This window comes from Megascapheus bottae, chromosome 6 (assembly GCF_031878675.1).
Source record: "Megascapheus bottae isolate mThoBot1 chromosome 6, mThoBot2.hap1, whole genome shotgun sequence".
In the NCBI taxonomy this organism is placed as follows: Eukaryota; Metazoa; Chordata; class Mammalia; order Rodentia; family Geomyidae; genus Megascapheus; species Megascapheus bottae.
In genome coordinates, this window is record NC_143514.1 from 81,058,780 (window position 1) to 81,190,814 (window position 132,035).

The window sequence follows — 132,035 nt, forward strand, 5'->3', positions numbered from 1 at the left end:
GATCCCCTCCGGGGGGCCTGGGCTGCACTCCGGGGCGGCGCAGCGCCCCGCGCGGCCTTGAGGGGACGGCGCGGGGCCGCGAAGGCCGCCCTCGCGGGGGGCCGGCCCGGGCCCCGGCTCCGCGGTGACCTCATCCGGCCCAGGCCCGGGCGGGCAGCGAATCGCAGCGCGGACGCCGGGAACGCCCCACACGAGCTCGGCCGCGGCGGAGGCCACGCACGCGCGCCGGGGGCTCCGCGGCTCGGCCGGCGCGCCAGCCCTGAGAGGAATCGGGCCGCGGCCACGCGCCGGCCGCCTACCGCCGCCCGCGCCGCGCAACCGCCACCGAATCTTCTAGAAGCGGCGCTCCCGCGGCCGACCCGGAATCGGCCGACCGCGCCGGCGCCAGCGGCCTTGGCGGCGCGCGGCGAGGAAGGCGGGGCGGGGCGAGCGCGGGGGCGGGGCGAGCGCGGGGAGGCCGCGTGCGATTCGCCCCCGGCGCGCAGGCCCCGCCTCTCCGGCTCCATGGCCCCGCCCCCGCCCTCCCCCTCCATGGCGCCGCCCGGGCTCATTCATTCCGCGCCGGGCCTGACCGACACCTGCGTTCGGCTCCCGCCGCCTCCGGCCGCCGCCGCCACCGCCACTGCCGCCGCCACCGCCAGCATGTCCGGCCCCGACGCCGAGACGCCATCCGCCATTCAGATCTGCCGGTAAGACAACGGCCCGCCGGGCCATGCGGCCCCCGCCCCGCCAGCCCCGACCTCTGCGGGTCTGCGGCCCCCGCCCGCCGGTGCCACCCCGGACCCTGCCCTTCCGCTCTCCGGGCCGCGCCGGTCGGGGCGCCGGCCACCCGCCCGCCGCAGCCGGGATGCGCCTGGTGATGCTGCGGCCCCGGCGGCGCCGCCCCTCAGCTTCCTGGCCGCATCCCAAGGGCGGCGGCCGCGGTGACCGCCGCCCGGTCCTGGAAAGCCGGGCTGTGCCAGTGACCCGCGACGGGGGGTGGTGATGGTGGCGGGTCGTCCGCCGTCCCGCGCGGGGGCTTCCCCGCCCCGGGCCTCGGCCTCCTCCGGTGGAGGTGCGGGCAGGTGCCCGGGGCCGGGCGCGCAGTCGCGGCGGCGCGTCCCCGTGGAAGGGCCGCAGCCCCTCGCGGTCCCGCCCGGGTGGTGGGGACAGCAAGGCCTGGTAACACAGCTTCTCCCTTGGGAAGGAAAGGAGTGGGGCCTGGAGGCACTTCACACAATAGGGGAGAGGGATGCCCTCCTCTGCCCCCCTGCCCGGCCTTCTCCCACCGGTGTGCTCGGGCTCGGGGCCCCCCGAGGGAGCTGCAGGGAGAAGGCCAGCAGGCTTTCCAGAGGCGGTGGGGAGGGCAGCCTCAAGGTTACCCCGCGGCTCCTCCGGCGGGAGCAGAAACAGAGACAAGCTGCTGTTTGTGCACACAACTAAGAAAGAACAGCGAGTGTGGGCACAGTGGCATGCGAGGGGGCCCTCTTGCCTGGTGAACAACAGCCAGGGTCACTTTGGAGCCTGGGCATTACACTGCTTTTGCATCCACGACGTCACGGTGCTGTGGCTGCTGTGCTCTCTCTGGAAGGCCAGGCGCACAAATGTGCACAGGTGTACATACAGCATATATATGCCTGTGTATACATAAATAGGGTTTCTTGCTCCTAAGCCCATATTTTGGCCTGGCAGAGGTCATTTCCTGACCTCAAGGTCAGTTTCCAGAGAGAGGAAATCATCTTCGTGGGAATTCTTGCTCAGTTTGCTTCCTTTTTGCCTCTTCGTGGCTATTCTTACCTTTGTAAGGCTCCTTTGTGGTCCCCAAGAGTAAGGCACATTGGTGATGTTTGGACATAGTTGGTTTCTGGGGTGGGGACCTTGAAGAGTTTGTCCATATGCATCTTACCCTATTTGGTTTATCCAGCTTCCCTGGGAGGCTGGATGGGAGGGTCCTCCACCTTCTTGCTGTGTAGAGGCGGAAATGAAGGCTCCTGGAAAATTGAGTAATTCAATAAGGCCATCCAGCACTGGAGAGCTGTGGAGGCAGCTTGTGTCCAAGGTCTCTGTTTCCATATACAGTGTTCTTTCTTCTATGCTCTCAAATGAAGAAAATAAAATACTGATAAAATCTGCAGCATGGTGGATTTCTGTCCATTTTCAGCTGGCATCTAGTACTAAAAAATGTTGTGTAGCTTTAGACACATCCATCCATAAGTATTTCTGTGCCTTTATTTATTTATTTTTGGTGCTAGGACTTGGGCTAGTACTCAAGGCTTAGGCACTGTCCTTTAGCTTTATTCATTCAAGGCTCATGCTCTACCACTTGAGCCACAGCTCCACTCTGGCTTTTGGGTGGTAAATTGGAGATGAGTCTCATGGATTGGGTGCTGGTGTCTAACATCTATAATCCTAGCTGCTCAAGAGGCTGAGATCTAAGGATCGTGGTTCAAAACCAGCCCATGCAGAAAAGACCCCATGCAACTCATTTCTCCAGTTAACTACCAGAAAACTAGAAGTGGTGCTGTGGCTCAATGTAGTAGAGTGCTAGCCTTGAGTGGAAAAGCTCAGGGACAGTGCCCATGCTCTGGAGTTGACAAAAAAGAGTTCCACAGACTTTCCACTGGTGTAGCTTCAAACCATGATAATCAGATCTCAGCTAAAATTACAGGTATGAACCACTGGTACCTAGCTATTCTGGCTTTTTTTTTTTTTTTTGCCAGTCCTGGGCTTGAGCTCAGGGCCTGAGCACTGTCCTTGGACTTTCTCAAGGCTAGAGCTCTACCACTTGAGCCTCAGCACCACTTCTGGCTTTTTCTATATATGTGGTACCAAGGAATCGAACCTGGGTCTTCATGCACGCTAGGCAAGCACTTTAACCACTAGGCCAAATTCCTGGCCCCTCTGGCTTATTTTTTAGTGGTTACTTGGAGATAAGGGTTTCATGGACTTTCTGCTCAGGCTGGCTTTGAACTATGATCCTCAAATCTCCGCTTTTTAAATAACTAGGATTACATGGGTAAGCCACTAGTGCTTGGCTCTGTGTCTTTTTTTTTTTTTTTTGGAGTGCCTCTCTCATTCTTTTCCTCCTTCCTTCATTCTTCCCTCCCTCCCTTCTTCCTCTCTCTCTCTCTCTCTCTCTCTCTCTCTCTCTCTCTCTCTCTCTCTCTCTCTCTCTCTCTTTCTTTCGCTGGACCTGAGCTTAGGCACTGGTCCTGAGCCACAGGGCCACTTCAGGCTTTCTCTTTGACTGATGGGAATCTCATGGAATTTCCTGCTTGGGCTGACTTAGAACTTCAGTCCTCAGTTCTCAGCCTCCTGAGTAGTCAGGATTATAGGTCTTACTGACTCTTACTGTTACTCATGACCAGGATTCCTGGCTGAGGTGAGCCCCTGGGGCAGAGCATGGCTGCCAGCTGTAGACTCCAGTGCTTGACCCAGAGAAACTCCAGAACACTGGGGAATGGACCTTGCAAGGTGGGGAGCCCTTTAAGGACATCTGAGCCATTGAAAAAAGAGCCTCCTGGCCTGGCACATCCAAGCCATGAATTTAACAAGACTTTACCCGACACCTCTAAGGAGCAAAGCCCTGGGACAAGTGGAAAGTTTAGTCTGTGAAGAGGGCACAGTTTTACAGAGGAGGACACAGCATTCCTTCCACCCTAGACAACCAGGTGATCTGGAGCTGTCCTAGGGGCAGCTGCTGAAGAACTGTGGCTTTAGAGACAGGTATGGGTTGTGGTAAGAGGTGGCTCTGCAGTTCTAGGCTTGGGGTAAATTTGTCCTCTGCTCCTTGGTGGCTAAATGACCTGCAGCCTGCTGCTTAACCTTCCTGTGTCCCCATTCTGTTGGGGGCTGTCCCAAGTGTGAAATACATAAAAGACTCGGCTAGCGTCTTTGGAGGTGCTCTGTGAGAGATGCTCTGCAGATTCCTGTCCTAGCTCTCTCTCACACAGGTTGCCAGTGGTCTAGGCCACTCCTTAACCTGATCCCTTCACCTCACTCCACCGTGGCTTTCTTGTGGAGTAGAGATGGTTTAGTAACTTTTCAGGTTACTGTGAAGACTGATAACTAATAACCTTTGTTATCTCATTTCTAGTACAGATAAACACAGAAGGAAAGTTGAGAACCAGAACTTTGGGTCATCGGGCCAGTGTGGGTCATTGTCTCTTCCTCCTCCTGATCCATCCGAAAGAGACACGTCCACTTCTCAAACAGCTGTGCCCATGGAGTGTCTTAGTGTGAGACTGCCCAGCAGACGCAAGCCTTGGAACCTCCAAGACTAGGGCTCAAACTTGGTGTTTGGATGTCGGGGGTTTTTAGTCCTTGGTCCCTCCCGACCTGCAGGAGGGATAGGGAGAACACGCCCCGACCAGGATGAGCCGAGAAAGGAGAGGGCTGAGTGACCGCCTGCACCCAGCCCTCCCTCGCCGGAGGACAGTCAGACCGTCAGGGAGACCCATCAAGGCAAGAACTCATTTATTGAGAAAGTCCATTCAGCTAATATAGGGTGCAGGAGCCTATCAGCACAACGGTGGACAGGGCAGGGGAGGTCCACGTGTTTACTCTCACTCTAGGTCTCAGCAGAGAAGGATAAAGCAATAACACATGCGTACCCAATGGTAATCAAGTCTCAGCAGAAAGTGATTCACAATACCGACGATACAGCTCAAAGTTCATAGACATGGTGTCATACAACAGCTCATTTCTTTGTGTGGTTACCTTACTCAGTGATGCAGATTCATGGGCCAGCCTCACCCTGCACTCGGCTCCCAACATTTGATGCTTTTGCTCATTGGCCAGTGCTTTACCACCTGAGCTATACCTCCAACCCTTAGAACTTTATTTGTGTGTGTTTGCACACCAGTCCTGGTTCTTGAACTCAGGGCCTGGGTGCTCACTGTCCCTGAATTTTTGTGCTCAAGGCTAGTGCTCTACCACTTGAGCTACAGTTTCACAACCAGGCTTTTTTTTTTTTTTTTGGTGGCAAATTGGAGATAAGAGTCTCATGGACTTCCCTGCCTGGGACCAGTTTTGAACCTTGATTCTTGTATCTTAAGTCTTCTGAGTAGCTAAGATTGTAGGCTTGATCCTCCAGCATCCAGCAGCTTTGACTTTACAATGGAATCGATAAAAACATTGGATCTCATTTTGAGAAACAAACCTAGGTAGGATTTTAAAGGCATGAAAGCATGCATGGTACAGGATGTGAGTTCCTGGTGAAAATAGAGTCGTTACAGCTTGGAGTACCTGTGGTGGAAGAGGGCTGTGTCTAGCCACTGTGAAGTCCCACCCAATTAAATCGCCCTGGCCCAGCACCTGCTCCCGGGACCCACCAGTCTGCAGTGGGGCTGGTCTTGGCGGTCCCAGCACCAGGGTGCCCCTGCAGTGTTGAGGCTCCCATCTCTCAGAGGTGTCCTGGGAGGGGCTGATGATGGGGCCTCCAGTTCTTGGGCTACTTAACACCTAAACAATTGGGAAAGCTGCTGATCATTATAGAAGTTCTGCATGTAAATCACATTTTAGGAATGGGCCAAGAAATTACAAATTTTTACACCACTTAGGAGGAGTCTCTGGAAAGCAGGGCAAGATGGACCTTCAGCCTGTAGTACCAGCTGCTCCAGAGCCAGAGGTTGAGGTGGGTGGATCACTTGAGCTCAAGTGCCAGGCTAGCCTGGTGTATCTAAAACACACACACACACACACACACACACACACACACCAAACCAAACAAAACAAAACCATGGTAATAGTAATATTTGTTAAGAATTGCTTGTCTCCCTTCACCACTCTTCTGGTACTGGGTATTGAACCCAGACTCTCACATGTACTAGACAAGCAGTAAGCCACAACTCCAGTCTACTACTTTTTTTGTGTATATGCCAGCCCTGGGGCTTGAACTCAGGGTATGGGTGCTGACCTTGTTTTAGGCCTCTGCCACTTGAGCCATGGCCCTACTTTCAGCTTTTTCTAGTTAATTGGGGATAAGTCTCACAGGCTTTCTTGCCCAGGCTTGTTTGGCCTGTCATTCTCAGATCTCAGCCTCCTGAACAGCTAGGCTTACTAGTGTGAACCACCAGCTTCTGGCATTATTTTCTAAGTTGGGATAATTGTTGTTTCTATGTGGATGTGTACGTGTTGGGACGTGTTGGGCTTGAACTCTGTGCATTGGACTATTGACTGGTTCCCCCCACCCCCCTCTGCTCCTGGCGCTTTAACTCTGGGCTCTGTCCCTGAGCTTTTTGTGCTCAAGGCCAGCACTGTACCACTTGAGCTACAGGGCCACTACCAGCTTTTCCTGAGTAGATTATTGGAGATTAGAGTTTTATGGACTTCCTTGCCCAGGCTGGCTTGAACCACAATCCTTAGATTTCAGCCCCCTAAGTGGGGATTACAGGTGTGAACCATCCTGCCTTGCTTATTGGCTTTTTCGTTCAAGACTGGGTCTACCACTTCAGTCAACCCTCTAGTACCAGATTTTTGCTGGTTAATTGGAAATAAGAACTTTGCAGGTTTGTCTGTCTAGATTGGCTTTGAACTGCCATCCCTAGATTTTGACCTTCTGAGTAGCTAGGATTATAGATGTGACCTATCAGTATCCAGTTGATATGTGTGTGTGTGTGTGTGTGTGTGTGTGTGTGTGTGTGTGTGTGTGTGTGCTTATGTTTATGTTTGTATTTATTTACCACAGTGCAGGGGCTTAAAAGCAGGGCCTTGTACTTGCCTTATAGGCAAGTACTCTATCACTGATCTGCATGCTCAGCCCTAAGTTTGCTTTCAAAATTAAAAAAAAATAAAAATAATAATTGGGGTATTTACAATAAACTATTTTTTAATAAACTATTTTTTTCCAGTTCTGGGGCTTAAACTTAGGGCCTGGGCACTGTCCTTGAGCTTTCTCAAGGCTAGAGCTCTACCACTTGAGCCACAGTACCACCTCCTGATTTTTCTGCGAATGTGGTACTGAGGAATCAAACCCAGGGCTTTGTGCAGCCACATTCCTGGCCCAAAGTGTACTTATTTAAGCGTCTGTGCAGGTCACTGAATTTGGAGAAATGGCCATTTGATTGTGGCAGTCTAGGCCCCTCACCCAAGTCCCCCTTACCCCCATAGCCATCCTTCTCAGCTCCGGCCTGCAGCTTCCTCTACCATCTGGTATTGGTGGTGTCATGTTGAATGGTCGCAGTGCCTCTGAGCCTCACTGTGTGCACGTCACCCCTCCTTCCTCTCTAGCCAGTGATCTTTCAGCTTCTGGACATCCAGCTGGTTTATCTCCTTACTGGTGCTTGAAGATTGAAGCTATTCTCAGCCTCTTATCTGAACAAGGTTTTGCAAGTGCAGATTTCAAAATGCGTAAGACATAGTCAAGGAAATGCCAACAGTCACTTCATATATGTTTTAGATGGGATTTATTTTTCTCCAGTACTGGGGTTTAAATTTAAGGCTTTGTATTTTGGTTGGCTTTTTGTTGTTGTTTGTTTTGTTTTGTTTGCCAGTCCTGGGGTTTGAGCTCAGGGCCTGATCTCTGTCCTTGGGCTTTTCTCAAGGCTAGAGCACCACCACTTGAGCCACAGCACCATTTCCAGCTTTTTTTTTTTTTTTTTTTTTTTTTTTGGGTCATGGGCACTGTCCCTGAGCTCTTCAGCTCAAGGCTACCACCCTACCCCTGGTCCTAGGCACTGTCCCGGATCTCTTCAAAGGCTACTGCCCTACCCTTTAGCCAAGCCCCATTTCCCGTTTTCTAGAGGTTAATTGGAGATAAGAGTCTATGGTCCTTTTGTGCCCCAGCTGGCTTTGAACCTTGATCCTCAGATCTCGATCTCCTGAATAGCTAGGATTACAGGCGTGAGCCACCATGCCCTGCTAGGCAAGCACTCTACCACCAGGTCAAACTCCTGGCCCTGCCTTTGATCTTTGATCCTCCAGTGTCTAGCCAGCACAAAGTCTCCCTATACTGCCTTGGCTAGTTGTGAACTCCTTTGCTCCATGATCTGTCTGCTTCAGCTCCTGAGTAGCTAGACCTACAGGTGGGCACCATTGTACTGTTAAAAAATTATATATATATATGTATATGTATGTATGTATAATATTTGCCGGTCCTGACACTTGAACTTAGGGTCTGGGTGCTGTCCCTGGGTACTCCTTTTTGCTCAAGGCTGGCACTCTACCACTTGAGCCACAGAACCACTTTTTTTTGGGGGGGGTGATTAATTGGAGATAAGAGTTTAGGACTTACATGCGTGGACTTCTGTCCTTGGGTATCAGCCTCTTTATAGGCATGAGCCACCCATGTGAATGCATTTTTTTTTGGACAGTGTCTTTTCTTCCTTCATTCTCAGGTTTTCACTCTTGATTCTGCCCCGAAGTTGTAGTTCATTTTCAGTGTACCGAGTACCACTGCTGTATTCCCTAGCACTTTCTTTGCTCAAGGTTAAGCACTCCACCACTTGAACCACAGTGCCACTTATAGCTTTCTGTGATTAACTAAAGATAAGAGTCTTATAGACTTTCTTACCCTGGTTGGCGTTGAATATTCTTAGCCTAGTTGGTTTGAATCTTGATCTTTCTAACTCAGTCTCCTGAGTAGGTAGGATTATTGGTGTGTGCCATCAGTGCCTGGCTCTGTCTTGTTTTTGAGACAGTCTTATTAACTTTTGCCTGGGCTGGTTTGGAACTTTGATCCTCTGCCTCCTCAGTAGCTGGAGTTGTTCTTAAAAGGAATATGTCATTTGTGCTGAGTTGTTGGATGCCTAGCTATAAAGTCTGGTATTTGCTGCAAAGCAGCTTGGCTTGTAGGAGCAACTAGAAGCAGAGGGAAACCAGGGGGCTGTAAGCTAATAGTTTTAGAAGCTACAGGGTAGAGACATGAGGACTTATCCCCTCCTTTTACTATTCCTCCTCCTGTAATCTGTAAGCCTGTAATGTGTGTGTGTGTGTGTGTGTGTGTGTGTGTGTGATTTGGGAATAAACCCAGGACCTAACTCATGTTAGGCAAGTGTGCCACTACTTGAGCCACATCCATAGCCCTGTATATTATTATTTTTATTACCCTGTATATTATTTTTGATATTGGGTCTCCCTAACTTTGCCTGGGTTAGCCTTGAACTCATGATGCTCCTGTTGCTGCCTCCCTAATAGGTATCACTTCTGGCTGCCTTGGATGTTTTCTAAAGAGTTAAAATCACAAGCTCCGCCTGCCTGCAGGATTCCCAGCAGGAAGGGGAGGACCACGATCTGCATTTCTTCTGTTATCTTAGCACCTGACACGTGGCTTCAGTCTTTCTGCCTTTGCTCGGCCTGCCTGCTGGACCAGGACCTCTGTGCCACTTGGCAGCCTCCATCCCTGCTGACAGCCACGTGCAGAAGAGTGTTGGGCCTAGGTAGAACCTGTGTTTCTGCATGGCAGAAGCCAGGCATAGGCAAGCTGTGTAAAGACTTGACATTCCTGGAGAAGGGGCTCTCAGATGGTACTCCTGTCCTGTAGAAGGTGTCCTGTTCCTACCTTCCTTCTCTCTGTCTACTGCAGAGAGGAGGGCTGGGTAATTTTTTTCCCAGGTTGTATGGCTTCGGGCTATGTGACTTCAGACCTAGTCACGAATTCCTCATAGCCTTTGTTTCCGGAAGCTGATCTACTCATTTACTCACCCAGGCTGAGGGAGAAGGAGTCCAATCAGATTTTCTTAGGGAGGCCAATGTAGAATCAGGGCATTTGTTAAGCTAGGGGAATACAGCAACTAAGCCTTGTGTCTAGGGAAAACTGTCCCACTTTATTATCGCAGGATGAAACTGTTTGCCAAGGCTCTGAGCTTCAGGGAGCTTGTGAGGCAGGCAGCTGCCCGGAGACTGGTGGCTGGCCAGAAACTCGTGGGGCCCAGGGAGAGATGCTGGGCTCCCATCCGCCGGGCTATTGGAACCAGGATGGATCTTCTACAGTCTCAACTGGGTGACACCACTGTGGTAACAGGAAGGTAGGGTGGCTGGGAGGCTTTCTTTCCCCCTGATGTGCTGCCCCAGGGCTCAGGGCATGGGTCTTGGAGGCCATTCAGAATCCTTGGGGATGAGCAGTGGGGGCTGGGCACTACAAGCCCTGTGCTTTGTCTTAGGTGGTGTCCTCAGAAACCTGCTGTGTTCCTTCAGTGGGCAACAGAGGATACTGGGTTCCACGCCTGGCAGCCAGGCCTCAGGGATCTGGGCCTGTGGGGGTTTGTGGAGAGTTTGATTGCAACATCCTGTGAGTCAGCAACTGTGCCACACTCTTCTAGGTTACTCTTCCAGGGTGGGCAGCAGACCTGGGCCCCTGGGCAGATATGTTTTGCTAAGTTTGAAGTGTGACTTAAGGCCTGAAGGTTGCTGTAGGGCAGAGGAAGGTGTTCTGGCTGGCTAATCTTTCTTGTTTTTGGTCAGTCCCAAGGGCTTGAACTCCTGGTCTGAGCACTGTCGTTGGGCTTTCACAAAGCTAGAGTTCTACCACTTGCATCACAGCACCACTTCTAACTCTTTCTATGTATGTGGTACCAAGGAACCTAACTCAGGTCTTTATGCATGCTAGGTAAGCACTCTACCATAAGGCCAAACTATTGGCCTAGCTGGCTAATCATTACCTGTGCCTTGTGCTGCTTGCAAATAATGGTTTGTGTGTTTTGTGTATTGAATTTCTCCTAAGCCTGGCAGAAACTTGTGGAGTGGTGCCCCCATTAATGCCAGTTTTATTGGAATGTCATTCATACATGATCTGTTTTACCCATTCCTCTATGTGTGTGTGTGCGTGTATGTGTGCGTGTGTGCATGTGCACAGGGCCAAGAGACTATAACTTCAGACAGTTTTTCCAGGGGAGTGGGGAGGGTTGTTTTCCTGGCAGTGGGTCCTAAGACCCCTGAATCCTTCAGTGACAAGAGTGTCTTTGGATATTAATGAGGTAGTTGGCAATGAGGGCCCCTAGATAGCTTCTAGATGGGACCAGTTTCCTGGGTAGGAGTTGTAGCCCACCTGTATACTCTACACATTCCCCTCTGTGAGGAGGGACAGGTCTTGAGGTTGTATTTATCACTAGAAGTTCAGTTTGTGAATTCTCTCCATAAAAACTTAAAAACTAAGAATTAGGACTTGGGGACTTCTCAGTTAACTGGCCATGTTGGGGTTTGGCCGAGGTGTCAGAAGGTGACAGGCTGGAGGTTACTGTGCCATGCCTTGCCCTTTTAGGCGCTTGCATTTAGCTATTCTTGGGGCCTGCCTTTAAAGAGGTTCTGTCTGCCCCCCACCTATGTACTCTCTCCTGGACTGCAGTTTGAATTTAGACACCGCTTGAGCCATGCCTCCGGCTTGGTTGTGAGCTATATAATGAACAAGTTAGAGTGAACGAAACGCTTAGCCCAGCTCTGTGATCCCAGCAGCTCTCTGATCTCAGGAGCTCAGATTTATGCCTGGTGGTGAAATTGTTGACTTCCGCCTGGCCTCTGACATGGAGTGCTCTTGGTGGGACTGGCTGAGCCCTCATCCTCTGTAGACTCAATGAAGGGGCTGGGAAAGGCATTTAGGGGCCGTGAGTGTGGCCTAGTGGTAGAGTGCCTGCCTAACATGCAGGAAGACCTGGGTTCGATTCCTCAGTATCACATAAACAGAAAAAGCTGGAAGTGGTGTTATGGCTCAAGTGGTAGAGGACTAGCCTTGAGAAAGCGCAAGGACAGTGCTCAGGTCCTGAGTTCAATTCAGGATTGACAAACAAACAAAAAGATAGTTGGGGTGGACAGGAAATGAGTACAAAAACTCACCCAGGACTAGAACAGGCAAGTACGAGATAAGCTATATTTATTATTATTTTCTTTTTAATTTTTTAAATTGTCGGGATAATGTATAGAGGGGTTACAGTTACATTCATCAGATAGTAGGTGTATTACTTCTCACACATTGATACCCCTTCTCATGTTTTTTTCCCCATTTTCCTACCCCCATCCTATTTATTTATTCATTTGAAGAAGTATAAAGAGGCTCCTGGGAATGTGGCTTAGTGGTAGAGGGCTTGCTTGCCTAGCATGCATGAATCCCTGGGTTGGATTCTGCAGTACCATATAAACAAGAAAAGCTGGAAGTGATGCTGTGGCTCAAGTGGTAGAGTGCTAACCTTGAGCAAAAAAGAAGATCAGGGACAGGGCCCAGTCCCTGAGTTCAAGCTCCAGGACTGGAAAAAAAAAAAAAAAAAGACAGAAAGGAGCTGGGAGTTTGGCTTGGCTCAAGTAGTACAGCTCCTGCTTAGCAAGCACAAGGACCTGAGTTCAATCCCCAGTCCCAGTGTCTTGCTATATAGCCCAGGCCTCTGCTTCCTGAGTGCTAAGATACACCCCTCATCCATTTTTACTAATTTGAGCTGTGGATTTGGCATAGTGATAGAGTGGTCACCTAACTTAACACAATGTCCTGGGGTTGATCTCTAGCACTATAAAAAGGAAACAAAGTCTAACTCATCAGTGCTTTTGTTATTGTGGATAATTCTTTTCTTATGACATCTAAAAATCATTGCCAAATCAGAGGTGACAGATCCGTACTTGTATGTTTCCACTTAAGAGGCTTGTTCGTTCACCTCTTATCTTTAGGTGTTTGATCTGAGTGAATTATTTAAGTTGTTATGGGATGAGGCCAGGGTTTTTTTGTTCTTTTTGTTGTTGTTGGTTGTGGCTGGGCCTGGGCACTGTCCTTGAGCTCTTTTTGCTCAAGATATTGTTCTACCACTTCAAGCCACAGTTCTACTTCCGGTTTTCTGGTGATTAATTGGAGATAGGAGTCTCTGGGGCTTTCCTGCCTGACTGGCTTTGAACTGTAATCCTTGGATTACAAGTGTGATCCTAGGATTACAAGTGTGAGCACTGTGCCCCACTCCACTTCATTCTTTATAGATGGCTACATCTCTTTTATAGACTGAGAAACTCTTTTTAAGAGTTGTTACTTGCTTGAAGTCATGGTCCTTCCTAGGTCTTACCCAAGGCTGCCTCTGGCTCAGGAGCTGCTGTTTTTGAATCCTCCTTTTCCTGGATCCCTTATCTTTGCCCTGAGGATAGCTAGGAAAATCCATGAGCAGCCACAAGTTCTCCCTGCCCATTCTAGAGCAGCCCAGGCTACACTTGATGCCTTGCTCTTCCTCTCTCTGTGCCTCAGTGCTGACCTCTTTCTTCCTCTCCTTCCCTGCCTGGTGTTCTTCCTTGTATTTAGCTTATTCTAGGGCTCCTGCTGTCCAGGCACCCACTGAGCAGGTGTCCATGGGAGGCCTTGTCAGCCCTGCCTCTTGTCATATCGTCCCTCAGACCTCAGGGTCAGAGGTACAGTCCCTCAGCTGCCCAGGGCTGGCAGATGTGACTGACTGCAACTGTTGAGCCTTCAGTGGGAAATTTGCATAGAGCAAGCATGTCCTTGCACTTACCTCATGATTAGGCATGAGAGTCTGTCGTGAGCAGGCGAAGCAATTCACCAATAGGCAGGTAATATGATGCAACATAGTTTATTGATTTCACATGGCTTAGCAGAGTCAACACTGTATTCTAGTTCCTATCTTCCAGTCCTAACTTGCCTAGTTGTATCCTGCCTATCCAGCCCACCCGATGGACTCACCTCTCCGACATCTCTTAGTCCCAAAGTCGAACAGGGCCTACCTGTCAGATGTTAGACACAGCTCCTAGTCCTGCTGCGGTGTGAGCTCTGGGGCGCGGTGTGAGCATGAGTCTCAGTTCTCGTCGGTCCTCTTGGGCAAGGAGCAGCTTCTGCATGGCCAAAGATCCTCGAACTGCAGTCTGGGTTAAGGCCAGCAGAAGTGCTATCCTTCATTCTAGGTCCTTGGTTTATGTTGGTCCTTGGCCTGCTCCTCTCTGACCCAAACTCTTTCTTGCTTGATTCGGATTGGTTATGCCTTGGTCCTTGTTTGATCTGGATTGGTTACCCGCTTGGTCAGTGGTACCCAGAGATGTGCTGGAACTTTAGCTACTGCTCTATCTCTTCTTTTTCTTCTTCTTCTTTTTAATTTAATGTATAGAGGGGTCACAGTTACATTCACCAGACACTTCTTACACATTGACACCCCCTCTCATGTTTCTGTCCTCATTTCCCTCCCCCTACCTCACTGCTCTATCTCTTCTACCCAGGTATCTGGGCTCTTATGTACTTTATGATTACTCTATCTTGTAAGCCATGCTCCTGACCATTCCTATGGCTACGGTCATATGTATCCTTGCATCACTTTTATCTCCCATGTCCACATGCCTTTAGATACAAGTTTGTATTGGCAATTTATTTATTTAAATATTTTAGCTGTATTTCATCCCATTGTTTTTAATTCTAATTATATTCATTATATTAGTATTTGCCAATCATATTCATTTAGTATTTTCACATCATATTCATTATGTTAGTATTTTCACATCATTACCTTCTGTTCTACCTTCACATCTTTATGCTCATAACAGAGTCTTAGGCAAATCCCAATTTAAAACTGGATTGGGAGCTAGTTTTGTGTTGAGACTTGAACTATTCAGAATTAATTTGACTAACAAATTTCCCACCCTCCACATGTGATCTTGTTAGGGGGGTGGGGCGCCTGCATCCTGGGTCCCAGGCAGGTTGGTCCTTCCATGCTCCTTGCCTTCTTACAGCTCTCAGGGACCATTGTCTCTATTGTCCAGACAGGGGACTGAGGGCAGATGTGATGAGCCCAAGGTCAGTGAAATGGACTAAGACCCAATCTTTGTGGGAGGGACTGAGTCCTCTGTACCTCTCCATCAGCCTTGACCTAGGGCAGATGCTTGGGAAGGGGGTACAGATGGTAGAAACTGCATGGACTCTCCAGCTGGACAGGGGAGGGTGACCTGGCTGCCCCCATCATGGTGCCTCCCTGCTCGGTTTCTGAATGGATGGAGTAAAGGTCTGGAGTAAGATCAGGCCACAGCTGGAGCTTCCTACAGCCTGATGCCAGGAGGGCTGGGTGGTGCTCTTGCTGTGGGTGTCCTAACCCACCCCCAGCCCGGGGAGGCCTGTTGTACCTGTCCTGCAGGTCCTGTGTGCACACCTGGAAAGGCACAGGTGTGTGGGTCCTGTCATCTAAGGAAAGGGGGTCTGAGACTCTCCATCCTGTCCCGTCACGTCCTGCTGCTCATCACCACCTTGGGGAAAGTTGGCCACTGAAGCCGTTACCTCTCTCCACGTTCCCCTTTTCTCGCCTTTCACCTCCCCCTCCCGGGAGTGAACTGAGGACCTTGTATGTTACTAGAAGCTGCTCTCCCACTTGAGCCATGTCCCCAGCCATTCTTTCATTTTTAGTATTGGCAGTACTATGATTAGTATTATTAACACTGAGTAGTGGTACAAAGAAGTTTCAGTTCCATAAGTTCTGGTTATGGGTAAAGTGCATCTTGATTCCTGATTCCCCCTTGCTTCCCAGGACTCCTGGCCTGGGTACGTCCTTGTGCTTTTCTCAAGGCTACTACTCTAATCCCTTGAGCCAAAGCACCACTGGTTTTCTGGTGGTTAATTGGACATAAGAGTCTCATGGACATTCCTGCCTGAGCTGGCTTTGAACTGTGGTCCTCAGATCTCAGTCTCCTGAAAGCTCTCTCTGTATCCTGACAGGTGTGAGCCTATACCAGTATCCAGCTGAGAACTGATTTTGGTTTCAGAAACCCGACCCTCAGCCATGTGGCTGATCAGGACGAGAGGAGATCGTCAGTCTTGTCTAAGGCCACCCTTGGTTTCTTCTCTGAACCTTGTCTCCTCAGGCTGAAACTCAGGTGCGCCCTTCTCAGAGTGGCTCCTTTGAATCAGTGTAGATATCCCAACCTTCAGGGACTGCTATCCCTGCCTTGTACTCTCCTCTGACAGGCAGACACTACAGCACGAGCGCCGGCCACGACTGTGAGCCCCTGCCTTGGTTTCTGGTCCATTTGTACTGAGTGTGTCCAGCCAGCCTGCTGTGAAGGCTTCTTCTGCCTGTGAGTCAGGTTCTTTCCAAGACCACTGCCCAGTGGCTCCAGTTTTCCTTACTTAGGGTGGCCCCACACTCTCAAATTACTCTGAGGAGTGCTCAGGATCTGTTGGTCTGTCCCCAGGGTGGCCCCGCCAGTTTAGTGGACGTCCAGGGCTTTGAGCAATGCCAGAAAGGTACAGGGCAGTCCTGGGTGGCTTAGCCTTTAGGATTCCCTACGGGACTGTGAGTTGCCTCCCTGCTACTCATCTCTGGATGTGGCTGGAGCACATGGAGCCCCAGGTGTCTTCAGTGCACTGGGGAAATAGCTGTATCTGGAAAGCCTTGGGTCAGTGCCTCAAGTAGAGACTCAGGGTATTCAAAACAAACTTGGTTTTTAAAGGTCAGTCAAGTGGGGTGGGAGGGATGTTTGTTTAAGCTGCTTTATTGGTTGTAATCATATGACTGAGCATACTTAATGTGTATAGTTTAATCAAGTTTACTCAGTATATATGTGTATGCCCGTGAGGTCATCACCACAGTCAAGATAATAAACTTGTTCTTTCCTCCCTCCCTTTCTCCCTCCCTCCCTCCCTCCCTCCTTCCCTCCTTCCCTTTCTTCCTTCCCTTTCTTCAGCTCCTTTCTCCCCTCCTTCCCTCTCCTTTTTTTTTTTTTTTTTTGCCAGTCCTGGGGCTTGAACTCAGGGCCTGAGCGCTGACCTTGGGCTTTCTCGAAGATAGGGCTCTACTACTTGAGCCACAGCACCACTTCTGGCTTTTTATGGTACGTAGGAATTGAATCCTGGTGTTTGTGCATGCTAGGCAAGCACTCTACCACTAGGCCAAATTCCTAGCCCCTTCCCTCCCTTCTTATCTTCTTCCTTTGAACAATTGCTCTTCTGCTTGCTGTCTGTTGTGATTGGCAGTTTCTAGAATTTTATGGAAATGGAGTCTAATTCTAAGCTCTGGTTCAAATGGTAGAATGCTAGCCTTGAACCAAAAAGCTCAGGGACAGCCCCAGATCCTCAGTTCAAGCTCCAGGACTGGCACAAACACACAGAAGATCAAGGACTGGGATATAGCTCAGTGGTAGAGCTCTTACTTAGCATGAGAAGGCCCTGAGTTTGATCTCCAATATCACCAAAAAAAACAAAAAACAAAAAAGATCTTGCTGGCCTTTTGGCTACTGCAGTTGGCAGTGTTTTTGTGCTTATCTCTCTCTCTGGCTGGGATGTAGTTTCTTACTCCATTGTGGTATATTATGTTCGTTCTCTGTGGCAAGGAACCTTTGGATTATTCCCAATTTGGGGCCTCTCTGGGCTTGTAGACAAAGCGGCTGACCTGTTTCTGAAGTTCCTATGCTGCTTGAATCTCCAGCTACTTAAGGGAGTGTTCCAGTTTCTCCACTTTTTTTTTCAGCAGTGAGCATAATTTCTGTATTTTTTTTGGTGCCAGTCCTCGTACTTGAACACAGGACCTGGGCTCTGTCTCTGAGCTTTTGTGCTTAAGGCTAGCACTCTACCATTTCTGGCTCTTTTTTTTTTTTTTGCGGGGGGGGGTAGTTTATTGGGGGTAAGAGCCTCATGGACCTTCCTGTCTGGGCTGGCTTTGTAGTTCTTGAATCTCAGCCTCCTGAGTAGCTAGGATTACAAGCATAAGCTACTGGCATCCAGCTAGGCATAATCTTAATTTTTTTTTTTTTTTTTTTTTTTTTTGCCAGTCCTGGGCTTGAGCTCAGGGCCTGAGCACTGTCCTTGGACTTTCTCAAGGCTAGAGCTCTACCACTTGAGCCTCAGCACCACTTCTGACTTTTTTCTATGTATGTGGTACCGAGGAATCGAACCCGGGTCTTCATGCATGCTAGGCAAGCACTTTAACCACTAGGCCAAACTCCCGGCCCAATCTTAATTTTTTTTGTGTGCCAGTACTGATACTTGAACTCAATGTTTCAAACTCTTGCTCAGCCTTTTGTGCTCATGGCTGGCATTCTACTACTTGAGCATCTCTTCCACTCACAACTTTTTGCTTGCTAGCTGGAGGTAAGGGTTTCATGTACCTGCCTACCCGGGCTGATCTCAAATGGTGATCCACAGATCTCAGCCTCCTGAGTAGGTAGGGTTATAGATGTGAGCTTACCTTTGCCCAGCTTTTCTTACTGTCCCCACTACCCCCCTGTCTCTGTTTGCTAGTCCTGGCTCTTGAACTCAGGGCCTGGGCATTGTCCTTGAGCACTTTTGCTCAAGGCTAGTGCTCTACCACTTGAGCCACAGTACCACTTCCATGTACTTTTTTTTTTTTTTTTGCCAGTCCTGGGCTTGAGCTCAGGGCCTGAGCAATGTCCTTGGACTTTCTCAAGGCTAGAGCTCTACCACTTGAGCCTCAGCATCATTTCTGGCTTTTTCTACGTATGTGGTACCAAGGAATCGAACCCGGGTCTTCATGAATGCTAGGCAAGCATTTTAACCACTAGACCAAGCTCCCAGCCCTTCCATGTACTTTTCTGTGCATGTAGTATTGAGGAATTGAACCCAGGGCTTCATGTATGCTAGGCAAGTATTCTACCATTAGGCTACACTTCTAGCCCCACTTCCAGCTTTTTTGGTGTTTAATTGGAGATAAGAGTCTCACAAACTTTCCTACGTGGGCTGGCTTTGAGCCTTGATCCTTAGATCTCAGCTTCCTGATTAGCTAGGGTTATAGGTGTGAACTACTGGTATAATTATTCTTGCTTGAATAATAATCTGTCTGTGGACACATTGTTTATTGCCTATCAGTGATGGACAGGTGGGTTGTGTCTGCCTCCGGATGACTGACTAGTGTAGTGCTGCTGGGAATGTCTTCAGGCATCTGACTTTACCATTTACAATGGTTTTGCTTAGTTTAGTGGATGGAGGACAGCATCTCACAGTTGTTTAATTTTGAGATTATTCACTCATAAAGCCAGATCCTTTGATAAGTCATTATCTGTTGTTGGTGTGGAAGCCTGGTAGGCTCCTTGCTCCTTTGGGGTGGGTGGTAGCCTGGCCCATCTCAGGCTGGGGCCAGGTGGAGGAGGAAGCCAGGGTTGCCTAGGGAGGTGGCAATGCCTGCCTGGAGGGATGGGGCCAAGTCCGAAGGGCACAGCATTGGGGACTGAGACTCAGTCCCTGAGGTATGTCTGGCTGCAGGTTTGGGAGTTAGCAGCCGAGCCCCGGAAGATCATGCTCATGCTACGACGAGCCTTGTCTCTCCAGGCCCTCAAGAAGGGGGTCTCTGATTCCTGTCTCGGGAAGAAGGCCAGACAGTGAGTTGGGGACTGAGAGGAACCATAAGACTGTGCGGTGGTAGAGGAGTGTTTGGAGACCTAGTCTGTGTGCGTAAGTGGGCAGAGCTATAGAGTCTGGACACTGGGTTCTGGGGTACTTGCTGGAATGGGTACCCCATAACCTTTTCAAGATGGACTTGACTGGACCTGTGGCCTGTGGCCCTGGGACTCTTGGGCTCCCCAGGCTTTGAGGGGGATCCTTGAATCTGTAGGGAACTTTAGTGCCTGACTTGTATGGAAGGTCCACTTTGGACCCTTGGGCCAGGATGGAGCAGGGGTAAGAAAGTGGGGATGCTCCAGCTTTCCCCTTGCTGATGAGGAATAGAAAGATCCTGGGCACTGACTGCCCAGAGGGTGGACTCCCTCTTCTGTCTGGAACACACAGCATGGGGGAGGTAGGGAAAGTGACAAGGCAGAGGGGTCTTCCCCTCCAGGCATTCACACACTTTCTGATTTGACAGGTATTCGAAGCACACACCCCTGGAGTCAACACTGTGGCCTGTCCACAGTGCTTTCAGTAAATGGAGGAATGAGATCTGTGAGCCTAGGGCTGAGGAGACTCACTAATGGCTGTGGGGATGGGAAGACCCTCTGGGCATTGCAGACTCAGATTCTGCTCTGCCCGCTAGAAAGATGCTGGGCTTGGGTTGGAGGAACATTTAGAGTCTCCTCTCTTGGCTTCCAGGCTCCATGTCCCTGTGTTGACAGAAGCTAGGTCAGCCTAATCCTTTCTCTTTCCACTCTGGCCAGGCAGGGCCATCAGGCCTGGGGCTGTATCCACATTCTACCTGTGTTTCTACAATTTCCTCCTTCCTCTTTAGGTGAGAGGATTTGTAGACACGGGCCACTTGTACTTTCAGTAATCATTAATGTAGACTGCTTTTACCACACCCAATTGGGAAGTGAGAAGAACGGTAGAGGCCCCTTGATAAGGGCTGTATTCTGGCAGGAGGGTCCACTGGCCTGAGCTCACCCGAACTCTTCAGCCTAATGTTCCCTTTTTTGGTATTTGTGTGTGCGTGCGCTGGTCTTGGGGTTTGAACTCAGGGCCTGGATGCTGTCCTTGATCTTTTGTACTTAAGGCTAGTCCTCTACCACTTGAGCCACAGCTCTGTTACTAGCCTTTTGCTAGTTAATTGGAGATAAAGTCTTACAGATTTTCCTGCCCAGACTGACTTTGAATTGAGATCTGAGGATTGCAATTCAAAGGCCACCTGGGCAGGAAACTGCAGTCTGATGAAGGTATGGAATTGTGGAGCCCAAAACAAGTATACCCTATCCTCAGAAACAGGCTGTGTGAGGGAAGATGGGAAACTGATGTTAGCTGACCCCAGGCCCTGTGTCCTTGGGACTGGTTTCAGGTTCCACAGGTTATTGGCATAGATTGTGAGGCCTCCTTTCAGTTCAGGTGGGTGAACTCTTTGGTCTGCAATTCAGGAGCTCTGGGGGAAAAATTGTAGGGTCTGGCTGGGGCCAGCCTTGGCTGAGAGGGCCCAAGTGCTGTGTTATGTCTCCAGATGTCATCCTGTAGGCTACTCAGTTCAGCAATACCTTCTACTTCCTGCCTTTCTGCTGTTGGAGGCCCAGTTGTAGTGGATATTAAACAAGGTTTCCTTGACGACAGCAAACTCTTCCTGTTTAGGTTGAGAAGCCCAGGATGTCAGTCTGGCTGCTTCCTCCCAAGCCCATTCTGGCCTGCAGGGAGCTGGGACTGTTCTGCATCAGGCAGGCCTGAGGTTGGTCCTGCAAAGTGCGGAAGGATGAGTGGCCAGCTGCCACTGCCCCCTTGTCTTACTCTGGACCTGATCTTGGGAGTCTCTGCTGCCAGGGGCTTGTCCACAGTGCCACTGGGGGCACATTGTGTGTCTGGAGGAGAGGGTTGGGCAGAGCAGTGTGCCTTGTATCTGACTGGCTGCATGTGCCCAGGAACACCAGTGGAAGTACCCACCCGGCCTTGTACTCACTGATCCTGAGCCAAAGCTGGGACCCGAAGTCTGGCCTTGGTGAACTAGTGAGGTGGGCGGGTCAGAGGAACCCCCAGCTTTAGCATTGTGAGGGTGTAGTAGGTCTCAGGGTTTGTTAGAGCTTTCTGGGAAGATGAGGTGCTCTCATGTGTCTGCCTCTGCCCCTCAGGGTCCTGCTTTGTCCCTTGAGGCAGCCTATCCCCCAGAAGCAGCATCCCTGTCCCTCATATTCATGACCATGTGGGGGCCTATGCTGCATGCACCCATTGCCACCTCTACCTCTTTTTTTTTTTTTTGCCAGTCCTGTGGTTGAACTTGGCTTGGGCACTGTCCTTGGACACTTTTTGCTCAAGGCTAGCACCCTGCCACTTGAGCCACAGCACCACTTCTGGCTTTTTCTGTGTACGTGGTACCGAGGAATCGAACCCAGGGCTTCATGCATGCTAGGCAAGCACTTTACCACTAGACTGCACCCCTGGCCTGGCCACCTCTACCTCTATGAGGGAAGAGTATCTGACCATCTCCTAGGCTGTAGAAGGGAGAGCTCCAATCCATGTACTTTCCTGAGCTACCGCCCACTCCTAGCCCAGGTGGCACAGAGTGTGCCCCACAGAGCTGGGCCAGGGGTCCTATCTGGCTCTGGCACCATGGGGACTTCAAGAGGATGGGGTCGACTGCATCAGCCTGACTGCTCTGTGTGGCCTCCTCCTGCTTCAGTTAGCTCACTGTGAGTAGAGGAAGCTGAGCACACCACACCCCTAGTTGCCATAGTTTTCATGCAGCAGTGTTTTAATTTTAGCACTGACATTTTCGAAGCAGAATCAGAGATACTGGCTACCCTCCCAGTGGGCTGTGGGAGGGCCAGGCAGGGGCCAGCCCCCTGGGCTGCTGCCAGGATGATAGTAGCAAGGACCAGGCCGGAGCTGTGGGAACTGAGCCAGGCATCCAGGCTGCAGCACCACAGCTCTTCTGGGCCACCTGTGCCAGTCATTGCTGCCTCTGAGGGTGGGGTGAGCACTGACAATAAACAATGAACGTACTTTTCATCTAGAGCAAAGGCTGAAATCAAAGTGTTGGCAGGGCTGTACTCTCTCAGAGGCTCTAGGAGGGCAGCCTTTCTTGCCAGCTTCTAAGGTTTCTGGCAAGCCCAGTGCCCCTTGGCTGTGGCTGCATCACTTCAGACTCTGTCATGTGTTCACATAGTTTTCATTCTACCTGTGTATAGGGTGTGAAGATGTCACTCATTGGATTAAGGCCTGCCCTGTAATGGTTTGGACCTGAAATGTCATCCCAAGAGCTCCTGTTTGTTTGTTTATTTGTTTGTTTTGGTGGGTCATGGGGCTTGAACTCAGCTTGGACGCTATCCCTGAGCTCTTCAGCTCAAGGCTAGTGCTTTACCAATTGAGCCATAGCACCACTTCCTGTTTTCTGGTAGTTTTAAAATGGTTTCTAGCCGGTATTTGTCCAAAAGACCACCCCCCCAAAAAAAAGTTTAACCAACATAAACCCTAATGCAGTACATTCTCCTCTGAGCTGATCTGAATTGCATTTATCTAGTTCCAGACAATCACATCCACAGACAGAATGCTGTGGAGAACTTTGGAGGGGTCCATTTCAGCCCAGGTTCTGTGCAGGGCTTAGGCTGGGTTCTGTCTTGAGAGGTCTCAAGAAACAGGGGGACAAGAATGGCTTAGCTTCCCAGGCCCTCATTGTCTGTTTGGCACCTGTCCTTTCTGCTCCAGAATGGCAGCTCCTCCCTCACCTGTCCTCTAGATGGGCCATCTGAAGGGAAAGTGGCCTCACCCTGAGAGCATGGCTGCAGGGTAATCCTGGGACAGACCAGAGGGAGCCTGAGGAGATGGCTGGAGGTCTCTCAGGGGACTTTAAAGACTTAAAATTTAAACTCGAACTGAGCCTGTGCTCAGAAGTTTCCAGACTCTCAGATCACCTAATAATTATTATCCTGTGTACTTCATTTCCCCAAACTTTGTATCAGAGTGTTCCTACTCTTCTGTCATATGAGTATAATGTCTCCATCTTTAGTGGGGGACACAAAGGAGCTGGACAGCCTTCTGCACAGGCAGCTTCACATAAAAGACTGGTCTTGCTGCTTTCCTGTCTGTGTGGAGTCCCATGCTAGGGGAGTGCCCTGGGCCTGGAGACAAGTGTGGAGTTTGGTAGGATGCTGATCATTCTCCATGGCATTTCCCCCTTTGTAGACATACTCTTTCTCTCTAATATTGCTGGGTGGATGGGCTGGACACAGGCAGGGCAGTGGGGATGGCTAGGTATGTTTGGTTAACAGCAGTGACGAGGCAGGTGCAGCTGGACTCCCCACAGGGCAGTGGAGAGGAGGCAAAGAAAGTTCAAATACCTTACAAGGGAGCTGAGTCCTTATTCCACAGCAGGGATGGCTGGCACAGTTATCACTAGATTTCTGCTTATGATGGTTTCCCTTGGGGCACTGAGTCAGAACTTGGGGCTAGTGCAGAAGCCAGGGTTCCTTCAAACACCCATCTGAGTGTGTGATCCTTCCAAGAGCCTCTCCTCCTAGAGCAGAATCCAGACTTTGCCTAGTCCCAAGGCCTCTGTGACAAGCTTGGGCTTCTGTCCTGGCTACTTTCATTCTTAGCCCCTGTACGGGCCACAGACGAGCTCTGGGGGTTTGGTTCATGGAACTCCTGTTTTTAAGGTGGGGCCCTCTTGAAGTGCTCTTTCTCATTGAGACATTTCCTTGGTCTCTGGCCTCTGCTCCTCCACAGGATGTGACCAAACTTCCTCTAGGAAGTTTGCCCAGAATCCTGGAGGTGGCTCCTAGCTGCATGTTTCCTCAGTCTCCCAAGTGCCCTTGTCGTCAGTCTGCTGCCCATGCCAGAGGATGCAGCAGAGGGCAGTGGTGTCCATTTTGCTTAGCCTGGAACCCCACCCAGCCTGGCTTGTTTATTTATTCCATTATGACTAGACCAGTGTGGTTCTCATGTGGGCCAGGAGTAGCTGGCATGGGAAAGGGAAGGGCTGTGGGTGAGTCAGCAGCCTCAGCCACTGCAGCTGGTAAGGGATGGTGAGGTCTAGCCAAAGGAGAGGAGGTGGCTGTGCAGGGAGCGACATCCCTGGCTGACAGCCTGCCTTTCCTGGAGTCTCTGGGCTCCCTGGAGGGTGGGTGCAGAATGGCCATGAGTTCCTGGGAGGATATCACAGGTCAGACTTCAACCAAAGCCTGACTCCATAGTCAGACCTGAGTCTAGCCAAGCTGGTTCCTGGCTGGACCATGGCATTATCTCCATGGGAGTAAGCACCCAAAGCTCTGGACCCCATGCCTTCCCCTCCCCAACCTGGCCACCACCTGCTATCCCTGAGATCCTACACCAGGGACCGTCCCTATTCTGAAGGCCACTGGCCAGTAGGAAACCTGGCACCTATTATGTGAATCCAGACATAAACCTCTCCCCAAAGGTCCTTGCTCCTAACAGAACTCTGCTGTCACTTCTACCATGAGGCCAAAGCCCATCACACTCAGTCCTGCCCTCCAGCCCCAATCAGACACCTTCTCTCAGGCAGTAGCAGTCAGCAAGCTCCCCCAGTGGCTTCCCAGCCTGCCCTTACCCCCCTCCCCCGCCAGGCCCTACTCCCTGCCTCCCAGGCACACTCAACTGCCAGGCACCTGGCCAGACATGCCTCATCTCCAAGAAACAGGGCAGCCAGGGGAACTTGTGGTCCCTAGTTCAAGTTTTCATTTCCTTGGTTTTGGTAAAAACAAGGGTAACAAGAAGTGTTCCGCATTACTCTTTATTATCAGCAAAGGAAAACAAGAAGCAGACCCAGCAGGGAAGGCAGAAAACTAAGAGGTGGCAGGACACTGGACCACTAGACTTGAAATGGGCAGAAATGTGTTTAGCATCCAATTCCTGGATGTTCAAAGAGAACCTGGAGGCCCCAAGTTCAATGCCCACTTGCCTAATATCTGAGGGCTGGGCCCCTGAAGTAGGCAACAGGGTGTTGGTGGCATGGGTGTGCTGGATCCCTAAAGTAGGTAACCTGCCCCTCACCTTAATCCCTGGTTCTTGGGGTGGCTCCATACTCTGTCTCAACTTCAGGAGCTACTCCTAGCCTTTGATCTCAACGGCTACCCTGATGGTTCCCTTCCTCAGTGCCCATAGGCCCTTTCCTTTTTTCTTCCTGGCAGTCTGGCCTAGTATCGGTGGCAAAGGAGGCTCCCAGAGCTGCTCCTGACACAGGCTGTGCTGTGTCCTCACCACTTGAGCAGTGGTCTAGGCAGGTCTGTTCTCCCGCCTTCTACCAGCCTTGCCCTGTGGGAAGGGACCACTGTCTATCCACTGTAGCTGGGCACATAGTGAGTTGGAAATATGCATCAAGGAGACACACGGATAAAACTGTTTTGTGGGGTCAGGAGTGTGGCCTAGTAGTAGAGTGCTTGCCTAGCATGCATGAAGCCCTGGATTTGATTTCTTGGTACCACATATACTGAAAAAGCCAAAGTGGTACTGTGGCTCAAGTAGTGGAGAGCTAGCCTTGAGAAAGCTCGAGGACATTGCTTAAGCACTGAGTTCAAGCCTTAAAACTGGCAAAAAAACAAAAGCAAAAAAACTTGTTGTGATTTATAATTGCCTGCCTTCAAGCTTAAAATTCTCAAAGACCCACAATAGCATAAACTCAATTTTTAAAACTATATTTTATGTGTTTTCCACATTATTATTATTATTATTATTATTATTATTATTATTTTGCATGTGCTGATACAGGGGTTTGAACTCAGGGCCTCACACTGTCGCTTAGATTTTTCCACTCAAAGCTAGAACTCTACCACTTTTCCACTTCTGGCCTTTTGTTGGTTAATTGGAGGTGAGCATCTCCTCCTCTTGTCTGCAGAGTCTGCCTTGAACCACAATCCTCAGATCTCAACTGCATTTATTCAGTTTATTTTTATTAGCTCACATTAGTTATACCAGTTTGGGTATACCTTTAAGTGAGTGCTTGAGGAGCAAAGCCAGGCTTCTTCCTTGGTCTTCTGGGAATTCCTCTTCCTGTCACTGTGCTGCCACTGAGGTGGCTTCTGGCCCTGCTGTCAGCCCTGAGGGGACCCCACTTCTCCTGGCCACATGTCACTCAGGGTGAGGGGTAGCTTTGGGGATGGGCAGGGGCACAGGCTCATCTGTCCATCACTTGAGGATATGTAGGTTCATTTGCTCTAGAAAATGTCATCCTCTGGCCCAAGAGAAAAGTCCTGTCAGTTAACATGTATGGATACATAGGTTGGGCATACCCTCTGCATGTTCTTAGGTGTCTATCTCCCCACCACCGGGTGAGCCTGTGTGGTGTAATGCCACTTTATGGGCAGGACGCAAAGGCCAAGTTTGGCAGCTTGCTCAGGACATTAGCTGGTAAAAGCTTGACCAGGCCTGATTTTTTCTTTCTTTTCTTTTCTTTTTTTTTTTGCTAGTCTTGGGGCTTGAACTCAGGACCTGGGCACTGTCCTTGAACCCTTTTTGCTCGAGGCTAGCTCTGCCATTTGAGCCACAGTGCCACTTCCTGCTTTTTGTGTGTATGTGGTTCTGGGGAATTGAACCCAGGGCTTCATGCATGCTAGGTGAGCACACTATCACTAGACCACGCTTCCAGCACCCAGGCCTGATCTTTGTCATCTGACTTCTTCAACTTCCCAGTTGCTTAAGGAGGAGTTGGTAAATGCCAGGTCCTGGGGCTGCTGATCTGAGGCCTCACTAGCCAGCAGGGCTGGTGCAGGCTGTGTGAACCATAAACAGTGCCAGACCCACAGTCACCATCTGTTGGCTGTCACCTGTTGTCTTCTTGTTTTTATATATAAATTTTTTATTATTATTTTTGTTTATATGGTACTGAGAAATTGAACTCAGGGCTTCATGCATGCTAGGCAAGTACTCTAAGTGCTAAGCTGCATTTCCAGCCTTAGCTATTACCTGTGACTGTGGGTTTCATCAGCTCAGTGTAATCTGGGAAGATGCCAGGCTGTCCTGGGGCTGGGTAATAACTACAAACTAGCTGGTTTGTTGAGATTCCAGAGATATAGAGCCCCTGCCTTGCTGGCTGCTTGCAGCAAGGATGAGTGCCCTTTGGGGAAGTAAGATGGTATTTCCTGGCCACAGTGAGCTCTCCACTCTGGGCTTGAGCACCACCTTGGACTCCCTGACCATTCCCCCACCCTGGGGGCAGATTGGAGCCCCTGGTGCCCTACTCAGAAGTCTTAAAGATGTGACCTGTGTCTAGTTCTCGGCAGATTCTACCCAGCTCCTCGGGGAGGGAGTCATGAGGTGCTGGTTGTGAGATTAGCTTCTGGAGGCTCATGGTGTCTCTCGTGTACATTCTAAGGGCCCCACTGACTGAGTTACCCCCCTTTCTTTGCTTTCAGCATTTCCTGACCAGGGCAGGGTTCTCTTCTTGGCTAGGCTGGTCCTGTGGCTTCAACCATCATTCCTGTCTCGTGGAAAGAGGATGGTGTAGCTCCCTTGTGTCCTGTCTCTGAGGAGCACCCCTGCTAGGGGAGCCCAGCTGTGTGGGAAGTTTTTTTCCTTCCCTCTGGGAGCCAGAGGGCTACGTGAGGGCCCTCTCCCTCCCCCGGGGCTGCTGTGCGCAGGTGGCACTCTGTTCTAGAGGCCTCATCTCACTTCTCTTTTGCACCAGGATCATGCGGCCAGATGATGCCAATGTGGCGGGCAATGTCCATGGGGGAACCATCCTGAAGATGATTGAGGAGGCAGGAGCTATCATCAGCACCCGGCACTGCAACAGTCAGAATGGGGTAAGTGCCCGGTCCTGCCCAGCCATGGGCCATGCATTGGGGGGTCAGGAAGGTAGTTTACAGGGAGCCAGGGTCTGTAGCCATCCCTTTCCTTGCCCACCAGGCTTTGGGGGCCTGCTTTGGTTCATTCAGTCCTGGATGGGCCCTTGGGAGTGAGATTTGGTGTGGGCCTCTGCAAGGAGGGTGGGAAGCCACCAGAAAGGAAGCTGCCAGCCTGCTGCCAGCCTTCACTGTGTTACGTTGGATTGCTGTGGAGCCCCAGTCTGCACAGGGGCCTCATTTTGATCTGGCAGCTCCATTGTGTCAGAAGTAGACCTCACCTGTGGGTTCAACTTCCTCCCCACTGTGCAGGGAGGTTCAGGAGTCTCGTGAGCCTCTCTGTGTGGGCATTGGACAGCCCTTGGACAAGGTCCCACTTCTGTATCTGACCAGAGTCTGGTGTCATGGACAAGTGCTTTTGCTCTGTGCCTTGGCTGCTTCCTGGCCCTAAAGCCCAACAGGCCTTGCGCAGCCATACCTGGACAAAGCCTATTGCTGCTTGCCCTGCAGCTGGGGGCAGCTGGGATGGAATATGTCAGGACTACCATTAACCACACTCTAAGAAGTAGCCTAACTTAATGCCCACCAGTTACTCCTCTGTGTGGCCTTTTCTTTGGGCTTCCCTAGTCCTTGAGACACAGATTGAGAATGCCAGAAATGATGCTTAGCAAATAAAGGCATTGAAAGCCTGGCAGATAAAGCTAAAGCCAAGTTGTAAAAGTAAAGGAAGAATTATTTTTTGTTTCATATATTTTTTATTGTAATGAATAGAAGGGTTACATTATATTCACCAGATAGAAGGTGCATTACTTCACAAACATTGATACCCTTTCTCATGTCTTAGTCTCCATTTCCCTCCCCCCACCTCACCAAGGAAGAATTCTTGAAGGGAGTTAGAGTACTACTCAAGTGAACGCAGGAATGAGGAGAAAGCTAAGCAGCCATACTTGTGGTCTTGGAGGTAGTTTGAGTGTTCTGGACAGAAGAACAGGTCAGATAGAGCATCTTCTTCAGCCAGAGCCTAGTTGGGAGCCAGCCAGGCTCTCACTCCTCATCTTTAAGAAGCCTAGGAGAGCTGAAGTACCTGCAGAAGCTCAAGTTCAAAGCTGGCAGAGGTTGGCCCATGAGGTTAAGGAAAACAGTTGCCTCTAATGTAAGAGTACAAGCAAAGCTGATGCCAGTGAAGAGCTGGCAACCAGCCATTCAGAAAGCAGAGTCAGGATCATTGATCACAGTGTGGTCACAGAGGGGCTGCACTGAAGAGGGCTGGTCAGTGAGAACAGAGCAGCCTTCTACTGCAAGAGGGTGCTGTCTAGGACTTCCACAGCCAGGGTCATCTTCAGCTCTTCAGAGGACAGGCTGCCCCTCACACAGCGGGTGCCTTTCAGTTGTTTGTAATATAAATCATTTCCAGAAAGGCTAGGGGTCCTTAAGAAATAAACAATAAAGCCTGGGTGGCAGTATACCTGTTTACTCAATGATTTAGCTCTGTGTTTTAAGCTCACTGTTGAGACCTATTGTTCAGAGAAAGTGTGTGTGTGTGTGTGTGTGTGTGTGTGTGTGTGTGTGTGTGTGTGTGTGTGTGTGTGTGGGTCATGGGCACGGTCCCTGAGCTCTTCGGCTCAAGGGTACCACCCTACCCCTAGGCCACAGCTCCACTTCCGGTTTTCTTATGGTGAATTGGAAATAAGAGTCTCACAGTTTTTAGTGCCCGGACTTTGTACGGGGATCCTCAGATCTCAGCCTCCTGAATAGCTAGGATTACAGGCATAAGCCACCTTGCCTGGGGTGTTCTACTACTTTGAGCCACAGTGCCCCTTTTTGTTTTCTGGTGGTTTAATTGGAGGTGAATCTGACAGACTTGATGGTGTTGAACCATTATCACATCTCAGCCTACTGAGTAGCTAGGATTACATGTGTGAGCCACCAGCGCTAGCTTGCAGAGTGAAAAGAAGAATCTATCTAACTCAAAAACTTCACTGTATCTCACTTGAAGTTCATATGGCTCCCCGCACCCCCTCCCCTGGCCCCAGCATCCACTACGCCATCAGCCAGCAGCCATCTAAGGCAGAGGCCAGACTGTACTGGCACTCTGAAGTTGCAGGTGATTACTGGCATTTTTAGCAATGAAATGCTTTGTAAAATTGAGATACCTACATTACACTTTAGGCATGATGATGTTGTTGTACAATTAGTAGTTGACAGTATCATGTAAATAAACATAACTTCTGATTGCAATGAGAAACCAGAGGCCCCTGTCCTGTGACCTGTAGCATTTTCCTGATCGTGTACTACAAGAGTATCCACAGTAACTCTGAGAATGCCAGATAAACATGTCGGGGGGGGGAGGGGGGCAGGGGGGGTAGGAGCTGCAGAAATGGACTTCTCCTGGTCCCAGAGGCTGCCACATTTTTGTCAGGGTGCCGGCAGGCTCTGTGTTTAGTGGGGTTGTTCACGCCTTCAAAGATGGAATCTTCTCACTGTCCTTATGTGTTAGAAGCGCGGCAGAATCTCTCTGGGGACACAGCCTCATTCATGAGGGCTCCCCTGCCTGGCCTCTTTACCTCCCAGAGGCTCTGACAGCACTGGCATTCAGCCCCATTCCCCATGAAGTGGGAGGCTGGGATGGAAGGTGCGGGGATAGCCATGTGGTCCTTGTTGATGGGTGGAGCCAGATGTCTGGGACTACCTTGTGAGGGTGGCTCTGTTCTTGGAGCTCTGCTGCCACCCAGCACCTCAGAGAGTGCCACCTGGTGGCTGCATTAAGGAGTCCCACAAGCAGGGAGTGGGCTACTAACCTAGCGGGACCCTCAATAGAAAGTGAATGCATGGGTCCCGAGTACAGACTGGACTTGCTTGGAGCTGTTCTGAGCCTTTGGAAAGGTAGTTCCGACTCCCTAGCTTGGAGAAACTTAAAGGCTGGGGGGCTGTAGGATAGTAACCTAGAAATTTCTAGGCTTAGGAAGGGGTCTGTGAGCTCCCAGAGCCTTGAGGTAACATCCTGCAGTCCCAGGTGGCTGAGTTCTGACTGTTGAGGGTAGACCCATGTCCCCTCACACTTGGCCCCAGATGGGTGCTTAATTATTAGGCCACCTACCTTGATGTAGCCCAAGCTGGCTTCTCCCATAGTCTCCCTTCTCTTTGAGAATAACCTGACCTCTGGGGCCTCCATTGGCCTGTGTTCTCACCCCCACAGTGCTCAGCAACAGGTTCTACTGGTGCCATCTTCTAGGTGTGTTCCCATTCTGAGCACTCTTATCGGTGTTGTGTCACCACCTGTCCTCAGCTAGAAGTGAGTGTTGTGTCCTGCCAGCATGCCCTTGTCATCCCCGTCCATGGTTTGTCAGCTTGCCACTCCACAGGCAGCATGGAGTCTGGGTCCCCCAAGTCCCACTCCTGCCTAAACCAGCGCCGGGACCTCGTCTGCTATGGCACTTCTGTCCAGGGCGCCCTCCTCTGGCTATGTTCCTGCTTTAGGGCCTTTGCACTGGCTTTTTCCTGCCTGAGCTGCTCCTCCCCAGATACCCACAGGGCCCCTCCCTTAGGTGTTTCTAGGCCTCCCCATCATATTACTCCTTCCAGACTCCAGTTGTCCTCTTTGCAGTGTGTCATCTGACCTGTGGCATCTTTCCTGATTGAACTTTGGGGGCTGTTTCCTGCTAGAGGGAAAAGTCTGAGGGCAGGGCTTGTCCCTGCCCAATTCCCAGACAATCAACACCTGGACTTCAGGGGCTTGATGTGTATACTCCAGGCTCTGAACGGCCACTCTACAAAGAGCATGCGCCCAGTGAGCTCTTGACTGCCTGGGCCTGTTGTTAGTGCTGTGTTCCTCATTAAGCCTCTCCAGCCATCAGCTGTCACTGTTCTTAGCACCATTCCAGAAAGGACTGTGGTTTCCAAAGGACACACAGAGATATACCATCTGAGCTGCTGACAGCTACAGGGCCTTGAGTGCACATGTCACCTGCCTCCAGCGGTGGCAGTGACATGAACCAACCATTTCTGCTCCTTCCTGGATGCAGACCTGTTCTACACATGTCACTTGGTTAGCACTTCTAGTGCTCAGCTGTGGGAGACAGCTGCCCACTCCTGGGCACTTCACAGGTCATCGGAGCAGTCCACCGGTGCTGTTTAGTCACAAAGAGACAGAGCAGTGTGCCTGCAGAGCTGAGGTTTGAACCATGGGAGCAGGGCTTTTCTTTTCATTTCTTTTTGGTTTTGACAGAACTGGGGCTTGAACTCAGAGCCTTACATGTATGAGATGAGTCTGGGTGCTCTATCATTGATCCATGTCTCTAGACCTTTTTATACTATTTAAAAATTGTTTATATAAAGGTGATGTACTAGCTGGGTGCTGGTGGCTCACGCCTGTAATCCTAGCAACTCAGGAGGCTGAGATCTGTAGATCGTGGTTCAAAGCCAGCCCAGCACAAAAAGTCTGTGAGACTCTTATCTCCAATTAGCCACCTGAAAACCAGAAGTGGTGTTGTGGCCCAAGTGGCATAGTGCTAGCCTTGAGTTGAAGAGCTCAAGGACAATGCCCAGGCCCAGAGTTCAAGCCCCATGACCCACCAAAAAAGGTGGGGGGATGTACTGAGGGGTTACCGTTTCATAAGTTAGTAATAAGTGCATTTCCTTTGCATTCTCCCAGTTTTTCCCTCTCATGCCTGCCTCTGCCTGTTTTTGTTTTTTGTTTGTTTTTTTTTTTAGTGTGGGGGAAGGGGTTTGTTTTAGCTGTAGGATTTGAATTCAGGACCTATGTGTTAGGTCTGCAGAAAGGAAACTCCATTCAGTTCAAGAGAAGGTTTATTGTGTGAGGGAAAGAGCAGACCTCCAGCTGTCCAAGATGGAGTGGGACCAAGCCAGAGGCCCTATGGTGGGAGGAGAGAGATCATATGGGGGAAGCGTATGGCCACAGAGGAAGTGGATGTGATCTCAGACTGGAGGACCCTCCATGGCCCCCAAGCTTGCCAGTTGCCAGGGTTACAGGTGTTGGGGGGGATTTCTAGGGTGCAGGGGGAGAGAGCCCAGGGAAGGGGCCATTTCTTCCAGGCCAAGCTAACACTATGTAGTCTCTGAGCTTTTCTGTTCAAAGCTACTCTGCCACTTCAGGCCACTTTCTGGTTTTTGGTGGTTAATTGGCAGTGTCTCGTGGACTTTCCTGGCCTGGGTTAGCTTTGAATTGTGATCTCAGCCTCCTGAGTACCTAGGATTACCGGCATGTACCATAGTGCTCATCTGTGGATTTTTTTTTTTTTCCAGTCCTGGGGCTTGAACTCAGGGCCTGAGTACTGTCCTTGAGCTTTCTCAAGGCTAGCACTCTGCCACTTGAGCCACAGCGCCACTTCTATCTTTTTTTATATATGTGGTTCTGGGGAATTGAACCCAGGGCTTCGTGCATGCTAGGGAGCACGCTACCACTAGGCCATGCTCCTCACCATGTGAGTTATTTAGTTATATTTTTTCGTGTGGGCTTTTTTTTTTTTTTTGGTAATTTGAAACTTTTTTTAAAATTTTATTTTTTTGCCAGTCCTGGGCTTGAGCTCAAGGGTGTAAGCCCTATCCTTGGACTTTCACAAGGCTAGAGCTCTACCACTTGAGCCTCAGAACCACTTCAGTTTTTTTCTATTTATGTGGTACCGAGGAATTGAACCCAGGTCTTCGTGCATGCTAGGCAAGCACTCTACCACTAGGCCCAACTATTTTTATTTTTTTATTGTAATTAATGAGTGGTTTACAGTTATATTTGCCAGATAGAAGGAGCATTATTTCACACACATTGATAGCCCCTCTCATGTTTTTGTCCCCATTTCCCTTCCCCCACCTCCACATGTGGGTTATTTTTGAGATAACATCTTGCTTCCCAGCTGGGCACGAAGCTAGGATGACAGTCATGTGCCGCTGTGTTCCTCGTGTCCAGCTGTTAGTTCACGAGTTTTGCAAACTTACTTTTTTGCCTGGCTGTTCTTGAACCATGATCTTCCCCCTACTAAATTGTTAGCCTCCCAAGATGCTAGGATGACAGGGCTCACTTTCTGAAGCCACATGGCCTGGCACGAAGTCTTGGAGCCATTAGGAACTCAGCCCCATGGAACTCAAGGCCTTTGGAAGGCAATGCTGATGAGGCAGATGTTGAGCCACCTCACAACTCTGTTCTCCTAGGGTCTCATCTGAACGAAAGAGGCAGAGGTGAGACCCCTGCCCGGCTGTCTGGCAGACATTCCTGCTGTGCTCAGGGTTTTGAGCCAGGAGAGAATCATAAGTGACCTGACTTGGGAAGAGGGGTGCCGCTAGGCATCCTGGTGCCAGGCCTGGTAGAAGTCACGGGAAGATGGTACTCATTGGAGTCTTGAGTCTTCCTCCTACTCACGTTTCCTAACCTTTTGTCCTGGTAACTGAAGGCACCTAACGCCCTGTAAATGCTCCCACAGCATTGGCATGGGGGCCACAAAGGGAGAGGACCAGCCTTGGTGTCTCCTCCCACGCCTCTCCAGAGGCTCTTGCTCTGCCCATGTCCCCTTCCACTCCTGGCTCTGCTGGGTTTGCTCTGGTTTGACTCTCCTCCCCTGTTCCCCTTCCCTCTGCTACCTTGCATTCTATCACTGCCACCTCTCCTGCCTGACACTGGGTCATTTGTGTCTCAGTTCTGTGTTCCTCCCCTGATGATCCCCCTGTACTGTATCCATGTGAGTCTTCCAAGTTCCTATCTCTGAATCCCTCACCTAGAACCTTGGCCCCAGGACAGGTGCCCAGCCCTGTGAGGACAGTGCCAGGACCCAGACAGACTGTGGGTGAAGAGGTACAAGGTCACTGCTACCCAAACAGGCCATTGCAACTTTTGTTTCATTCTACCTTCCGATTTGCCAGTTCCGGAAAAGTGGTGTTGTGGTGTTTTGCTGCCAGACATTTTACCAAGTGAAGTGTCTTGCTTCAGCCCTTGCCCTTCCAGCTTCTGCCAGTGGGTGGCACCACCGCCATGGCAATGAGCACAGGGCAGCATCTTCCCCATTTCCATTCCATTGCATAAGGAAGCAGCAGTACAGTGGGTCAGAGAAGTACCAGTGGGGCAGTCCAGGGTGGAGACCCCTGTCCCCTAGAAGTATGGGTCAGGGTGAGGAAGTGCCTGCTCCCAGCAGCCTTCTTGTCCCAACTTCCTATATATTCTACCAGCATTTCCCTCCCTTCTCTCCTCCCCACTTCCTTTTATTTTCTCCTTTTTTTTTTTGCCATTTTTTTTATTATAAAGGTAATGTACAGGAGTTACAGTTTTATAAGTCAAGTCATTGAATGCATTTATTTTTGGATGTCACCCCTTCCCTCACTGGTTTTCCTGCCTGTCCCCACCCCTTGCTGATCTGTTTTAAGATGTTTATAGGAACAGATGCTATGGTCCCCAGCGTGGGTGATCACCTCCCTGGAGAAGGGTTAGGGTCCAGATTTTCAGCTTAGCTGCAAATGCTTGTCAGTAGTAGGGAATCCCCACACTTGATGCCTCAGGTGGCAACAGCAGCTGGTGGGGAGAGTATGCAGACACTCCAGGCCTAGAACTCATTGTCGTCCTCCAGTTAGCCATTAAAAATAAAAGATTGCAACCAGGAGCTAGTGCTCAGGCCTATAATCCCAGCTACTCAGGAGGCCTAGGTCTGAAGATTACAGTTCAAAACTAGGCCAGACAGACTCTAATCTCCAAAAAACTGGAACTGAAGGTGTGATTCAAGCGGTAGAGTTGCCAGCAGCATGAGCAAGAAAGCTTTGATCCAACCTCAGAACTGCCAAACGTTTTTTTTCTTTCAATAATTGGGTTGTGATAATGACTCCTAATTGGGAAGATCTGCATTTAAGGGTTAGCGTTGACCAAAAGTAGTGAGCTCCCCTCCATCCCAACTAATAGATGTTTTGGTGCATGCTTCATCCCGATCTATTTGGGAAAAACACACTGGAAAATTAAGGTCCATACTGGCCTAGGCAACATCTGTCTCAAAAATAAAGCAGAAAGGGCTGGGTTATCTCAAGTGGTAAATTACTATCTACCAAGTACAAGGCCATGAATTCAAACCCCAGTATTGTCTCCAGAAAATAAAATCACAGTTTTGTGATGGAATATTGTGAGAAGCACAAGCATAAGGAAACCCTTGGGTCCTGGTGTGTTGTGACTGTGGAGATCTCAGCCCTCAGGACAATGCTCTAGAAGGTAGAGCTATTAGAGGGGCTTCAGTCAGGAGGCAGAACTGTCCTCACTGGACTCATTGCTTTTATTTTGCTTTTGGTTTTGGTCTTGCTAAGGTGATGGGGTTTAGGCAATCCTCTGACTTCAGACTTCTGAGTGCTCAGGTTATGGGTATGCCATCATATCCAGCTCAGTGTTGTTATAATGAGAGACACCAGAGAGTTCTCTTGTCCCTTCGCCACATACAGGAAGTGGGCTTCAACCAGACAGCTTCAACATTGGCACTCTGCCACTTGAACTATACCTCCATTTCTGGCTTTTTGTTGGTTAATTGGAGCTCAGAGTCTCTCAGACTTTTCTGTCTAGGCTAGCTTCAAGCTACAATCCTCAGATCTCAACCTCCTGAAAAGCTAGCATTATAGGCATGAGCCACCAATGCTCAGCCAGATAAAATATAATTTAAATAAAGAAGATTAGTGATCAGATGGGGGATAAAAAAGAGTAACAAAGGGTGGCTTTGGTAAAAGTGTGTTTTATACGTGTAGGGAAATATCACAGAGAAACCCTTTGAACACTGGTCTGCAGTGTACAACAAAATGCTGTGAGAGAACAGAGGTCGTGGAGTGGTGTTGGGACAGAAGGTTCTTTCCATTGTGGGCTGTGAGATGAGAACAGGCTAAGCAAGGATTAAACCAGCAGCACCCCTGTACTTGAACCACCTGGGGGGAATCCCCCGATAGTAAATGCCTTAGCTTTGGAAAAGAGGGGTGGTCCCTTGTTTTCCTTTTCTCTGTGCCCCAAGTTCCCTGCTTAAGCACCTGTGTCTTTCCACATTTGCTTGTGAGCTAATGTGTGTTTTGTAGAGAAATTGTGAGAACACCTCGGTGGCTGGTGATTGCACAGCCATCACTGCCGCCCCTCTGCAGTCCTCAGGCTTCTCCAGGCACCTGAGCTCTTGAATTTGAATGAATCTTAAGAGCAGAGTTTCAGGGAGCGACTGGTGAGGCTGCTGGGTAACCGTTTCTCTCTGGTCTCTGCAGGAGCGCTGTGTGGCTGCCCTGGCCAGGGTGGAGCGCACCGACTTCCTGTCGCCCATGTGTATTGGCGAGGTGGCGCATGTCAGTGCAGAGATCACCTACACCTCCAAGCACTCGGTGGAAGTCCAGGTCCATGTGATGTCCGAAAACATCCTCACAGGTAATTGCCAGACCACCTGTTTGCATTTACCTTCTTACACACACTAGGGCAGAATGATCCCCCTAACCCTCTCACCCCTTCCCCCCCATCTCTGTGCCCCTTGTGGCTTCTTCTCCTACCTGAACTTTCCAGAAGAGGCACTGAGGGGTTAGAGACTTCACAGGGAGCCCAACACCGCCCAGCCAGAATAGGGTCAAGGCTCCAGCCACCACCTTGCTGTGGCCAGTTTGTCCATGTCAGGGACAGACAGGTCCTGCCTGTGGCTCTGCCTCGGGGGAGGTCCACCCCACCCCAGCTGGAACCAGGCCTAGGTAGAAACTGCTGGGTGAACCTTGCTCTGGGCGCTTCTGATCGTTCTCCTTGGCCATGGTAACCATGGAAACGCCTCTTCTCTTTCTGTGGAGAAGCGAGGCTCCTTCTCACTGGCTCTCACACTTCTTTTTATAGCCAGGCTGGCAATGGGGAAGGTGAACCCTTCCACTCCCTCACACTTGCTCTGGATCCCCGTGGTCGAGGCTACACCCCAGGCCCACGCAGAACAGAGACTGTGCTGTGTCCCTTCTCTCTCCTTCCTTGTTCCTTGGCAGTGGGACCTGTTCTCATGATAGGCTAGAAGCTCAGTTATCCAGCTGGAACTTTCCAATGACCTCAGCAGGAATGGCACTTAGAACGGGTTGCATCAGTTCAGCTACAGCACAGTGAATGATTTGGCCGAGGGCTCTCTGAGTTGGAGGGACGGTTGGCTTTGGCCTATTCCTTTAGACTGGGCCCTAGCTACAGCAGGCCCTGCTGGCATTGGAAGGACCCTTGGGTGCCGCTGGTGTGAGACTGTGTCATGAGAAGTGAAAGCTTGGCCTCTTCCTCCGGTAGCCACCAGAGACGTTGCTCTTGTGCAGGGGCAGAAGTCAGTTTCGCCCAGGAGCCTCTCAGTCTTCATGTTTGTCTGTAGCCAGCCATTTTGGCAGCCAGCAGCCACAGTTGTTTCACTGGGGGAACTTGGCTTAAGAAACGGTGGGTCCAGCCTTCCTGATCTTGCCCTGGACCAGTAGAGGCCCCAGCCCACATGGGCTTGGTGACCTCAACAGCACTGCCATGTGCAGATGGCAAGAGGCACCGTCAGAAAGTTGCTCTGTGGCTTTGAGATGTCACTGTAATTTTTTTGTGTGTTTTTTTTTTTTCTTTTGTGGGTCATGGGGCTTGAACTCTGGGCCTGGACACTTTCCCTAAGCTCTTCCGCTCAAGGCTACTGCCCTACCCCTGGGCCTTGCATTGTTCCTGAGCTCTTCAGCTCTAGGCTACAGCTCTACCCTTCGAGCATAGCCCCACTTTCCATTTTTTTTTAGTGGTTCATTGGAGCTGAAGAGCTCAGGGACAGCACCCAGGCCCGAGTTCAACACACAAATTACAGACCTCAAGTTTTACATAGGAAACAGGTTTAACTCTTCAAACACTACTGATAAGATTATTTGTTCCTAATCAGGTGATATGTACATTTCTTTCCTGTTACTTCATTTCAGCTGTTCTCTCTCATTTCTTCCCTCACTGCACTGCTCTTGAGTTGCCTAGTTCACTTTCATCAATGTCTAATGCAACTTATGGACCCCATGGCTGTACATTTTGACCCACTTTCTGCTGAGTCTGTGTCTTCCTCTCCCCTTCAGATGTGCACGTGTTTGTACCACGGATGAGGTAGAGAATACAGAGTCATCTAGAAATGATAGGACAAATAAAGAAGAGGCCCTTTGTTGCCTTGTCTTTAGGGAACTTTTCACTATTGTTTTGTGGGTGGCATGTTTAAGGATCTCCCACATGTAGGGGACAATAGCCAACCCTCGGTTTACCTGCTCCATGGCCTGCCTCTCTCCCCTCTTACCCCATATCCTCAACCTCCAGAGGGCCCAGACTACACAGGAGGGAGGGGGCCAGCTCTAGGGCTTGGAGGCAGTGCTGGGCACTGCTGCAGATGTGCACCCTCCTGGACCTGGAGTGCTGCTCTGTGCCCCTTGTAGGTGGAGGAGATGGTATTTGGCAGCCTCAGTGAAGCTATGTCTGGCCTTGGAGTCTCCTCACCATCGTCCTTACAGACTCAGGGCAGGGCTTGACTTTTCTCCATGTCTTAGTCACCTTGTCCCAGAGACCCTTGTCTTACTCTGACTACATGCCTCTCTCCCTCTTCTCTCCATCTGCATGTCTGTTGCTCTGCCACCTGTTGTCTCCCTACCTTTGAACCCATGCAGATCTCTGTTATCCTGTAGTTCTTTCCTCTGCTTCTCTCCTGCCCATGTTTCCACTGGAGCCTGGCCTCTAGCCTCTAGGCTACATTCCTTTCTCCCAACACCACCCTGAGCACACACACAGCCTGTGGTTGGCCTTGGAAGTGGGGGCACTGAGGCTGGGAGGACAAGGGCAGTACCTAACAAGGCTGAGCCATGATGCTGTGGGCATGAGGACCCTGTTCCTTCTCTACCACAGGACAAGGCCCATGCTCCCCTCTGTATCGCAAAGCTGCTGAATGAGCGCAGGCCACACAGACGACCCAAAAACTTGCCTTTTCATTCATCTCTAGCACCTGTCAAAATATTAAGCTAACAGGGAGGTGATTGCTGTGAATTGTTCCAGAGAATAGCTTGGAGCTCCTAAGATTTAAAAAGAGCTGTTAATGCCACAGTTCTGGCAACAGTTCCATTGAAGGGTGGAGAATGTACAATTAGCATGTTTGCCTCCTTTTGCTCTGTGCTGTGCATTTAGGTCTAGTGGGGCCACACAGGTTTCCATGGAAACCAGCTCATCAGGCTAACTCCAGCCGAGTCCAACAGGAAATCTTTATTCCCAAAAGCAGGTTGTCAGATCTGCTCAGTCAAAGTGTGGTGCAAATATTTTCTCATAGTAGCTGCCTGTGTTCCTGGCACAGGAGTCAGGAGCCTTGTTCTGAGATGTTTGTTCCAGGGCCAAGCTGGAGGGCTTGAGTTAGGAGCAGTATAGGGCTCTATGGCCTCTTTTTAATTGACACCGCCCCCCCCCCACCTTTGGAGTTTGCGTTAGAGCCTGGATTGGACTGAGCAGGACTGGCAGGGACGTCCCAGGTTCCTGTTGGAGTGTAGGGTGGGTGCCCAGCCAGCTGTCCATCTCACTGTGTTGCACACCAGGATCCTTCCTGTTGTGCAAGCAACTTTTAAAAGCTGGGCCTCTGCAATCCTAGCTGCTCAGGAGGCTGAAATCTAAGAATCACTATTTGAAGCCAGCCCAAGCAGTAAAATACAAGAGACTCTTACCTCAAATTATTCAACAAAATCTAGAAGCTGGGATGTGGCCCAAGAGGTAGAGTGCCAACCTTGAGTGAAAAAGCCAAGAAAGAATACAAGACCCTGACTTCAGGCCCCAGAACTGAAACCAAAAATATTTTGTTTTGTTTTGTTTTGTTTTGTTTTTGCCAATCCTGGGCTTGATGTCAGGGCCTGAGCACTGTCCTTGGGCTTTTCCTCAAGGCTAGCACTCTGCCACTTGAGCCACAGCACCATTTCTGGCTGTGCAGAAATTACTGTGTAGCCCTTGGGAAAACTCTTCCAGGTCACTGGACTAGTGATCTACGAACTCCTTTGGTACCAGCAGGCCACAAGCCATGGTTCACAGGCTTCCCCCAAGCTGGGACCACATTCAGCTCCACCTCTAGGCTCAATGCCCCAAGACCTAAGCAGTCACAGCCCCTGTCTCAGTGCTTGGAAGCCCTGGAGTAGAGCTTTGAGTCTCCAGCATGGGTTTGTGTGGGAGAGGACCAGGAGGAGGCCCTTGGGAGGCAGAACTGGGCTTGAGGCCTCTGTGCTTTGGTCACTGCCAGCCCCTCCTCCCAGGGGCTTCTCTACCTGGGCCTGGCCTGTATGTCTCTGGTAGCTTCAGTAGGATGCACACCGAAAGCCTTTTATGCTGGCTGGCAGGAGCTTGCCGTGTGGAAGTAGATGGAATGTGGGGGGATTCAGCTCAAGAGTAGGTGACACACCAAGTGTCATAGTATCTACTGGTGGGGTCTTGGCCAGCAGGTGAACAGCCTGGGCTGGCCTCCCTTGGAGGACAGGGCGGGGATAGGCCTACCTCTCTGGGAAGCCCGTAATGACCTGGTTAAAATACCAGGTATAAACTGGGCATGGTAACAGATTCCTGTAATCGTAGCACCCAGGAAGCTGAGGCAGGAGTATCTAGAATATGAGCCCAGCCTGGGCAACTTAGCAAGACCCTGCCTCAGAACAAAATAGTTGGGGCATAGTGCAAATGATAGAGCACTTGTGCTCTGAATTTTATTTTTAATTAATTAATTAATTTTTTGGTTGATTGTGTGGCTTAAACTCTGAGCCTGGCTGTTGTCCCTGAGCTCTTCAGCTCAAGGCTACCACCCTGCCCCTTGAGCACAGCATTACTTCCAGCGTTCTAAAGATAAAAGTCTCATGGACTTTAGTGCCCAGGCTGGCTTTGAACCTCGATCCTCAGATCTGAGCCTCCTGAGTAACTAGGATTACAGGTGTGAGCCACCAGCTGGCTGCATATATTTTATAGTACTGTGACATAGTCATTCTTAGCTAATATCGCAATCTTTTTTTGGGGGGGGGACCCATCATGGGGCTTGAACTCTGGGCTTAAGCACTGTCCCTGAGCTCTTCAGCTCAAGGCTACTGCCCTACCCCTTGAGCCACAGCGCCGCTTCCAGTTTTCTAGTTAATTGGAGATAAAAATCTCATTGACTTTAGTGCTGGGCTGGCTTTGAAGCACAATCCTCAGATCTCAGCCTCCTGAGTAGCTAGGATTGCAGGTGTGAGCCATGGTGCCTGGCTCACAATCACTTTTTTTCTTTTTTTAGGTCAGTCAGTTCTGGGGCTTGAACTCAGGGCCTAGGCACTGTCCTTGGGCTTTTACAAGGATGGAGCTCTACCATTTGAGCCACAGCACCATTTTCAGCTTTTTCTATATATGTGGTATCAAGGAATGGAACCCAGGTCTTTGTGCATGCTAGGCAAATACTCTACCACTAGGCCAAACTCCTAGCCCAACACAATCACTGTTTTACTTCTATAATACTAGGCATCATCATTCAAATCTGTAAAATTTATAAATGTTAGAATATATAAAAACCTCGTCTTACATAGAATGAAAAGTTTAACTCTTTGAACATTGATTGACCATGAAACCATTTCTTCCAGCATTATGTACTTTTCTTCCCGTTGCTAGGAAGTCGGTTGTTCCCTCTTTCTCTCTCATTCTCTCCATCCCATCATCACCCTTGCATTGTTTCCTTTTTTAAGGTACCAAAAAGCTGACCAATAAGGCCACCCTGTGGTATGTGCCCCTGTCTCTGAAGAATGTGGACAAGGTCCTCGAGGTGCCTCCTGTCGTGGTAAGCTGACCCCTTAGCTTCTCTCCTGAGGTGAATGTGGAAGTGGGGCCTGCCAACTGTTGGTGAGGTCTCTCTAGCCAAGGGGGTATGTCCCAGGAAGCAATGAGCTGGGGGCAGAGGGCAGTGCCTCCTTGGATGGGCACAGGACCTAGTTCTCTCCTAGAGAAAATGATGCAAGGAAGGACATGTATCTGCACGGTGCAGTTTAGTCCATGTATAATATTTACTGGCAGTGAGTTACACAGAACGCACAGCTAGGCATTCCTTTGTCCTAGAGGACTGTATCACATTCACTGACCAGAGAGGAAGCTGCTATGACAGGACTGAGGAGTGCTATGCTTTGCTCAGAACCCAGACCACCTAGCTGCTAGGCCGGGCCAGCTGCCCTGACCCTTTTGAGAACTAGTTTTCATCTCAGCTCTTGTGAGCTTTGCTCCTTTCTTCCTGTCCCTTCTGGTATGTTCTTCCTCTTCTGGATGTGTGTCTCATTTTCCCTTTGCTGTGATAGAAGCTTCTTAGCACAAGAGGAATTCACTATGTTGTCCTTGGGATCTGGCTGTGAGTACCACCTGGGACATGCCGACTCCTGTGGGGCAAACCCAGAAGCCTCCCTAGCTGCCTCCTGTACTTGTGCATTGCTCTACCTGTACTTTGTACACTTCCAGACCAGGAGGAGCAGAGCTCAACTAGAACATGGTTGCGGGGGCTGGGAAGGTGGCCTAGTGGTAGAGTTCTTGCCTAGTGTACACAATGCCTTGGATTTGATTCCTCAGCACCACATAAACAGAAAAAAAGCCAGAAGTGGCGCGGTAGCTCAAGTGGTAGCCTTGAGCAAAAAGAAGCTCAGGGATAGTGCTCAGGCTCTTGAGTTCAAGCCCCAGGACTGGCACCCAAAAAGAAAAAAAAGAACAGAACACAGTTGTAGAACTGTGCCAACTAAAGCTGGCACCAGTAGCTCACATCTGTAATCCTAGCTACTTGCGGCTGAGATTTGAGGACTGTGATTCAAAGCCAGCCTGGGCCAGAAAGTTATAAGACTCTTAACTCCAGTTACTCACCAGAAACCCATCAGTGGGGCTGTGGCTCAAAGTGGTAAAACATAGCCTTGAGCAAGAGTTCAAGGACAGAGCCCAGGCCCTGAGTTTCAGCCCCATGACCAGCACACACTAAAAAAGAAGTGACAACTGAGAACCAGCTCATCCATGACCCATTCCTGCTCTTCTTGCCATTTTTTGTCAACTCTAGGCGATTCTACTTCCCCGTCTGGGTAGAGTGGTCACAGCTTATGGACAGGTATGGAGGCAGGAGGATCCACCAGCAGTACTGAGGAGAAGTGAGCTGACACTCCTCCACACACCAGGCCCCTGTAGTAGTAATCCTCAGCTCACTGGGAACACGGGCCGAAAGGCTGGCAGAGGTCTGCGTGGGCATCCTGGGAAGCACAGCGTCCACACATCTCTTGGAGCCCAACCTTCGGCTTCCAATGCCCCAAGCATCTGCCATGCCAGCCTTCCACACTTAGCTGGCCATAAATAGTATATATGAACACATTCACAGATGCCAACTAGCTGTTAATAGGAATCTCATCATGCACACATTCACACCTGTACTCGTGTGCACACGTGTGCATATATACGCACGCACAGGTTTTCTGATGTGTGAATCTCCTCTGAGGACTTCTGGGCCTTGTCACTTGGGAAACAGCTTTGTCTTCTTGCTCTACCCTCTTCCCAGCCTTTGATGCATCAAAGGAGCCACCAAAGTGGTAGGGGCCTGCCACTCTGGAGGGCCAGAGCACGGACCTGTCAATTCTCACAAGTGTGTGAATAAGCCTGCATTAAGAGGCACACAGACCACCATCTGTGAGTTTGGGCTATGCTGTCACTGCTTCAGATGAGCTAAGCCTTGCCAGTCATAGGACTAAGGGTGAGGCCAGTCCTTCACAAAAGTATTTTAGCTGTTTGTTCCCAGGATTAAGGCACGGCATGTGTCATGAGCTGGTTCCTGCTGCCTGACTTCCAGAAAGACCCATCAGTCTCACGTGCTTTCAGAGTTCTGAGAGCGTGCTGAATGCCACATATAGATTGGCAATCATTGGGAGGTTTGTTGTTGTTTTTTTCTTTTCCTTTTTTTTCCCTTGCCAATCCTGGGGCTTGAACTCAGGGTCTGAGCACTGTCCTTATGCTTTCTCAGGGCTAGCGCTCTACCACTTGAGCCATAGTACCACTTCCAGCTTTTTCTGTGTATGTCGTACCAAGGAATTGAACCCAAGGCTTCATGCATACTAGGCAATCACTATTTCCTAGGCCATACTCCCGAACTCTGGGCCTCGGTGCTGTCCCTGAGCTCTTCAGCTCAAGGACACCACTTAACCACTTGAGCCACAGCGCCACTTGTCTCTTAAGTCTTTTATTCTTTGTTCTATTTGTTTTATTCTTAGTGCTGATGGTGCAGCACAAGGCCTGCTAGCCACATCCTACCACTAAGCTATTTCCCCAGGCCCTCTTTTGCCCCTAGTTTCTTTGGGGGGAGGGGAGAGGCGATCATGGAGCTTGAACACAGGGCTTGGACACTGTCCCTGAGCTTCCTTTGCTCAAGGCCAGCACTCTACCACTTGAACCGCAGCACCACTTCTGGCTTTTTCTGTTTATGTGGTACTGCGGAATGCAGACTAGGGCTTTTTTCGGTAAGCAACCACTAAACCACATTCCCAGCCCAACACTTTGCAGCCTTTTTGCTGGTAGTTAATTGGAGGGAAGAGTCTGCCAAGGCTGGCTTCAAACTGCCGTCCTCAGGTCTCGGCATCCTGAGTAGTTGATTACAGGTGTGAACCACTGGTGCCCAGCTTTTCTTCGTTCTTTTTTGGAGATGCAGTCTTGCTGTGTAGCCCGTGATGGCCAGGGACTTAGTTCCCTGCTCAGCCTCCTGAGTGCTGGGATCACAGGATCACAGGCATGTATACCATGTTCCACTTGCCTGGTTCTTTTTTTTTTTTTTTGCCAGTCCTGGGCCTTGAACTCAGGGCCTGAGCACTGTCCTTAGGCTTTCTTAAGGCTAGAGCTCTACCACTGAAGCCACAGCATCATTTCCAGCCTTTTTCTGTATATGTGGTACTGAGGAATCGAACTCAGGTCTTCGTGCATGCTAGGCAAGCACTCTTACCACTAGGCCAACTCCAGGCCAGGCTTGGTTCTTTTAAGCAAACTCCTTGTTTCCCTTCTTGGCCTTCTTTGCAGAAGGCTCATTGAGTCAAAGGGGATGGGTACAAAGGGATGACCTGCAAGGAAAAACTGGCTTTAGACAGACTAAAACAAATACGGTATTGTTCTGAGAGACTTGAGGAAGGGCAGAGTAGAGCCCCAGGAGCTCAGCTGCCAGTACTGGCCAGAAGAATAGGGAGGAGGGGCAGACTGTGAAGCTGGCTGAGAATGACCAGGCTGTGGTCATGAGGGATGGCCAGGCCAAGGGGAAGGGTGGGAGCTGTGCTGGAGGAACGTGGATAATAAGGCCCAAACCTGGACTGTGCCCCTCTAAGGGTCCCATGGGGAGGTCTGCGGTCCCTTGCCTGGGCTGGAAGATGATAGGCATGGAAGGGATGAGTGGACTGTTGCTGTTGTCTCAGAGAGACTTCATGTCCCGCAGTGTGCCGAGACTGAGGAGCCTTAGTTTATTCAACAGAATTTTCTATTCATAATTACATTCTTGGGTCAGAACTGCCACAATCCATTAGGAGAGTCTTAGGATCCCTTTCTGCTTTGGCTACTGGTCTGCAGAGGTGTCATTTGGCCAGTAGTTATCAGGGATGGCCTTGAAATTGTGCAGATTTTTGTTTGTTTGTTTGCTTGTTTGTGTGTTTTTTGTCAGTTGTGGGGCTTGAGCTCTGGGCCTGGGTGCTGTCCCTGAGCTCTTCAGCTCAAGGCTACCGCCCTACCCCTTGAGCCACAGCTCCACTTCTGGTTTTCTGGTGGTTAATTGGAGATAAGAGTCTCCAGGACTTTAATGCCAGGCTGGCTTCAAATCGAGATCCTCAGATCTCAGCCAACTAAGTAGCTAGGATTATAGGTAGGAGCCACGTGTCTGGCAATTGTGCAGTTTTATACCCAGGAGTGGGGCAGACATGGCCCAGTACTATTTTTTTTTTTTTTCTGCCAGTCCTAGGGCCTAATCATTGTCCTTAGGCTTTTTCCTCGAGGCTAATACTGTACCACTTGAGCCACAGCACCACATCTGGCTTTTTGTGTGTATGTAGTACTAAGGACTTGAATCAAACCCAGGTCTTCATGCATGTTAGACAAGCACTCTATCACTAGGCCAAAGTCACGGTCCAGCCCAGTACTATTTTAATAGTGACACATTGTGTTGTATAATCTAGTGAGATAGTGGGACAGTTAGGTTGAACTCTCATGTGTGGTATGACAGAATGTTCTATATATTCGTTAAGTCAAAAGGCTAAACATCCACCCAGGTTATTTCTGGTGAGGGAGACCATACAAGATTTTCATCCATTCGTGTTGTCATAGACCCAGTTTCCAGTAGCACCCAGCTGGGTGACCTGGGAGCCCCGTCCCTGCTGCACCTCACCTTCTCCTGCTTCTCTCCCGTAGTACTCCCGGCAGGAGCAGGAGGAAGAGGGCCGGAAGCGGTACGAAGCCCAGAAGCTAGAGCGCATGGAGACCAAGTGGAGGAACGGGGACATTGTCCAGCCTGTCCTTAACCCAGGTACGATCTGGTGGCCTCTTGTCACTCACCTGCAGAGTCGCTGCCCTCCATGGCTCAGCCACAGAAACTCACCAGTCTGCTGTCACCATCCTCTGGGCTCCCATGTGCCCAGCCCTGTGTCCCTTACCCAGTTCCAAGCCAGGCAGGCCCCTCTCAGTGGCACAGCAGGCAGGAAGGCAGCATGGGCATCTCTGTGAGTCTCTGGTGGACATTCATGACCTAGGCAGAGGGACACTGGCCTACTTTGCTTTTGTTGTGTTTTCCAGTTTGCTCAATCAGGAACTACCTTTCAGAGTTGCAGTGCTCATGTACCTTGCCATGTGCTCTGCTCTGAGTCCATTAGGATTTGGCTCATGGATTCTGGACATTGTCTCTGCTGTCCTCCTACCGGGCTGCAGCCACATTCCTTACCATGGAGGGTGTGGCGAAAGCCAGCAGGTATTCGAATCATTGCATCTGACCCTGCTTGTGGGGTAGCCATCGTGCTTGTAGTTTCTCAGGCACTGTCTATCTGAATGTCCAGCAGGATTTTGTGCATGCTTTGGCTCCTTTTTGGGCCAACCTTTGCCCACCGAAAGCAAAGCAAGCATTCTGAGGTCACTGGATCAGTATATGTTAGTTTCCTTCCTGCTGGAAAAATCTCTTCTCTTTCTGCTCTCCTCCAGTCTGCTCTTTTCTCTTCCCTTCACCCCCCTTCCTTCCTTCCTTCCTTCCTTCCTTCCTTCCTTCCTTCCTTCCTTCCTTCCTTCCTTCCTTCCTTTTCTTTTGTGCTGGCTCTTGCTAGGCAAGTGCTATAGCACTGCGCTGTAAGCCTAGCCTTCCCTGGGTCTGAAGTTTAAAAGCAGTTCTTTTATGGACTTTTAGCTGGTCAAGCAGGTCCTGAGCCTAGGCCGGTCAGGCCTCCTTTGGAAGACCCCAGCTGCTCCAGGAACATACCCAGCAACCTATTTCTTCCACCTTATCTCATAGCCTGTCATGATTTGAATCCAGCGATAGATTAACCCACTGATGAGCTCAAAGCCTTTAAGATCCAATTGTCTCTGGGAACCTCACAGACATTTTAGAGGTGTGTCTCATCGGTCGGGATAGGATCGTCTATGGCGAGCACAGTGTGGGAATCGTGTAGAGCCACTTTGAGCCCAGGACTGGGAAGAGTAGGAGTCTTGGAAAGATTGGCCCTCGGGAGACCAGCCTCTGTCAGGAGGGCCTCCATCCTACTGGCTGTCTTCCTGCTGAGAAACATTGTGTAAGGCCTGGCATGGACGATGGGCTGAATGGTGGGAAGGCGGCCTGGCATGGCAGGAGGCCTGAGCCCAGACGCCCTCCGAAGATGTGCCTTCCTGGGCCAGTCATGAAGCTTCAAAGTAGATTACAGAGTAAACACCATTGGTATCATTTGTGTGTGCCCCTTTGTGACAGTAATAGAGCCAGAACTCAGGGCCTGGGTGCTGTCCCTTAGCTTTTTTTTTTTTTTTTTTTTTTTTTTTGCCAGTCCTGGGCTTGAGCTCAGGACCTGAGCACTGTCCTTGGACTTTCTCAAGGCTAGAGCTCTACCACTTGAGCCTCAGCATCACTTCCGGCTTTTTTCTATGTATGTGGTACCGAGGAATCGAACCCGGGTCTTCATGCATGCTAGGCAAGCACTTTAACCACTAGGCCAAACTCCCGGCCCCCCCTTAGCTTTTTTGCTCAAGGTTAATGCTCTACCACTTGAGTCACAGCTCCATCTCCTGCTTTTTGGTGGTTGATTGGAGATTAGTTTTACTGACTTTCCTGCCAAGGCTGGTTTTGAACCTTGATCCTCAGATCTCAGCCTCCTGAGTCGCTAGGATTATAGATGTGAACCCCTGGTGCCTGGGTGATGGTGATTGAGGAAATAAAAATTGAGGTTGGTGATAACCTCCCTGTGGAACATGACCTGTGACCCTGTGAGCAGGCTCTCGCAGTGTCATGCCCCCCAGAGTACACTGTGAACCGCTCACGGGGTTGTTCAGGTTTCCTCTCCCTTCCCCTGTCTGTAGCCTGCGGAGCCTAAGTGCTGGCTGGCAGTCACCCGCGATGAAATACTGATGCTGGGTGGGATGTGACCTCCCCTGCAACTAATACTTGTGCTTTTCCTTCCCAGAGCCGAACACAGTGAGCTACAGCCAGTCCAGCCTGATCCACTTGGTGGGGCCTTCAGACTGCACCCTGCACGGCTTTGTGCATGGAGGTAAGCACCTTGTCACCGGCTGCGGCCACCTCCCCCCAAATCCTGTCAATCCCCAGGAAGCCGTGCTGCTGGCTGACCCAATTTAGGCTTCATGTTCAGTGAAGTGTAAATTTAAACTTCCAGGAGGTTGCATAAGAAATCACTGGAATACTACTGGTGCCTGTTTTTAAAATTTAAAATGAAAATGGGATGGAGGACCACATTTCAGCCGAGGGTCACACACAACCCAGGGAGCTCAGAGCATTGAGGTGGCAGTGGCAGGGCCTGGCCGAGGCAGCTATGGCACTGTGACCCATGGACTCAGAGCAGCTAGTTAAAAATACATCTAGGGCTGGGAGTTTGGCCTAGTGGCAGAGTGCTTGCCTAGCGTGCACAAAGACCTGGGTTTGATTCCTTGGTACCACATACATAGAAAAGCCAGAAGTGGTATGGTGGCTCAAGTGGTAGAGCTCTAGGCTTGAGCTGAAGAGCTCAGGGACAATGTCCAAGCCCAGAGTTCAAGTCCCATGACTGACCCCCCCCCAAAAAAAACAAAAAAATACATCTGCCTCTGATGTTTGCATTAATTTTTCCCTTTTTTCATTTGTGCCAGTCTTGAGGCTTGAACTCAGGGTCTGGGTACTGTCTCTGAGCCTCTGTGCCCAAAGCTAGTGCTTTACCATTTGAGCCACAGTGCCATTTCTGGCTTTTTGTGAGTTTATTAGAGATAAGAGTTTCATGGACTTTCCTGCCTAGGCCAGCTTCAAACCATGATCCTCTGATCATACTCAGAGCCTCCTGAGTAGCTAGTCCTGTGAGTGTGAGCCACGGCTCCTGGCTTGCATTTCTTTAAATGCATATCTACATCGTCAGTTGTGCAGGTCCTGGTCTAAGCTGCTCAGGGTCTAGGCATGTGTTGGGAGCCTAGAGGACTTGGCTGTAGAGTTGCAGAGAAAGTTGGTACAGGAAAAGTATGCAGGTGTATTTCTGTGACTTAGGGCAAATATAATCTGCATATTAACCTATGTAAGCTGTTGTTGTTGTAAGACTAAAGTGAACTTAAAAAACAAGCTGAGGCCACCCCTATAATCCTCCCTACTCAGGAAGCTGAGATCTGAGGATCGTGGTTCGAAGCCGAAGCCAACCTAGCACTAAAGTCCATGAGACTCTTACCTCCAATTAACCACCAGGAAACCAGAAGTGGGAAGTGGCACTGTGACTCAAGGGGTAGGGCAGTAGCCTTGACCTGAAGAGCTCAGGGACAATGCCTAGGCCCACAACTGACAAAAAATAAAAGAGAAAAGAAAGGAAAAACAACAACAACAAAAACAAGCTGAGCGAGGCCACTGGATCACACACATAGGGTAGAGGGCTGGGTGTGAGGATCACCTGTGCCCAGAAGTCAGAGACCAGCCTGGGCACCACAGCAAGACCCTGGCTCCCAAACACAGCAGATTGATTGGAAGGAAAGTAGTTGAGTGGTACAGACTATAGCAGAGGTTGTGAAGTGGTATGAGTGGTGGAGTGCCAACACTGCTTCTGCTGTATTTGTTAGGTACAGCAAGCTTTTCTTGACAGTGCATTCATTTATGTTCAGATTTTTTTTTTCCAATCGTGGGAGTTCAACTCTAGGCCTGGATGCTGTCCCTCAGTTCTTCAGCTCAAAGCTACCTCTTGAGCCACAGGGCCACTTTCTGTTTTCTGGTGGTTAATTGGAGATAAGAGTCACAGGGACTTTAGTGCCTGGGGTAGCTTTGAACCAAGATCCTCAGATCACAGCCTCCTAAGTAGGCTAGGATTACAGGTGTGCGCCACCACTCCTGGCTTTGTGCTCACATTTCTTGGTACCTAGAACACCTAGTTTTCTTCTTTTCTGCTGAGAAAACTCCTATTCATCTTTTGAACCCAGCTGTAATGATAGTTCTGTGTCAGTTTATAACTGATATTTCTACCAAAGGCTCTTCAGGATCAAGGACTGGGTTTTCGTGTTGCCTCCAGCACCACACAAGCAGGGCACTTGGCACATACTTGTTCCCCAGTGGGGCACCCATTCTTCTTGGTTGAGGGGTTGCAGATGTGGATGGGTCAGATTCATTGGGCCTTTATGTGAGAGATACTTTTTAAGTTTCTGTCTTTGAATAATCTTGGTGGTACTGAGATTTGAACTCAGGGTGCTCGAACTCTTCTTCACCCAAGTCCTTTTTTGCTTTAGTTACTTTTCCAAATAGGACCTCTCAGATTTGTTTGAGCCAGCTTGGACCATGATTTTCCTGAGTATTTAAGCTTCCTGCCAGGTTAGAGTAACAGATAGGCTCCCACCTACTCAGATTTCTTGGTTGAGATGTGGTCATAAGAGCTTTTTGCCAAGGTTGGCCATTCTTTTTTTTGGTCATGGGGCTTGAACTCTGGGACTGGGTGCTGTCCCTGAGCTCTTCAGCTCAAGGCTACCGCCCTACCCCCGGCCACAGCCCCACTTCCCCTTTTCTAGTGATTAACTGGAGATAAGAGTAACTCTTGGCTTTGTATTGCCTGGGCTGACTTTGAACCGCGATCTTCAGATCTCATCCTCCTAAGGTTGGCCATTCTTGAACTTCTAGCTGCCTGATCTGATCTCTACCTCCGAATAGCTGGGATTGTAGGTGCCAGGTGTAAGCTGCTGCACCAGCCTAAACATTTGCTCTGACTTTTTTTCTTTTCTTTTTTTTGGTTGGTCATGAGGCTGGAACTCTGAGCCTGGACACTGCCCCTGAGCTCTTCAGTTCAAGGCTACTGCTGTACCCCTTGAGCCACAGTTCTACTTCAGTCTCCTGGTCTTTAGTGCCTGGGCTGGCTTTGAACCTCCATCCTCAGATCTCAGCCTCCTGAGTATCCAGGATTGTAGACAAGAGCCACTGCGCCTGGCTTGCTTTTTTTTTTTTTTTTTGGCCACGCCCAGGGCTTGACCTCAGGGCCTGAGCACTGCCCTTGGGCTTTCTCAAGGCTAGCACTCTACCATTTGAATCACAAGCACCACTTCTGGCTTTTTCTGTATATATAGTACCAAGGAATTGAACCCAGGGCTTCGTGTGTGCTAAGCAAGCACTCTATCACTAGACTATGCCCCCGGTCCCCCTTTTTTTGTTTGTAATTGATTACTTTTAGTGTGTTTCTTTTTTCAGTTTTGTGATTGTTTTGTCTTACTACTAAATGCTGGCTGTATGCCCCTAGGTCTGACCGACTTGGTCCTGCTCAGGGAAACTCCACTTAGGACAAATGGTACTTTCTGGATAGGCCCAGGAACACAGAAGATTGGGGTATGTTTCTTCTTGGACACTGAACACAGCAGGCTCATGAGCACTTCCCATTCCCACCTTGCTGGCCTCCAGTTCTAGGGGGCAGCGGCCTCTCCTAAGCCCAGACTTCAGTCACTCTGAAAAACTGTTCTTGGGCTTGGCATCTGCTTTATCTGAAATTTGCCAAATTCCGTGATTTAGTATTTGGGAGGGGGGGATGTATGTGTTTGCAGCTTTTGTATCTTCTTGCCCTCGATCCAGTCTTTTTGCTTCCCACACATCAGTCAGATGCTAGGATTGAAGAATCCATTGAAAACCATGGAGAAATTGAACTCTCTAATACTTCATGTCTGTTTTCATAGGCATTTCAAATTTGCATGCACAATTTATAAACTAGTAATTTTACCAGTTCTAATCATCTCCCTTGTGCCTGGAAACTCACCAAGAATAAATGAGAATGAAGACGATGCTAAAAACACCCAGGTACTGTCACCTATGGTCTTTGTGATGGGTCCTGTCCACTTGAGTTAGAGTTGTCCCTATACTAAGTCAGCACACCAATAACAGGAGAGAATGCTGACCAGTGTGGATGCAGGCAGCACTTTTTCAAGTTTGGGCTGTTGGGTTTTGAAAAGTTGCATGAGTCCTGATTGTCTGACTCATCACTCTGGCTTGGTTGTGGTGGTGAGGGTGGGTTGGAAGGAGATGGTCCTTGCGGATTGGAAACCGCAGGTGGAATCCAGAGGCGCCCAGCCAGGGCTGCCAGCCATATTCCTTAATGTAAGGTCATTTTTTTGAACTTTGCACTTCTGGCAGCACGTTGGCCACACCTCTGCTATGTGCTGACCTGCTCTTCACCCTTACTCTGGCCTCCAGCCTTGACTCTTCCAGCCAGCTGTTAATGACTTCATGTGACACTCTCCCCGCCCTGGGCACCACCGTACATTCACTTATGTGTGGTCACATTGAAGAACCACAGCTGTAGTTTAACAGGCCACAATGGCAATGAGCTGGGCTGAGAAGAGAACTGAACATGTCTCCCAAATTCTGTGTGATGCTGCTGTGGCTGTTCCCACAGCATTTGTTGACTGCATTTCTGTGCTCTTGGTCTGCCACCCAGCCCTGCTTGGCAGGCTCACTGGCATGACAGAACTTGCATCTCGTGGCGGCCAGCTTTCTGGGACTTGGTCTCTTGATCTTGGGTTCCTCCTGTGCTGTTGTCGTAACCTCAGAAGAAACTGCCCCTGCTTCTGCCGCAGGTGTCCCTCCACTGCCCTCAGCCCTCCTGGACCCACTGTGCTGCTCACCTGTTGTCAGACCCTCAGACTGAGTCTCTTCTCCCTCTTTGGATAGAGTTAAGATGTGTGCTGGGCCTATGTGTGTGGTGTGCCAGTCCTTGGACTTGAACTCAGGGCCTGGGAGCCATCCCTGAGCTTTTTTTTTTTTTTTTTTTCTCAAGACTGCCACTCTGCTACTTGAACCATTGTTCCATTTTTGGCTTCAAACTGAGATCTTCAGATCTCAGCCTCCTGAGTAGCTAGGACTACACACACTCGCACCCGGTGAATAATGTGTGCTGGTCTTTTATTTACACTGAGAGTGATACCCAGTCTTACCCTTCATCCTGCTAAGCTCATGGGAGACTCCCTGGCCCACCCAAGCAGTTGACTGGACACTTGACACTTGGCAGTTGGGAGGTGTTTGGCTAATCGTGGATAAACTCCCCTAGTGGTTCTTCCAGCCTGGGGCAACACCAGTGCTGTGGATTTCCACCCTGGAGAGGAGGGAGACCAGAAGCTTTCCTCAGACCATCAGTACATTTCCCTCTCAAGCAGTTTCTTAACTCTGCGTTCTTGTTGTGTGCCTTCGGGAAACAGCTCAAAGCCCCTTTATTATTATTATTATTATTATTATTATTATTATTATTATTTCTTTGCTAGTTCTAGGGCTTGAACTCAGGGCCTGGGCACTGTCCTGGTGTTTGCTCGAGGCTAGTGCTCTACCCTTGAGCCCCAGCACCACTTCCAGCCTTTTCTGTGTATGTGGTACAGAGGAATTGAGCTCAGAGCTTTGTGCACGCTAGGTGAGCACTCTACCACTAGGCCAACCTCCTGGCCCCTTTATTATTATTGTAAGACTAGGTCTCTACACAGCTCAGGCTGTCTTCCACCTCCTGATCCTCCTGCTGCTGTCTCCGGAAGGGGAGTACAAGCGGGAGCCACGATGCTGCCTCCTGTGCCCGGGTTTATGTCATTGACCACAGCTGCCACTTCCTGCATGCCACCGTTATGTGTTGTGACCATCCTTGACCCCATGAGAAGACCTTGGCAATGGGACAGGAAGGAAGCTGGGAGGTTTTTGTTAGAAATGATCAGGGACTGCATTTTGTCCCCAGGACCAACCTGGTGGGAACTGGTTACTCACTGCATGTCTTTTGCAGGCTTCTGTCATGTCTATGGGACGGGTCTGGTTATTCTGGAAGGCAGGATAGGGTTGCTGTCTTAGAACCTCAGTATGATGGATCATTTTGGATTTCTGGCAGACCCACCAGGGGCCTCTTTAGGCAAGAGCTTTGTTCACAGTTTCTGGTGCTGTAGAGGAGTGGCTATGGCAGAAAACTGAGGTTAAGGCCATTTTCTAAACCTGTCTGAGCTTTAGAAATTATCAGAGACTTGGGGCTTCCTTAGAGGGTATGCATGCATTGCCCAGGCTAGGGCTACATCTTTAATAAGGAGTGCCTGGTGGTTCTGATGACTTAGAGGCCAGAGGAACCCATAGCTAGGATGTCTCTTGTGTCCACAAGCCTATGGCTGTCCTCACAGCCTTTCCCTCCCCTCTGAGGTATCACTGAACTCTCATACACACACAGCAGTGGGCTTCAGCGCAGGAAAAAGCTGGACTTCTGTAGTCAGGTGTCCATGACAGGAGTGAGGACCTGAAGGATGTCTTTGCAGTTGAGTCTTTGTCTGAGTGCAGCTGACTCCCAGGGTTGTCACCAACTCTCTCTGTCTTCTCGCTCTATCCCAGGAGCTCCCAGCTCACTGTGGCCCAGCTAAGGCTGCCATGGCATTCCTACCCAGGGCTGTAGCCCCAGGGTCTCCCTACCTGCCATTCCTTTCTGATTTGTGTGCTGCACAGGCACCCCCTGGAATTGTAGCAGCCCTGACTTCACCTCTGGGGACTGTTTCCTTTTGGGGGGGGGTTAAGTGATGGGGCTTGAACTCTGGACACTGTCCCTGAGCTCTTTCAGCTCAACCCTAGTGCTTTACCACTTGAGGCACAGTGCCACTTCTGATTTTCTGATGGTTACTTAGAGATAAGAGTTTCACCGACTTTCATGCCTCGTCTGGCTCTGAACCACGATCCACAGATCTCAACCTCCTGGATAGCTAGGATTACAGGTGTGAGCCACCAGCGCCTGGCTTTGTTTCCTTTTCTTAACTGAGGTAATGAAGGGAGGGCAACTGGCATATAGGGAGTGGCAAATAAGGTGTGTTTAATTTGGATCTTGTTGTGCTCTCCAGGCTGGCCTCAGTCTTCGTGATTCTCCTGCCTCAGCCTCCAGAGTGGCTCTGGGTACCACCATGCCCAGATCTGTTTGCACAATTATGTTGCTATCTTATTAGTTTTGTTGTTACAAGAAGGAGAGAGTGTTTTCCATGGAGAATCATGTGGAGTGTTGATGAAATGTGGTGATGTAATCTTGAACACAGTGAACATATTAATTACAGATTCCCTGGAGGGAGACCATGGAGCCCGGGCATCCAGAACAAGAGCATTACACCCAGAAGCCCGGCCGCTCTCTGAGTAATGATGGAGTCAGGAGAAATCAGTCTGGGCTTCACATACCAAAAAGGAGGATGCCGTCTCAGCATCTGGGGGATATGGCTAAACATGTTCTCTAAGCAGAAGTGGGGTAGATAGCTTTGAGCCCGTGATACTTAAAAAGAAAAATTAAAAATACCTAAGGGTTGGAACTGGGAAAAGAATAGCAAAATCCACCCACAGAAAGGAGGAGGGTGGACTCGGGGCCATGGTTCTCTGGTTCCCTGTGTATGCTTGCACCCCCTCCCTCCCTCCCTGCTCCCACTGCTACCCTAGAACCACATCCAACACAGAACTGTCCCATCTCCTGTCCTGTGCTGGGCCCCCATCTCCTGCAAGCCCTCCTTTGTGCTGACCTGGTCAGTGTGTGTTCCTACCCCTTTATACAGATAGCTTCTAGGGTTACACAGTTATGCCATCCAGTGGCTGGATTCGCTCTGGGCACTGTGTGTAGAATGTGACTATGGGTCTGTCCCTACCCCTTACCTGTGATGATTCTGCCCCTTCATGGAATGGGTACCTGAGTCATGGGTCAGTGTATCATTGCCCTGCCCTGTAGGGAATGCTCTCCCTATGTAGAACACGGTTCCAGGATTGCTTGCTTTCTGTCACTATGGTGTCTGTAGCATTTGTCTGCAGAGGTCACCTTACCTTTTTTTTTTTTTTTTTTTTTCCAGTCCTGGGCCTTGAACTCAGGACCTGAGTACTGTCCTTGGGCTTTCTCAAGGCTAGAGCTCTACCACTTGAGCCACAGCACCACTTCTGGCTTTTTTTTTTTCTATGTATGTAGCACATACATAGAACCCAGGTCTTCATGCATGCTAGGCAAGCACTCTACTCTTAGGCCAAACTCCTGGCCCCAAGGTCACCTTACTTTTAATGTCCATGAGTGTGAAGGAATGTGCCCACATTCCCAGAGCAGCCTTGCTCAGCTGCTGCCTTCCTCTGCTGTGTGTTAACTCACTTCTGGAAACAAATTATAGGATAGTGACTGCCAAGAAGCCTATCCTCAGTCAGCATCACCGGGCACCACTCGTCTCTTCTCCTGGGGCCACCCCATCCAGGCAGACATGGCAGTGGACAGGCTGGGAGGCCCGTCTTTTTCTAGCCATTCCAATAGCCCAGTGCCTCTGAGCTATTTGCACTGGCACCATACCGCCTCATCCCTCCATCATGCCCTGGCACTTTTCCCCTATTAAGGTCAGCTGCCCAGCCTGCTGCCCAAGCCGGAGTGTGGATGCATTTCCTTGCCATTGTCTCTTGAGCTTCTCTGATTCTTCCTAACCTTGCTACTGTCCCTTCTGTCCCTGTGTGTTCCTGCTGCCTTTCCTGATGCTTGAGGTATCAAGGGCCTTTCTTACACCACTACTGTCCCACCATCCTGACTCCCTACTTTATCCAAGCTAGTGGCTAGATGGTTCTGCCCAGGCCTCTCCCCTGCACACCCTCAGGGCCCCTCAGATGTGATGGCAGACACCGAGAGCTGTTCCTCCTGCCCTCCACGACAGTCCAGCCAGGGTTTCTGCAGGTGTCCCAGATTCAAGCCTGTTTTGGAGGCCCTCTTCCTCACCTTTCAGCCTGTCCTTTGAGTTCCACCTTCCTGACACTTCAGAATCTGAACTCTCCCCTCTTATCTGTCACCTCTGCCCCAAACTACGGCCATGAGCTGTCACTGCTGGGCAGAAGAGGACACTGATCAGGGTCCTGCAGATAAAACCACAGGTCCTCATCTGTGCCATTTCTTCCCTCCCAGCCTCTCCCTGAGTTCATTTCTCCCTGAGTCCATCTCCCTGCTCACTGTCACCCTCTTTGCTATACCAGGGTCATGGAGCACTGTGAGCTCTGCCCGCGGTTGTGGTCCTCAAATCAATTGCACAGCAGCTGTGATTTCTTCCCATCTGTGAAGAAACAACTTTGGGGATTTCCTAATGCACGGTGTTAAGCACTGACCCATCCTCATCCCTGGCCCTGCTTACTTGTGTTCCAAAGCTCTTCTCACTCTCCAACACCCCAGAGGCTGCACACGCGCAAGGGGCTTCTGCCTGCCCCTGCACCATGTCTCCATCAGGGCAAAGTCTGGAGAGAGCACAGTCAGTCCCACCTTGGGAGTATGCCAGGCTCTGCTGGACGGCACCTGGCATGGTGAGCTAGAGCTGGTCCAGTGTCCCAATGGAGCATGATATGGGCCTCCAGAAATGGCCCATCCATGACTAGCAGTGCAGCACCTGTCCAGCAGTGTGGGCCTCACATACTGCACAGGAGTGAGGCTGGGGCTGCTCAGCCGAGCTGGAACCTGAGGCAGAAGGCCTCAGGACTGGGCACCAGAGCCAAGGTGGCAGAGAGGGCCCACAGGACTGGGCCAGGCACTGTGCTTCTCTAGGCGGTTGTGAGAACTGTGTTCTGTAGCAGCAAGAGTCTTTTTCCTTTCTCTCTAAAAAACAGGTTTAGGTACAGATTCTCTTTCTAGTTGTGCGTCCTCTGGCCTGAGCCACTGGGGTAGGCCTGAGCAGGAAGAAGAGGAGAGAAAACCTGCTGGCACTCCTGAGGAGCTTCTGCTCAGGTCCAGAGGTGAGCCAGGACATACTGGCCTGTATATTGCTGGCTTTGCCCTCTGGGGAAGAACAGTCTTAGACGAGAAGCGCGTTGTAGATCTCCCTTTCTGCAAGTTTTGGTATTTGAAGACACTACTCTGCAGCAGGAGCTCCAAAGAGCAGCTTTATTGTCCATGCAGAGGTGTGAGCCCCCTGAAACCTGGGCACCTCCATGGTTGGGTATGGAACTGGCCACTAGCCAAAGGACCCTGCTAGCCCTCATCGTGCCCACCTGGAGGCCTCTTCACACAGGAACCATGCTTGCCAACTCACTGTCCCTCTGAAGCTGCGTAGCCTAGACTCGCCCTCTTTGGGTGCCGCGTGAATCAGCCCACCTTCCTCCTTGGCTGTGGCCGATGCACCCTGGCACACCAGCCCCACCCATCCTTCCCAGTCCATGCTACAGGAAGAACATTGAAGACCTGCTGAAATACTCCCCAGATATTGAACAAGTACCCTTGCTTTCCTGGACTCTCAGCTGAAGCCGAGACCACCCAGGATACCCACCTCCTGTTTCCACTGCCATGATGCTACTGGAGCTGTAGTCAAGATTTACTTGTAGTCTGGGAGTGTGGCCTGGTGGTAGAGTGCTTGCCTACCATGCACGAAGCCCTGGGTTCAATTCCTCGGTATCACATACACAGGAAAAAGCCAAAATGGTACTGTAGCTCAAGTGGTAGAGTGCCGGCCTTGAGAAAGTTCAAAGACAGTGCTCAGGCTCTAAGTTCAAGCCTCAGGATTGGCAAAGAAAAAAAGATTTGGCTGGGAGCGTGGCCTAGTGGTAGATTGCTTGCCTTGCATGCACAAAGACCCAGGTTTGATTCCTTGGTACTACATACATAGAAAAAACCAGAAATGATGCTATGGCTCCTTGAGAAAGCCCAAGGACAGTGCTCAGGCCCTGAGTTCAAAGCCCAGGACTGGCCAAAAAAAAACAACAAAAAAAACGTTTACTTGACTTCCCTGAGCTCCCTGATTCATGGATGCAATGTTGCCAGGCAGACTTTGCACTGCCTCTCACTCTACAGTTCTCCCAGGCATACAGGAACCACCATTCAGCTCCACCTGGGGCTTGGCCATCGCTCCTGCTTCTAACAGTCTGTTACTATCTTTAGAAACTCGTCATCTTTACTCCATTGTGCATTAATTGCCAAAAATAATCCTGACTAGCGAACTTAATTAGATTCCTGTGCCAGGAATTCCTTGGTCCCACTCCACAACACAGGTCCCGGTGATAGGACCCGGAGGAGCAGCCAGTGTCTGGGAGCCTGCCCTCACCTGTGTCTTAAAATAACCTCTTGCCATAACCAAAGGTGGGATGTGAGAACTAAGCTAAACTTACTATCATTTGCTTAATATAAGAGGCTGGCGCCCACACTTGCCAGTTGGGCTAAATTTAGAAATGGGGGCATCTTGGATCCCCGCCTCTGAGTAGGCAGCAGCCGCCCGCTTCGGGCTGCTTGCCGCTGCTGGGCGGCCTCGGGAAAGGAGAATGAAGCCGCTATTTCTAATGCCATCAGCGTGTTGTCAATACTTGGAAGGAAGAGAAAAACAAAACAAAACCTGTAAGCAGTTAAATGTTAGATTCAAAAATATCTTTGGTACCCAATCTTTATCTACATGCTAGCAGCCAACCAAATCTTTTTTCCCCCTCCCATAATTCCAGAAGTGAGTACAGTCTCCGAAGACAGCAAATCTACAATTTTGTTGTCATCTTTTAAATTACTGATCTTGGGAAGTAAGGACAGCTCACAGTAAACTGCAATTTGCTCAAGTTGTTTTTTCAACGTTGGCGCGCACTTGTACCTAAATGGAAACAGTGAGGGGGTTTTCTGTGGGCACCGAGAAGAGGCATTTTAGACAAGCTTATTCATGGGCAGGCAGGAAAGCAAGGTAGACTGGTAGCTCCTTTGGGTGGCAGCATGCCACTAGAAAGGCAGCTTTGAACTAAGCACAGGACTGTTCTGTTTTGAGAAAATTTAACTCACGTCACTTGATACTTCATGTTTTTTCAGTCGTGGATGGGGCATTTGTGATAGAAAGTTTTATAGGCAAGCACTTCCTGATGGCATGAGAGCCACTCCTGCACTGGCCTCTTGATCTCATTTTCTGTGACAGGTGACAAGCATGAACAGCACATGTTCAGGCTTGCTTCTCCCTGGCAACAGTGAAAAGGGGACTTTACTCAATGTTTGATTGTCATTAACCTGTAATTAATTGACTGAGATCAATTCCCTTTTTTTTTTTTTTGGTGCTACTGGAGTTTGTACTCCTGCTCTACTGCTGAGCCATGCCCTGTTTTTCACTGGTTACTTTTTTTTTTGGCCAATCCTGGGCACTGCTCTTGGGCTTTCTCAAGGCTAGCACTCTACCACTTGAGCCATAGCACCACTTCCACTTCCTGCTTTTTCATGTGGTAGCAAGGAATCAAACCCCAGGGCTCCATGAATGCTAGGCAAGCACTCTACCACTAGGCCACACTCCTGGCCCTCACTGGTTACTTTTGAGATAGGGTCTGGTATCCGGCATAGACACACGTGCCAGCACAATGTACTGCTTTGGGGATCCTGTCACTGCTGGAGTGACAGTATGAACAAACATACCCTACTTCTCTCTGTTGAGGTGAAGGCTCCACAACCTGTCTCCATCTGAGGATTGCCTGAAACTGCAGACTACCTCCTCTCAGCCTTGCATGTAGTTCAGGATGAGAGACACACACCATGTGCCCAGCCGAATCAAAAAGAAGTCTTGTGAACTTTTCTGCCAATGATTTAGCTTCCATATAGAAGTGAGAGCATGTGATATTTGTTGCTCTGGGTCTGGCTTATTCTACTTCACATAATACTCTCCAGTTCCATCTAAGTTGCTCCAAATGACAGGATCTCATTCTTTGTTATGCTTGACTAGTATTCCACTATGTGTAGTTGTCATTTATTTCTTCATTTTTTTTTAATCTTTGGTTGGTTGTGAGGCTTGAACTCTGGGCCTATGTGCTGTCCCTGAGCTCTTCAGCTCAAGGCTACACCCTACCTCTTGAGTCACAGCACCACTTCCCGTTTTCTAGTGGTTAACTGGAGATAAGAGTCTCATGGTGTTTAGTGCCCAGGCTGTCTGAACTGCGATCCTCAGATCTCAGCCTCCTGAGTAGCTAGGATTACAGGTGTGAGCCGGCCAGGGGCTTTTTTGTTTTTTGCTTGTGGTTGGCCTTAAACTGTGATCCTCCTATGTATGCCGTAGAGTAGCTAGATGTGTGTCAGTCACCACACCCATATTTGTTGAGATGGAATCTCAACCAATCTCTGCCTCTTGAAATACCTGGGATTCCAGGTAGGAGCCACAGTACTCAGCCAGTGTTTTTGTAGTGGGTACACTAACTTACATTCCTATCATACAGTGTCTTCAACATTTCTGTGTCAAATGATATAGACTTGTCTATTTGTGATATTTAAAAAAAAGGGGGGGGGGAGCCAGGCACTGATGGCGCATGCCTGTCATCCTAGCTACTCAGGAGGCTGAGATCTGAGGATCACAGTTTAGAGCCAGCCAGCCTTTGTAGAAACGTCCACTTGAGACTTACCTCTAATTAACCACCCAAAAACTGGAAGTGGAGCTGTGGCTCAAACTGCTAGCCTTGAGCAGAAGAGGTCAGCAACAGTGCTAAGTCCCTGAGTTCAAGCCCCACAGCAGATCCCCAAAAATGATGTCTGTCTGTATGCATTTAGGAACATTTTAGATTTTGGCTCAGGAAAACTGCTCAGCCTGTGTGTCAGTTCTGGAACATTCCATCACCTGGGAAAGAAGCCCTGTTCCCCTTAGCCACTCCACTCCCTGTCCCTTGCCCTAGCGGGTCCTGGGGTGGCCCTCACAGCTCATGGTCATTAGTGTCTGGCTTCTTCCCTGGTGTGGCATGGCTGTTCCACGGTGGATAGATATGGACGTTTCCATTGTTTGGCTTTGATGGTCAGAGAAATCTGTATGCAGATTTCTGCCTCCTGTGTTTTCCTATTGCTCTTGGGCATTTCTGTCCATGATGTGGGCTGTCAAGGCCCAGAGGCGCCTTTCCTTGTTCCACCAGGTGGAAGGCCTGAGTGCTACATCCTGTGGCCAAGAAGCGACTGCTTGTAGCCCTGCAGTGAGTGTCATTGGGAAGCTCCCTGGCAGAAAGGGGTGTCTGGGAAGGATAGCACAAGGGCTGTCACTGGCCAGGGACCTATAGTGTTAGTGGGGCCATGTTCAGAAGCTCCTCAGAGAGGAAAATTTCAAATGAGAGCCCTAGTGCATCACCCTCTAGTGTGGTACACTCTGGCTGCAGCCCCGGCTGGTGTGAGGGGGCTCTTTTCCAGGATGTGAAGTAGGCCTCTGCTCTCCAGTCTCACCTGCCACATGCCCCTTTTCTCCACAGGTGTCACCATGAAGCTCATGGATGAGGTGGCCGGGATCGTGGCTGCACGCCACTGCAAGACCAACATAGTGACTGCCTCTGTGGATGCCATTAATTTCCATGACAAGATCCGGAAAGGTACAAACTCTCCTGATGAAGATGAGGGAGTGGCCCTGGTGATGCCAGGTCCCTGGCACCCACACACTTTGTGCTCAGCCTGGTGTCCACTGGGGTGCCACAGGAAACAAGGCAGTGCTTTTTGCTTAGTCTTTATGAGTATGTTGCACAGCTAGTATTTATTGGCTTAATTTTTCAATTGGAAAATTTGAAACATTGGCTTGATGTCTGTCTTTACCCTCCTGAAGTCCAGCATGGCCTCCTCTTAAATAGGCAGAGCTGTCTATAGGTCTCCTGTGCACAGTTGGTCCCAGCAGGCACCTTTACTTCATTTTGTGCCCCGGGCAGCAGCTGGTACCAAGAAGCCCGTGAGCACTCACTCCTCGACAACCCTGATCACTTTGTCTTGTTATTGGGGGGTTCCCAGGGGAGAAATCCAGCCCTGAGAACTTGGGCCTCCACCACTGTGGTTTTCACAGTGTGGAATAATCTTCCAGCTCAGGAGGCTGTGCCTCAGCAGCGTGGGGGTGTGGATCACACCACTCATTCGAAATTGCTCACCCCCCAGATGTACAGCAAATGGCTCCCCTCAATATGTGGTTGTTCTGTGCAAGGCCATGACCCTGATAGCAGCCAGGCCTGTGAGGTACAGGTAGAACATAGAGTTCAAAGTCCAGGGTCAACTCTGGAACCTCACACAGCATGGAAACTGTGCTGAGGAGCTGTGGGGTGAGGCCAGCCCCCTGCCATTGGAGGGTACAAAAGGAAGAAAGGGAGCCAGGAACCAGTGCCTAGAATCCTGCCACTAAGGAGGTGAGATCTGAGGATCGTAGTAAAGCCAGGCTGGGCACTAAAGTCCATGAGACTCTTATCTCCCAATTAACCACCAGAAAACCGGAAGTGGCACTGTGGCTCAAGTGGTATAGTGCTAACCTTGAGCTGAAGAGCTCAGTGACAGTGCCCAGACCCAGAGTTCAAGTCCTACAACTAACCAAAAAAAAAGGTAGGGGGGAGCTCAGTACTCTTTAGAGCCAGGCCCAGAGTGGCACATTGAGATCCTTGTGAGCTGGTGTGGGTCCTCCAGGGCCCACGCAGCTGGTCTCTGATGATCTCCTGGCGAGCTGGTATGAGTCTTCTGGGGCTTATACAGCTGGCCTGGTGCAGCTGCTGCCACACAGGCAATTGACTGCTGCTTGCTGGGTAGAAGTACCCAAGACTGAGATTGTGGAGTACCCCGAGTTCCATTAAGAGCAGGGTAGCCTGTGCTTAGCTATGGTGGCTGAGGCTTTGGGGTGGGGTGGGGACAGGACAGACTGCGACATGACTCACCTCTGCTCTCTAGGATCCTTTCCTAACTGACCATGCATGTTGGCAGCATAGACTACAGTGTCATTTCCGAATTGGCTCTGATTTGTCCTCGGGGTATCTAGTAGCTTGGGTGCTTTGTGTTATGTGGCAGGATCCTTTGGGAAAGAATCTCTCCCAATGGTGGTGTGGTGTGATTCCACACCTCTTTCTAGAACAACTGCCTGGGGAAATCACTGTGATTTGGGCAACGCTGTCGAATACAGATCCAGACCCACGGGGAGAAAGCACTTAGTTTCTGTGGAACTTGCTTTGCTTGGTTGTCTGCATGTGACCTTAGGACTACCAAGAGAAAGAGACTTGCCTAAGCAACAGCCAGAAACCACCTTGAAGGAGCTCATTTCTAGAATCCCTGACCTCTGCTGGATGCCCCATATGTACTGAGAAGGGTGTTGCACAGAGCCTGGTTGCTGACCTGGTCATAGTGGTCAGGACAGCTAAAGAGCTCAAAGGAGAGTCCTATCCCCTGCTCTCAGTGGCAGCCACAGCCTTGACCTCTGCACCGCCGGCCTGGGGACCCCTGAGAGACATTTGGGGAACACAGACATTGTTGATGTTTTCCTAGGTGGCATCTTGTTTTGAATATGAGGGAATTTGGGCCAGACTGAAATAGCAGTTGTAGAGTCTGACCTACTTCTGTGCCCATGTCCTCAGGCCCTTAGATGCTGTCACACCTTGTTTGTTGTCTTTAGAAGAGTGTCACTGTGGGTCAGGAGCAGTGTTGGCACAGGAGCCTGCCGAAGCATGGCCAGAGAGCTGGATCTCTGTCCACGTGACTCAGGGTATATCCGCTGTCCCAAGTGGGGTTGTGGCATTTTATCTTGAGTGTTTCAGGACACAGGGCACTGCCGTCTTAGACCAGTGCATACTCTTTTTTTGTTCTTGTGAGGCATAGGGCATGAACAGCCTGGTCACTGTCTCAAGGCTACTGCCCTACCCTTGAGCCACAGCCCCATTCCCCATTTTCTAGATGTTAATTGGAGATAAAGTTTCAGGTCCTTTTGTGCCTGAGCTGGCTTTGAACCTTCGTCCTCAGATCTCAGCCTCCTGAGGATTACAGGCGTGAGCCGCCGCACCCAGCTCCATGCATACTATTCTTATAGAAAGGTGCAGAGAGTCCCTTGAGCCCTCCTTGGCTCTAAGTTTCTGATGACACGTAGGTTCTGTGTCAGCAGTTGCTGAGAGAGTCTTGGCATCTCAGTTCTCTCTCTCTCTCTCTCTCTCTCTCTCTCTCTCTCTCTCTCTCTCTCTCTCTCTCTCTCTCTGTCTATATACATTTTTTTTTTTTTTGCCAGTCCTGGGCTTGAGCTCAGGGCCTGAGCACTGTCCTTGGACTTTCTCAAGGCTAGAGCTCTACCACTTGAGCCTCAGCACCACTTCTGGCTTTTTTCTATGTATGTGGTACCGAGGAATCGAACCCAGGTCTTCGTGCATGCTAGGCAAGTACTCAACCACTAGGCCAAACTCCCGGCCCTCAGTTCTCTATATTTTGAGATCACCTTAAGCCCCCATGCTCTGGTGCCTCTGGGGACACTGTCCCTGTCTAGTCTTCTTCTCCCACATATACAGCTGTATCATAGATAAGGCTTCCAGGACTGACCTGCCAGTACCCCACCAGAGGTGTGACACATCACAGTATCCAGGGTAAGGTGCCATTAGCAGAGCCTAAAGGACTGTTGCCTGCCCCATCCCTTGCATTGTGATATGCCTGCAGCCTGAAGGAAGAGGGTTAGTCCCCAGGGGCCACTGCACAGGCTGGACAGAAACAGGTTCAGTTCTGGTTCTGAGGGCCCAGAACTCTGAAACCAAGGTGTTATCAGGGGCATACCTCTCCAGGTCTAATGAAGACCCACCCTGCATCTTCCCACTCCTGATATTCCTTGGCTTGCCTGGCCTGTGGTCACAGCACATCAACCCCTGACTACCAGGTCACAGACCTTCTCGTTGAGTCTGATTTTTTTTTTTCATTTTCTTTTTTTGTTTTGCAAGTCCTAGGGGTTGGACTCAGGGCTTGAACACTGTCCTTGGGTTCTCTCAAGGCTAGTGCTCTACCACTTGAGCTACAGCACCACTTGCAGCTTGCGTGTGTGTGTGTGTGTGTGTGTGTGTGTGACCAAGGAATCACCCCAGGGCTTCTTGCATACTAGGCAAGCACTCTACTGCTAGGCCATATTCCTGGTCCTCATTAGAAGGAATGCTTAGAAGTTGGGGTCCACTTTGATGATCTAGAAATCCTTACCTCAGTTACATTTGCAAAAACCCTATTCCTACCAGGCGCCAGTTGCTCATGCCTATAATCCCAGCCTCTCAGAGGGCTGAGATCTGAGGATCCTGGTTTGAAGCCAGCCTAGGCAAGAAAGTCTGTGAGATTCTTTTCTCCCATTAACACCCCCCCAAAAAAAAGGAAAGAAAGAAAGAAAGAAAGAAAGAAAGAAAGAAAGAAAGAAAGAAAGAAAGAAAAGCCAAAAGTAAAGCTGTGGCTCAAATGCCCCAGAACGAACTCACAAAACTCAACAACAACCTTATTCCAAACAAGGTCATTGTCTGCAGTCCTGTATGCACATAAATGATTGGAGACAGGCACTGTTGAGTCTACTGCCCTTTAAGTTTGGTTCTCTGGGTTCGCTCGCTCATTTGGATAGAACCATGAAGTTGCCAGACCCACCCACCGTGCTCCTCCAGCCTCCATTAGTGGCTGCCATGCCTGATACCCACAATCAGCCTGGCGTTCCAGGTGCACAAGGACTACTGACAAGGACTGCTTCCTTGGCCAGTCTCTTCAGGGGGCTGGGAAGGAGTGTCTGGAGACTTTCTGCTTCATGGGGCTCTTGCCTGGCAAAGCCATTGCAAGTTCCCTGTAGCATGGATGCTGGGGTTAGGGAGGCCACAAGAGGCCAATGCTGGGCCTCAGAGACCTCCCTACCTCCAGAGGCAGCACGGAAGGAGGAGCCATCCAGTGGGTGGCAAAGCCTGAATCACTCAGGGTAGGTAATGAAGCTCAACCATGTAATTTAATGTGCTCTTTCCAGGTCCTCAGTGGAGAGGTTAAAATGCCTAGGCAGCTATTAAGAAGAGGGACAAACCAGTACCTTGAAGCAGTGGGGCTAAAAGTGTGAAGAAAACCTGAAGCTGAAGTTCTTGTGGAGACATGATCTCCCAGACTGTTAGGAGAAGCAGGATCTCCTGAGGGACTTCAGGTGACCCCAGAGCAATGGCAGCATGCGGGGTGGCAGGCCTGGCCCTCTAGAGGGCCCCTGCCCTGTGTGGCTGCGGTGCAAGCACTCTTCATACACTTGGGAGCGCTTGGCAACCTCTCAGGCTTGGGAACCACTACTTTTTATTGTTTTGTTTTCTTTTCCAAACCCCTGGCATATGGCTGCAAATGTGGCTGCTGCCTGGGAGCCCCACTGTCTGCGGGGGCTTTGGCTGGGGCATGTGCCAGCCTCACGCACCCCACCCCCAACCCACTCCCTGGCATTTAAAAGCAGACAGTAGCTGCCATTCACAACTCGGCCTACTTGCTATGTTTGTCCCCCTTAGCTAGAGTGGTTCACTTCTGAGAGCACTATACTAGGTCCCTGAGACCGTTCACTTCTCAGGGCCATGAGACAGGAGCTGTGCTCACCACACAGCCACTGGGCCCATTCTGCCCACAAACTCCAACCTGTCTGGTTGGGGGAACCTCTTTCTGAACCTGAGAGTTGATCTCCTTGGCATTCTCCCAAGCTCCTTTTTTCTGCTGAATTTGGAGACTATCAGAGCCTGCTTCAGTTTCCTGCCTCCTGTGGCTCTGCCCTCTGTTGTAACGGCCTGGCCCACATGACTGTCCAGATTATCATGGAACTGAAAATTATAGCCAGGTTTGATAGCATACATCCATAATCCCCTCCACTCAGGAGGCAGAGGCAGGAGATTCGTGAGTTGGAGTCCAACCTTGGCAAAGATATCAATACCCGATCTCAAAACCAAACACAAACAAAAGGGCTGGGGGCATGGCTCAAGTAGTAGAGTGCTTGCCTAGGATGCACAAGGCTGGGCTGCAGACAATTCCAGCCAGCTTTGAACATACCTGATCTAAAAAATACTCAAGCACAAGCCTACAGTCTAGCTCCTTGGGAAGCTCAAGGCCCCGCCTGGACAAGACAGACCTGACTCCCCAAAACCAAAGACCTATTTTATGAGCTCCACAAAGTATTAGTGCTCCTCATGTTGTAGTTACTTCTAGTTAAGCAGAAGGAACAGCCAGAAACCCGGTGAGCTATATCAGAACTTCCCAGCTTACCTTCCAGCCAGGGTAATTGTGCTTGTTTTTAGGCTTCAACAACAGATTGAGTTACCTGACAGTTCTGGGGGTCAGAACAGTAACTTAGTCTTACCAGGCTACCAAGGTACCACAGGACAGGCTCTCAGTAGAGACTCCTTCCTTCTGTGCTCCTCACTTCTAATGACTCTTGCATTCCTTGGCACATGGTCCATCATCTATTTCTCTTTAGGCTGGCATGTAAGACCCTTAGTCAACCTTCCATTATGGCATATCCCTGATCTCTTCTTCCACTTGCTTGCGTGGGCCCTCCTGGGAGTGCTAGGCCTCCTGTATTATCCAGGTTACTCTCTGTCTCAAGGTCTTTAGCTTGACTCAATCTCATGAAATCCCTTTTGCCATGGCAGGCCAGTTCTCAGGCTCCAGTGCTTAGGAGTTGAACATCTTCAAACCATCAATAGGACCACAGTTCACTTACATGGTGGCTGCTTGTTTGTGAACTCTTCCTTCTCTTGTCCTACTCATGTCAGTGCCAGTGTGTGGGCAGGACTTGGCAGAGACCCTGTGAGAGAGCAGGTCCCGTATAGCTTGGGGCGCCCATGAGCATATCCACATCTCCACATCCAGAGTCATGTGTGGGGCATGCTGAGCTTTCCAGGAGGCCCTTAGAATACATTCCTATCTTGGAAGCATGTCTGAGACTGGGGAGAAGGGACAGCTTATTTCCTCATGTTCCTCATGAGCTGGAGGTGCAAACTAAATCCTGTCTTGCCACAGCCCATCGTCTTCATTCGAATGTGCAGAGCCGGGCGTGGTAGCTCATGCCTGTAATCCTAGCTACACAGGAGGCTGAGATTTGAGAATGGTGATTCAAAGCCAGTCCTGGCACTAAAGATTGAGAAACTCTTGAATTAACCACTAGAAAACCAGAAGTGGCGCTTGGCTCAAGGGATAGGGTGGTAACCTTGAACTGTAGAGCTCAGGGACAACACCCAGGACCAGGAAAAGGGCGGTAGCCTTGAGCTGCAGAGCTCAGGGACAGCACCCAGGCCCAGAGTTCAAGCCCCATGACCAAAAAAGAAAAGAACATGGGCTGGGCTCTGCAAAGTGGACTGGCCACTTGCAGACAGCAACTTGTTCATAGTGACATCCTGTTGGGGACATTGGACAGCTCCTCTTTCATTGATGATGTCCTGCCAAGGATGGCATTACACTGGACCCCCCCTGGGCCACACTCTGAGGCTGGATGCTCATGGAAACCTTGCCTTTGTCAGGGTTACCACCTTTATGCGTGCCAGCTGCAGACAGGGCAGGAGGGGGAGATGGTCTTCTGACTGCCCTGGGTCAAGTCCTGGGATAGGAGGCTTGAGCTGAGCTGAAAAGGGAGAGTAAGGCCACGGTAGAGGGAGGAGGTGGTCTGGGAACAAGACGCCATTGTGAATAATTATGAAAGTAAGGGTCAAGGTGGGGTGGTCCTGGAATGCTGGCAGACCTGACAGTCCCCAAAACTATAGACCCTCCGAGGCTTCAGGCTCCTCCTTGGTCACTGAGACTCAGGATTTGTCTCGTCTCAAAAATTCAATCTCATCCCATTACTAGCCAGATCAGTGTCCAGCTCCAAAGTGGCTTTCTGGGTCTCCCTGCTAGGGTTAGACCTGAGGTTGCCCCTGGAAGACAGACAGGCTAGGGTGTGGCCGCTGGTCCATGGTACGACGTGATTGTGGAGTCGAGTGTATTCAGGGATATGCCGGCCTCTGTGTGCTTTGTGTCACAGACAGCCCACTTCAGTCTCTGAAGTTTCTCCAGATATGTGACACATGAGAAGACACCAGCAGACTTCCTTAGAGCCTTCCTGTCGCAGGCAGAGTTGTACCTGTCACTTGGCTTGAGCATCACATCTGACTCATCGTCATCGTGAGCAGGATGTTGATTAGGCATTTGGGGGAAAAGATAGATATCACAAGACATAAGGATGGCCAGGTCACCTTGCAGCCCCTGAGCTGGAAGTTGGGCTAGATTGCATATGCTGGGACATATGTCCTGGCATGTGTCTGGGGACATGCAACTGTATGACTGTGTACACTGCGCCCACATCATGCCACCTGCCACTGACCATGTGGCTCCTTCCTTCTCTCCCAGAAATGGCCGTATCCAGCACAAAGCACCCCCAGTAAGTATGAAGTTGGATGTGGCATAGAACTTTCTGGTACTTATTAACATAGAATAGCCTATGTTGCCCCCATTGACTCTCTTTCTCTCTCTGGGTCTCTAAATGTGTCTTGTGGGGCCTGTCTCAAAGCTAGTGTGGGAGAGGGAGTCTCAGAGGGCTTTGTAGCTGACACTGGTTCCTGCATACTAGGCTCAGGGGCTTGCATGGACAGGGAGGAGGCCGTGTTCAGAGGGACATTCTGTCCTTGTGGGAGAGGTGACAGCAGTCGGGCACCAGCCCTTTCCCTAGAAGCCCTAACAGGCAGTAATGTCGGTGGTACTAAATGACTGAGGCAGCCCTGGGCTTGTGCTAAGCACCCTGCTTCCTGCCCTCACCCGAGCACAGGTCCTCCCATGTCCATTTATAGTAGTCAGGCAGAGCCCTGAGAGCCAAGCTTAACAGATAATGCTGAGATCAGGGACAAGCAAGGCTAGGCCTTACTGTCCGGCAGCAGTCCTGGCTTGGAGCAAAGACGTAGGTGGAACCCCATGTGCCCAGCAGTGTGGGAAATCCAGAGAGGATGACTTAGGGTTGAGGGAGAAAGAAATGAACCCCAGGGACCCACAAGGTCATGCAGGGTCAAGGAAGCAGTGAGCCTGAGGAGGGGTCCTGCAGGTGCCCAGCAGCTCAGATAACAAAGCCCCTGGGCAAGGCCAGCAGAAAGACTGATGAAGGGACACAGTGACCCTACCCAGGACAGGGTGGGGATGGTGTGGGCCATAGCAAGAGATGGTTCAGAACCATGGTCAGTTTGACAGCATGGCTGTATCAGTCCATTGTGGAGAGTGTTCTTTCATGCTGTGGCTTTGTGGGCACTAACAAGTCTGCAAAGAGAAGGGCAGGTTGCAGATGTGACCTAAGGAAGGACTTGGCCATTCACACCAGCACCCCTGGGAGGGCAGGCCAGATTTGCTGGCTGACACATAACAGAACTTACGTGGGCTACTAATGTGCCTTCCAGTGGTTTGTCATATTTGTGTCCTGGTGTTATTGCTGCCCATGTCTGCTAACCAAGTGTCTTTGAATCATCTTGGGTCTTGCTCCTTTCTCCTAGACATCTGTGGGGGTAGAGGCCCCATGGAGGGCATCCGCCCTTCTAACATCCCCTTCCCTTGTTCGTAGGCTGTGTCATCACCATCTCTGGACGCATGACTTTTACTAGCAATAAGTCCATGGAAATCGAAGTCCTGGTGGACGCTGACCCTGTGGTAGACAACTCACAGAAACGCTACCGGGCTGCCAGTGCCTTCTTCACCTATGTGTCCCTGAGCCAGGAGGGCAAGCCGCTGCCCGTCCCACAGCTTGTGGTAAGTTCACGTCCTCTGGTTCAGGACCTGTCCTGGGGTCAGAGTGTGGCCCAGGCCTGGCCTCTCCCTGGACTTGTGATCTCAGGCTATTGGCAGATGGGGCAAGGTCTGAGGAAAGAGCACCTTCTGAGCTTGCTGAGAGGCCTGTGAGCTCCGCCTTATTGGCTGCAGGGTGAGATCAGACAAATAACCATGGCTGAAGATGCAGATTATCTGTATTTATGGGACCCAGGGCTCCCTGGTATTGCTCTGGAGTGAGGACCTGGCTGACAACTGTCTCAGATCTCTAGTCCTCCATCCCTTCAAGGGGACTTTGGGGACCCCATGGAAAGGGCTCTTGCAGCTGGCCTTAGGCTGTGAGTCACCCAATGCAGAGCACTACAGATTCCAGGACTGTAGTGTGTAGTCGTAGCTTTCAAGCCATCTCTCTGCATTGGGCTCCCAGAAGACCCCATCCTCTGCAGCAGTGCTGCACACGCTGCTGGGCACCTGGGGGTGCTGAGGGGACATCCCGCTGCTCGCCTGGATTCTCACCGGGGTCCAAATGCTTGGCAGTCATGAGACCTGCATGTGCATTGTGTGTGCCTTAGTTTTCTTGTCTGTGGGTTGTACGGGGCTTAGAACCTGTGGCATATATCAGGTACATGAGGCCCCAGGCTGGTCCATCATTTCCTGCAAGTTTACCACTCCTTCCTGGAGCCCTCCTGGGCGGAATAGTGATGACAAGTGAAGAAGTGAAGATGCAGGGGAGAGAAGACATCCGGGCTAAGGAAGGAGACAGCGGGATGTGGAAGGAGGCTTCAAAGAGGGGCTGGGCAGGGCACAGCCAGCCAGAGGCAGGAAGCAGAATCTGGAGGTAGCCAGCTGATGGGGCAGTGCCAGGGGCTAGGCTTGGAACATCTGGGCCATTCCTCTGTGGGGTATGGCCTGCAGGACTCACACAAATGGGTATAAGATGAAGGGCATTCCACCTGGTGGGATACCATCTTGACAAGGTTTTGGTGCAAATCCATGAAGTCTGGCCTGGACCTGCTTAGAAGGCAGGCGCTATCACAGATGGCCTGTACCTGCCCTGAACTCACCTAAGTCAGCACATTCCCCTGCCCTGCCTCTGGTACCCTGTGTCCTCCCACACTGTGCAGTGTAAAACCCCAGTCTGCAGGCCTAGCCTGTGCTGAGAACAGGCAAGGACAGGAGTGCCTAGAGATGCTAGCCCAGCAGAGGAGGTGCAAGGGCATGCAGAGCATGCAGAGAGTGGGGAAAGGTCCCTGCCTGGAGCAAGGCAGGAAGTGGTGCCTTCGTCTTCCTTGTGGATGTGGAGTGTTCTCACTGATGAAAGATGCTGTCCCTGGGACCCACCCATATGGATGAAAATAGATGGGCAGGGCGTGCAGATCGGACTCCCCGGGAGGGGTTCCCAGCTCTAGCTGGGTCTCCGTGGAGCATACTTAGAGACTGTCAACAGCAGCGTGAGTCCCCGGCCCCAGCACACATGTGGGCTCCTCATGGCCACATGCCTGTGCGTACAGCCCCTCCTGCTCCAGCCTCGTCCCCTCCCCCACTGAGGCTCGGCTTCAGCCTCCTGTCTATTTTTAGCTGCCTTCCCGGGGCCGCTGACACGGAAGGCAGCCTCTCTGTTCTGCTCAGAGTCGCTGCCGCCTGATGAATACTTGATGCTGCCTGGGGGCGGGCCTGCACACCACAGGCCTGGCAGCTGCTGTGCTTTCCAGGCTGATGGTAAGAGCGGGCAAATCTGTACCGGAATCCAGGTCCTGCTGCTACCCCAATCTACCTATCGGGGTGTCCTCTGACCTCAAGGCTGGGGTGAGCGCCAGCCGCTGACCAGGGCTGAAAATGACCTGTGGGGAGGGACAGCAGGGGACCCTCCTCGAATGACTCAGGACTGGCTCCCTGGGCCCAGCACCAGGGTGGCCCTGTACCTTGATGAGCGCTTGTTTCTAGTCGTCAGGAGGGGCGGATTCTCCTGAGGCAGCCCAGGAGCATGGGGACGGAGCCAGGGACTCAGAATACTCAGAGCAGAAGGATCTGACCTAGCTGCCCATTGCTAAGTGTCCAGGCCAGTGCAAGTGACCCTCATTCTGGGCCATCTGCCCTAAGGAACAGTGGAGGAGGGGAGGAGGGCCTGGACCTGGCTCGGTCGTTAGCCTTGAAATGCCAGAAACCTGTCTTCTGGGTTAAGACAGAGCCTGAAAGAAATCAGAGCATGGCCATCTTCTGTGCCTTCTGCAGCAAGGCTCACATGGCCAGTGGTGCCCACCACAGAGGCCTTGAGACACACGCTTCCCCACATCATGTCGGCGCGCTTGAGTGCTGTGCCTGGCACACACCTGCTTGCCTCAAGGCAGATGTGTGCTAGTCATTTGTCACCGTGATAAGATACAAGGAGAAAAGGTTGACCTTTCCTCATAGTTGTTCTTTTTTGTTTTTAGTTTGGGTTTTTTGCCAGTCTTGAGACTTGAGCTTCAGGGCCTGCGTGCTTGGGCTTTCTCGAGGCTAGAGCTCTACCACTTGAGCTACAGCACCACTTCCGGCTTTTTCTGTGTATGTGATACTGGGGAATTGAACCCATAGCTTCATGCAAGCTAGGCAAGCACTCTAAGGCTAGGCCACACTCCCTGCCCTTTCTTTTTTGTTGTTTTTGTTTTGTTTTGTTTTGTTTTGGCTTGGTTTGGTTTAGTTTGGTTTTAGTGCCAGTAGTGGAGCTTGAACTTGTAACTTAGGCACTGTCCCTTACCTTTCTTCCCCATTCAAGGATCACATTCTACTATTGGAATTACAGCATCACTTCTGGCTTTTGGGTAGTTAATTGAAGACAAGAGTCTCAGGGATAGTCCGGCCCAGTTGCTTCCGTCCTCACATCCTTAGGCACCTGGCTACCTAGTTTTTTTAGATTTCCATCATGGTTTCTTGGCAGAATGTCATAGCAGAAGAGAGTAGTGGAACAGAGCTGCTCAGTGCATGGTGGCTGGGAAGCAGAGGAGTGGGGATGGGGGACGCTTCAGGGCTTCCCCAGTGGCCTACTTCCAACCAAGTCCCACCAGCTGATTCCCACCACTTCTCAGGCTGTGGTCTGTGGCTTCTCAGTAGTAGCACCGCCATCTGGGGCCACAGTCTCAACATGTCAGCCTGGGGTGGGGGGTACTCATTCAGGCTGCTGTCAACTTAGGAAGATGGCATCCGCTGAGGCTAGCAGGAGTTCATAGCCAGAGGAGGCGAAGCAGTCATGGAGACGCAGGCAGGTGGCGTCCCTGATGGTAGCTGTTGACCTGAAGTCTTCACTCTGCACCTACTTTCTTCTCGTATCAGGAGTGGGGGGAGTGGCCCCTCCTCATGGAAGGAGAGAGGAGATTGTATACTAGACCAGCCTTGACCACTGTAGGTGTGGTCTGGGTCCCTGCCTCAGGAAGGGTGTTTGACCAGATCCTGTGCAGTGTTGGAGTGCCCAATGGCTTTCTCAGCTGACTGCCTGCTGTGCCGTGCTTGTCAGCACACAGACCTTTGTGCCCAGCCCCCATGGTCTTGAACCTCCTAGATGTTGACACATTGTCCCTCCGAGGCAGTCACTCTATAGGTGTTCAACCCTGTGGGCTTCCGTGAATCTCTTCAGTGGTTAGGGTACCTCAAAGTTGTATGAGCTGTAGGCAGTGGTGCCACTGTCTGTGGCTGCCCATCCTGTCTCAGAGTCTGGTTGCTGGCTTGAACCGCCATGGGCCTCTGCTTTCTGGTTCAGCATGGGGGTCATTCCGTGACCCTCTGACTCAGGTCTTTATGCTCTGCACTGAGGAGGCACGGGGTGCAGCCTGAAAGTCAGCCCAGCTCGCAGAATCCAGCTCGGCAGGAGAGACGCCTCTGTGTAGGAAGCAAAGGTCCTTGCCTTGTGGAGATGTATGTTGGACAAATCCAGGTACCACAGGCTCCCAAGGGTTTCAAAGGGCCCAGAGAACCTCACAGCCAGAAGAGACATTGGCTACTTTGTGGCCCTGTCTCAGGCCCTGGGGTCAGTCCGGCCAGGGTGTTGTGGGACTCTGTTACCTATCACGGAGCCAGCCAGTACTTTGTATCTGCCTCCACATCTCTTCAGCCAGGGCTGGCTCATGAGGGTGTTCCTGGAGGGCTGGACCCTGCCCAGCCTGGGGAGGAAGGCCCAGCCTCCGCCTGCCAGCCCACACTGAGTCATAGACATGTCCCACACTCTGGCGCCTTTGGGGGTTTTCAGGCAGACTATCTTGTGCTAGAAAATGCCAAAAATCCCACTGCTGGCCTGCCACCTGATTGGTCAGTGTCCGGAGATTTGAAGAGGCCTCTGAATCCTACATGCCCCTAGAAGCAGGGGTGACTTTGCTAGTGAAGGGCCGTGCCCTTTCCTAACTCTCCCTCCACTTCTCCGTGAGTGTCCTGGAAACCCAGCATGTGCAAAGAGCTGAATGTCTGCCTCCTGCGGGGCAGCATGGCCTCAGCCTGGCATGTGTGCCCACAGGAGCCTATACAACAGGGCCTCAGTTAAGCTGGAGGCTTGAGGCCTAGGTTCGAGACATGCTTAGCCCTGCTTGTGTTACCATCCAGGCCCTGCTGAGCTCTGGGGTTGCACTGAGGAGGAGATTTAGTTGGGGACAGGTGGTGCCACTTGACTGAAGGGGGGAAAAATAAGTTTTGAATCCTGGATGCTGGTGTAATCCTGTAATCCCAGTTATGCAGGAGGCTGAGATTTGAAGATCATGGTTCAAAGCCAGCCTGGGCAGGAAACTCCATGAGACTCTTACCTTCAACAAATTACTCAAAAAAGCTGGAAGTGGCACCATGGCTTAAGTGGTAGAGCACTCACCTTGAACAAAAAGAAGCTCAGGGACAGCACTCAGACCCAGAGGTCAAGCCCCAGGACCAAAAAAAAAAAAATTAAGACATCCTTGTTTTGGTCATTCATTTGTTCAACAAATGAGTCCCTGTGTATCCCCCACCCTTGCTGGCCTGCAGAAAGTCGTCAGTAAGAACTACAAGGCTTACAGTGAGCACATGGGGTGAGGGATGAATGCGCTGTGGCCAGTTAAAATCTTAATGCTTAGGTGTGTGGCCGGTAATCCTAGCTGTGCAGGAGGCTGAGATCTGAGGGTCAAGGTAGACAGCTAGCTGGGGCAGGAACATACATGAGACTCTCAATTCCAATTAACCAGCAAAAAGCAGAAGTAGAGATGTGGCTCAAATGTATCTTAGCTGAAAAGTTAAGGCAGCACCCAGACCCTGAGATCCAACACGCACCCACACACGCACACACTTATGTGTGCACTTGGGGCCCAGATGGAGCCTGAGCTGACTGCTCTTACTCCCATTGGGGAACCTGATCCTCTCTCTCTACCTTCTTCAGTCTCTGGGTGGGGGGATTTCTTAGCCACACACAGGAGCAGGGATGCCAGGGGCTGAGCCGCCAGGTGGAGAGAGGCCTGAGAAGGGTGATTGTGACTGCAGGGCCAGCTCTTGTGCCTCCTCTGCTTCCCACTGCAGGCTGCTGAGCCCTCCTAGCCCAGTCAGTCCCCAGGTGGAGCTTGATGCAGGGAGACAGTGGCCCCACAGTCTTTCCACGTAGTTCTAACCAAGGCATTTTAGTTGCTTTCCTGATTGTTCCAAGACCTTTCTCGTCTTCCATTAGAATTTGGGAGAGGATGGGTCTAGTGGCTTCTTAAGAGGATGTGTGTCCCAGAGGCTCCCAGGAAGGTGTCTGTCTCCCGTGGGTGGCCTCTTCATAGCAGATATTCACTAATTACAAAAAGGACAAGCTATTGATTTTACCGAGGGTGGAACTTAGTTACTCATCCTCTGTGCCACATTCCAAATGTGCGTTCTCAAAGCATAGAAAATGCAAAATGGAAAACATTTGGTTTGCAGTGTGAGGCTCTAAAAGCCACAGGCTTCCCTTCAGTGGAAACCAGCCCAGAGATGGCACTCGGCAGGACGTGCAGGGCGGGGGGAGGCGGGCAGGCAGAGCAAGCAGGCTGGGAAGGGATCCACACTGAGTGCCAAGCCCCTGAGCATGGAAGCGGCGGTGCCCGTTGACCTGCTGCTCCTAGGGGTGACCTGCTTCAAGCTGCCTGGAGCCATCTGGCTCTTCAAGCCACCAAAGCCCCAGTGGGCCAGTGTGCAGCAGTTGGAGCAGCTGCAGCCCCAGGGGTGTCCTTGGCCTCTTGAGGTCACTTTGAAGATAGCAGGCTTGCCCTGTAGGCACGTGGGCAGGACATCCCTCCCTGATACCTCCTGGCTGGAGGAAGCCAAGCAGCACAGCCGGGTCACCCACAGCCCCGCTCTGGCCAGCTTCCCTGGCCCTTCCACCACAGGCCCCCTCACCCTCGGGGTCACACAGACCCCCTGGCTCACCCATTACTCTGGCATGGGCACTGGAACCCCCAGAGCCCAGTGGTAGCCTGCCCAAGACCAGAGGAAGCTTTTCCAGCAGCCAAAGCCACCAGCCCCTCTTCCTGTAACTGCCTCCAGCCTGTGGAGAAGCACTGGATTTCCAGTGGAAAGGCTTTTCCCTCCTCCACCCCCGGAGAGGCTCGGCAGCCAGCCAGTGCTGTGTTTATTTACTTTGTCTGGGGAGGGGTCGGGCTTTGAGGGGATGGCAGCTGTGTTGTGGGTGGGGGCCGTGCAGGGGAGCCATCTGCCTTGTTCTACCAGCTCCAAATCCAGCAGGGACATGGCAGCCCCCCACCCCCACCCCATCACTCGAGTGCGAGAGCTGTTTACCAGAAATGAGGGCTGGGGAAGCCAAATGCCTGCCCGCCCCTGGGCCTGGCACCCCCCATCCAGAGCAGGCACAGCCCTGGCGCTCACAGCTGTTTCCCCTGGGCAGCAAGGGGGCCCAGCCGCTTCCGTCCTCACTGGACCTCTCCCCCAAAGGAACCAGGGATGACCACGCTCGCAGGCAGCCACAGCGCACCTAGGTCTGCCCGACTGCCTCAGAGCCAGAACATTCCCCAGCAGTGGGGAAGTGCGCTGAGGCGGTTGCTGGCTCCTTGCTCACAGGCTTTCTTAGAGGCCTGGCCGTCCTCTGCCCATCCATCATTGGGCGGCATTCATTTTGGCTGAGGCAGATCCTAGTGATGTGTTCCCTGCAGATAGCAGCCACCAGGGGCCTCAGTCCCGCCCTGAGGCCCAGTGCTGGGTGCTGGCTTCAGCCTCCTGAGCTCATGGCTAGACATTCCTGCGTTTCAGCCTGTTCCCGCCTCGGGTCAGCCTTCCTGCACCCTTCCCTGGCGGCCTGTCGACTGCTGATGGGGAGCAGCTCAGGAAAAGCGCCCGCAGGCTGCAGCAGCAGCAGCTCCGCTGCACGGGGCCCGTGGGTGCATGGCGCCCAGCCTCCCCACCCTCCCTGGGGTTTGCTTGTCTGCCCCCTCCCCCCTCCCATCCCCCTCCACCTCTCCTGGAGGAGAGTTCCTGTTCACTCGGGAAGGTTAAATGGTGGCTGCCAGGGCCTGGCTTTCCCCAGTATGCCAAGGTGCTGTCTTCCTGCCATCTCTGGGGCTCCAGAAGGTCAGGTGTGTGTGTGTGTTGCCAAAGTACACCTAGACTCTGGTGGCAACACATCCCATGAGCTAACACACACCATGTTTGTTGGCACCTGGGACAGGCATGCCACACACAGCACGTGGCTTTGTGCTTCTCAGGCCAGAAGCCAAGGCCCTGAGACTGAATGTGCCCTGACTAGCACCAGGCGTGAGCGTGTTCACCAGGTGCGGATCACCTGTGGGAGGGGTGTGTACCCTCTCTGTGCCTCTCTTACTGTGTCAAAGGGAAGCAGTGATGGCATGGCATCAGAAAGGCTGCTGGGCTCCAGTGAGCTTTGATGGAGCATTGCAGACTTGGCTAAGGCAAGCACCCCAAGTTCTTACCACGTAGCCCCGTGCCCCCTTGCAAGAGAAGGGATGGCTGGGATGCATCTGCAAACGAGGGAGGGTACACACAGTGCTTCATCTCTCTACTGCCTAGACTTAACCACAGCAGGAGCCTAGCTGCACTCCTGGGAGAATGGTACTATGTCATTGTCGTGTGCATGGGGCCAGAGCCCATGTCTGGAGTGTGCCCTCAGCCTGTCACTCACTGAGGCCTGCACATCCATGGAGCGCCAGGCATCTGTCCCTGGTCTCAGCCTCTGCCTGCCATTGCTGAGGCCTGGGCCTTGAGGTCATTAGTCCCTGCAGAAAGACCCTGCTTTCCTGTAATCCTAGCTACTCAGGAGGCTGAGATCGGAGGACCAACGTTCAAAGCCAGCCCCAGCACAAAGACTCGGAGCCTCGGAGACTCTTATTGCCAATTAAGCTCTAGAAAACAGGAAGTGGGGCTTGGCTCAAGGGTAGGGCGTTAGCCTTGAGCTGAAGAGCTCAGGGACAGTGCCCAGGCTGAGGCCACCAAAAAAAAAACAAAACAAAACTGATTTCTCTAACCTGCAGCTGCCCGTTGTGTCTAGTAGTTCAAGTACAGGAAAAAGTGAGCCAGGAGTGTGGTCTACTGGTAGAGTGCTTTCCTTGCATGCATGAAGACCCGGGTTCAATTCTTCGGTTACCACATACCCCAAAAAAAGCCAGAAGTGTTGCTGTGGCTCAAGTGGTAGAGTGCTAGACTTGAGAAAGTTCAAGGACAGTGCCCAGGCACTGAGTTCAAACCCCAGGAGTGGCAAAAAAAAAAAGTGTGTGTGTGTAAAGTAGAAAAGAAAAAAATTCCTATACTTACTTGCCACTGGCCCATCTCTGCGTCTGTGGCCTGGTTATCCTGTCCTCCTATCCATACACCTGGGTTTCAGTACTGGGCAGGGGCATTCTACCACTAAGCCATGCCTCTTTTTGTCTTTTTTTGCCAGTCCTGGGCACTGTCCTGGGGCTTTCTCAAGGCTAGAGTTCTACTGCTTGGGCAACACCACCATTTTGGGCTTTTTTTTGCTATGTATGTGGTACTGAGGAATCGAACCCAGGTCTTTGTGTATGCTAGGCAAGCACTCTACTAGGCTAAACTCCCGGCCTCATGCCCCTTTTTGTGTCACAGGGCTTGAACTCTGGGCCTGGGTGCTGTCCTTGAGTTCTTCAGCTCAAGGCTGCCACTCTATCACTTGAGCCACAGCACCTTTTCCTGGTGCTGTGGTTAATTGGGTTTGGGTGGTTATTAGAGATAAGAGTCTCACGGACATTAGTCCTGGGCTGGCTTTGAACCGCAATCCTCAGATCTCAGCCTCTTGAGTAGCTAGGATTTACAGGCGTGAGCTACCAGTGCCAGGACCATTCACTGGTTACTTTTGAGATACAGTCTCCCTATCCTGTCCGTTTTAGGCCTTTTGGGCTTCTTGTGTTGTTGGTGGTGATGGTGGTCGTGGGACTTGAACTCTGGGTCTGGGTGTTGTCCCTGAGCTCTTCAGCTCAAAGCTAATGCCTTACCCCTTGAGCCACTTCCATGGCTTCTTTTTGTTGGGATCATAGGCATGCTATGCCGTACCCCACTTCCCTCCATTGAGAGAGAATTTCTTTTTCTTTTTTTTGGCCTGAGCTGGCCAAGAATCACAAACCTTCCAATACTGGCCTCTGAAGTACCTCAGATTACAAGAACAGGCCGTGGGCCCTGGCCTGAGTCACCTTGAAGCAAACTCCCACATCAGTGCTGCAAGGAGGTCTTGATGAATAAGGACTCTGTCTCACCGAGAGTGGCCGCTGGGCAGGCAGCTCCTCACCCTGCAGAGTCAGAGTCGCTGCTTGGGCCTGGCTTTACATTGGCTTGGTCTGGGCTGCCTTTCAGCTCGTATGCTCTTGGTTTTGAAGAATTTTGTTTTCCAGTCCCTGTGCTTGAACTCAGGTCCTGAGTGCTATCTTTGGGCTTTCTCAAGGATAAAGCTCTACCACTTGAGCCACAGCATCCTTTCCGGCTTTTCCCATGAATGACGAATCTAACCCGGATCTTCATGTATGCTAGGCGAGCACTCTACCACGAGGCCAGACTCCCAGCCCTTGAAGAATATTTTATTTCAAAGTCTCTGCTTTCTTCTCCCTCTCCAAGGGGGCAGACGGACCCCAGGTCGAGGAGTGGCTCCCACTAGAAAATGGCCTGGACCCTTAAACTAGGAGGACGGTACCTGCATGGGTGGTCCAGCCTACCTCATCCCTCCATTCTGACCCACAGCCACACCCAGGCCTGCAGAACCCAGCTCCGAGACCCCCTACAAGTCCCATGTACTTCTATGCAGAGGAGCTGCTGGCCTCCAGCGTGTGGACAGGCGCCACAGGTTTTCTCCACAGCAAGCAAACCCCATGGTGGGGAAGTGCCTTGATCTTACATTCTTTTTTTGTTTGTTTGTTTGTTTTTGCCAGTCCTGGGCTTGAGCTCAGGGCCTGAACACTGGCCTTGGACTTTCTCAAGGCTAGAGCTCTACCACTTGAGCCTCAGCACCACTTCCAGCTTTTTTCTATGTATGTGGTACCGAGGAATCGAGCCCGGGTCGTCATGCATACTAGGCAAGCACTTTAACCACTAGGCCAAACTCCCGGCCCCTGATCTTACATTCTTAACCAAGTTAGGACAAGTGGAGAGCGGGCTGGGTCCTGCCACAGAAAATGTGGTCTATGGGCCGGGAGTGTGGCCTAGTGGTAGAGTGCTTGCCTAGCATGCACAAAGACCTTAGTTCAATTCCCCAGTACCACATACCTAGAAAAGCCAGAGAGTGGTGCTATGGCTCAAGTGGTAGGGCTAGTCTAGCCTTCAGAAAGCACAAGGACAGTGCTCAGGCCCTGAGCTCAAGCCCTGGGAGTGGCAAAAGAAAAGAAAAAAAAATGTGTGGTCCATATAACCTGTCCCCAGCCCCGAGGCCAGGCAGCTGTGACCTGCCACATCCTGCCTGGCTGCACAGGAGCCTGCAGCTGAGCCTCACATAACACGGCCAGGCTGGGCTGGGCCTCCGGACCGGGGGAGCCTCACATGACATGGCCTCTTTAGAGCTGCTCACAAATCTATGAACCTCACACTTTTCCCTGAGCCGTTTTAAGTCAACTTGTATAGCCTCAAGTTTCTATTTTAAGTCAGCCAAGGATCAAAGCAGACCAGCAGGGCAGACTTCTTCAATGAAGCACCTTGGAAAAGCCACTGTTTTCATGTAGGCACCGAAGGCTCTTCAAACAGCAGCCAGAGCCCCTGGGAAGCTTGATCCTGGTCTTTAAATACCCATGCACCCCATTGGCTGTGAGCTGGCAGGGCCTTGGCAGTTCACACCTGGTGACATTTACAGCGCATTTTGGAGGAGGCTGGGGAGGAAATTTTGGTGTGACTTGACATTACATCCTCTCCTTCTCCGTCGTCAGTACACCAATTGTAAAACACACTCACCTAAAAATAGCTTCCTGGGTTCCGTGTCACCATGGGTGAAGGGCAATTGTCCCATTTCCACGGCTTCCAGACACCCTCGGAAGTGTCATACCAAAATGCCTCCCGAGGAACTGGCCAGCCCTGGCCAGGATGGTGCGTGACACACCTTTGCAACAGGACCCTTGGGGCCTTGGCGGTGACCACCCATCGGGGCAACCTGCCAGCTTCCCCAGGGCTCACGGCACTGTCAACCACTCCTGAAAGCGGGCGGGCGCTCTTGGTTGTCCTGCAAGCTGACAAGCGCACACCAGACCACCCTGGGCAGCACCCAGCCTTTGGCCAGATTCCACTGGTCAGTTCAGTCTGTCCATGACTGTGGATGCAGTCTGTTGGGCCAGTGAGGAAGGACGCAGTGGTGAGGGGCCTCGGGTCCCAGCTGCCACTTGCTGAGCATCTGCATGGCCCAAGGCTCAAGGCAGGATGACACAGGCTTTCTCCAAAAGTCCTGGAGCACTATTGTTTTATGCAAGGCAGCAGGCTTCTCAAGGTCACAGCCACCTCTGTAGGCCAAGACCAGTGGTGGCAGCCATTCCCTGGGGCCAAATACAGGGTGCCTGTCTCCCCAGCTCACACTTGGCAGTGGTGGCAGCCCTCCCTCCCACATTTCATTCTCAAGTCACGCGCAGACCCAGGGGAGACTGTGGTGGGAAGGCATGCCTGGCACCTCAGATGGGCAGCGCCCACCCCATGTGCTCTGCCGTGTTCCTAAGTTGCCCTTTTCTGTGTTCCCAGCCCGAGACAGAGGATGAGAAGAAGCGCTTTGAGGAAGGCAAAGGACGGTACCTGCAGATGAAGGCGAAGCGGCAGGGCCAGACGGAGCCTCAGCCCTAGGCTCCCTCCTGTCACCGTCACCGTGGGCGGCGCAGCTGCAGCGATCATCGCATCACAAGTGACCCCTTAGCCAAACCCCTTTTCCCACTGAGAGCTGGTGTTGTGTGAAGTATCTGTGTGGCAGTGTTAACTTACGCCCTGTCCCAAAAACCTGTGCACCAAAGCTTTATTTATATCCTTCCAGTATAAATGCTACCAGTATTGTCCCGGCGCCCGGAGGCACCCCTGCCACCCCAGGGGGCTTCTGAGCACACTGTAAGGTATGTAAGGAACCCAGCCCACTAATAAAGCTTTTTGGCTGGATCCACGCAGCCTGTGTGGTCATTTGTCAGGTACCTGCCCTGCTGCAGCTCACTGGGGGCCCCAGCAGGCAGCCACAGCCCCATTTCCAGGAGCCTGAACTGGTTGTGGTAGACTCAGCCCCTCTGCCTAGGATTCCAGGCCACTTCCCCACTGGGGGCCTACAGCAATCTGCTGGCTCTGAGCTAACAGGTGCCTCCCCCTCCTTGCGCTTGCCAGCCCAGATGGGATGGGTGAGGAGGGCCCGTGCCACCTGACCATGCTCCCTCAGAGGAAGCTGCCTCCCGCTGCTGCCCAGCACCTGTGTGCTGACAGAGGCTCCCAGCCACCAGGACGGCCTGTGGAGCGAGGGTCAGGGTGTGTCCCTGCAGATGTGTGGGCTCATCTGATGTGCATATGTCTGCATGCTTGCAGTATGAGACTACATGCATCAGTACATTGTGCTGTAAATCTGTGCACACACATGTTGCTGTAACTGGTATATGAAGCCATGTACATACATGTTGCTATCTCTAGAAGTGTGCTGGGGGGGGGAGCATTTCTGGATCCAGGTTCATGTGTGTCTCTGCTCCAGTTGCTTCCCGGAGGAGAGAAGACCTGTGCTGAGGCCAGAACCACACCCAAAGGTGGCGCCTAGACATGTCCATGAGGCCTAAGCATCTGTCCTGTTGCCTGGAGGAGACTGGTCTGTCAACAGCTTCGGCCTTGCATCAGGATCCCTTGGGCCCCTGGAGGGAGAATTCTGCTCCAGATGTGCAGAAACACCCGCCAAGAGCTTTGCAATCTCTGTCCAGCCCAGTCCCAGCAGAGGAGACCATTTCCTGCCTGGGAGCAGGGGCGGAGACTCACATACTCAGCTTCCTGGAGGCTGGCCTCAGGCAGACTTGTCCCTCAGCCTGTGATGGAGTGATGGAGCCACTCTTCAAAGCTCCTTCCCACCCAGCTACACCCACCGCAGCAGGGCCTATACCTCAGGCTTACCAAGGGAAGCTGACGCCCGAGGCACCTAGCGTGTCCTTCGTAAGATGTGCTCTTTCCCAGCAAGTGCCAGTACCTCATGCCTGTAATTCTGGCAACTCAGGAGGCTGAGATAGGAAAATCACAGAGCAAAGCCAGCTGAGACAGGAAAATCTGAGACTCTACCTCTTATTAACTACCAGAACACTGGAAGTGGTTTTGTTGTCCAAAGTGGTAAAACATTAGCCTTGATTGAAAAGCTCAGGGACAACACTCAGGACCTGTGTTCAAGCCCCCTGACCGACTCCCTCGGTCCTGCTTGGCCTTGTAGCCACATGGCTTTAGCTTTAGGTACCTAAAATCCATTGGCCAGGCTCACGCTCATGAAGTACTAAGGACCAGGCTCTGGCACAGCACAGTAGAAGTCAAACCCCCAGTCATCCATCAGAGATACACCTACTCACCTGCCACCTATCCAGAACCCGCTGACACAGGCAGCATTGAGCAAGCTGCCTGGTAGAGGGGAGACCTTACCACAGTCTGGAGCAGGCTGCTCTTTACCTATAGGGCACTAGCAGCTAGACTGCCTGACCGTTGACCTTTGGGCTGAGGTTGGGCAGACTCTGCATGCTTGAGGCCTGGGTTCAACATTTAGCACCAGAAATAAAAACAAAATGTCCCTCTTGAGCCGGACACCGTGGCTCTCGCCTGTAATCCTACTCAGGAGGCTGAGATCTGAGGATCAAGGTTTCAAGCCAGCTTGGGCACAAAAGGACCTGAGACATCTCCAATTAAACTCTAGCAAAGGAGAAGTGGGGCTTGGCTCAAGGGTAAGGTGGTAGCTTTGAGCTGAAGAGCTGAGAGACAGCGCCCAGGCTGAGCTCAAGCCCTATAACCCACCAAAAAAAAAAAAAAGTCCCCTTCCTTGCAGCCATCCTCACAAGCTAAAACCTAGGCTGGCCAGAGTCAGTGGCTCATAGTTTTAATCCTAGCTTCTCAGTGAGCTGAGATCTAAGGCTTGTAGTTCAAAACAAGGGGTGGGGGTTGACCAGTCTGAGCTTACTGGGGTACTGAGAGTCCCTAACTACCCCACAGGCACAGGGTGTGATCTGGGCTCTCCATTCTTGTCCCTTTCTCTACAAACACCTTTACTTCTACCTCAAAGGATGATAAGGCCCACCTTGGGACCCCAAAAGCTGCTGGTGGACCTCGGTTGTGGGGATTGTCTAGATGGACAAGTCAGCTTGCAGGGGCTGGGCAGTGTCTCTGGGCCCAGCAAGTGCCAGGCAGCTGTTGGGCCTGCTTGAGTCTCGCCTTGGGCAGCTGCCCTCCTTTCTGCAGGCACAGCCCTGTCCACCCAGGGAGAGTGCCCAGGGAGAATGATGTGGCAGGCAGCCCTGAGAAGGCCCAGAAGGCTGTGTGCCATAGCTGGATGGAGGCATGCCTGGTTCCCCTTTGACTGCAGGGGTTCCAGAGGTCCCTGTGGCGGGGGCCATCACTGTCTTCTGCATCACTGACCCCTGGGGGTGCTTACAGGAGAGGGAGGGGTGGGGAGACCCCCATGCTCACCGGACCCTGGCCCGGGAGGGGCGGCCCTGGCGCTGCCCAGGGTGGCCGAGCCTCAGGGAGAAGTCAGACTTCTCAGCTGGCAGTCTTGCATCTTTCCCATCCAGCCTTCCGGCCGGACAACGCGGGACTCCAAGAACCGCCCGGCGCTCCGGGCCTGGTGCCCTGCTCCAGCCTCTCCAGGACTGCTCACCTTGGCCGCGGCTGCTGCCGGCAGGGTCTCCCCGGAAGCCCGCCCGCCCCAGCCCGGGCTCCTCCAGGTCCCCCCGGGGCCCCAGCGCCTTCTGGCCCCGCCCGCCCCCAGGCCGGGGCCGCGGTCTCCCCGGCAGCCCGGCGGCGGCGTCGGGAGGGCGGATGGCCCCGAGACGGAGCGGGCGGCGCGGTGGTCGCCGGGCCTCGGGGCGGCGGGGCGGGCGCAGAGGCGGCGCCGAGGCCCGGGCGGAGGCATGCGCCCTGGCCCGCCCCCCGCCCCCGGCCGAGCGGCGGGAGCCGAGCGCGGCCGCGGCGGAGGCGGCGCCGAGGGGAGGGGCGGCGGGGCCGAGCGGAGCGCGCCGCTCCGGCCAGCGGGAGCCGCCGCCAGGATGTCCCGGCCCGCGGGCCGTGCCGCCGCCAGCCGCCCCCGCGGTCCCCGGCGGCCCGCCTTCGGCCCGGGGCCGTGGAAGCCGCAGCTGGAGCCAGAGGCGGGAGCGGCGAGCGGGCGCCCGGGGACCCGAGCGCAGGGTGAGTGTCGCCGCCCGGGTCCCGAGCGGACGGGCGGGAAAGCCCGGAGAGGTCCCGGCGGGCGGGGCTGGGGCGCCCCGTTAGGCGCGGGGTCCGTGGCTCCGCTCAGGGCGGGACGCCCCTCCGCGGGAACCTTCGGGGGAACTTCCCGGAGCCCGCCGCTCCTCGCTCCCCTGCTCGGGGCCTTGCAGCGCCGCTCCCGGGGCTCCCGGGCGGGGGTTGCCGCCCTGGGGGTCCTGGGCCCTCCCTGCCCAGCGCCACCCCGGGGTGCCCGGGGCGCCCGGCTTCCAGGCGCCGCTGGGACGCGCCCTCGAGGCTGGGCATCCCGGGAGCCCGCGGGCGCGGCGGTGCTGGTGTGGGGGCAGCGGGGGAGACCCGAGCCCCGGAGCGGGAACCGCCGGCGGTGGGGTCGGGTCGTGCGCTGCGCGCCCCGCCCGGGCCCGGGTGGGGCCCCTTGGCACCGGGGCGGCGAGGCCCGCGGCGGAGACCGGCGAGGGGGCGGAGTCCGGCGGGCGCGGCCCGAGCCCGGGGAATCCTTTCAAGTTCTGGGTTCTCTTTGTTGCGCAATAGAGCCCCGCGGCCGCGCGGCCCATTGGCTGCGTGCCGTGACGTCACGCCGAGGCCCCGCCCCGCCCGCGGAGCGTCAGGGCGGGGTGGGTCCCGGCCCCGGCACCTGCAGTCGTCGCCCTGCACCGGGAACTGGGGTTGCATGCTCAGGAGCCACGTGGGAACTTGGCAGCCGGTCCCAGCCCGGGCGCGGCCCCCGTGGCTGGCGGCTGCCCCCTGTGAAGGACGAGCCCATGCCAAAGCCAGCCTCTGTGCCTCCCCACTTAGGGACCCCGAATCCCTTCCCCATCCCTCCCCATGGCTCCCCGTCCAGGCCGCAGAGATGCCGGTCCCACCTGCCTTCCCCTGGCTCGCGGTGCTCCTTGGCAGGCAGCAGGACCGGAGGCTCAGAAAACCCCTCATCACTAGGAGCTGACACCTGCCTAGGCAGGGCATTTTAGAGTGAGAGAGGCTAGGAGTACGGCCTCAGGCAAATGGAGATTGGATCCTGGCTCTGGCACTTGGACAAAGGGTTGCTCCTCTGTCTACCTCTACTGAGTCACCTTGAAAATGGGGATGGAAAACTGGAACTGCTGGCCTGTAATCCGAGCTCCTCAGGAGGCCCAAATCACAGGATCCAGGTTCAAGGCCAGCTTGGCAGAAAGTTTCCTAGACTTCATTTCCAAAATAACCAGAAAAAAGAAAAACAAAAACAGAGCTGGTAGAGTGCCAACATAGCAAGCGCAAAGCCCTGAGTTCAGATCCAATATCACCAAAAAAAATTAGATGGAAAGGCATTGTATGTTTTCTCTCATATGCAGAAAAAAAAAAAAAAAAAAGAGGCCAGGAGCGTGGCCTGGTGGTAGAGTGCTTGCCTAGCATGCACAAAGATCTGGGTTCAATTCCTTGGTACCACATACACAGAAAAGGCTAGAACTGGTGCTGTGTGACTCAAGGGTAGAGCATTAGCCTTGAGAAAGCTCAAGTACGTTGCCCAGGCCCTGAGTTCAAGGCCCAGGACTGGCAAAAAGAAAAGAAAAAGAAGGATGATGAGCCAGGTCCAGTGGCCCACACCTGTAATCCTACCTACTCAGGAGGCTGAGATCTTAGAATCTCAGTTTAAAGCTAGCCCAGACAGGAAAGGCTGTGTGGCTCTTATCAGAAAAAGCTAAAAGTGGAAGTGTGGCTTAAATGATAGAGCACCTGCTTTAAAGAAAACAGTTGCCAGGTGAGGTGGCTCACGCCTGTAATCCTAACTACTCAGGAGGCTGAGATCTGAGGATCTCAGTTCAAAGCCAGCCCAGCACTAAAGTCCATGAGACTCTTATATCTAATTTACAACCAGAAAATCAGAAGTGGCACCGTGGCTCAAGGAGTAGGGCTGTAGCCTTCAGCTGAAGGGCTCAGGGACAGTGCCCATGCCCAGATCTAGTTTGAGCCCCATAACTGACAAAAAAAAAAAAAGGAAGAAAGAAAAGAAAACAGCTAAGGGATGCCCAGGCCCTGAGTTCAAATCCCAGCACAGTCACAAAAAAAGAAAATTGGGATTATTTGTGAGCCTGCAAAAGGGGAAGGGAGAAAGGAATTATGCACATGTGAAAATAAAATAGTCTTAAAAAGGCGAAAGTAGGTAAGATTAATAGAGAGGTGCAAAGAGCATTATCAAACCCCCTCTGTACAAATACTATGCACTAATTTTAAAACTAGGTATGGCAGTAGTGCCCATCATACAAGACTGCTGGAACACTGGCTCGGGGAAGTGCACCAGTCTTCAGGAGGAATGGGCTCCATGAAGGGCTGTGTTGGCAGCTCTCTGTGGTGCTGTCCCACCACCGGTCAACACGTGGGCAGGGAAGGCTGCACCTGGCCCACCATGTCACACTGGGTCCGACAAGCCTGCCTGGGCATCTGCCAGGGGGCCCTGGCCAACCCGCCAGGTGCCTGCTAAGTCAGGTTCCATGTTTGTCTGTGGCCTCCAGCTCACTGAGGTCATACCACACTGCCTGCTGAGCCCATTCAGGCAGGCTGCCTGGCACACTGAAGGAGAAATGCGGTTCTGTGGTCACCTTACCCCGAGGCCATGTTGTTACGTCCTGACTCGATATATCCATATATACTTATGCATATACACATAGACATGTACACCTGTACATATGCTACACGTGTGCACACATGCAGGCACACATATCTATGTTTGTATACACTTGCATGTACTATGCATGTACATATGTGTGCCTTTGCGTACATGTGTGTACATGTGTATGCACATGTTTGTATAGGTGTGCATGCACGTGTATATTTGCATGTGTGCACATGTCTGCAAGTGCATGCACACGAGTATGTGTTCGTACATGTGTGTACATGTGTGTATACACATGCACATTTACACATCTGCCTGCAGAACTGAGGCTCTGCCAGATAACCAAGCTCAGTGTCTTGGCTGTAGGAAAGTATTTATGGAGTGCTTACCGACCCCGCTGAGCATTTTCTCTGGCATAGCTCATTAACCATCTCCAACACTTCAAGACACACACTCTTCTGAGATGAGGAAACAAGGCACAGAGTCATCAGGCCAAGAGTGGCCTGAATTGGATCCATACTCACTCCCTCTCCTGTGCCTTTGAGAGTACAGACAAGGAGGTTTCCTGGCCGCAGGAAAGGCTGGTGGGGAGTCAGACAGGGTACCCCATCTCCCGTGCTTGGGAAGTGGAGGCCACTGTGCAAGCAGCAACCTGATAAGTGTTCAGCAAGAATTTTCTCTGGCCGTAGCAACCCCCCACCTGGAAGTGGCTCAAGGACACTAGTGGGTGCACGTGCTCTAGGGTGTGGTGAACGCCAGTCTCTGTGTCTAGGGCAGAGGGATCCTAGAGTGTGCTGGGGACCACAGACATCCCAGGACTGCAGACAAGGCCAGTAGAGCGGCTTGCCAGCTGGCTGGGAACAGCAGCATTGCCTTCCCTGCCTGGGAGCTGGGGCGCCTGGCTAAGGCCACAGGGGCCCCTTGGCAGCGGCAGACACAGTCTCTGGGGCATCCTGTGGTGGTGGCTGTGGCTGGTGGTCAGAGACCAAGAATACTGTTGGCAGAAGCAGATGAGATGAAGCAGGCGAGCCTTCATTTAGTAGTGGGCCTCGCCCTATGCCCCTGCCCACACAGGCCCAACAGTAGGAAGGGGCACCTCCCCTGCCCTGCACCCGAGTGCCTGGCTCATGTCCCAGGGAAACTGGCAGTTCCTGTCTAGGGTCCAGGTCCAGCCCAGACATCTTGAGGCCTGTGCAGCCTGAGTTGCCCAGAGCTCACCACACACCAGGATGGAGGGGGGGGGGGGACTTAGACGCCAAGCCTTGATCAGGAGTGAGTAGAAATAACGAATGTGTGCTTCTGGGGCTCCCCTGTCTACAGTCCCCTGGGCAGGAGGCCCCAGCAGAGAGCCAGACCCTTCTGAGACTCCAATATAGCTTCCTGCATAAGCCAGGCTGGGACCCGTCATGATGGAACAGCCCAGCGCTCCCCTGCTGTGGTCAGAAGGGGGTCAGCCATTGTGTTTCCCCCCCGCCCGCAGCTGCTCACGGTCCCTGACACCCCCAAACCGCCACCCGTGGGGGCTGCTGCTCTAGAAGGAGGCCAGGCTTGCGGGAGGATGCCTCGGCCACCCGACAGCTCCTGCCTGCACCATGAGTGATGAGCGGCGCCTGCCTGGCAGCGCAGTGGGCTGGCTGGCATGTGGGGGCCTCTCCCTGCTGGCCAATGCCTGGGGCATCCTCAGCGTTGGTGCCAAGCAGAAGAAGTGGAAGCCACTGGAGTTCCTGCTGTGCACGCTCGCAGCCACCCACATGCTCAACGTCACCGTGCCCATCGCCACCTACGCCGTGGTGCAGCTGCGGCGCCAGCGCCCCGACTACGAGTGGAGTGAGGGCCTCTGCAAGGTCTTCGTGTCCACCTTCTACACCCTCACGCTGGCCACCTGCTTCTCCGTCACCTCCCTCTCCTACCACCGCATGTGGATGGTCTGCTGGCCGGTCAACTACCGGTGAGTCCAGCATCCGGGACGTGGATAGGGTGAGCTTGCCACAAAGGCGGTCACCTGTGAGGACCTGCGCCCTGATGGGTGGGCACAGGGAGGGCTCTAGGCTGCCAGGGACGCACATGCGTGGGCCTGCATGACTGTACACCAGTGACCAGCACAGCAAGGCCCAGTGAAGCCAGGAGCGGAGGACTCACGCCTGTAATCCTAGCTGCTCAGGAGGCTGAGGTAGGAGGATCACAGTTTAAGACCAGCCTGGATAGGAAAGTCCACGAAACGCTAGTTCACTGGCAAAATAAAAAGAACTGTGTCTCAAGTGGTAGAGCACTAGCCCTGAGGGGAAAAACTCAGGAACATGGCCCAAGTTCAACCCCAGAAGTGGCATACACACACACACACACACAGGTATGGCTAGAGGGACTAGGACAGGGACAGGTGACAGAGTGTGTGTTCCTCTGCGTCAGAAACGAGGCTGTGTGCTGGCTGTGCTGTGACCCTGCAGGTCCTGTGTCCAGGGCAGGCTTGCAAGTAACTTGGGGTTTCTCTGTCCTGCCCTGCCCCGTGCCAGGCTGAGCAACGCCAAGAAGCAGGCTGTCCACACCGTCATGGGCATCTGGATGGTGTCCTTTATCCTGTCGGCCCTGCCCGCCGTCGGCTGGCATGACACCAGAGAACGCTTCTACACCCACGGCTGCCGCTTCATCGTGGCCGAGATTGGCCTGGGGTTTGGCGTCTGCTTCTTGCTGCTGGTGGGTGGCAGCATGGCGATGGGCGTGGTCTGTACGGCCATTGCCCTCTTCCAGACCCTGGCCGGGCAGGCAGGGCGGCGGGCGGACCGCCACACCTTCACCGTGCCCAGCATCGTGGTGGAAGACGCCCAGGGCAAGCGCCGCTCCTCCATCGATGGCTCCGAGCCGGCCAGAACCTCGCTGCAGATCACCAGCCTGGTGGCCGTCATCGTGGTGATCTACGACTGCCTCATGGGCTTCCCTGTGCTGGTGGGTGAGGGCACCATGTGGGCAGGGCGCCCACGGACACGGACGCTCGGGTGAATCCCCCAACCCCAGCTCTGGAGTTGGGGGTGAACCGCTGCCCCCACTTTACAGATCTGGAAAGCAAGGGGAATGACGTCCCTGATGTCAGGGAAGTTGTTGCCAGACAAACCCAAATCAGGCCACGCGGGTCTTCTGCCACCCTGTGGAGGGATTCACTCCTCTCGAGGCAGAGGGGTCACATGCCCGTGGCCTCCAATGGGCCCAGGTCCCAGAGGTGGCCAGTGGGTGCAAGGCACTGGGTCAGGGCAGCAAAGGCCAGGCAGGCCTTGAATGTCTTTGGGAAACTGCACTTGACTCTAAGGGTTAGGGAAGGTGAGGGTGCTGGCTAATCTGAAGAGGGCCTGGACAGCAAGGATCCAAAGTCCAGTGGGACTTCCAGGGGGTCCTTGCTGTGCAGCGGGGAGGAACCCGGCTGGCCCCGGAATGAAGTCTGCATTCCACAGCCAGCCCTCCCACCCAAAGACTCCAACTGCTGGGGTAGGGGCTCTGGAGCAGGATCGGGGGGTGAGGGCAGTCCCGGGTTCTGTCTACCCCAAGTGGGAGGACGCTGTTCCTTGAGGAAGTGTGGGATGTGAGCAAGGCAGCCAGTGACCTGGCAAGTTTCCATATCTGCGCTGGCCCTGCCCCTCCAGCAACAGCCTGGCACCCCTACTCCAAGGCCCTGCAGGCAGCCAGGCTCCCCTTTCCCACGTACTCTGTCAACAGAGGGAAGAGGGAGGGAATGTGGTGGGGACCGTGGCCTCCAGGAGAGCCTCTCTGTGGAGCACTGCCGCCCATTTCGTGAGATCAGAAACTACCTCCCCACGCAGTGTGATGTGGACTCAGCCTCCGGCTGAGCAGCTCTCCGCTCATCACACAGCTCACAAACAGCACAACCAATATCATGTCTCCAGAGCCCCTGCTTCCACTCTGTCTTAGGAATCTTGTAACACTGTCTGGACAGGTGAGGGAGCAGTGAGGCCTGAGGAAGTGACCCAAAGGACACCTGAGTGGATCCTGGGTCCTCAGACTCTTAGCGTCTGGGTTCTAGGCCTGCAACGTTGGGATAGAAAGGAGGTCTCTAGCCAAGAAGAGCCAGGAACCAGGGTCAGCACAGAAGTGCAAGCTTGCAGCCTGGTTCTCCAGGCCTGTCCAAAGAGGGGACAGGGATCCTGGCTTCCACTCTGGTGTTCTGAGAGTCTGGAGTTGTCTCTCCTCCTGTGCCCCCCCCTCTTCTGCCTCCCCCTCCCCCTCCCCCTCCTTCTCCTACCTCCTCCCCACCCTCGCTCCTTCCTCCCACTCCCTCTGGGCAGTGAACCATTAGACCTGCTATGGAAACAGGCTGGGAGGGGTGATGGGGAGGAGACCTGGCAGCCAAGTCCAGCCCTGTGCCCACAGGTGGTGGGCTTCAGCAGCCTGCGGGCCGATGCCTCTGCGCCCTGGATGGCGCTGTGTGTGCTGTGGTGCTCTGTGGCCCAGGCCCTGCTGCTGCCTGTGTTCCTCTGGGCCTGTGACCGCTACCGAGCCGACCTCAAGGCCGTCTGGGGAAAGTGCATGGCCCTCATGGCCAACGACGAGGACTCAGAGGACGGTGAGGATGACCTGGGGTGGTCTCTGGGGAAGGGGCATGTGGTGAGCTTACTGGGATTGGTGGAGATGCCCATGTGGAGGTGACCCATCGGGCCAGATATTCCCTGTTCTCATCTCAAGCCCAGAGCTCCACAGAACATTATTGAATCCTGTTCATCACCCCCAGTTAACAAGCTCTGGTTACCACACAGAGACTGCAGACTCCAAAATCCTTGTGTAGCACTGAGCTCTCAGGCTTACACCTGCTGTCCTAGCTAATTAGGAGGCTGAGATCTGAGGACCAGGGTTCAGAACCAACCCAGGCAGACAAATCCTCAAGATTCTTACATCTCCAGCTAAACAATAAGAAGTTAGAACTGGAGGCGTGGATCAAGTAGTATAGCACCAGTACAGAGAGAAGAAAAACAGAAGCAAGAGTTCAACATCCTTGAGCTCAAGCCTCAGGACCTGCACAGAAACAAGGAAAGCTAGTGAGACTGTTTCCCTAGGCCCGGCCCTGGCCATTCGGCACAGTCAGGGCATGTGTGTTTATTAGATCCTGGGAGCTCCTCTTCCCCACCTCCACCTTCCAGAGACAAGGAAAGGGTGGACAGCTGGACCTTGAAACCAGCCCCTGCTGTGCCGTGCCCAAGGGGGTCACTAGGACATGCTGCCACGCTCCAATGGCCTCAGGCCCCTGTGTCCCCCTGCAGAGACCAGCCTGGAGGGCGGCGCCCCCCAGGATCTGATGCTGGAGCGTCCCCTGGACTTCAGCTATGGAGCTGACTTTGTGGCCCTGGACAGGATGACCAAGTATGAGGTCTCTGCCCTGGAGGGGGGCCTGCCGCAGCTCTGCCCCCTGCGGCCCCTGACGGAGGACAGGATGCAGTACCTTCAGGTGGGTGTGCTGTGCGGCGGGGCGGGGCCGGAGGAGGTGTGGGCAGGGAGGGCAGCCCCGTCTCTGTGACCGCTGGGCTCTGCGCCCCTCCCCGTCCTCCTGGCGCAGCACCGTCCCGGAGCGGCGGGGCGGGGCGACCCCGGGGCGCGGTCAGTGAAATCCGCTGGGCCCGCCAGGTCCCGCCTACCCGGCGCTTCTCCCACGACGACGCGGACGTGTGGGCGTCCGTCCCGCCGCCCGCGCTGCCGCCGCGCTGGGACTCCGGCGGGGACCTGGCGGCGCCCGCGCGCCGCGGCAGCCCGCTGGCCTGCGCCGAGGACGCGCCCCCGTACCGCCCGCGCCGCCGCTCGGCCGAGAGCCTGCTGTCGCTGCGCCCCGCGGCCCCGGGCGGCGGCGGCGGCCCGCGCCGCGCCCCCGACTCGCCCCCGGGAAGCCCGCGCCGCCGCCCCGGGCCCTGCGCCCGCTCCGCCTCGGTCTCGCTGCTGCCCGACGCCTTCGCCCTGACGGCCCTCGAGCGCGAGCCGCAGGCCCTGCGCCGCCCGCCCGCCCCGGCGCGGCCCTTCCCCGCCGCCCTCGACGGCGCGGAGCCGGGCGGGTCCCCGCGGCCCCCGGGCGGCGGCTCGCGGCGGAGCCCGGGGCCGCGCCGGGCCGCGCGCGCGCACGCGGGGCCCCTGCAGACCGGCCGGAGCGCGTCGTGGGGCGAGCCCGGGGGGCTGCACGCGGCGGGCGGCGGCAGCACCAGCAGCTTCCTGAGCTCCCCGTCCGAGTCCTCGGGCTACGCCACGCTGCACTCGGACTCGCTGGGCTCCGCCTCCTAGACCCCAGCCGCGCCCGGGGAGCCCACGGCCCGCCGGCCCGGGCAGCTGGCGGGGTGCAGGCCTGGGCCGCCGCGCACGCACTTCCTACCTTGGCTGCGATTTCCCGGTGCGAACCCTGGGACAGGCCATGGCCAGACAGAACAGATCCGGGCTTCCAAGGCCTGTCGTGCCCAAGTCTGGCACTCCACCGCCCTTCGGTTTGCTAATTGGAGATGCGAGTCTTTCATGGCCCGAACCTGGAACCGAGACCCTCGGGTCCCCTCGACAGGCCTGAGCCCCGCCGCCGCCCGAGGTTTTCCCTCTGCACTGCCACTGCACTCCCCAGCGGCGCAGATGCCAAGGTCTCTAAGCACAGGATCTTCAGAGCCCCCAATGCTCCCTTTCGCTGAGATCTGCCTTGCTCTCGCTTCCCTCTCCTTGAGCAGGTGACCATGCTCTCTCTCAGGTCAGGGCTCATTGAAGTGCCCCGGTCCCATGGCTTGCCCGGGGTGAGAGGTCACCTCTCAGGCTCTCTACCGGTCCTTTGTGAGCATGAGTCCAGCTGTGGCCCTCAGGCTTGAGGCCTCCCACTCAGTACCCCTTTACCCCTCTGGGAAATCACTTTGCCCCAACTAAGCACAATGCTTTTACAACCTCACCGTGGGCACCACAGCTGGCCTGACCGCCATTAGTGTCCTCATATGCATTACCCCACAATGTCCGCCAGCCCACCACATTATCACACCACGAAGGTGCCAAGGACTAAAGCAAGGGGAGATGGACTTCCTTTCCCGGAGGGACTCACTTCCAGCCTCACCCCTCATCTGGCAAGGATCAGGGTAGAGGTCTCTGCTCCTCTGGGGAACCCCTTGCTGGCATGGTTTCTGCCAGCAAAGTGGGCCCAGGTCTCCCCAGGAGAAGCAAAGTCCTAGAATACCCATGACCTTGAGCTGCAGGAGAAATAGACCTCAGCAACCCTGGAGCTAATTTCTGGATCAGCTTGTGGTCTCCTGTGGCTCAGGTGGCCACGCCCATCCCTTCTTTTTTCCTACACAGGTTACAGCTGCAGACTGTGGGGGTATGGGGGGTGGTGAGTGAAGTGGCTGTTGGTGAGTAAAGGCAAGGGACAACAGTCCAGCCCAGTCATGGGGGGCTGCCCTGATTAATGCTGCTGTTCCTTCAAGGGTTGGGGCAGAACTCACCAGCTAGCCACTGTTTCAACACACACACACACGTCATCTGAGTTTTCACTTCGTACTTTATATCCAGTGACAATACCTGCTGGGGACAGAGTCCTCCCACATCACTCCAGTTCTGATTTTTGTAAAACTTAAGGATCTCAAGCAGAGAACCCTGGGGTTTGCCGTGTTTATAAGGAGCTTGGCCCTGGCTATTCTGGGGAGGGACCTCTGTCCACACACCACCACCTAACCCAGAATGTTAGGGATGTTTGTAGTTTTTTTGGTTTTTTTTTTTTTTTGAAAACTGGGTATTTCTCTTCTGTACAGGACCCAATAAAACTTTCCTTAAGATTTGCACCTGGTTTCTGAGCCTTGGTCAAACCCCAAGCAGCGCCGATCAGCTACTCCCAAATGCCTCTTCCTCTGGAGCCTGGCTGGTGTGTCTGTGTTTGAGTCCCAAGTAACCAGACAGACCTGCAGCCACAATCGTGTGAAACGGTGGGTGGGTAACTCGGCCCAGGGATGGCAGGGCAGGCGGGCTTGGAGCCAGGCATCCTCAGGCCTGTTGTGTGACAGACCCCTGATGGAACTCAGAGGCCCCTTTTTAGGTCCGCAAGTGCAAAGTCGCCACCTGGTGGCAGCAGAGGGCTTCTGGGCGCCCTGGGAGTGAAGGCTGGAGAGGCGTCTAAAGCGTCGGGTCCTCCTGTCCTCTGGTGCCGGGGAGAGGGGATGGGCAGTGGAAGCTTTACGACGCTTCTCCAGGATGGGACCGGGACCGGCCTTGCACATTGGCAGGCCAGGAGCAGCCTGTATAAAGGAGGCACTGGAGGCTCACGATGGTCATCCTGGCTACTCAGGAGGCTGAGCTCAGAGGACAGGGCTCCAAGCCGTCCCAAGGCCAGCCCGTCAGACTTCCTCTCACTGATCACTGAGACTGTGACTCAGGCGGTGGAGTGCCGGACTTGCTCGAAAAAGCTAAGGGGCAGTGGCTAGGCCCCAAGTTCAAGCCCCACTCCTGAAACAAAGGGCGGGGGGAGGGCGGAGGAAGAAGAAAGACGTACTGGAACCCCCTTGGCTTACACATACCTTTATTCTGCATAACACTCTGGGTAGAGACGCTCAGATCTCACCCGCGCCGCTCTGCGCGGAGGCCGAGCGGAAAGGACGCGAACTCGAGGCTGGAATCTCCAGCACTGCCGTCCGGTACCGAGCCTCCCCCGGCTGCCGAGGTTCTGGGCTCCCTGGCCGACCCCAAGGTCAGGCCGGGATCGCAGGGTGCAGGCCCGCCGTGCAGGCCCAGGGGTCTCCGCCGCGCGGAAGGTGTGCACCTCCCACGACAGGCGCCGGCGGAGGCCGATTTGGGACTCGGCGCGGGCGGGGCGTCGGCAGGGGGAGGAGCGTCCGCCGTGCGGGCGGGGCGTCGCTGGAGGCGTGGCCTGCGGGGCGGAGCCGGCGGCGGGCTCGGACCCCGGAGCTGGGGGCTTCGGAAAAGGCTTGGCTCAGGAGAGCGCTCCTGCCGACCGAAGAGCGCGCGGGAGCCGGGGTGCGGGGGGCGGTGGCATCCGAGGGTCTCGTGGGGGGCGGCAGGCGTTGCGGGCTGGGCGGGACCCAGAGCGCTTTGTGCCGGTGGGAACCGAGCGCTCGTCGGGGGCTGAATGGGCCGGGGCGGGGCGGCGATTCTCCTCGCTGCGAGGGGTCCGCTCTGCGCCTCGGCCGACGGCGACCTTCCCAGCGCCGCGCTGCCGGGGGCGGGGCTGGAGGCGGGCCGCCCGCCGGGGGTCCCTGGGAAAGGGGCCCAGCCCCTCCGGAGGAGGCAGGGGAAGAGGCTTGGCCTGATTGGGTGGTGTGATTTCTGCCCACTCGGGCTGAACGGGCGCGAGCTGGCTCGGGGTGGGCCGCGCCCACCTGGCCACCCCTCCTCGGAGACCCGATCGTTTGGGCGGCTGGGGGAGCCCCGCGGTTGCCGTGCGTGCACCCCAAGTCGGGTCTGCTGCCAGACCACACGCGGTCCCGTGATCCAGAGATCTTGCGTGGGTCTCACCACGGCCGCCAGACGCGCAGCCCGGGCCCTGGACTCTCAGCCCGGCTGCGTGGCGCTGGTTGCGACGCCGGGGCGTTGGTGCCAGAGCCAGGGAGAGCTGCCTGGAGGAGGAGCCGAGGTGGCGGGGACCACGAACCACCGGAGGACGGCGCAGGAGCCCAGAGCGCAGGGACGTCCGGAGCCGAGGCGCCGCCGGCGGAGGGCGCCTCGGGGCCCGGGCTGGAGCTGTCCGTGGTGCTGCCGTCCGCGCGCGCGGGCACCAGGGGGCGGCGCAGGCCGCCGCCGCCCTGCTCGCCACGCCGTGGGAGCTGGCTCCTGCCAGGCAGGCCGCCACGGAAGCCCGACGGGTACTCCGCTCTGACGGGCACCGGCCAGAGCCCTGGAGGGAGGGGAGCAGACAGCACAGGTGTGGAGGAGAGGTAAAGGGTGGGAAGAAGGATGGAGAAGAGTGAAGCCATTCGAGGGTCACTTTGGTCCCTTCCTCCCCCTTCTCAGCATGCAGACCTCTGCCCAATGGCATTACAGTCCCAGGCCAGAGCCCCTCCTCATCCGGCTGAACACCTGCCTGCCCCCGCCCCGCCCCCAGCTCCCTTAGCCAAACATCTCTCCTTTAAAAAGCTGGGTTCGGTGACACATGCCACCATGGCTTGGATTCAGAGGATTGTAGTTCCAGGCTAGCCAGGACAAGCGGTTTCCCAGACCCTGTCTCAAGCAGTTGCTGGGCCAGTGGCTTGCACCTCTGTCATGCCAACCATTTGGGAAGCATAAATAGGAGGATCAGGGTCCTGGTGTGGCCCCACATTGCAAAATAATCAGTGCAAAACAAGGACTGTGGTGGTGAATGATAGATGATCTGCTTAGCAACTGTGTGGTCCCGAGTTCAAATCTTGGTTCTCCCTGTCTCTGTCTCTGTCTCTCTCTCTCTCCCCCATCATGCACTTAGAACCATAGCTCCACTCCCAATTTTCTGGTGGTTAATTGAAGATAAAACTCTCGTGGATTTTCTTGCCTAGGCTGGCTTTGAATCAAACAAAATCCTTAGAGCTCAGCCCCCTGAGTCACTAGTATTATAGCTGTGAGCCACCAGTGCCTGACTTAAAAATGTTTCTGAGACACATTTGCCTAGGACCTTTTTTTTTTGTTTTCACTAGTCCTGGGGTTTGAACTCAGAGCCTGAGCACTGTCCCTGAGCTTCTTTTGTTGTTGTTGTTCAAGGCTAGCACTCTACCACTTGAGCCACAGCACCATTTCTGGCTATTTCTGGGTATGTGGTACTGAGGAATTGAATCCAGGGCATCATGTATCCTAAGTAAGCACTCCACCTTTAGTCCTCTTGTTAATCTTTGGATTAGTGCTGGGATTGTAGGTATGTAACAGCAGGCCTGGCCCCATCTTTCCTTTATCTGACTTTGTCCTATCCTGCCTTTGCTCACACAAGCTCTCCTTCCATCTGTCCCCTCCAATCCCTCCAAGTCCTCTACCTTGCATGGAGTTCTGAAGGCTTTTCATGTACTTGACGCTCAATTCCAGGATGTCTGCCTTTTCCAATTTGCGTTTCCGGATCTGTCATTTTGTACAAGGGGTTCTTAGCTGGTGAGACTGCCGTGCAGGGGGTGAGGCTGGGTTGGGTGGCTCTGACCTTACCTGCTGTGGGTAGTGCTTCTCTAGCAGCGACTTCAGCTGCTCCAGGGACATGTTGATGCGGGCTCGGCGCTTCTTCTCCATCAGCGGCTTGGAGATCTGTGGACCAACAGCCTTGAGAGCGGCTTGGGCCTGTGTCTGGGTCTCCCACCCTCCACCCCCACTGGTCTAGAAGGGCCCCACCCCAATCCCTGACGACTCCATACCTTTCGGAAACTGCCAGCCGGGCCACGGGAGCTGCCCTGGGGAGTGGGCTCAGTGCCCATGTTGCAAAGTCTGCGGGGGTAAGAGGCAGCCTGCTTTAATAGGGGCCCCTCGTTTACATGTCAATGAGGCCCTTGGAACTCCAGAAACCGGGAGGGGGAGGGGACAAAAGGGGAAACAAGGGGAAAGGTCCCCACATCCCTCCTTAGGACCCTTCCTATAGCCCAGGCTCCTTTTGGTCTTCAGGACCCCTCCTCTTTCCCTGGATGACTCTTTCCTCTTTCTCTGTCTATTCCCATCTCTCTCTCCTACCACTTCCCAGGTCTGAGGAACTTCCCCCCCAGACCCACCCCCTCGGTGCCTTGTTGGTCCCGGATGCCATAGGTGGTGGTGTCACCTCAGGGTATATTTACCCCAGGATTTGGAGGGCGAAAGGCTCACGGGTCCCAGGCCACATGATGACTACACAGAAGGACTGATGAAGACACGGAGGCAAGGAGAGTGGAGCCACTGGATGCCTTTCTGCTGCCTTCACGCTCCAGCCTCATGGCAATGGCGAATTAGTCGCCCTAATGTTGGGACAATGTAGCGATTTTCTGCCTGTGGCTGCTCAAAGCCTGGCTCAGGCCCGGCCCAAGGGGGCTCTGCGGCAACATGTGTCCCATTAAAGCATGCAGCCCGCCCGCGGGCCACAGCAGGCCTCCTCCTTGCAGCTTACTCTCCCCGGGTCTGAGCCGGGAGGTCGATGCCGCTAGCACCGACTTAGACCCTTGCAGCTGGGAGGCAGGCAGGGTGAGCTGGTGAAGGGAGGACAATTCCCCTACCAGGAAATCACTGGGCGTCTACCTAATCTGCCCCACGCATGGATATCTGGGGACAACTCCCGACGGTGCTTTGAGGCCCGGTAGCTGGACCTGTTGCTGGGCTCCCAGGTGTTGCACCTGGGCATGGGAGCCCAGTGGACGCGGGCCCTGGACAGGCCTCCTTAGGGGATCCCCGGAGCTGGCCCTGGACCCCGCTCTGTATCGGGATCCGATGGCCTTGGTGGGGTGTGTGTGTGCGTGAAATGGGCTCCCCACTGCCTGGGAGGCCACCACCAAGTAGCACGAGACAGCCAGGCCGTGGGGCACGGGGCGTGGAGGGGCTCAGATCGGCTCTGCAGGCCTCGTCGTGGAGGAGGGGCCGTCCCGGATCCCGGGTGCCCCCCCGCCTCTCAAGCCGGGGGTACCCCCACCCCTCCCCCGCCGTCCGATGGGTCTGGGGGGGTCGCGCCCGGGCTGCCTGGCTCCTAGGCGCCAAGCAGCGACCGTGGAGAATCGCGCCCCGCCCTCCCCCTTTCAGGCCGAGGCAGTGGCCACGACAGTTGTGGGGCGCTGTCCCTCCTGGGACTGAGGCCGGGCGGGGCCAGACCTGGGCCGACCGGGGCCCCGGACGGGCGGCGGGGCGGAGGCCCCCGGGCGGGCGCTGGCACGCGCCGGGCAGCTTTGAAGCGCCAGGGCCCGGCGGGCGGAGGCCGGCCGCGGGCGGGGGCGGCGCGGGACAAAGGCGCCGCGGGGAGGCCGGGCTCCTCGGCGGGCACAAAGAGGGCAGCCGAGTGTTACGGGCATTGTGCGGGCCGCACAAAGCGGCCCCCGCCCCCTCGGGGCCGAGCTCCGGGCGCCCCGCCGCGCGCGGGCCTCCAGCTGCGGCGCATCTGTCCCGAGGCCGGGCGCGCGCCTCGCGGTGGGCTCCCCGCCCCCCGGCCCGGCCCCGCGGCGCGGGCCCCCCGGGCCCCGCGCCCCTCCGCCCCCCGCGGGCCGCGCCGGGCGAGGCCGCTCTCGTGGGTGGCTCCTAAGCAGTGGAAAATTGACCGCCACAGGCGCTAATTCGCCATGTTCTGCTTCGGCCGGGGAGGCCGGGGCGGGATTTCTCGGCGCCGGTCGCTCCGCCCTCCCCGGCCCAGGTCTCAGACCTGCCTCGGCCCTAACCTCACCCTCCCCGCAGCTCCAGCTCTGCCAGGCCCGGGCGCGTGTGCCGCGGCCGGCCCTTCCTGCGGACGGATGCCCGACGGGTGGGCCGCCCTTCGCCTGCACAGGCGTGGGGCTGGCGCGCAGAGTCTGTCAGAGCCGGGGCGCTGTACTGCGCTTCTGCGCTCAGGGCTGGCACCCCAGCACGTCCAGTCTTCTGTGCTTCACTGGAGGTGAGAGGCTCACACCAGGATCCTCAGATCTCAGCCTCCTGAGTGGCTGGCAGGGCAGACTGTAGTGTCTCCCCCCACCTAAACTCTACCCTCTCTAATACTAGAATTCGGAGATTGCTGGCTCTCTCCATTTCACTCTTGCCCCTGTTCAGTTCTTCTTCCTCGGGTCAGCCAACCTCCCTGAGGAATGAAAGTCAGATTTTACCCAGAGTGAGATCGCTGGAAGAGATGCAGCCCTTTCCCAGAGACCCACCCTGAGGGCTTGCGGCTGTCCCTTCCCTCGGTAACATCTGCATGTCCAGCCTCTGGGGTCAAACCTGCACCCCGTCGAAAGAGGAGCAGAGAAGCCTTCTCAGAAGGAGGAGTGAGGCAGCCACTCACCCTGTCCTCTAGGAGGGCGAGCAGGACAGAACGCGCTAAGGCTGCCGGGAAGGTCCAGGACCAACTTAGAAACTGGGCCATGCACTCCCGTTCTGTCTTTAGCACCCGGGGTCCCCAGGGCACCTGGAAAGCAGCACAGCTCCATGAGGAATGTGGGAAAGCCTAGGAGCCCTTTGCCCATTTAAGGAATAAAGTTCCTTTGGTATCTAATTCCGGAGGGTTCTCTGTGCCTCAAAGGCTTCTCAGAGACCCCCGTCCTTTGTCACCTAGAAAGTTTAAGGAAAAATATAGCCTGTACCTTTTGCATCCCTCCTCAAAACATTAAATCAGATCTGCAAACCCCTACCAGAAATCCTACCTTCCATCCCAGTGATACTCTGGCAGGGCAGGGCAGGGCAGGGCAGCAGTGGTGGCTCACATCTGCCACCCTAGCTCCTCAGGAGGCTGAAATCTGAGTTTGACAGCTTGAAGCTAGCCTCAGCAGGAAGATCCTTGAGATTCTTATCTCCAATTAACCAGGAAACTGCTAGATGGGGAGCTGTAACTCAAGAGACAGAGAGCAAGCTTTAAGCAAAAAAGCTAAGGGCCAGCACCCATGCCTTGAATTCAAGCACTGGTACTGGCATGAACACAAAATGAACGGCTAGGAATGTGGCTTAGTGATACAATGCTTGAAGCCTCAGGTTCAATTCCTCAGTGCCACATAAACAGAAAACACTGGAAGCGGTGCTGTGGCTCAAGTAGCAGAGTGCTAGCCTTGAGTTAAAGAAGCTCGAGGACAATGCCCCAGGACTGGCCCAACTAAATAAACAGACAGATAAAGGAAACTGCTAACTGCTGAGCCGCTCCTGGAGTAATGCTGAGTACCCAGAACTGGTGAGGAGAACGTGTGCTCCCCTTTGCAGCTGTGTTTCAGAGTGGACCAAACTGATTGCTCCATGTAATTACCTACTGGGACCCAGCAAAAGCCCCCAACGACTCAGCCAATTGTCTCCAGATGGGGTTGGAGAGGTTGCCATTGTTTAACTCTCTTTATCTGCATTAGAACCCCGAGTAGCCTGGCAGCCAAGGGCTCTTCAGGAGACAAAGGCCGGGACTCCAGTGAGTGTATCAACACTGACCGGGTTGGCCCTGCTCAAGGAGAGTGAATTCAGAGGGACCCTCATTGTCCCTGCCTTTTGTGTCACCCCCTCCCCAAGCTGGCTCTAACCTTTAAATATTTACCCGGCCTCTTTGTGCACATATGACTTATGCACTTTGGGTTGATGTGCTCATAAATTACACATCATTTACCCGTTTCCAGACTAGAGAGTGAAGGGGCTTTTTCATTCCTCCAGTCTGCCTGCTGGGGAGAGTTACAGACTCGGGACAGTTCCCCTCCTCCCGCCTCCATGTGCATACTGGATAGAACTGAGGCCTATAGGAGACCGGGCATCCGTCCCGAGGAGGAGGAAGTGGGCAGTCTCCTGGACATCTGTCCTGCTTGCTTCCAGGCTTCCAGATTAGGATGGAAAGTTCATTCTGAGCCACCCATGTGCAGGTGGAAGTGGTTCAATACCTGAGAAGGGCAAGGACTCCTGTCCATTCTTAGAAGTCTCTGCCTTGAAGCAACTTTACCTGTCATTGCCTTTGGCAGGACTTTTGCTGACCGTCAGAGTTGACTTCCTTGTTGAACTATATACTTAAACCCTGGACCCCTCGAGTTCTGGGCTTCTTCAATCTCCAACTCTGCTCCATGGTACTTGGAACCCCTCCTCAGTGATGAATAAAATCCCATCTGATCTCTTGAGGACTCTGACTTCTCTCTTCCCTTTTGTCCAATTAATCTTTCCTAACACCCTCTTCCCCATTCTCTCTTACTCGTTAAAGCCAAAACTTGATAATGCTTAGGGCTATCTAAAAACATCGGGCTGGGAGTTTGGCCTAGTGGTAGAGTGCTTGCCCAGCATTCATGAAGACCTGGGTTCAATTCCTCGGTACCACATACATAGAAAAAAAATGCCAGAAATTGTGCTGTGGCTCAAGTGGTAGAGTACTAATGTTGAGGAAAGCCCAAGGACAGTTCTCAGGCCCTGAGCTCAAGCCCAGGACTGGCAAAAAAAAAAAAAGCAAAAACAAAAAACAGGAAAGATCCCCCATCCCCCCCAATAACACGGGGAGGAAGGAAAACCATTCTAGCCTATAGTGGGGATGGCTGGATGGGGGAAGGGGGCTGCAAAGGGACCCCACAGCATGAGAAAGACTTCCTTTGTGCTTGCCTGAGAGCTCCCAGAACAAAACACATTCACATGCTTATTTACAAGGAAAGGCAAGCCAGGCAGCCCAGGGCCAAATGCTTTTCTCTTTCTTCTGTCTTTGCAGGCTTCCGAGCTGGAGCTGACGTGCAATGTATTTGTTTGATCAGATTCCTTTCCTTTTCGGTGTAGCTCAGCAACTTCTAGAAATGTCCCTTCCTTAGAGTGCAGCTCCACCTGAGATGGTCTCAAAGGGAGTGATGGGCCAAGAATGGCATCTGGGCACTCCAGCTTGGCTTCTACATTGTTTTGTGCCCCCAGAATGGCAAGGAGTGATCTTTCCCCGGGGGTAAGACAGGGCCACTGTGGAGTTGGGAAAACCAGAAGACATTTCCCCCTGCTGGGGAGGGTTTTCCCCCCACCAAGGCCCAAGCTCTCTCCCAGAAGTAGAGGAGCAATGAGTACCCCCTAGTGGCCCCGAGGTGTCCTGGGGCCCAGAGGCCAGGTCCTTGGGCTGGTAGGAGCTCCTGTTCTTAGTCCCTTTGTTTGTTTATTGCTATGCTGGTGATATGTTAGGCAAGTGTTCTGCCATAGAAGCATAGAGCCTGACTTGGGTTTTGAAACAGCTATCTTTCCAATCTCCATCGTCTGGATATAGCAAGTCTCCTTAAAGCATTGCCTCAACCACTGTGCTGAGCTCCACAGAGTACCAGTCCGTAACAGCGAAATCAGGAACTGTGTTTTACAGGAAGCATAGGGTCACAGCACTGACCTGCCATGGTCATCACCAAGCTGGGATGGGATTGCCAGCCCAGGCTCTCCATCCACATGCACAGCCACCAAGATGCCTGCCAGGACCTGCAGGAACAAAGGAGGCGCAAGATATAGGGCTGGCATCAGTGCTAACTATTCCAGTAGGCTCCAAGGTCTCTGGGGCTTGTCCCTTCCTGCCTCAGGCTTCCACACTCAGTGCCAGCTCTCCTCGCTCCTTCTTGTCTGCCTCTCTCATGCTGTCATGCCAGGGGGCAGGTGGGCACACGGGACTCTGAAGTCCACAGTCCTTCCCCCTGTAGCCTCCCATCCTAGGGCTGCTGAGCACTCCTCTCTCCCCACCCTACTTGCCCATCCACCCTTGCGCTGTTTATTCTGGCCATTTGCAGACTTTCCTACTTCCTCCACTGCTGCTCACTGAGCTGGGTCGAGGTGGTGAGCTCGGCGTGGAGAGCAGGGAGAGAGAGGCTCGCTGGGGTCTGATAGGAGGAATGCGTTCTGATGTTCCATGGCACATAATCAATAGCGTATTAGATGTCCCCAATGACTTGAAATAGAGGAGAGCCTAGAGTGAGGAATACCCTGTCCAGAATTAACCACTAGTCAATATATCACATCCAGCCAGGACTGGGTGGTCCACGCTTGAAACCCTGGCCACTCAGGACGCGGATGCTGAGAATCACGCTTCAAAATGGACTTGGGCTGAAAAGTCAGAAAGACTCATCACTAAGTCAGCAGCAAGGTGCTGGAGTGCAGGAGTGGCTCAAGGGGTGCAGCACCAGGGCCCGCCGGTCCACCGGTGGTGGGGTCCTTGCTAATTTCAAGTTGTTTCTCAGGACGGGAACTTTGCGTTGAGTTTGAGGCCAACTGCTGGGCGGGTCGACTTCTCCAGCCAGCGCGGATGCCGCCCAGCCGGGCGGGGCAGGCCGGTCCCCAGAGGCCGCGGGCAGGGCCGGAGCCGGAGGGCGTGGCCAGATCCGGGGCGTGGCCAGAGCGGGGCGGGGCAGGAACCGGAGGGCGTGGTCGGGGCGGGGCCAGAGCCGGGGGCGGGGCGTTCCCGCCAAACTCGGCCACCGGCCGCTCCGGGCGAGGTTCTCGCGAGAACTTGCCGGCCTCCCGCAGCTCCGGGCAGCTGCCCTTCCTGTGTTGGCGTCGGCGGCGCAGTGCGCAGGCGCGGCCGGCGTGTCTCCCGGACTACGGTCGGCGCTGCCGCCCCGTTCGTCAGCCGTCGCCGGCTCGGCAGCCGCCCGGCGCCATGGCGGGCTGCGCGGCGCGGGCCCCGCCGGGCTCCGAGGCGCGCCTCAGCTTGGCCACCTTCCTCCTGGGCGCCTCGGTGCTCGCGCTGCCGCTGCTGACACGTGCCGGCCTGCAGGGCTGCACCGGGCTGGCGCTCTACGTGGCGGGACTCAACGCGCTTCTGCTGCTGCTCTACCGACCGCCGCGCTACCAGGTGGCGGCCGGGCCGGGCCGGGCCGGGGCGGGGTCGGGGCCGGGGCCGGCGTGCGCTGGGCGCGGCTCCCGGGCCCCTGTGGTCTGGGTCCCGAGGTGCCTCGGCCGGAGCTCGGAGCACCGCGCCCGGCTGTGGGGGCAGGGGCAGCTCCCCTCGCAGCGGCTGTGGCATCGGACGCGCGGGGTGGGAGCGAGCGAGGCCTCGAGTTGTTGTGTGCAGGGCACGGCGTGGAGCCTCACTTACCTGCCGTCCCAGGCCGCCCCGCCCCGCCTGGCGCGGCCCCCCAGTAAACGTCGGTTAAGGAGTTCTCCTGCAGGCCGGAGCTACGGTGGTGGGGAGGGCAGTTGGGTGTCCCGTTTGCAGTTTTTCTTAGGTGCTCTCCTAAAAGGCAGTCCTGCTTCCCTTCCGGTGTCGATTGATGGATAGATAGGCGGAGGTCCAGAGAGCTGGAGAGGCTGGAGTGTCGGCCTTGTTTTCACCCTTCTAACCTCCGACCAAGTGGTCTGTGTCCTCTGCTTGCCAGTGACCTGCCATCCCAGGAGGGTTCACAGTGGTGGCTTGGACCGAGAAACTGAAAACAGCAGGTGAGTGAGTGCCACTTCTGGTCTGTTTCAGATAGCCATCCGAGCCTGCTTCCTTGGCTTTGTGTTTGGCTGTGGAGTCCTGCTAAGTTTTAGCCAGTCTTCGTGGAATCACTTTGGCTGGTAAGAAGTACTTTGGGAATGCCTGGGTATGGAGGTGAGGGGAGCATTTTCTCTTCCTGGCGTCTCAGCTGTGTGACAGGCAGAAAGTCATTTGGGAGTGTATGTATGTGTTGGGGTTTTTAGTCCTCGGTCTCTTCCCCACCCACCGGAGGGATGGAGAGAACAGGCCCCAACCAGGACCAGCGGAGAAAGGAGAGGGCCGACTGACCGTCCGCACCCAGCCCTCCCTCGTGGGAGGACAATCAGACACATCAGGGAGACCAGTCAAGGCAGGATGTCTAACTCCTCTCTTGAGGAAGTCCCTCCAGCTAATATCAGGTGCCAGAGCCTATCAGCACAAAGGTTGGCAGGACAGAGAGGTCCATGGGTTTACACTCACTCTAGGTCTCAGCAGAAAATGATAAAGCAATAACACATTGGTAACCAATAGTAATCAAGTCTCAGCAGAAAGTGATTCACAATACCGACGATATAGCTCAAAGATAGGCATGGCGTTCATACATGACAGCTCATTTCTTTGTGCGGTTATCTTACTCAGTGATGCAGATTCATGGGCCAGCCTGACCCTGCACTCAGCTCCCAGCATGTATGCCTGCCCTTGATTCCCATAGTCCCTGTCTTGTTATACTAGAGACAAAAACAGGTCTCCCCAAAGGTGACAGCACTGAAGCGGCTCACCCTTTCTCAAAAGGGCTGCAGGTCCTCAGTGATGGGAGACAGCAAGGCTCTGGACACTGGTCCTAAGTGTTTAAATCCGCAAGTTCTATCAGGTCATGTCTAGTGCATCTCCCCATAGGCAGTATAGGGCCTTTTCCTGTGCTAGGATTTCCGTCCCTTGAGCCTTCTTCTAGTCTCTGACCTGGATATGACCAGGGCTTCAAGCTGAAAAGCTTTATCTCCTATTATCAGTATGTTGAGCCATCTAATCCTGTAGTGGAATTATGTTAGTCTCTTGAATTTTACTTCCAGCCTACATTACTACTTTATGTTGATAGTTCCCTCTTTCTTTAAAAAAAAAAATGTGTTTTGCTGTCAGGTGCTGCTGGCTCGTGCCTGAGGATTCTGTGTAGATGGTAGGCTGAGATCTGAGGATTGAAGTTTGAGGCCAGCCAGAGCAGAAAATTCTATGTAACTCTTATTTCCAATAAATCAGCAAAAAGCTGGAAGTAGAGGGTGTTCATTAATCACCTAAAAACTGGAAATGAGGCTGTGGCTCAAAGTGATAGAATGCTAGTCTTGAGCAATAAAGCTCAGGGACAAGCCTCATGATTGACAACACTCAAAATCATAACTCCACTTAAAAACCTACTTCCTGGGCTGTCATGCCTGTAATCACAGCTACTCAGGAGGCTGAGATCTTGAGGATCTCAATTCAAACCAGCCTGGGCACAAAAGTCTGTGAGACTCCTATCTCCAATTAAACAGCAGAAAACCAGAAGTGGTACTATGGCTTAAGTGGTAGAGCTCTAGCCCTGAGCTAAAGAGCCCAGGGACCGCACCCAGGCTGAGTTCAAGGCCCATGACCAACCAAAAACAACAAGAACAACCCCCTCTTCCCCCCCCCCAAAAAAAAAACCTACTGCAAACTAGAGGAATAAGGCTATATGCTGCTGTCCTCTGTCCACTCAGGTACCAGAGGACCTCATACAGTCAGGAACAGTTGAGCCCCAAATCTGTACTATTTATTATGGCTAACTTACCCACTTTATCTCTTTTTGTTTTTAAACAGGTACGTGTGCTCGCTATCATTATTCCACTATTCTGAATATTTAGTGACAGCTGTCAATAACCCCAAAAGTCTGTCTCTGGACTCCTTTCTCTTGAATCATAGTCTGGAGTACACAGTGGCTGCTCTTTCTTCTTGGATAGAATTCACACTTGAAAATATCTTTTGGCCAGGTGAGTGTACCATCCCGGCCCCTGGGGAAGAGAGAAGGGTGCCTTGCTTGGACTGAGAACATTGACATTGGTTCACCTTTCAAGTCTAATCTCTCCTGAGCCATTCTCCCCAGCACTCTGTCCTCACTAAGCTATTTATAAGGGACAGGCTGCACTCTTGTTCTTTCTGTTACTCGCTGGAGAATTCCACTTCTAGAACTTGAATCCAGGACGGGTTGACCTTTTGCTTTCAACCTTGCATAATGCAGTATTCAAACCTGATGGTTTGCACTTTGTAATCAGGTGAAGTTTGGATCTGTATGTTTTCTGTGATATGAGGTATTTCACATGAATGTTTTATTAGCAAACTCCTCAGCATCTAGAGCCCACTCTAAAACTGAGATAGTTTCTATTGTCAGTGAAGAAACTTTGTGCTTCCCAAGATTCAGACTGGAAACCTGGACCCATCTGTGTTTCTCTTGGCCATCCTTGTTGTTAATTGAAGGGTGTGAGTATTTGAATGTGGGGCCAGGGAATGAGAGCTCCAGAGCCCACCAGCCTAGGAAGAGCAGACTGACTCATAATTGGCCTGTTGGCATGTTGAAGTACCTGCATGATGCCAGGAGCCTGCATGTATTCCTGTAATCTTATCTGTTCAGACAGGACAGGGCCTCACTAGCCTGGGCAGACAATAACCAGCAAAGAAGCAGGCCTGAAGGCCGGGGTCAAATGTGGTGAAGTGCCTGCATGCTGAGGCTCTGTGTTCAAACCTTAGTACTGCCAAAAAGTCAAATAATAAAGTAAATGGATGAATGGCCACTTGGTCCGGAATTGAGTCTTGTTTTCTTTTAATGTGATGACACATACTAATTGCCGTAGGCTTGTTTTCTGACCTCTCTGTCTTTGGGGAAATAGGTTGAACAGTGAAGGAGGGTGATGGACTCCGGTGTCCTTACTGCCTGTCCCCGCTCTCTCTCCAGAACTGAAGCAGATCACCTGGCTCAGTGCCACGGGGCTGCTGATGGTCGTCTTTGGGGAGTGCCTGAGGAAGGCTGCCATGTTCACAGCGGGCTCCAACTTCAACCATGTGGTGCAGAATGAAAAGTCAGATACCCACACTCTGGTGACAAGTGGGGTATATGCTTGGTTCCGGCACCCTTCCTATGTGGGGTGGTTTTACTGGAGTATCGGAACTCAGGTATGACACTGGCTTCTTTTCATTTTAGTTTTTGTTGGTCTTGCAGCTTAAATTCAGGACCTGGGTGCTGCCCCTGAGCTTTTCTGCTTAAGACTAGTGCTTTACCACTTGAACCACAGCTCTGCTTCCAGTTTTCTGGTGGTTAATTGGAGATAGGAGTCTCATGGACTTTCCTGCCTGAGCTGGCTTTGAACCATGATCCTCGGATCTCAGCCACCTGAGTAGCTAGGATTATTGGCATGAGCCACTGGCTCACTGGTGCCTGGCTTTCCCCTTTTTCTACAGTGTTAGTAGGGGCAGATGACTATGTAACATTTCTTATTTATTTATTTTTCGGTCAGTCTTGGGGCTTGAACTCTGGGCTGTGAGCTGTCCCTGAGCTCTTCAGCCCAAGGCTACAGCCCTACCCCTTGAGCCACAGCGTTACTTCTGGTTTTCTAGTGATTAATTGGAGATAAGAGTCTCACAGTCTTTAGTACCTGGTCTGGTTTTGAACCTTGATCCTCAGATCTTAGCCTCCTGAGTAGCTAGGATTACAGGTGTGAGCCGCAGCACCTGGCAGCATTTTTTTTTTTTGACTGTTAATATTTTCAAATCACTCCCACATTTGCAGTCACATTTTCTAATAACATGATTATTATAGTTAAGTATTTTGTTCCCTGTGTGCCTACGTATGTAGAGCCAAGGAGACTGTCATACTTTAGTTGGAGATAAGAATCTCACGGACTTTTCCTGTCCTCTCTGGCTTTGAGCTGCAATCCTTGGATCTCAGCCTTCTGAGTAGCTAGGATGACGGGCGTGAGCTGCTGCGCCCGGCTCCCTGGATCAATTCTTGCCTCCCCTTCTATGAACCACTATATTTTTTTTGTGTGTGTGCCAGTCCTGGGCTTAAGCTCAGGGCCTGAGCACTGTCCTTGGACTTTCTCAAGGCTAGAGCTCTACCACTTGAGCCTCAGCATCACTCCCAGCTTTTTTCCTGTATCTGTGGTACTGAGGAATTGAACCCGGGTCTTCGTGCATGCTAGGCAAACACTCTACCACTAGGCCAAACTCCTGGCCCCTGAACCACTATTTTCTGTCTGATTCCCAGTGCTGTTTCTGATGCACTAGATTGATTTCACAGTAACAGTTGCAACAGGAATGCAGCTGTCTTGGATCTCAGCAGGCTACATACATTCACCAGGAAATGGCTTAGGCCCGGAGTTGCAGCTAGGCCACTCCTGCTTGTCCTCTTTTCCTTGTCACATGGAAGTGGGGTTGACTGTGTAGGGAAGCAGCCTAACCGCAAAGATTTGCTATGAGGTAAATGGCTTAGCTGATGCCCAGATGCCCAGAACACTCACAGTGGGGAGAGCGAGGGCGGGGTTCACCAGATACTCTGTTCCCAGTACCACAAAGAAAAATAAATAAAATGGCACAGTGGAGAGGGGTAGTGGGAAGTTGGGGTGTGTACCTAGTTCTTGGGGTGGAAGGACTGGCTTGAGGAAGATTATGTCCCTGGGGTACTGGGGCACGAGGGCAGGGTGGGTTAGTTGGCCCGTAGGATCACAGGAAGCTTCCCATGCTGGGAGTCCTTTGGGCCTTGAGGGACTATTTGACTGTGGGTCAGTGGGGAAAACCTGAGAAGTGAAGGACTGTGGGTAAAGCAGGCCGAGGCAGATAAATCGGCCGAAGCTTTGGGAAGACTTCACAGGATGAGGAAGATGAGGAAGCCAGCCTGACCCATTTTTCCTTCGTTTTCTAGAAACGAAGCTTAGCGCTTTCTGGGCAGTGATATGTTAGAAGAAGCGTCATGTGTGTAGAAGGGCTGTGGGCAGGGTCAGTCCCACACTTAGAGTGTGAGCGTGTAAGTGCAGTGTTAGTGTGTCCTGGTGCAGACAGGGGGACACTGGAATGAGCTCCTACATGGGGGAATTCACACCTGAGTGCAGGTGGGGGCATCTGGCTTCTTGACCTGATGGTTGAAGTTCAAGATGTTGTTCCTTCCTGTTCCAAGTAACGCCGGTGAGCATGAGGGTTGTGCTGGTGGTGTGGCCTGGCTCGCGCAAGCCCACAGGGTCCTTAGTGAGGGATCCTGTGGGTACAGAACAGGTGCTTGGGTATGGGACCGGCCTTGATCGTCTTGGCCTTCCTCTGCCAGGTGATGCTGTGCAACCCCATCTGTGGTGTTGTCTACGCCCTGACAGTGTGGCGCTTCTTCCGAGACCGCACAGAGGAGGAGGAAATCTCGCTGATTCACTTCTTTGGGGAGGAATACCTGGAATATAAGAAGAGGGTGCCCACGGGCCTGCCTTTCATAAAGGGAGTCAAGGTGGAGCTGTGACGGGCTGGCACCCGCCTGGACTGAGCGGCCTCGGACCTCACATGGCCCCAGACAAAACTGCTTCCTGTTGACTACTGCGGAATGAATTTTCTTAATCATTTTATATGTCAATAATTTCTCTTCTGGAATGTCACCCAAGACCAAATGGTCAGAAGGCCTTAGGACCAAAGGACCCATTAGAGCAGTTAATTAATTGTGCTGAATCGAGGTAGGATACAGATTAACAGTGAACAAGGCACAAATCACAGCAATATTCACCAGTGCCCCTTGCAAAGCGGCCTGATGAGAACCCTGGTCACACCCAAGGCCAGACTGTGAATCTGGTCACCCAACCCGGAGAGAGAGGTGCTGCTGCTCACTGCTGAGCTCTGCCCGGGAATACAGCATTCAAAACGCAGCACAGCCTTCCACCCCACGGGAAACACAGCAGCACAGCTTCACCCTCTGCTGCGGCCTTGAGAGCATGCATCTGTCTACTCAGTGCTAAAGATCCTTCCTCCTGCGACACCTTGGCTCTTCACACATTTAATCCTATTTACACATCTACTTCTCATAAGCAGCCTAGGTCCAAAGGGTCTCACTTTTATTTCCAGTGCCAGGTTTTATTAGGTAGTCATTGAGCACAGACCCTGACTCTACGTGATCATGTGGTTTTTGTGTGACCTTGGCACCCCAAGCCTGGGGTGGGGGAACCAAAGGCCTCTGGGCTCTCCTGGGGTCTCGCCTTCTCCATTCCTGTAATAGAAGTGCTTTCTGAAGGCTTTCCCGTGCAAGGCATTGCTGCCCATTGAGAGATGCTGCTCTCCATTTATTTGGTGTTTTTATTTTCATCTTACCATAGGTTGTAGTTCTGAGCTTTAGTGTAAACCTACCATGCAGTTTTCTGGTCTCCTTCCCATGCCTCTTTCTGGCACTCTCCTGATTCTGTCCTAAACTGTCTTCTCCACTATACCACACACAAGTGTAAATTCAGGTAAATCAGCTGAGTAGAGCAGGCTATCCCAACCAGGGTTCTGATGCTATTTTTGTTCTGCAAGTTTGTGGGGTCAAACATGGAGGCTTTCATTATGAGACCCCTGTACAGTCCTAGACCGGACAGGAACTTGGTCTCCTGAGATTCTTCAGATGCTAATGTGTGGGTGCAGTTGTGACAGTGACATGCACTGAGTTCTGCTCAGCCTGGCCATGCCTCTCCACTCTTCTATGTTAGACCTCCCCATCTGCAGAATGGGGCCAGTACCACCTACCTCTCAGGGGTGTTGTGAGAACTGGAGACAATGTCAGACATCTTTGATGCGTAGCTGGGAGGGATGCTAGAATGAATTTATATGATTTAAGAACTGCACAGAAAGCCGGGTGCGGTGGCTCACACCTGTAATCCTAGCAACTCAGGAGGCTGAGATCTGAGGATCACAGTTCAAGGCCTGCCCAGGCACTAAAGAATGTGAGACTCATCTCCACTTAACCTCTAGAAAAACTCAAAGTGGGATTGTGGCTCAAGGGATAGGGCAGTAGCCTTGAGTTGAAGAGCTCAGGGACAGCTCGTAGGCCCAGAGTTCAAGCCCCATGACAAAAAAAAAAAAAAAACCTGCACAGAAATAGGCTTACATTTGCTTAACTGAGCAGATACCTAAAGTATATATGTATATTCAAAGAACATTTTACCAGCTAAGAAATAGTATGTATGTCTGGATTTCATGGCTTGATTCTTCATTGTTATATATACCAAAGCGGCTATGGAGTGGCCATGCATGACGCTGGCTAGTTAGGGAGCTGTCTGCGCTCAGGGTCTCCTTCGGGTGGGGATGGCAGTGCAGGTTCTCAGGAGTGAGCGAGCTGCAGGGAGTCATGGACGGAGTTACCATGCCCACGAGTGCACATTCCACTCACCAGGACTGCAGGCAGAGGAGGATGTGCATGGGTCTTGGCAGCCACCCCAGCTCTCTGAGGCACATCTGAGCAGAGTCAGACCCAGCCTCCACTGCGCTTGGGGGAAATGAAGTTAGCTTTCTGAGGGGTCGGGAGCAGTTAATGACAGCCCATGGCATGGTGGATGGTCGGCATTCCGAATGATGGCCTGCCAGAGAACATCAAGCTGAGCTCATGCCAGGCCCTGGAGCAGAGGAACCCAGGCCTGGGAATGTCGCATGCTGCCTCCCAGCTCGCACCCCAGAAGCCGGCAGTGTTAAGTATTCTGCTCTGCTTCAGGAAATCCCACCCTCCTGTCCCTGCGTCATTGGGCAGGTGTGTGCACAGTAAAGACGGTTTCCTCCCTTTAAGAAACAGATTTGCAGTGGACAGTGGGTCCTGTGCCAGAAGCAAAGCGTCTGGTTCTCTGCTGGCCAGCCAGGGTGGCAGCTTGCAGAAGGGGCAGTGCCCAAGCCACCTAGCAAGGCAGGAAGCCAACGGTGCACATGTCCCTGGCGCCTCTTCCTTAGTGAGAATGCCTTCTAAGCCCACCAGTACCTTTCTGAATCCTTCCTGCCTATTCAGGGGTTGGTGTGTCAGGGAAAAGTTCTTAAGCCACTAAGCTGTGTAAGCAGTCAGACTTGGGTGGGGGGGAAGGGGGCTCAGCCATAGCTTCTTGGTTACATGTCCCTGTAATAGGAATGGTGGCCCCCCCCCCACTCCTCTGCATTTTCTCACTGCCTTAGGTGGTAAGAGCCTCACCATAATTTGCTTTCACAGTGGCCTCTCCGAGTGAGGCATGCCCACTGCAGCTCTGAAAAGCTTGACCTTTGACCTGTGCTTAGGGTTAGGGTCCCCCTCCCCCCCCCCCCCCCCCCGCAACAACCCATCCCCGAATGGAGGCAGCCTGGCCTGCCATAAGGAGAGGAAATTACAGAGTAGTTATTCTACTCTTCTTTTTACATACAGAAATGTTTATTTAAGTAAATTAAATGGAATTTTCTTTCACAGTTACTGATTATTACCAATTAAATAAAACTGTTTGATTTCACCATGGGCAACAGTGTGAGTATCTGGGGTACCGAAGCTCGAAGGTGATCGGGATGCTTCTGGGTGAGCAGAATCCAGAACCGCCAGTCTCAGGTCACTGGTTTTGCCTCCTTGGCCCCGTTTTGAATTCCTTCTAATCAGTTTGTAATGACGAAGGTCTTCTGTCCTCTTGAGATAGTTCATGGCACTGGCATCAGTGTGACAGTGATTTCTGCATTGATGTGCAAGCCTCCCTAGTGCCATTTGCTGGGTATTGGCTTAAAATATGGTACTCTGGGCATCACTGGGCCTCTAAAACTATATATATATATATATATATATTTTTTTTTTGCCAGTCCTGGGCTTGAGCTCAGGGCCTGAGCACTGTCCTTGGACTTTCTCAAGGCTAGAGCTCTACCACTTGAGCCTCAGCACCACTTCCGGCTTTTTTCTATGTATGTGGTACCGAGGAATCGAACCCGGGTCTTCATGCATGCTAGGCAAGCACTTTAACCACTAGGCCAAACTCCCGGCCCTCTAAAACTTTTAAATGCAGCTTAATTTTTCTTTTCTTCCTGATCATGGGGCTTGAACTCAGGGCCTAGGCTTCTTTTGCTTAAGGCTAGCTCTCTACCACTTGCACCACAGTACCACTTCTGGCTTTTTCTGTTTTTATGTGGTACTAAGGAACCGAACCCAGGGCTTCATGCATGCTAGGCAAGCACTCTACCACTAAGCCACATTCCCAGCCCTAAGTGCAGCTTTAAAGCATTTACTAGGCTCCTCTAAGTAAAAAGGTTACTGTGTATAGAAATGGGTAATTACTAGGAAAAAGGTGGAAGCCCTGTGCTGTCTGGAAAAGCAGTGAGGTGGCGGCTGTCCTCTGCTGGCCAGATGACGCCGTGGGTTTTAGGGCCCTGCCCTCACTGTGGCAGTTCTCTAACCTTTTGTGAGTTTCAGCTCAGATTGTAGGGTGGAAGTTTCCAATGGCATCGGGTCAGCAATGAGCTGTGATTCAGGAGGAAATGACTCATTCCAAGCAGGGCAGGTGCTGTGCAGTGAGAGCATCTTGTTACCCAGATAAAACCTAGGCCAGCCTGGTTCCTGTGGCTCACACCTGGAATCCTAGCTACTCAGGAGGCTGAGATCTGAAGATCTCGGTTCAGAGCCAACCCAAGCAGGAAAGTCTGTGATTGTCTCCTATTGTCTACTCAGAAACCGGAAGTAGTGCTAAAGTAAGTAGATCACTAGCTTGAGGAAAGAAGCTCAGGGACAGAGCCCAGGCCCAGCATTCAAGCCCCAGGACTGGCAAAAACAAAACAAAAATCTGGTCCAGCAGCCCCTTATATCATCTGAGGACAGGGTCAGGTCCACAGTCACCTGACAGGCAGATGCTGGGTGAGTGAAGAACTGGGCTGCTTCACATGGGCCAAGATGTGGATCTGGCTTTGCCTTGGTGCCGCCACACCACAGACAAAAATGAAGCAGGAGCCGGGTGCAGTGGCTCACCCCTGTAATCCTAGCTACTAAGGAGGGTGAGATCTGAAGATCAAGGTTCAAAGCCAGCCCGGCCACAAAAGGACCTGAGACTCTTATCCCCAATTATCCTCTAGAAAAACGGAAGTGGGGCTGTGGCTCAAGGGTAGGGTGGTAGCCTTGAGCTGAAGAGCTCAGGGACAGCACCCAGGCAGAGTTCAAGCCCCATGACCCACAAAAAACAAAAAACATGAAGCAAGCTGGCCATTGATCTCTGTCTGAGTTTCTTTAGTGCTCTGGGACTGGGTGCCATAGTAACTTAAACCGGCCTCTCTCCATGATGTGTCACTCCAGTGTCCTACTTGGGTCTGTGCTACTCAGGGCCTTGCTGTTTGCTTTGGGTTCAGATGCCTCTCTGTGGACACTTACTGGGTCCTTCCTAAAGGAAACAGTTCACTGTGATCGTGTCTACCCTGCTCCCACAATGCACTGTCTATGTCAGCCAAAGTTTCACAATGGACATTTTTTTTTATTGGTGCTAGCCCTAGGATTTGAACTCAGGGCCTGGGTATTGTCCCTGAGCAGTTTTTTCCCCTAGCATTTTTGCTCAAGACTGATACTCTACCACTTGAGCCACAGGTACCCCTTCCAGATCTTTTGGTGATTAATGGAGGTAAGAGTCTTATGGAGTTTTCTGTCCAGGCTGGCTGTAAACCATGATCCTTAGACCTCAGCTTCCTGAGTAGCTAGGATTATAGGTGTGAACCACCAGCAGCTAGCTGGTTGTGTGTGTGTGTGTGTGTGTACGTGTACGTGTGTACGTATGCACACTCCAATACTAGGGCTTGTACGGAGAACCTGTAAGCTGTCCCTTAGCTTTTCACTCAAGGCTAACACTAATCAAGCTCCAGGTCCAATTCCAGATTTTTGATGGTTAATTGAAGATGAATGTCAGATTTTCCTGTCTAAGCTGCCTTCAAGCCATGATTGTCAGATCTCAGCCTCCTGAGTTGCTAGGATCACAGGCATGAGCCAACAGCACCCAGCTAGACAACCTTTCTGAAAGGCCCCAGCAGGTGACCACATCATCAGACAGAAAGGCCTGCCTTTCATCAAAGATTCTTCTTTCATTTTTGAGTAGGATTCAATCCTCAGGAGACAGTAGTTGCCTGGCCAAACATAGGCACACATGGCTGTTTGAGTGGCTCAAGGTGATAATAAGCTTGGAGCTAAGGTTCTGGGAAGCACCTAAGAGTTGTGTGGAGGGTGGGACCTGTCTCAGCTTTGTTTCTAACCATGCTGTCTTTATAGGCAGTTCAGCAAACCTTGAGCCTCTCCCAGTATTTGCGGCGAGCTCCTCGACCAGCGAGGAAGAACGACCACCACTCGAGGATTCTTCTCAAATCATACTTTATTGGAGAGCCTTTTGATTGAAAGGGGAGCAGGAAGCGAAAGGGGCGAGGCATCAAAAGCAGCTGCTTATATAGGGAACAGGAACACGGGTCGCTCCACCATTGGCTGCCGCCCTGCTGCCACAACGAGGTGCCGCGGGATTGGCCAGGGATCATCATGTGATTCGCGCATGCGCATAACTTAGGACACGTAGTCGAGCACAGCATTGCCTTATATGGAGTTGTTTACCTCTAAGGAGTCAGGAAATGGGCGCCGTCTTATAATGGCGTTTGTCCCGGCTCCCTACAGCTCCCCACAGCTCCCCCTTCTTGTTTTGAGCATCAGGCAAGAGTAGAGGTCTGTTCTCTGAAGAGAATAAGGACAATGCAAGGCCTCCTCTCCAGGCTCTTTCCCAGAGGGTGACCCACCAGTCCGATGCCCTTTTTTCAGAGGTGGGAAATTTTGGCATCTACCCACATGCAAACAGACGTGCTCTTCTCGAGAAAAGGCATCTCCCTTTTCCCAAGTGCAGTGCATACGCCTCACATCCTGTTTGCTCCAGATCTTAAGCTGCATACCTGTCCCTGTGCAATGGGATCTTGTCCCCCGGGGTGCAAAGGCTATGCAGAAAAATAAGGCTCAATTGCCCTTTAAGGCTGAAAGCCATATTTGGGGTGAGGATCCAACTTCCAAAGCGGCTAATGCTTGTGAAAATCATTACCTTATCCCTCTGTGTTTGGGCTTGCAGGCGACAGACCAACCATAGGCAGACCACATATCCTTTTCTTTTCAAGCATACTTAACCAAACTTGGGGGGAGTCATGCATTTCTAATGCTGCAAAAGCTTGTTTTCTAATAGCATTATCTCTTTTTCGTTTATAACTCATTTTACATAGCATCCAACACAAAATCCCCAACCCACACATCATTAATCCCAATAAGGCTGATTAACAATCATAATTTCATATCTCAATTGGCTTGTAAGGTTTTCAAAATCATATGACCATTGTCCAGTTAACATCTGACCCAACTGCCTTGACAGATTAGCGGTATAAAGACATCGGCAACGTATAATTGCCCAACTGTCTGTCCATGGGAAGAAAAGGTAACTGCAACGATGAATTGGTCGTGAAAAGATACGGGAAAACACGAGCGTCATGCTTCACAGGCATCGGTATTGGAAAGGTCTTCATCAGCGCCCACAAAATCCTCTCCTGGGCCATCACTGGATCTGCTAGTATTACCACCAACATGAGAATGATCTTCATCGTCAGTGCCTTTCCCGGGTTTCGGCACCAGTTGCAGCGAGCTCCTCAACCAGCGAGGAAGAACGACCACTCGAGGATTCTTCTCAAATCATACTTTATTGGAGAGCCTTTTGATTGAAGGGGGAGCAGGAAGCGAAAGGGGGGCGAGGCATCAAAAGCAGCTGCTTATATAGGGAACAGGAACACGGGTCGCTCCACCATTGGCTGCCGCCCTGCTGCCACAACGAGGTGCCGCGGGATTGGCCAGGGATCATCATGTGATTCGCGCATGCGCATAACTTAGGACACGTAGTCGAGCACAGCATTGCCTTATATGGAGTTGTTTACCTCTAAGGAGTCAGGAAACGGGCGCCGTCTTATAATGGCGTTTGTCCCGGCTCCCTACAAGTATTGATTCTGACATGCCATCCACAGCCTGTGACTACCACATCATATGGAGAACAAAACACCTAAGACCAGTGTGACTGGTCATTCTCCTCTACCTCAGGAATTATCAGCCAGTATGGGCTCCAGGAAACTGTGGGCTCACATGCCAGGAAATCACCCTCGGCCACCCTTCCTGATACAGAAAGAGCTGGGTGGTGTAAGTAGACATAGGCATTAAAAAATGCCATTTCAATTGTGAAATAGCCATAGCTAAGTCAGTCACATCTGTTATCTAGAAAGTCCCTTGTGGAAGCACTCATCCAGGTCTCAAGTCTCTCTGGACTCTTGTTTTACAAAGTAAGGCCAGAGGCTAGGCACTGGTGACTCACACCTGTAATCCTAGCTACTCGCAGGCTCGATCTGAGGATCGAGGTTCAAAGCCAGGCCAGGCAGAAAAGTGTGTGAGACTTTTTTTTTTTTTTTGCCAGTCCTGGCTTGAACTCAGGGCCTAAGCTCTGTCCTTGGGCTTTCTCAAGGCTAGAGCTCTACCACTTGAGCCACAACACCACTTCCAGCTTTTTTCTATCTGTATGGTACCAAGAAATTGAACTCAGGTCTTCCTGCATGCTTCAGGTCTTCACAGGGGCTCTTATCTCTAATTAACCACAGAAAAAGCTGAAAGTAAGCTGGGCGCAGTGGCTCATGCCTATAATCCTAACTACTCAGGAGGCTGAGATCTGAGGATCAAAGTTCAAAGCCCGGGCACAAAAAGACCTGAGACCCTTATTTCCAATTAACCTTTAGAAAATGGGAAGTGAGGCTTGGCTCGGGGTAGGGTGGTAGCCTTGAGCTGAAGAGCTCAGGGACAGTGCTCAGGCCCAGTTCAAGCTCCATTACCCACCAAAAAAGAAAGAAGAAAAAAGAAAAAGCTGAAAGTGATGCTGTGGCTTAAGTGATAGAGCACTAGCCTTGAGCCAAAAGGAGCTCAGGGACAATGCCCAAGCCTGGAATTTGAGACCCAGGACTGGCAAAAAAAATTTAAAAATTAAAAAAAAAAAATGAGGTGGGGCGGGGAGTTTAGCCTAGTGGTAGAAAAAAGCTGTAAGTGGTGCTGTGTCTCAAAGTTAGAGTTCTAGCCTTGAAAAGTCCAAGGACAGTGCTCAGGCCCTGAGCTCAAGCACCACAACTGGAAAAAAAAAAAAAAAAGGCCCAACCAAGGCCTTGGAGACAGTCAACACCAAGCTAAGACTAAAGGGACTTTTGCATTTTTGTCTCTGAAATGCCATCACTCCTCCACTCAAGTTGGAAAGACACCTTTACCTGGCAAGGGTGTCACTGCTCCTGCGGTTGTCACATGGGTTCTGCAGACTCTGACTGCTCATCCAGAGGTGCCTGGACACTTCAGGTAGCAGATCTGGCCACTGCATGGCCTTGGGCTCACACTGCACCCAAACCAAACTGAAGTGGACACTTCAGGGCCCACTGACGCTTTCTTCTTTAAGTCCTGGAGTATTGATCAATGTCCAGTTGTTTCCCAGTGTTGGTAAACCAATGTACGCAGGGGAAGACAGGGGAGGACAGAATGGATAGAGGCTTGGCTCTGGCACTTATAATCCAACTTGCCAGGCTGATGCAGGAGGAAGAGTGCCAGGCCAGCCTGGCGAAGGGCAGGAAACTAGATGAAGTCACTTAGGAGAGATGAGGAAGAAAGCCTTAGATGAGTCCCAGGGGAAAGCGCTATTCCAGCAGTGTGGTGAAGAAAGAGCTTCCTGGAACCAGAAAGGAATGGATGGCTAAAGACAGGGATGGGGGGTGTGGGGCGTCTTGTGTGAGAGAAGGGCTCGGCACACTGGTACCCGGGAGCAGCTCCCAATGAGCCGAGAGATCACTGGGACAAGAAAGGGGACAAGACAGATTCCTGCTGAGTGGCTGGCAGGAGTTCCTTGAAGACAAGCAGAGACCATAACCTAACTAACCCACGCCCCAGGAGCTGGGCCCCAGCCTTCCATCCTGCTGAAACGGCAGCTTTCCTGGCACACTGCCTGCAGCAGTGCACACCCCAAGCGAGCTTCCCACAGAAGCTGTGCACAGAGAGGAAGTTCACGAATGACCCCAGTCTAGCTCCATGCTGTTGTTGAGCATGAAGAGGTCGTCAGCCAACACCCAGGTCAACATCATTTCACCTGAGGCCCGTTCTTGTCCCCTCTGTCACAGCCCAGGATAACCATCCTCTCTCTTCACACCCAGGTTGGTTGTGCCTTGTTTGGAGTTTGAGTGAAGTTATGTAGTGCCTGGAAAAAACAGCTGAATGTCTGCCCAGAAGCCTGGGGTTCAAGAATCATGGCAACTAGGGACCCGAAACTGGCTTTAGCAGAGTGCTGTGCAGAGTCTGCTGAGTCTGTCCTCTCAGGGTGACTTAGGAAAGGTGTTGAAAGGGCTCTGATGGCTTACACCTGTAAGCCTAGCTACTCAGGAAGCTGAGATCTGAGGATCATAACTTGAAACCAGCCCCAGCAGCAAAGTCCATGAGACTCTTATCTCCATTTAACTGCCAGAAAACCAAAAGTGGCACTGTGGCTAAAAGTGATGAGTGCTGCCCTTGACTTGAGTGGACAAAGCTCAGGGACAGCATCCAGGCCCTGAGTTCAATCCCTACAACTGACAGAAAAAAAAAAAAAGAGGCTGGAAGTGGAGCTGTGGCTCAAGTGGTAGAGCACTAGCCTTGCACACAAATACCTGGGCATGCATACACACACACACACACACACACACACACACACACACACACACACACACACACACACTGGAAGTGGTAGAGCATCAGCCATGAGCAAAAAACGCTAAGCAAGAGCATGGGTCCTGAGTTCAAACCTAGTATAGACACATGCAAAAAAAAAAAAAGGTAGGTGGGGCCGGGAGTTTGGCCTACTGGGTAGAGTGCTTGCCTAGCATGCACGAAGACCCAGGTTCAATTCCTTGGTACCACATACATAGAAAAAAGCTGGAAATGGTGCTGAGGCTCAAGTGGTAGAGCTCTAGCCTTGAGAAAACCCAAGCACAGGGTTCATGCCCTGAGCTCAAGCCCGGGACTGGCAAAAAAAAAAAAAAAAAAGGTAGGTTGACAGTCCTGAGTTAATTTGGCTACATGCATGCATGTACATACACATGTACACACACACACACACATGCTTTTTCCATCCCCAAATTCATTAAAGGTCTACTGAAGTACATAAGGAGAAAAAAGATCTTTTCAAATCTAGAGTGTGAGCCACCCCCATCCTGAAGTGGGGAGCAAGTAAGCCTGCATAGCTCATGTAACAGGGCAGGAAATGTGTGCTGGGAGTGGACTTGTGACCAGCTGGGCCCTAGGGTCCCTGCCACTGGTAACTGTCCCTCTTCTACCAAAAGCAGTCTACATAACCACAATTGAGAAGTGGCTGCAGGCCAGAGCACTTCCTGTTACATGCATTTACATGTATGGGCAACTCCAGAGGTTGGGGGGGGGGGAGGAATGAGGACAGGAGCCCCACATTGGGATATTCTAAAACCAAGTAGACACCAAACACACACCACACACGCAAGCATACCAAGGCCCCCTGAGCCCCACCCACACAGACGTCTCCAGTGGAGCACCAGCCTGTGTGCCCAGAGCTGCCCGGGCGGCAGGGAGCCATCATGGTACAAGCAGGCTCTCAGTGATCCTGGTTTTGTAAGCACCTAGCACTTGTTCTGCCCAGGACCCTGGATCCCAGGCTGCTGAATTCCCTGAAAGAGGTCTTTCTAGCAGGGCACTGTGGCTCACACCTCTAATCCTAGCTACTCAGGAGGCTGAGATCGGAGGATTGTGGTTGAAAGCCAGCCCAGGCACAAAAGTCCATGAGATTTTTATCTCTAGTTAACTACCAGAATTCTGGAAGTGGTGCTGTGCCTCAAGGGGTAGGGTGGTAGCCTTGAGCTGAGGAGCTCAGGGACAGCACCCCGGCTCAGAGTTCAAGTCCAATGACCACCCCCCCCCAAAAAAAGAGGTCTCTCTGACCAGGTGGCTCCTCTTCCCACACCCATTCTGACTTGTCTGCAGCTCTCACCTGGGCTCTAGCTGCTCCTTCACCTTGGGGATGAAACGAGTGCTTGGTGATGGTGGTTAAGTAGGCATTCTCCTGTTTCCGCTGGAGAAGGTCATGGAGCTGGGCTGTAGGGGCCAAGGCCACATGTTGGGTTTTGGCAGTCTCAGACGCTTACCTTCCAGCCTGGCGCAGTCTGAAGATCCCAGTTCTTGCAGTGATCTCTAGTTTAAGGGCGCAGCATTTGGTGCAGGAGGCCAGGTAGGTCAAGCTCTACAGGCAAGAACTTGGGGAAGAGCAGTGCATTGTTAGCCGCTGGCCTGCTTATGGGTTAATTCCAGCATGAAGAATGGCTCAGCCAGCAGCCACTGCCGGGGACCTTCATAAATCCCCTGCTCATTGGCCAGGCGATGGTAGGATTCCTGCCAAATCTGAAAGAGAAGGTTGGTACTGGGGATACGACATCTGAGGAGGAATTTCCACTATTGACATCTCCCTCCCTCCCTTCCTCCTTCCCTCTCTTCCTCCCTTTCCCTCTCATACTGTACTGGGACTTGAACTCGGTGCCTGGATGCTGTCCTTTATCTTTTCCTCTGAAGGCTGGGATTCTACCACTTGGGCCACAGCTCCTCTTCTGGCCTTTTTAGGGGAGTGGTTCACTGGAGATATGAGTGTCATGGATTTTCCCGCCTGGGCTGCATCTTCACATGTCGATCTCTTGAGAGGCCACGGGCTCCCAGGTAGTTTTGTTTAGTTTAGATATTTGTGTTTTTGCCAAGGCCTGCCTAGACTGGGTGGCGGGGATAATATGACTGGCATACAAGTTTTTGTTGTTGAGATCTCAAGAACTTGTTGCCCAGGCTGGCCTTGAACCATGATTTTGAGATGTCCACTTCCTTAGTAGGTTGGGTGACCAGCATGCCTCTGTTGGAGGAAATTCTGCTCCAGAACTTTGTACTTGGATGGCTGGAGGCTTGACTCGGAAGTAGCGCACGCGCCTAGCCAGCATGAGGCCCCCAGTTCAAGCCCTAGTACTACCAAAACGAATAAAAGAGAGACATTTCCACCTGAGACCTCCATCCTTGCCTCCAACCAGCTGGGTCCAGAGGGTGACGATGGCAGCGCCTCCCAAACGCCCCTCCCTCGGCTGGGCGCCACCAGGCCCTCTCCAGTTCGTGTCCTGGGGTACCCACGTGTCCGCTGCCGCCGCAGGGGCCACCACTGGGCTTCCGGGAGGGCTCCCTCCTGGAGGACGGCTCTCATGCCCTCCAGGAGGCCAAGGCGGCGGCCATCCGCGCGTCCAGCTGCAGGGCCCCTCCTGCAGGCTCTGCACCTCGCCCTGCAGCCCCTGCGCGCAGGCCCGGGCAGGGCCGGCAGGGCGCGGGTTACCCTAGGGCCTGGGCCTCACCTCGGGGCACGGGGGGCGCGGGGGGCGCAGGGAGCGCGCCGTCCCCGCCCTCCCCCACCCGGAAGGACTCGGCGAAGAGCGTGTCGGCCCTCGGCCCGCAGCGCCTGCGGAGACGCGAGTGTGGGGTCCTGGGCACCCGTTCCCCGCCCCCAGGAACCGGGCCAGGAACGGCCGACCAAGCGTGGCCGGACCGGTCTGCTCCTGACCCCACTCCGCTTCTCCCCGACTCCTCCGCGCCTCGGGCGTCCGGCCCAGCCTGGGGGCCGGGAGGGGTGAGCGCGGAGCCCGGCGCCCCCGGTCCGGGCCCGGCGGCGGCAGCAGCAGCGGCTCCAGGCAGCGCCGAGCCCGGCGCGGGGGTCGCTGGCGGTCGGCGGGTCGGGGTCGTTTCTCCCTCCACGCGGGCGTGGCGCACCTCGCCGCTGTGAGCCGGCCTTAGACGGCGTCCAGGCCCTGCGTTCAAGCCCAGGAACAACGATGATGAACGTGCCGGGCTTTCCTGCCTGGGCTGCAGGCGTGGGATACCAGCACCCGGGTGCCGTGGACCCTTGCTAGGGTTCCGGAGAGGGTTCATTCGTTTACTTGTCAGGCTGACCTCCCACCCTGCCTGGGGCTGGTGAAGGGCCTCTCTCCAGCGCAGTTCACCTGGTCTGTGAAGGGGGTCTGGAGATAAAGCAACCGTCGTCCGTCCCGTCCCCACCCCGCAGCCGGCTCGGCTCTGGGGTGGGCGCCCGGGGACCCTCGCTGGCACGGCGGGCAGGCCGCGCAGGCAGGCGGCAGACGTGGAAGCAGTCCAGCAGGCTTGTCCGCCAGGTCCGGGGCGCCCGGGCCCTGGGGGGGGGGCTGAAAATGGCCCCGACCTCTGCGGGACCCCCGACATCTGCGGGACGGCGCGGGCCGCCGGCCCTCCCTGCCTGGACCCGGTCACCCTGGCCGACAGGGAGTCACTGGCCTGGAAGGTCAGGCGGAGACCCCCCCTCCCGCCGGGAGGTCCCCGCCCTGCGTCCTCTGCGGCCCTGCCCGCGGACAGGCAGCGCCCCTGCCCGATGGCTCGGGGCAGGGCTGTGCGTCCTACCTCCACCTTCCCTGGCTGATGCTGCCTCTTGGGGCCTCCTGGCGGCTCATGCCTGAAATCCCCGCCACCCAAGAGGACTGAGATCTGACGTTGGGCTGGAGGCATGGTTGAAGTGATAGAGTACCAGCAGTGTGCACAAAAGCCCAGTGGCAGCACAAGCCCTGAGTTTAAGCCTGTGTGTGTGTGTGTGAGAGAGAGAGAGAGAGAGAGAGAGAGAGAGAGAGAGAGAGAGAGAGAGAGAGAGAGAGGGAGAGAGAGAGAGAAATATCCAGCACTAAGCAGAAGGCTTCAGAGTAACCTTAGCAAGAGATGTCTTAGTGGCTGATGGGCAAAAAGCTGAGTTAAAAAAGAAAATAAATAAAGATGGGAGAGATCAGGCACAGCGTGGTAGAACTGGGGTGGTAACTGAAGGCACAACAAGGCCCAGAGACAGGATCTCCTAAAGAGGCTCAGAACCATCCAGAAGGGAGGGTGAACTGTGTGATGATGGCTTGGCAGAGGCCAGAGCAGCTGGAGTGCTGTCCTCTGGGAGGCCGGGGTGTGGTGGCAGAGGGGAGCAAGGGCTCTTCTCTGAAAACCACAGGAGCAGAGGCAGAGGGCAGCCCCATAGGTGTGTGGCTGGACGGTGGGTGCAGAGGTCATCTGCAGGTTCTTTGGGTCACATCTGTGGGAGACATTAGCTATCGGGGTTGTGGAGGAGGGTGTGGCATTCTGACCCTAGGTACACACGCCCACCTAGCAGAGGGATCCACAGTCAGTCAAGGTGGGTGAGAAGGCCCCACGCAGTGCATGGGGTCCCATTCTGAGGAATCCTGACACTGACAATGCACTGATGGCCCCTAAGCCGGGCCCATCCCCTCAGCAGCCAGCAGCAGAGGATCACGCTCTTGACCTTGCTGGCCATGGATTGGCACTGTCCAAGAGAATCATATGCAGGATCACCAGAAAAGACCCATGCCCAAAATCATTCTACTGAATGCAGAACCCTTTCTCACCACGAGACAACGGAAGCACCAGAGGAGGGCATCCGTCTCTGGCCTTGTTTCGTCTATGTGCTCCTTGGATCTATATTTGTCTTCTAAACAATTTTTACTCAGGAGTCACTATCTTCTGCAGTCATCTTGAACCCAGGATTAACAGGACTGGTGGACGAACATCTTCTAACTGGGTATATGTTTGTGTATTGTGTGTGTCTATGGGGGGAGGTACACAATGCATCAAGCTTGTAATCCTAGCTAAGAATCAGGAGGCTGAGATCTGAGCCATACCAGTTCAAGGCCAGCTTGGGCAGGAAAGCTAGTGAGGTTCTTCTTTTCCTTTTTCTTTTGTGCCAGTCCCGGGGCTTGAACTCAGGGCCTAGGCACTCTCCTTGAGCTTTTCTTTGCTCAAGGCTAGCTAGCACTCTACCACTTGAGCCATAACACCAATTCTAGCTCAAGTACTCCATCACTGGGCTATAGTCATAGCCCCCCAGTGAGATTCTTATCTCCAGTTAATCAACAAAAGTGGAACCAGCGGCCAGGAGCGTGGCCTATTGGTAGTGTTTGCCTAGCATGCACAAAGCCCTGGGTTCAATTCCTCAGTACCACATACACAGAAAAAGCCGGAAGTGGCCTTGTGGCTCAAGTGGTAAGAGTGTTAGCCTTGAGAAAACCCAAGGACAGTGCCCATGCCCTGAGTTCAAGCCTCAGAACTAGCACAAAAAAAGAAGTGGAGCCGGGCATGGTGGCTCATGCCTGTAAACCTAGCTTTAACCTTTGCCGAAAGGAAACTCCACACAGTTTAAGAGGTGAGGGTTTATTGAGAGAGGGAGAGAGATAAAGAGAGAAAACAGACCTCCAGCTGCACAAGATGGAGTCAGGCGGAAGAAGAACTTATGGCCGGAAGTGAGAGATTATACAGGGGGAGGAGTGTGGCCACAGCGGAAGTGGATGTGACCTCAGAGGATGAAGAAATATTCAGACTCGGGCACCTCCCACTGCCTCCAGACATGCTAGTTGCCGAGGTTATAGTCTGGGCGGGAATTTCCAGGGTGCACAGGAGAATGCCAAGGGAAGGAATCATTTCTCCCTGGCTGACCTAACATTAACTATTCAGGAGGCTGAGATCTGAGGATCTTGGTTCAAAGCCACTGAAGAACGTGAGACTCATCTCCAATTAACCGCCAGAAAACCAGAAGTGATGCTGTGGCTCAAGGGCAGGGTGGTAGCTTGAGCTGAAGAGCTCAGGGACAA

General features: G+C 52.8%; 4 protein-coding genes across 6 annotated transcripts; 3 read left to right on the forward strand and 1 right to left on the reverse strand.

Annotated features, from left to right (window-relative positions):
- The first annotated feature begins 234 nt into the window (after positions 1-234).
- On the forward strand, positions 235-85,530 carry Acot7 (acyl-CoA thioesterase 7). Of its 2 annotated transcripts, XM_090335949.1 has the most exons (10): positions 235-689; positions 9,756-9,944; positions 27,855-27,972; positions 37,219-37,375; positions 42,664-42,755; positions 47,360-47,474; positions 49,600-49,686; positions 63,756-63,872; positions 72,809-72,993; positions 85,129-85,530. In XM_090335949.1, the coding sequence occupies exons 1-10, from the start codon at positions 505-507 to the stop codon at positions 85,225-85,227; spliced, it is 1,344 nt and encodes a 447-aa protein (XP_090192075.1). In that variant the 5' UTR covers positions 235-504; the 3' UTR covers positions 85,228-85,530. The 2 variants fall into 2 exon arrangements, with proteins under 2 accessions (XP_090192075.1, XP_090192074.1); XM_090335948.1 differs by lacking the exon at positions 9,756-9,944 and having other exon boundaries at positions 501-689.
- A 3,197-nt stretch (positions 85,531-88,727) lies between these two features.
- Positions 88,728-97,657, forward strand: Gpr153 (G protein-coupled receptor 153). The gene is made up of 6 exons (XM_090333930.1): positions 88,728-88,770; positions 92,877-93,344; positions 93,907-94,336; positions 95,771-95,963; positions 96,655-96,839; positions 97,016-97,657. The coding sequence occupies exons 2-6, from the start codon at positions 92,989-92,991 to the stop codon at positions 97,655-97,657; spliced, it is 1,806 nt and encodes a 601-aa protein (XP_090190056.1). The 5' UTR covers positions 88,728-88,770; positions 92,877-92,988.
- Positions 97,658-100,854: 3,197 nt separating this feature from the next.
- On the reverse strand, positions 100,855-102,592 carry Hes3 (hes family bHLH transcription factor 3). Its single transcript, XM_090333931.1, has 3 exons — positions 102,503-102,592; positions 102,340-102,421; positions 100,855-101,237 (listed from the first exon to the last, which is right to left on the reverse strand). Exons 1-3 carry the CDS (start codon positions 102,581-102,583, stop codon positions 100,855-100,857), a joined length of 546 nt encoding a protein of 181 aa, XP_090190057.1. The 5' UTR covers positions 102,584-102,592.
- Positions 102,593-109,451: 6,859 nt separating this feature from the next.
- Positions 109,452-116,326, forward strand: Icmt (isoprenylcysteine carboxyl methyltransferase). Of its 2 annotated transcripts, none has more exons than XM_090335950.1 (5): positions 109,452-109,718; positions 110,145-110,302; positions 112,254-112,321; positions 113,281-113,498; positions 115,639-116,326. In XM_090335950.1, exons 1-5 carry the CDS (start codon positions 109,524-109,526, stop codon positions 115,819-115,821), a joined length of 822 nt encoding a protein of 273 aa, XP_090192076.1. In that variant the 5' UTR covers positions 109,452-109,523; the 3' UTR covers positions 115,822-116,326. The 2 variants fall into 2 exon arrangements, with proteins under 2 accessions (XP_090192076.1, XP_090192077.1); XM_090335951.1 differs by lacking the exon at positions 110,145-110,302 and adding an exon at positions 110,334-110,422 and having other exon boundaries at positions 109,498-109,718; positions 112,152-112,321.
- Positions 116,327-132,035: the final 15,709 nt, after the last annotated feature.

Coding starts and splice junctions, on each gene's coding strand:
- Acot7 (XM_090335949.1), top strand. CDS start 505: ATGGCCCCGCCCCCGCCCTCCCCCTCCATGGCGCCGCCCGGGCTCATT. Junction 690..9,755: donor TCCGCCATTCAGATCTGCCG/GTAAGACAACGG, acceptor TTATTATCGCAG/GATGAAACTGTTTGCCAAGG. Junction 72,994..85,128: donor TGCCCGTCCCACAGCTTGTG/GTAAGTTCACGT, acceptor CTGTGTTCCCAG/CCCGAGACAGAGGATGAGAA.
- Hes3 (XM_090333931.1), bottom strand. CDS start 102,583: ATGGAGAAGAAGCGCCGAGCCCGCATCAACATGTCCCTGGAGCAGCTG. Junction 102,422..102,502: donor AGAAGCACTACCCACAGCAG/GTAAGGTCAGAG, acceptor ACAAAATGACAG/ATCCGGAAACGCAAATTGGA. Junction 101,238..102,339: donor CCTTCAGAACTCCATGCAAG/GTAGAGGACTTG, acceptor CCCTCCCTCCAG/GGCTCTGGCCGGTGCCCGTC.
- Gpr153 (XM_090333930.1), top strand. CDS start 92,989: ATGAGTGATGAGCGGCGCCTGCCTGGCAGCGCAGTGGGCTGGCTGGCA. Junction 93,345..93,906: donor TGCTGGCCGGTCAACTACCG/GTGAGTCCAGCA, acceptor GCCCCGTGCCAG/GCTGAGCAACGCCAAGAAGC. Junction 95,964..96,654: donor CGACGAGGACTCAGAGGACG/GTGAGGATGACC, acceptor GTCCCCCTGCAG/AGACCAGCCTGGAGGGCGGC.
- Icmt (XM_090335951.1), top strand. CDS start 109,524: ATGGCGGGCTGCGCGGCGCGGGCCCCGCCGGGCTCCGAGGCGCGCCTC. Junction 110,423..112,151: donor TCGTGGAATCACTTTGGCTG/GTAAGAAGTACT, acceptor GTTTTTAAACAG/GTACGTGTGCTCGCTATCAT. Junction 112,322..113,280: donor TGAAAATATCTTTTGGCCAG/GTGAGTGTACCA, acceptor CTCTCTCTCCAG/AACTGAAGCAGATCACCTGG.